At 43.2% G+C, this 144,179-nt stretch overlaps 1 protein-coding gene and 1 long non-coding RNA gene across 2 annotated transcripts; both read left to right on the top strand.

Annotated features, from left to right (window-relative positions):
• Positions 1-26,578: 26,578 nt before the first annotated feature.
• Positions 26,579-86,535, top strand: IGSF9B (immunoglobulin superfamily member 9B). The gene is made up of 20 exons (XM_026709124.2): positions 26,579-26,582; positions 26,971-27,168; positions 30,017-30,163; positions 40,911-41,062; positions 41,695-41,812; positions 42,874-43,015; positions 43,961-44,106; positions 45,781-45,923; positions 48,302-48,442; positions 50,249-50,365; positions 54,843-54,993; positions 56,734-56,857; positions 60,962-61,137; positions 62,848-63,074; positions 64,952-65,036; positions 66,096-66,257; positions 66,945-66,990; positions 68,187-69,785; positions 83,027-83,133; positions 84,024-86,535. Exons 1-20 carry the CDS (start codon positions 26,579-26,581, stop codon positions 84,245-84,247), a joined length of 4,209 nt encoding a protein of 1,402 aa, XP_026564909.2. The 3' UTR covers positions 84,248-86,535.
• A 25,391-nt stretch (positions 86,536-111,926) lies between these two features.
• On the top strand, positions 111,927-113,447 carry LOC148125059 (uncharacterized). Its single transcript, XR_015744631.1, has 4 exons — positions 111,927-112,020; positions 112,325-112,402; positions 113,066-113,166; positions 113,309-113,447. It is a non-coding gene; the product is annotated as an uncharacterized LOC148125059 (long non-coding RNA).
• The last annotated feature ends 30,732 nt before the right edge of the window (positions 113,448-144,179 follow it).

Below are 144,179 nucleotides of genomic sequence, written 5' to 3'. Positions count from 1 at the left end.
TTGCACCACAAGCGAGATCAACCTCAACCAGTTTTTCTCTCTGGTTTGAAGAATCCACACCTTGCGTCTTCTTCTCTCTTGCCCCTCAGATGAAGGCACTGATGTCTGAGAAACACAGAGGTTGGAAGGCTTAGAGACACGTTTTGTAGAGTGATGATTTTTTTCCCCTGGGAAGCCCTTGCTGCATAACTCACTGGCGGTCTGGCCCATCCTATAATCGAATCTCCCCCTCCCCTACTTTATTGGCCAATGCTACCGAGTAGAATATTCTGTCTGCAGCTATGAATCATGTCATGCAGCCTCTGTTGGCTCCAGAGCCTTCAGATGCCTTGAACTACATTTCCTATTGGCACCAAGGCATCGGGCTGCTGGAGACAGTTGGAGCCTACTCACTTGACCAAGCCTGGCTCCTTGATGGGCATCCCATAAGGGGAGGCAACCTCTGTATTCCAGATGCTGAAATTGAAGGGGGAGGAAGGGAGATGCCATTATTTGGGAGGGGGGTGTTTGCCATTGTTTGCGGTTGTCCATCATGGACAACCCCAAACAATGAACTTCAGATATCGGGGTTTAGTTGGATCGTGCATTTTCATTTCCTTTTTCCTTTTTCCTTTTTCCTTTTCCCCTTTTCTCCTTTCCCCTTTTTCCTTTTCTCCTTTCCCCTTTTTCCTTTTTCCTTTTTCCTTTTCTCCTTTCTCCTTTCCCCTTTTTCCTTTTGCCTTTCTCCCTTTTCCTTTCTTGATGGAAGAGTGTGGAAGTTGCCGAACCAGGCGGCTGTGAGTTCTAGTCAATTCTCTCTTATCCTAACCCACCTCACAGGGTTGTTGTTGTTGTGGGTGGGGGGGAATAGGAGAATAAAGAGTAATGTGTACCTTCTCTGCCTTGGACTATTTAGAAAGTAATAAAGGTGGGATAAAAATCTAATCACTAAAGCAAACAGAATAACTTTACTATCACTTTGAATGTACACTAATTGGCATACATTAAAATGGAATTTTGTTGTATATATCACTAAATAAAACTCAGGATTGAGAATAAGAAAGTGGGTTGCTTCCGAAATGTCGCTTTCAACACAAAATGCGTCCATCTCAAATGAAATTTGACTTTGATTTCCATTGTTTTTGTCCATGCTTGGATATATTAGCATCTTGTGGGCCTGCAGGGTTGTTGGAAAAGCAAGAGCTGAAGTGGAGCATGCAGGAATATTTGCTGGCATTTTTTTTTCTGCTAGATTTTGTGCCTCAAGGACTACTTGTATTGTAGATGAGGTGGGTGGGCCTCTTAAACCTTCTTAGCATACTCCTCAAAAAAGAACAGATTATAAACAGATGAACAGAGTTGGAAGGGACCTTGTAAGGTCATCTAGTCCACCACCCCCCAAGCAGGAGACCCTACATCATTTCTGACAGATGGCAGTCCAGTCTCTTCTTGAAAGCTTCCAGGGATGAAGCTCCCACAGCTTCCCAAGGCATCTTCTGTTCCATCGGTTGATTGCTCTCACTGTCAGAAAATTCCCCCTTATTTCCAGGTTGAATCTCTCCTTGTTCAATTTCCATCCATTATTCTTTGACAGACATCCATTATTCTTCAAATGCTTTGGAAAACAGCTTGACCCCCTTCCTCCTCTCTGGGGCAGCCCCTCAAATATTGGAAGACTGCTCTCATGTCTCCCCTGGTCCTTCTCTTCACAAGACTAGCCAGGCCCTGTTCCTGCAACTGTTTATCATATGTTATAGCCTCCAGTCTCCTAATCATCTTGGTTGCTCTTCTCTGCACTTTTTCTATAAACATCTTTTTTATAGTGTGCTGATCAAAACTGGAAGCAGTATTCTAGTTGTGGTCTTACTAAGGCTTTATAGAGTGGTAGTATCTCTCTTGATTGTGATTGAATCCCTCAAAAAGTCCAGCTACGGCTGGTTGGAAGATGAAGAGACAGAGAGTGACAGAGAGAGACACAGAGACACACACACACACAGAGAGAGAGACAGAGAGAGAGAGAGACAGAGAGACACACACACACACACACACACACACACACACACACACAGACACAGAGAGAGAGAGAGAGAAAGAGAGAGAGAGACAGAGAGACACAGAGAGAGAGAGAGACACAGAGAGAGAGAGAGAAAAAGAGAGAGAGAGACAGAGAGACACAGAGAGACAGAGAGACAGAGAGAGAGAGAGAGAAAAAGAGAGAGAGAGACAGAGAGACACACAGAGAGAGAGACACACACAGAGACACACACACAGAGACAGAGAGACAGAGAGACAAGACACAAAGAGAGAGATAGAGAGACAGAGAGACACACAGAGACACACACACACACACAGAGAGACTCACAGAGAGAGACAGAGAGAGATATACAGACAGAGGAACACAGAGAGAGAGAGACACACACACAGACACAGACACACACAGAGACACACACAGAGACACACACAGAGACACACACAGAGAGACACAGAGAGAGACAGAGAGACAAGACACAAAGAGAGAGATAGAGAGACAGAGAGACACACAGAGACACACACACACACACACACACAGAGAGACTCACAGAGAGAGACAGAGAGAGATATACAGAGAGAGGAACACAGAGAGAGAGAGACACACACACAGACACAGACACACAGACACACACACACACACACACACACAGACACACACACACACACACACACACACACAGAATGAGAATGAATGGTTGAGTTCGAACAATGGCCTAAGTCATACCAAGGTTTAGCATGAAGTTGGTTTAGATGTCCTCTATGGTCTTTTCCAATTCTACGATTCTGTGTGTTGTGAAAAAGGTTGAAAGTGAAGGTGGACCAGACCTGAAAACGGCTTGGGGCCAGGTTATCTGGAGAACCAACTTTTCCCTATTACACCCCCACCCCCCACCCCTCTGGGACGGGAAGGCGCATTGGTTCTGCAAAGGTTGTAACTGTGAAAAAACAGCCTTAAGTCCCTTTTTTTCAGAGCCGTTGTTAACCTCAAACAGTCACTCAATGGAACTGTTGTTAAGTCGAGGACTAGCTGTCGTTGCCTCCAGGCCCATCACTCCGGAGGCCCTACTTGGACATGAAGCATCTGCCTCGATCGGATGCGGCTGTGTATTGCTTTTTCTCCCTTCGAAATAAACAACCTGTTCTTCGCCCCATCTGTTCCTTGATCTCAAGCCTGATGATGTCACGGTGCCCTGGAAGGAATCAGGCTGGGATCTGTCATGACCTCACGGGGAAAGCCCTCTCGTCCTGACTCACTCGGAAGGAAGGAATCCGAGGGGAGAAGGCGCGTCTTTCCCCCTTCAGTTTCTTCGGTTGGGAAAGTCGGGCTTCCTATGGAACTAGCTGGCTTTTAAGGCAGGAGGAGCAGACTGGGATCTACTGGGATTTAGCTCCAGAAGGGATGCAGAAGCGGGAAGGCGGGCTTACCTGAATCTGAGGTTTGGGTATAAGTATCAACACAATAGGGTTTTTTTTGTGTGTGTCCCCCATCTCACAATAGTTGTGTGTGTGTAGCAGGAAGAGAAGACTTCTGCTGGGATTTAGCTCCAGAAGGGATATAGAAGGAGGGAAGGCGGGCTTACCTGAATCTGAGGTTTGGGTATAAGTATCAACACAATAGTTGTGTGTGTGTGTGTGTGTGTGTGTCCCATCTCACAATAGTTGTGTGTGTGTGGCAGGAAGAGAAGACTTCTGCTGGGATTTAGCTCCAGAAGGGATGCAGAAGTGGGGAAGGCGGGCTTACCTGAATCTGAGGTTTGGGTATAAGTATCAATACAATAGTTGTGTGTGTGTGTGTCCCATCTCACAATAGTTGTGTGTGTGTAGCAGGAAGAGAAGACTTCTGCTGGGATTTAGCTCCAGAAGGGATGCAGAAGTAGGGAAGGCGGGCTTACCTGAATCTGAGGTTTGGGTATAAGTATCAATACAATAGTTGTGTGTGTGTGTGTCCCATCTCACAATAGTTGTGTGTGTGTAGCAGGAAGAGAAGACTTCTGCTGGGATTTAGCTCCAGAAGGGATGCAGAAGGGGGGAAGGCGGGCTTACCTGAATCTGAGGTTTGGGTATAAGTATCAACACAATCGGGTTTTTTTTGTGTGTGTCCCCATCTCACAATAGTTGTGTGTGTGTGGCAGGAAGAGAAGACTTCTGCTGGGATTTAGCTCCAGAAGGGATGCAGAAGGGGGAAGGCGGGCTTACCTGAATCTGAGGTTTGGGTATAAGTATCAACACAATAGGGTTTTTTTTTGTGTGTGTGTCCCATCTCACAATAGTTGTGTGTGTGTGTATGGCAGGAAGAGAAGACTTCTGCTGGGATTTAGCTCCAGAAGGGATATAGAAGGAGGGAAGGCGGGCTTACCTGAATCTGAGGTTTGGGTATAAGTATCAATACAATAGTTGTGCGTGTGTGTGTCCCATCTCACAATAGTTGTGTGCGTATGGCAGGAAGAGAAGACTTCTGCTGGGATTTAGCTCCAGAAGGGATGCAGAAGGGGGAAGGCGGGCTTACCTGAATCTGAGGTTTGGGTATAAGTATCAATACAATAGGGTTTTTTTGTGTGTGTGTGTCCCATCTCACAATAGTTGTGTGTGTGTATGGCAGGAAGAGAAGACTTCTGCTGGGTTTAGCTCCAGAAGGGATGCAGAAGTGGGGAAGGAGGGCTTACCTGAATCTGAGGTTTGGGTATAAGTATCAATACAATAGTTGTGTGTGTGTGTGTCCCATCTCACAATAGTTGTGTGCGTGTATGGCAGGAAGAGAAGACTTCTGCTGGGATTTAGCTCCAGAAGGGATGCAGAAGGGGGAAGGCGGGCTTACCTGAATCTGAGGTTTGGGTATAAGTATCAATACAATAGTTGTGCGTGTGTGTGTCCCATCTCACAATAGTTGTAAAGTGTGTATGGCAGGAAGAGAAGACTTCTGCTGGGATTTAGCTCCAGAAGGGATGCAGAAGGGGGAAGGCGGGCTTACCTGAATCTGAGGTTTGGGTATAAGTATCAATACAATAGGGTTTTTTGTGTGTGTGTGTCCCATCTCACAATAGTTGTGTGTGTGTATGGCAGGAAGAGAAGACTTCTGCTGGGTTTTAGCTCCAGAAGGGATGCAGAAGTGGGGAAGGAGGGCTTACCTGAATCTGAGGTTTGGGTATAAGTATCAATACAATAGTTGTGTGTGTGTGTGTCCCATCTCACAATAGTTGTGTGCGTGTATGGCAGGAAGAGAAGACTTCTGCTGGGATTTAGCTCCAGAAGGGATGCAGAAGGGGGAAGGCGGGCTTACCTGAATCTGAGGTTTGGGTATAAGTATCAATACAATAGTTGTGCGTGTGTGTGTGTGTGTGTGTGTGTCCCATCTCACAATAGTTGTGTGTGTGTGGCAGGAAGAGAAGACTTCTGCTGGGATTTAGCTCCAGAAGGGATGCAGAAGGGGGGAAGGCGGGCTTACCTGAATCTGAGGTTTGGGTATAAGTATCAACACAATAGGGTTTTTTTGTGTGTGTGTGTCCCATCTCACAATAGTGTGTGTGTGTAGCAGGAAGAGAAGACTTCTGCTGGGATTTAGCTCCAGAAGGGATGCAGAAGGGGGGAAGGCGGGCTTACCTGAATCTGAGGTTTGGGTATAAGGATCAACACAATAGTTGTGTGTGTGTGTGTCCCATCTCACAATAGTTGTGTGTGTGTGTAGCAGGAAGAGAAGACTTCTGCTGGGATTTAGCTCCAGAAGGGATGCAGAAGGGGGGAAGGCGGGCTTACCTGAATCTGAGGTTTGGGTATAAGGATCAACACAATAGTTGTGTGTGTGTGTGTCCCATCTCACAATAGTTGTGTGTGTGTGTAGCAGGAAGAAGACTTCTGCTTGGTTTTAGCTCCAGAAGGGATGCAGAAGCGGGGAAGGCGGGCTTACCTGAATCTGAGGTTTGGGTATAAGTATCAATACAATAGTTGTGTGTGTGTGTGTCCCATCTCACAATAGTTGTGTGTGTGTGGTAGGAGGAGAAGACTTCTGCTGGGATTTAGCTCCAGAAGGGATGCAGAAGGGGGAAGGCGGGCTTACCTGAATCTGAGGTTTGGGTATAAGTATCAATACAATAGTTGTGTGTGTGTGTGTCCCATCTCACAATAGTTGTGTGTGTGTGTGGTAGGAGGAGAAGACTTCTGCTGGGATTTAGCTCCAGAAGGGATGCAGAAGGGGGGAAGGCGGGCTTACCTGAATCTGAGGTTTGGGTATAAGGATCAATACAATAGTTGTGTGTATGTGTGTGTCCCATCTCACAATAATTGTGTGTGTGTGGCAGGAAGAGAAGACTTCTGCTGGGATTTAGCTCCAGAAGGGATGCAGAAGTGGGGAAGGCGGGCTTACCTGAATCTGAGGTTTGGGTATAAGTATCAATACAATAGTTGTGTGTGTGTGTGTGTGTGTCCATCCCATCTCGCAATAGTTGTGTGTATGTGGCAGGAAGAGGAGACTTCTGCTGGGATTTAGCTCCAGAAGGGGTGTAGAATCTGAGGTTTGGGTATAACTATCAACACAAGGTGTGTGTCTCTGTGTATGTCCCATCTGATTTTTTTAATCCTGCCTCTTTGCTTGCATCGTGGCCAAGAAGCCTGGCTCTAGGTCAGCATTTCTCTACCTTGGCAGCTGGAAGATGCTGGACTGGTCTGGATTGCATCCAGTTTTGGTCACCACACTATCAAAAAAAAAAAAAAAGATGTTGAGACTCTAGAAAGAGTGCAGAGAAGAGCAACCAGGATGATTAGGAGACTGGAGGCTCAAATGTACAATGAAAAGTTGCAGGAACTGGGCTTGGCTAGTCTGGTGAAGAGAAGGACCAGGGGAGACAGGATAGCAGTCTTCCAATATTTGAGGGGCTGCCATAGAGAGGTAGGGGTCAAGCTACTTTCCAAGGCACCCAAAGGCCAGACAAGGAATAATGAATGGAAACTGACCAAGGAGAGATTCAACCTAGAAATAAGGAGAAATTTTCTGACACTGAGAACAATCCACCAAACGGAACAGAAGTTACCTTCAGAAGTTGTGGGAGCTTCATCACTGGTGGCTTTCAAAAAGAGACTGGACTACCATTTGTCAGAAATGATGTAAGGTCTCCTGCTTGGGTGGGGTGCGGGGTGGGGGTTGGACTAGATGACCTACAAGGTCCCTTCCAACTCTGTTAATCCATTTTTAGAGTTGAAGTCCACCCATCTTTCAGCTACCAAGGCTGAGAAACGTTGCTCTGTAGTCTGGATAAGCCAGAAGGTGCCTTCCTACCCCAAACACCGCCGTGTTTCATTTAGGCATTGGAAATATCGTGAAATTTGCCCGCCCCAATTTATCAGCTTGTAAAATTATATTTGCCTGTTCCCCTTGGGAGGGGGAGGGAGAGGGAGAGGGAGGGGTTGGCATTTAGTTGACATAGGTAACCAGTTCATATATTTGGGAATAAACAGTCCGGCTTTGCATATGCCTTGTTCTGGAGTGTCACAGAAGAAAAAGAAAAAAAAAGACAGACTTTATGGAGGTGGATTTAATTCTGCTGGAGTAGAATTGGAAACGGGCATCTGTTGCGGCTCTCATTGGCACCGTCCGTAGACTTTGTTGAGTGGACCTGTGCGATGTTGTGTACTTTGCGTCAGTGAGGTGCATTGCACCACAGAGCAGCTCTTGGATCTTCTGGTCCAGGTGTTTCTGCTGTTTTCTAGCAGCCAGTGGAGGAGCTCTGGAAGCAGCAGCCTCAAATATCTTGAGGATGTCATCTTTAATTTTCTTTAAACATGAAGCTTCTGGTTTATGGGTGCTCCCCTATGGGAGATAGAAGAAAGGAGAAGGCAAGGGGTCATAAGCGGGTAACAGCAACAACGATAATAATATGCTTGCAATTATTTCTCCCCAGGAAGACGATGAGAGAGAGTGGAGAGAGAGAAGGATGATGATGATAGATGATGGATGGATGGATGGATGGATAGGTAGATGATGATGCATGGATGATAGATGATAGAGATGGATAGATAGATAGATAGATAGATAGATAGATAGATAGATAGATAGATAGATAATGATGCATGGAAGATAGATGAGATAGATAGATAGATAGATAGATAGATAGATAGATAGATAGATAGATAGATAGATAGATAGATAGATAGATAATTCGTGGATGATAGATGATAGAGATAGATAGATAGATAGATGGATGGATGGATGGATAGATAGATAGATAGATAGATAGATAGATAGATGTTGCATGGATGATAGATGATAGAGATAGATAGATAGATAGATAGATGGATAGATAGATGTTGCATGGATGATAGATGATAGAGATAGATAGATAGATAGATAGATGATGCATGGATGATAGATGATATTGATAGGTAGGTGGGTAGGTAGATAGATGGATGAATGGATGATAGGCAGATGGTAGATGGATGATAGATAGATGATATAGACAGACAGACAGACACATGGATGGATGGATCAATGGATACATGGGTAGGTGGATAGGTAGATAAAAGACAGGCAGACAGAAAGACAGACAGGGCTTAAAATGGATTCTGTATAAAGACAGGTGAGGCAGTAGTTACCGCATCATTATAATGAATATGTCCTGAGTTTATTATTATTTTATTAATTTTATTAAATGAAATGATGTAGCCACTCAACTCACAGTCCGGGCAGCTTACCTCCAGATAGCTTGACATCAAATTGTGGGTGGCTTTAAAGCAGAGACTGGCAGCATTTTTCCGACTGCTAAGGAAAGGCCTCTGACGGATACAGAAGGAACAGCAGTGAAGCCAGTGAAATTTTTGTCTAACTCCCCCTACTGATAGGTTGCATGTGCACACACGTGTTGTATGTGTAGCTCATAAATGAGGTTTCCGCATGTGGCAAAGGCCTAGAGAAGGAGCTATGCGTTCTGCTCAGAGCACTGGTGTGGACTGAGGCTACGCAGGAAAGATGCTAATCTGGTGTGCTGAGAAAGGTGGCATCTTGCATGCTAGCATGCACCTGAGAGTGTGCACAAGCAGCCCTGTTGTTCATTCCAGGAGGTGTTTATAGGTGAGGCTTACTGAGAGAGTGTGTGTAGTGTCTCTCTCCGACAAAATCTATAGTTACTTTGGGATGGGTAAGACCCAGAGTGGTATTCAGCAGGTTCTGACAGGTTCTGGAGAACCAGTAGCGGAAATTTCGAATAGTTTGGAGAACCAGCAAATACCGCCTCTGACTGGCTTCCTCCCGAGTCCCAGCTGATCAGCTGGGTCTTCTTTGGTTGCCCTGCAAAGGAGAACGGAGCTGGAAAGCAGGTTAGTGGGTGTGGGGAGGGAATGGAGATTTTGCAGTAACCTTCCCCTGGCATACCCACCAAGCCACACCCACAGAACTGGTAGTAAAAAAAAAAAATGAATCCCACCACTGCACAGACGGGAGGTTGATGGTGGACAATTTTTCAACCCCTTTTTCTGGAGTTCTGCCCTCTTGCTTAGACCCAAAGCTAAAATGTGCAGAAATTGCCACTGAATAGCAGAAATGTACTCCAGGGTCTACAGAGTTCAGGAGAGGGTGGTTCTCCTGGCCAACCCTGGTATAACCCAGCACGTGCCTGGCACGAAGAATTAGGATTATACATTACATTCCAGTCCCCCAAAAGGAAAAAAAATAATAATACATAATACTTGCTTGTTTGGACCTTTATAGCTGAAAACGTTGCTTTCTGCCAGGGTTCTCTTCTCTGTGAATACAGAATGGGCCCATTGGGTGACATCCGATCAATACATGTCAGGACTCCTAATTCGCTGATTTGAAGAACTCGCATGCAGCCTTTCGCCCAAATGGATGCCAGAGCAGATTCAGGGAGCCGCTTTTGCGATCCTCAGCAATTCCTGTGCTCGAGGCAGGGGGAGGCACGTTTATTTTCAGTCTTCCTCGAAATCAGGCTGGGTATCTGTGGAGGAGGCTGACCGTCCGTCCAATGCTCCTGCACCGGAAGGCGTTAATGCTTGGAGAGATTAACCTCATTTCATTCTAGCTGTGCAACTCCTTTGTTTTTTTCTGCCCCTGAAACATCATCAACCCGATTTGATTTATGCAGCCCAGGAAAAATCTTCCCTGACATGACATCCCTCGAGATTTAGTTTCTTTAGGCAGGCCATTTATTTGTAGGATGAGGTGCATGGTCGCCCAACTTCGGAATGGTGTCTCTGAGCATCTTCTGTTTGGTTAACAACGTAAAGCAGTAGGCCTAAGGCCTTGTGCAAAATTCTCACCTAACCGAAGAAGCCACAACATCTCCGGTTCAAAAACATTCCAGGATGGGCTCATATAATGTTCTAGTAGAACCAGTTTGGTCTAGTTGTGAAGGCACCAGCTAGAAATCAGGAGACTGGATTACTCATATATTTTTTTCCACCAACTACGATCCGTGATATTGGATTGCTTGAGGAACGCATGGCTGAGAAATTCCAAGAATGTCTTATGGGTCTTGCTCCCGCTTGGCTAGACTAAGGTTGCTGGCAGGCTGGATTGGAGCTTTGGTAAAGATAGTTTGGTGTCTTTCTGGCTATCCTTGGTCAGGAAGGTTGCTGAATGTCGGACAGGTGTCAAAGATGTTCATTCTGTATTTGCATCTCAGACTCTATGTCCTCTTTGCTGCAGTCAGTGTCATCTTGGCTTAATTCGGGTATCAGCAATCTGTGGCTCTGGAGCCACATGCGGCTCTTTGGGTCCCTTACTCTGGCTCCCTGTTGGGTGATCACAAAAAACAGAAATGAGAGGGAGGGAGAGAGGGAGGGAGAGAGACAGACCCATTTCCCATAGAAAACACCAGGAGCCACAAAACCTGGGTAGGCATGGCGGGGTGTGTGTCATGTGACTGGGTGGGCATGACATTGAATTGGCCATGCCCACCCAGGCTTTGAGGCTCCTGGTATTTTCTTTTCTGTGGGAAACAGGTCCAAATGGCTCTTTGAGTGTTGGCCTAGATTCTCCTTGGCCTAGACTCTTATGTCCATTTGCAGAGCCCAGCTGTGGACAAGGAGATACCTGCCTGATGTTTTTTTTTCAGACTCATCCTTGGTGATCTTGGCTGGAAAGGTGTTTGTGAGCCAGGGAAAGGGGGAGATCATTGGTTGCTTTCCCACAGTAACTTTTCTTGGGATTGATGAGGATGTGAATCGATCTGCTTCGCTACACAGGCTAGATTGCTTTGGTTCCTTTGGGTTACTTTTCAAGCTTGATGAAGCCTCATTCGATACATCTGTGGAGATTCTGGATCATCCTCTTGGGTTGTTTTCTGAGTTGCACAACATGACCATCTCATTCCATGTGCATTTTGTGACTGATGAGAGGAGAGATTGGAGGAGAACCATAACTGATCAAACCTGTATTTGCCCATGATGCTGCTTTGAGCCCAGAAACATACAACGATTGCATCACACTCATGTCAGAAATGCCAAAGTGCTTGCGGGTTGAAAGGATTAGCTGGTGACATTATTGCTGCCCATGGGGGATGTCCAATTGGAGCTTCTTTCATGTCCCTGGCAAGAGGTGGAGCGAAGGATGGGAGCTTACCCCACCTTATGGCAGCTGTTGGGTCTCAAACGTAGGCTTGCTAGCCTCCAACCCAACATCCTAATCAGGTGAGCCACAGTGCTCCTTGTCTCAAAGTTGCTTTTCCATGGCCTGAATGAGTGAGAATCTCCATAGACATTATGCTCCTTAGCACAACAATTAAAATGGTAGATAAATGTTCAGAAACCCAGGGCTATATTTTCAATCTTTGTGTCCACCTAGCACAATCCAGTTCTTGAATATGCCCATTATCTGTCTTTGCACAATTTCATTTACAGGAGATCCGAAGGGATGGGTTGATATAACAATAATCCCCAGTTATTGTGAACACTAGCACTTAGACTTATATACTGCCCCTTGGTGCTTTTTACAGGATTCTCTGAACAGTTTACAGATGTCAGCCTCTTGCCCCCAACCAGTGGTGGATTAAGGCTCACTGGTGCCCTATGCCCTTACAAATCTTGGTGCCCCTTTGTGCATAGTGTACAAATGAAGCCATATTCTCAACTTTATGGTGCCCCTTTTGGGCCTGATGCCCTAAGCAGGTGCTTAGTCTGCTTAATGGTTAATACACCACTACCCCCAACCATCTGGGTCCTCATTTTACTGATCTTGGAAGGATGGAAGGCTGAGTCAACCTTGAACCTTCAGGATCGAACTCCAGACCATGGGCAGAGTTAGCCTGCAATACTGCATTCTAGCCACTGTACCACCAGAGCTCTTGGATGATGGGCCTGGAGGTTTCAAAGTTGAGAGAGACCACTCCAGAAAATACGTGACTATTCCAGAGAGCCTGTACCATTCGGTTTCATCATTTGGACTTACCGAATAAATTGGAAGGCACTTTCATCCTATTTACCACTGTGCCTTTGTGAAGGGAGGATATGACCTCTTCCCACTGGGTATTAAGCTGACCTGCAGAGGATGTTGGTGGAATCACACTTTTCCTTCTCTTAACAGCATTTTCCATGCTGTGGCTGCCTTTTCAGTAGCTCGGATGATATGACCTTGAGGCTAATGCTTACCCTCTGCACATTCTCCATCCATCATTCTGTGAGGCTCTAAACACAAGAGCAGCACATCAAAGAGCTACTCCAACCCCCACCCCATCCCTTCCCCTCCCTTCCCACTTCCTGGAGACCACTTTGCAAAGCCCAAGAAGCAAAAACAGAGTAAGAAAGGTCATTGCTCTTGGACTTATAAAGGGATGTTGGCTTCTGTTGAAGGTGGTTGCCAGAAGAAGACCTAAAAAGACACGCCAGCTCTTACAAGTCATGAATGCAACCCCCTCTGGGCAATTGGAGAGGTCTGTTTTTGGTGACACAAGGTGTGAAATCTCCAGAATTGAAGTCGGCTTCCTTTTGCACATGATTGCTTAAAATAGAATAGAATAGAATAGAATAGAATAGAATAGAATAGAATAGAATAGAATAGAATAGAATAGAATTCTTTATTGGCCAAGTATGATTGGACACACAAGGAATTTGTCTTTGATGCAAATGCTCTCAGTGTACATAAAAGAAAAGATACATTCGTCAAGAGTCAAGAATCATAAGGTACTTTGTAAATAGTTGATGATTGCTTAGCTAACTGTACCTTTCTCATTGGCCATATGGTACAGCTGGCCAACCATGTCAGTTTTGACCACTGGTGGGATGTGTGATCCTCAGAATGGAAAGCTCTCAGTTTCCCAGCTTATTCCTGGGCAGCCTTCATGCAGTGGCGGATCAAGGCTCACTGGTGCCCTAAGCATTGACGAATCTTGATGCCCTCCGTCCTTTGTACATACTCTACAAACGAAGTCAAGCGTAGGCTACATAAATGTTTTTGTGGTGCCCCCTTTGGGCCTGGTGCCCTAAACACGTGCTTAGTTTGCTTCATGGTTGCACCACTGCCTTCATGGTTCTCTTTGTCTGACATTTCCACAAGATGAAGTACTTTGGAAAGCGTGGACTTCACCCCCGACTATGAGTGGTGCTGGTAGCTGCTACCTTAGTTGGCCTTTTAAGCATGGCTGAACTTCCAGCTTGTCCTGGGCCATCTTCTGAATTGCATGATGTGACCATTTTCAGCAGCACTTATATCAGCTTCTGCACTATGCCCGCCAACTTGCAAAATTTGGGAGGTCAAGGTGGACTAATCTATGGGCCTGATAACCTAATTGCATTGAGGAGATCTCTGGAGATCTCCACATCTGGTAGCTGATGACTTTGGAGACATTACTGTTGCTGAAGTGTGATCCACTTTTAGAATCGGCAATCAGTGAGGTTCAACAGCTTCTCTTTGAGGCGGCTAGCTGAGAAATGGTTCCTTATTTTGTTTGAACGCGCTTGTTCCCTTACAGAGGTTTTAACAGTTCTTTAAAAAAAAATATTTATATGTTTTTCTTTAACATACATAAGTGCTTAATATTGTCTGGGTAAATTTGCTTGTACGTAATAGTAGCAGTAATAATATTATTTACTTGTACATAGTGGTATTCTTCCACCTTCTAATTTTTACCTCTATTATCTAACCATTGGTAAAACAAATCCCATGTTAAAAATATTCTGTATCTTCTTTATCCTTTAATGTTAAAGGCAGCTCTTAATTTGGGCCTAGCGCTGTGTGTGAATCTGGGCGTGGCAGTTTTTAAACCATGTATGTGTCAGGATTCCAGCAGTTAACCTAATCCTACGTAGCTTTTTCTCTGGTAATACCACACTACTAACTAGGGCATACAAAACATTTGCTAGACCAATACTCGAATACAGCTCATCAGTCTGGAACCCACATCACATATCTTGATATTAACACAGTTGAGAAAGTCCAGAAATATTTCACAAGAAGAGTTCTATGCTCCTCTGCTTGTTGTAGAATAACTTATGCCACCAGACTTGAAATTCTAGACCTATAAAACCTAGAACTACGCCGTCTTTGGTCCGATCTAAGTGTAGTATATAAAATCATACATTGCAATGTCCTACCTGTCAATGAATACTTCAGCTTCAACCATAACAACACAAGAGCACACAATAGATACAAACTCAAGGTTAACCACACCAAACTTGATTGCAGGAAATACGACTTCAGCAACATAGTGGTCAAAGTCTGGAATACTCTACCTGACTCTGTGGTTTCTTCCCCAAACCCAAAGAACTTTAACCTTAGACTGTCTACTATTGACCTCACCCCTTTCCTAAGAGGTCTGTAGGGGGCGTGCATAAGCGCACCAACGTGCCTACCATCCCTGTCCTATTGTTTCCTTTATTTTTCTTATATGTACCCATTTCATGTATTCATAACTATGTGTATACTTATACCTATTATCTTGTAAGCAATTGACAAATCAAATAAACAAACAAACAAACAAACAAACCAACCAATCAATCAATCAATCAATCAAAATCAAAATCATGAGCCTTGAGCCACATTCCCAAAACTTCAGAGAATTTATTAAAAGTTAACATGCTGGTATTTGCCTGGGCATTTGCTCCTTGTGGAAATGCAGCCAGTTTTGATTCCCCCGCAAAAAAAATTATAATCAGTGAATGCCGTCAGTGTCTTAGGAAGATAAATGAATGGTGTGTCTTTATATACTACGACTAGTCACTTCACTAGCTTCTTTCTCCACTTGCTATTAACTCTTCAAAAATGTATTTGACCCCAGCCTGCAGAATTTTAGCTGCTTGGGACTTCTTAGAAGTACATCGGGGATGGTGTACCCAAATTAGAAAAGGTGGACTGTTTTCCATCTTTTGTTTCCTGTGAACAAGTTCATAATGCCTGTGGAACACCCTTCTCCTTATACCTGGGAGATCCCTCGTTCTTTTAACCTTCCACAAATCCTTTTAGCCTTCCACAATCCCCTCTAAACTTTCCTTTAACCCTCCTTAGATCCCAAAGATCCCTCATGATTGAATGTTCCACAAAGCCTTGGGAGAGCTGGCTTCCCTCCCAAGATAGGCTGAAGTCAAAGCTGAAAGTTGGCCGTGTTGACTGCATCACAGCAGAAGGGTTGTGGCACCCAGGTTTTTGTTTCCTTTTTATTAATTTTTATTAAACAATTTTTCTCATATACGACATCATTTCCATTCATTGCAATGCTTCCGTGACGGTATAGATACTTTTACATAAATCTTAGCTATCTGTACGTTTATCTATATTCCTTAATCTATCTCAGTCCACTATAATATTTACCTTATTGTCCTATTTTCTATTCATCTCTCTATCTGTTATTTAGGTTTTTGTTTCTGTTATCATTGTACGATGTTTGGCTTGATATAACTCAGTGATGGGATTCAAAAAATTTTACTACTGGTTCTGGGGGCATGGCTTGGTGGGCATGGCTGGGGAAGGTTACTGCAAAGTCCGATTCCCTCCCCACCCCACTAACCTGCTTTCCAGCTCCATTGTCCTGTGCAAGGCAACCAAAGAAGACCCAGCCAATCAACTGGGACTCAGGAGGCAGAGAAGAGATGGGGGCATGGCCAGTTAGAGGTGGGATTGGCCAGTTCTCCGAACTACTCAAAATTTCCGCTACCGGTTCTCCAGAACTGGTCAGAACCTGCTGAATACCACCTCTGGTTGTGCCACCCAAGTTTTTGTTGTTATCATTGTACGATGTTTAGCTTGATATAACTGTTGTGAGCCACCCAGAGTTGTGCTTTCAAAATGGGCTGCCCTGGAAAGCTGTGTTTGCCATTTAAAACACCCCCTTGTAGTTGGCACCATCCACCTCTTCCCTACAGGGAATTTCACCTGGCAGTATACAGTAGCAGAAATCCAGCATGTCTTGTTGCCTATTGGAGCAGAAGGTTCTGTGTGCCATTGGTTGGTAGTTGAGCTTGTCTTGTAGCCTTGAGTGAAATTCCAGTTGGATGCATAATTTTGTTTTGCGTGCAAGGCACCTTCCAGAAGCCCTATTTCCGGGGGTTCCAGAATGATGGGGTTAAAATGCCTTTAGAGATGATGCTTATTCAGGTGTAGCTCAAGTTCTCCTAAGAGAAAGAGGAAGAGGAGAGGAGAAGAAAAAACCAGCCAACCAAAAACTCCCTTTTCTATCCCTTTGCACTGAAAAATTATCTTGGCAGACTTTTCTGGAACACACTTAACACTTTGAGCCTTCTGCGAATCCATTTAGGGTGCCGAGTTCAGTCAAACAGGTAAAAATAGATCTCTCTTATCCTTTTTTTAGAAATCTGGGTTGAATAAAAAAAAAAACAATTAACTGTATCCTTCTAAAATGGATTAAAATGAAACAGGAACAAAGACATTCTGGAATCTCTTCTCTTCTTAAATATAAACTAGTGATCTTCTTATCCATACTCTGAACCGAAGTCTGTTTTTTCCAAGTAAAATAGAAAATCACGGGAAGCGTAGCTGATTCCTGAATTAAGGACTATCAATGATGCAATAGGTCATGTATTGCATTTATTGTTGTAGCAAATTATGAATATTTATGATTCTTTTGACTAAACAGCATGTGTATTTTTCCGTCTGATGGGAAAAAAACCCAGAATTTTACCTATAATTACTATCCATGGAATTGAAAACTGCTGGGCAATTTAGTTCACAGGGCAGGCGGGCTTACTTATTATTGGACTGCGGCTCATTCGTTATTATCATTAATAATAACAGCAACTATTTTTCAATGTTAGGTGCTATGTACAATGAATGCAATTTAAAAGCATTCACAAATATGAAATTAAACTTTCAATAATTAATGGCAGCAAAACATTCACCTCGAAGTTTACATGCTCCATGCGATAAATACACCTAAACTGTTTTTCTGAGGAATTATGCGATTGTAGTCCAACAGATTTTGAAGATAGCAAGCAGGAGAAGGTTGGGCTAATAATATATGACAAGTGAGAATGTCTGTTGATAGATAGTTGGTGTCTCTTTGCATCTGTTGAAGCTTCTGAAGAAATTCCTAGGGCGTTCTCAGAGAGAATAAACTGCTCGAAAGCATCTAACTTACTTCTCAGTTTCATTACTTCAGATTTTTTTGGGGGGAATAATAGTAGATACAAATGACTGTGGTGACTGCATGATCTTTGTTAGCTCTTTTTGACATGTCTCCAGGAATCCATGTATTAAGAAATGGTCTTCTTTAGTCATAGTAGAGAAAGAACAAGACATGGAACGTGCACCTCCAAATTGTCATCCTTGGGCCAGTCCTTTCTGTAGAAGAGGAGGCTCTTATGAACCTTCTTCGGGGAAGTTACCGCTGAGTAAATTGGATTGCAGGTAATAGTTACCTGAGAACTCAAAAGGGGCATTTTTATCCCTTCTCTCTTTTAAGATAAAAGGTAACCAGAATGGAAATCAAGTTGGAATAGAAAAGACAGGAGAGAAAAAGAGAGTAAGAGAGAGAGAGACACACACAGAGAGAAAAAGAAATAAAGAAACAAGGAAGGAAGGAAAGAAAGAGAAAGAAAGAAAGAGAGAGAGAGAGAGAGGAAGAAAGAGAAGGAAGGAAGGAAAGAGAGAGAAAGAAAAAGAAAGAAGGAAGGAAGGAAGAAGGAAAGGGAAAGAAAGACAGAGAGAGAGAGAAAGAAAGGAAGGAAGGAAGAAGGAAGGAAGGAAAGGGAGGAAGGAAAGGAGAAGGAAAGAAAGATGATCTCACCCTTTTGCAGAGGGAAGGACAAAAGGTTGACCTTGAATAACGGGGTTATGATCCTTTGGATCTCCTTAGATGCATCTTCTTTTGTGTGTGCGTGTGTGCGTGCACACACACACACACACCAGGTTTTCCAATCTGTTGGCAGAAATATTATTGAAGCTGGGCTGAGTGAGTTTAGGTTTGAGGCACTGCTTGTAACTCTAGACTTTCCTCAGAACTGCTCCTAAAATGATCTCTTTCGATGGGATGGAAGGAGGTGCAATTGTGTTAAAGGCACCCAATCCACCAAGTGGCATTTGAATGAAGCTGAGAACGCCGTGCAAAAGAAGCCACACGGACTATCTATCCTTCGTCTTCCTCCTTCAGGGAGATGGGGTTTGGGGGGCTGCCAAAGGCATCCTCTCTGGGTCATGCAAAAATGAAAGTTGGGTCTATCTTGCGTTCTCGATCGCTCCCATTTCTTTTTTTCTTTTTTTTGTGGAAGTAGATCTCTTTCTAATTGGATGGGCAGATGTGTGTTACAGTCAGGATCTGTCCATCCTCATTTTGCTGAGTGGAGGATCTGGAGCTCCAAGGAGAGGCCCCGGGGCCTCTTTTGGTGGTTGTGTGTACAGTGGGCATTTTTGTTACCAGGAATTTAGGCAGGGGTGGGATTCTACTGGTTCGCGCCTATTTACTAGAACCGGTTGTTACCATTCTAAGCAGTTCGGAGAACTAGTTGTTAGAAGAAATTACTGGCCTAATCCTGTAAGGAAGGCAGGAAGGAAACATTCTGGTGTTGCTTACAGAAACTGCCTTTCCATTAACTTTTATTACATTCTTGGCAGGACTAGACTTCCTGTTTCTGGAACTTCTCTGGAGTTTTTTTTCCCCTCCTTTGCTGGTACTTTGCTTGTGTGGAGGGACCATTCAAAGTTACAATGGCACTGAAAAAAGTGACTTATGACCATTTTTCACACTTACGACTGTTGCAGCATCCCCACAGTCACGAGAGGCCAGGCGAGGAGATGCGTGCCTCGATGTGAGTGATGTTGAGTTGGCCACGCCCAGCCAGTCACATGACCACCAAGCCACACCCACCAACTAAGCCACACCCACAGAACCAGTTGCTATAAAATTTGAATCCCATCCCTAAATTTAGGGCTCGCTTGAAGCTGTGCCCCAGAAACTTGCTAATTCTGTAATACCACTTGGCATTTGAAGGAGGCTGTCATGTTCATTATCACACAATCTTGTTCCTCTGGTTAAAAATAGCACCGACTCACTCCTGAACGAGTTAAGCCCACTGCTGCTCTCGTTCGGTCCCCATTCTTTCCTTTTAATGAAACCCTGAGTAGCTCATGCAGTTAGCTTGCACAAAGGGGAAACAACTGCCTCACTTTGCAAATGCAATGCTAGGGGAAGCATCTTGGCACCAGCCAGGAGGATTATAATTTGCCGTTAGAAGAGTGATGTCATCTCTCTGGTGACAGACACAGCTTTCTAGTTTTAGAGAAAAACTATACAAACCTATGCATGGCAATAGCACTTAGATTTATACACTACTTCACAGGGCTTTATAGCTCTCTCTAAGCTTTTTACAGAGTCAGCCTCTTGCCCCCAACAATCTGGGTCCTCATTTTTCCCACCTGGGAAAGAAGGAAGGCTGAGTCAATCTTGATCCTGGTGAGATTCGAACTGTCAAATTGCAGGCAACCGGCAGTTGGCAGAAGTAGCCTGCAATACTGCCCTCTAACCACTGCACCACCGTGGCTCATGGTCCATGGCAGAGGATATCAAACAGTCCTTGGCATGGAGAAAGAAGTATTAGTTGTTGTGGCTCCGATTCCCGAGCCTGTGCTGTCAGAGGAAGAGGACTTGGAAGATGAGGAGGAGGAACTGGGAATGCCTTCCTCCCCAGGACCTTCCTCTCTGGCAATGCCTTCCTCCCTGATAATGCCTCAGGTTCCAGCAGACAACCGAGAGGAACAGCCTGAGATTAATCAGGAGGAAGGCATATCGGAGCAGCCCCTGACAGGGAGTCAAGAGGAAGAATGTGGGCTTGATCCTAGGCAGCGTCATAGGGAGAAACTTGAGCAGCAACATAGGCATGGGAGGGTCAGAGAGTGAGCTGAGTCATTGAGCCACACCCCAGAGGGGATAAAAGTGGGTGTGTTGTCGGCTGGAACTTTGTACGGGACAAAGTTTAATCTTACTTCAGTTTTTTCGTTGTGAATGATTCTTGTGGTCTGCCTTGTAATTCTCTGTAAGTAGGTTTTTACTCGTTATCAATTCAGACTTGGCAGGCAGAGCGTGTTGGAATGCCAAGGACGTTATCAGTTCCAAAGAATTAACTCCGTGAAGTCCGAGTCAGCTTGCCTGCCTGTGTTTGTGTGAGTTTGTAGTCTTTCATCATTTGAGAAAGAAGAAAGGTGAGACAGAACAATTAGTAATACTGAAATTATTAATTTACATGGACAAAGATATATTAGTAATATTGATGTATCTGCGCTGCTTTATAAGTCCTCAGTAAAACCAAACCTGGAGTACTGCATCCAGTTTTGGTCACTGCTTTACAGAAAAGATGTTGGGACTTTGGAAAAAGTCCAAAGAAGAGCAACTCTGTTGATTAAAATCCTGGAGACAAAAACATACGAACTATGGTGGAAGGAATTGGGTCTGGCTAGTCTAGAGTAAAGAAGGACTAGGGGAGACGTGATAGCAGTGTTCCAATGTCTCAGGGGCTGCCACGAAGAAGAGGGAGTCAAGCTATTCTCCAGAGTACCTGAAGGCAGGACAAGAAGCAATGGATGGAGACTAATCAAGGGGAGAAGCAACCTGGAATTAAGGAAAACTTCCTAACAGGGAGGACAATTAACCAGTGGAACAGAAGTTGCCTTCAGAAGTTATGGAGGCTTCATCACTGGAGGTTTTTAAGAAGAGACTGGACAGCCACCTTGTGAAATAGTGTAGGATCTCCTACTTAAGCAACAGGTTGGGCTAGAAGGCCTCCAAGGTTCCTTCCAGCTCTACTCTGATTGAAGACGGTTCCTCAACCTATTCCTACTCCAAAGTACAAGAACGTAGGACTACAGGTAGTCCTTGAACTACAGCCAGTTCAAAGTTATGATGGGTCTCCCTCGGAGTTCTTAAGACCTGATCCCAAAGTTCTTCTTTAGGTCATCCCGCATCCGAAGGTAGAATGCCAGGCCTTTTCGGGAGCATCTTCTGGGCTATCATGAGATGGACGGTTTCTCATTTTATGCTGATCCATGTTCCTTCTTTCCGGTAACACTTAACTTTTGCATTAATTCCCGAAACCAACGGTTCCACCTCTTGTCAAAACAGTTGCAGACATCAGTATCCACTCCGACAGGAAATGGAATCAAAAGCACTTAAGGTCACTAGAATGGATTTTTTACCTGAGCCTTACAAGATTGCCAGGAGTATTCCCATAGGACTACGTGAGTCAAGTTGTCCACAGCATTGTCGATTTTAGGCAGACAAGGATCTCATGTGGCTTGGCGTTTGTGTGTTTGTGCACTGAGAAATCATTAAATGGGTTGCTGAATTACCGGCATCTTCCTGTCAGCTGAGCCCACAAGGAAGGGTCTCGAAATACAATCTAGCTAAGAGCCCTTTTTTATACTCGGTAGTTTCTTGAGAGATGGACGTCCTGGTGAAAGTTTGGAAATGATCAGTGAGGCCTCTAAAGCAGTGTTTCTCCACCTAAGCCATTTTAAGAGGCAAGGACTTCAACTCCCAGAATTCTTCAGCCGGTATGAGTGGCAGGGGAATTCTGGGAGTTGAAGCCCAGCCGTCTTCAAGCTGCCAAATTTGAGAAACACTGATCTAGGCCATGGCTACAACATGTGGGTGAATCTAACCGCCTACGGTTAGACTTAAGCATAGCACACAAAATTATCTGCTACAATGTCCTACCAGTCAATGACTACTTCAGCTTCAACCGCAACAATACAAGAGCGCACAACAGATACAAACTCAATGTAAACCGCTCCAAACTCGATTGCAGAAAGTATGACTTCAGCAACAGAGTGGTTAGTGCCTGGAATGCACTATCTCACTCTGTTGTTACATCCTCAAACCCCCACTCCTTTAACCTCAATCTATCCGCTATTGACTTCACCCCATTCCTAAGAGGTCTGTAAGGGGCGTGCATAAGTGCACCATCGTGCCTACCGTCCCTGTCCTGTGGTTGACCAGTGGAAGAGAAGGGGAGGAGGGAGCCAACAACCCAAGGTCATTCCCTCTGCTTGAGGGCTGCCTTTCACATTGCAAATGCAGTGATAAGGAGACACATCCAAGGGTGGGGTAGACAAAAGAGAGAGAGCAGCGGCATAGGGTAGAAGGTTTGGTTGGAGAGGGGTGCTGTGAGGTGGCACCTCCCTGAATGGACTCCTTGCTGGGCTTGTTCTTCTCTCCAGATTTTTCCCTTGATGCTTCTTCCAGCCGTCCAAGCAGAATCAGACCACTGGCATTTTAAAACCTCCTCCCTCCTTTCCTCCCCTCTCTGTTTTTCCTTCCCACCGGTTTGCATCGAAGCCTTTTTCTCGGTGTAGCTTCGTCAGTGTCTGGGAGCGTGCGTGTATGGGGAGAAAAGCGGGGTGTTGGCGAGAGGCGAGCAGCAAATACACTTTTTCTCTGGGCATTCCCACCTGTCCTTTCTCTGTCCCATCCCGGAGGGACTTCTCGCCTCGTAAGCTTGCGTGGCCCCATCGGAGCCAGTTGCTGGTTAATGCCTTGGTCTCGTGGGTGCCAAAAATAGACTCGTTGGCGGACCAGACTCCTGTTGTGGAAAAAACGGTGATGTCATCTTGGGCCAATCAGCAATAAGCCCAGCAGGAGGTGGCGATGGTGATGCAGGGGAAGGCAGGGGGGGGAGGGGGGAGAGATGAGAGGAAAGCACTTCTTTATCTTTTATCTCTTTTTTTTTTGAAGCTATTTTATGGCTGGTTTGGAGCAGTCAGGAGCAAAAACCTTTCCTGCAGATTGCAGTTAGAAACGGAAGATGGTTCAGGGCTAATTGAGAGAAAGGTCATTTAGAAATCCAGCTGCAGGACCCTGGAATCTGTCGAGAGAAATGCTGGCGGTTTTTGCCTCCGTCCATTTTGCTCGTGGTAGGAACTAGTAGTTTGGGGAAGTGGCTGTCAATCATTTATATCTTTCGGGGCGGGGTGTGTGTGAAGGGTGATCAAGAGAGCAAACCCCCCCCCCCAAAAAAAACCCTCTATCCTTCCCCCAGATGTTTGATTGGTTTGGACGGACACCAACGCGGTGGCTGTGTTCCCAAGTCACATGAATAACTGAACCATGCTTTTACTTTTATTAGCTCAAATGTCACTGGTCAGTTGCTTCCTGCAACATGCACAAGCCCTTAGCAGAACACTGGGGCAGCATTGGAAATGCAGTGAGCAAACAAAGGAACCGGCTTTGTGTGATGACCTGATTTGCACAATGGGTCATGATAATATTGGAGTTTCTGCAACCAAGCCACGAAGGGCTATCCCATCATAACCTCACCTAACAAACCTTGCCGGTGTGTAGTTCTCCGTAGGTTAAGTGGCTCAGCTTCTTCCAATCAACCAGCGAAATCACACCTGGTTTGCTTCCTGCAGAAGAATCTATAGATTCCATATTTTGTGAAGCGGGCTTACCGTTGTTTGTGGCTGATGTTTGACACCCCTATATCAGGGGTGTCAAAATTGATTTCATTGAGGGCTGCATCGGGGTTGTGTTTGACTTCGGAGCGCTGGGGTGTGTGTGGGGGTGAGTGGCCATGGTGGGTGTGGCTGGGGGTGTGGCTATGGTGGGCGTGACACAGGACTCATGTCAGGGGCACCAATAGTGGCCAAGTGCTAAGGCAGGACTTCGTTGAGACCCTCCCTCACTCTCATTATAACCTTCCTTCCTTCCTTCCTTCCTTCCTTCCTTCCTTCCTTCTTTTTCCTTCCCCTCTCCATTCTCTTTTCCTCTTCCTTCCCCTCTTCCCTTATTTTTCCTTCCTTGCTCTCTTCCCCTCTTTCCTTCTTTTTCTTTTCAAAGATTGTCAAAGATTCTGTGGTGGGTCCTGAACTCTTTTTTGCACAGAGTGAAGGACTGCCCATGGCTGAATAATGCGAAGCTCAGCCAAGAATTTTAGTTTGGGGCTAAAGATCAAGGGGAAGAGAATGAAAAGAAGGACTAGGGGTGACATGATAGCAGTCTTCCAATATCTCAGGGGTTGCCACAAAGAAGTGGGAGTCAAGCTATTCTCCAAAGCACTTGAGGGCAGGACAAGAAGCAATGGGTGGAAACTAATCAAGGAGAGAAGCAACCAAGAACTAAGAAGAAATTTCCTGAAAATTAGAGCAATTAATCAGTGAACAACTTGCCTCCAGAAGTCATGAATGCTCCAACACTGCTTGAACAGGAGGTTGGACTAGAAGACCTCCAAAGTCTCTTCCAACTCTGTTATTCTGATATTCTATTAACCCAATCCAGGCCAACCCAACCCAACTCAAGTTCTCCCTAGTGAAAAAACAAACAAACAATGGAAATACTCGATTGGTTGGGTGACCTTTGTTCCTCAGATGTTGAGCTGCAAATTCTGGAGACTCTAACCAGTGGGTATACTGTCTGGGGCTGTTTAGAGTTGTGATCCTACAGTTTGTGAAAGGTTCTACTGTAGCGCGGCACGATTTGTAAGCCTCTGTGCCCTTCACGCTTCAGAAGCACGAACGGAGATCTGGTTTCCACACCTTAACCAAGAGAGGTCCAGTTTGGATCTTCAGATGGACAGGGATAGGATTCCAGGTTTTGGAGGGAATCCTGGGAGGGAGAGGCTGGAAATGGATCCTTTGGCTTTTGGATCAGTGCTTCCGAGGCATTGGTTGCGACCTTAGCGGTGTCAACGACTTCCTCATCAAAGACCCTTCCAGGAATTTTTTTGGGGGGGTGGGTGGGTGGGCGTGTGTTGCCAAGTGATTGGCTCCAAAGGCAGATCAATTTCTGAACGGATGCCACCAAGGAGGAAAATACTATTAGGCGAGGCAAAGATATTCGAGGAAGAATAGTAAAGGAGAAGCCACAGGGCTGTGCCTGATTCCCTCCTCCTCCCCCTTTTCTCTCCCCACCCCTCCCTGAAGTGAGAAGGAGAGAGAAAAGGGGGCGGAGGTAGGGAAAGCATGCCGGAAAGTCACCTTGGAGCGATGCTGAAAACCTCCGTTCAAATGTTGCCTTGATAAGCTCTGGCGGAGACAAACTTCCCCCCCGGGGTGTGGGGGGCTTTGGGGACGTCTATTCCTCTCCTGGATAAAATTGCACCCATCTTGCTTTATTTTATAAATCACATTTTATTTTTTAAACTGCACTAACCAGTGCACGTTCCTATCAACGCAGGAGCGTTTCTCCTCTCTGCCTCTGCGCTCCCTTTCTTCCTGAAAAGTCGGTGTCACCTTGAAGCCTAACCTGCTGTGTGTAGGGGGCACGGATGGGTTTTTCCAGGAGAGAATCGTGGAAGAGCTGCACCGAAGCATTTGTGTCTGTCTCTCCAGTTAGGAGAAGAAAAAAAAAATCAACACAAACCATTCAAGAGCTTTATGGAGATGACCTTGATAGAAGGATATGAGTTGTTCAGCGGAGACAATGTGGCTTGGTTGGTTGCCCTGAAGCAAAAAATGAAGATACTGAAAATAGGCGGGACCCATTCAACTTTCCTGACAGGTTGATATGTGGTCTTTTTGAACAGAATAGCAGAGTTGGAAGGGACCTTGGAGGTCTTCTATTCCAACCCCCTGCTCAAGGAGGAAAGCTAGGCAATTTCAGACAAACGGTTGTCCAATGTCTTCTTTAAAATCTCCAGTGTTGGAGCATTCACAACTTCTTGAGGCAAGTCGTCCCACTGATTGATTGTTCTCACTGTTAGGAAATTTCTCCTTAGTTCTAGGTTGCTTCTCTCCTTGATTAGTTTCCATCCATTGCTTCTTTTTCCTGCCTTCACTTCAGGTGCTTTTGAGAATAGGTCGACCCAGTCTTCCTGGATTCCTGGATCGGCCAGTTCTTTCCCAAATCTCCCCACAACGATCAATTTAGGAATGTTAAAAAACTCTTCGGTCTTAGATAGGCTGGATCAGAATGCTGCCAGGATCTCAGTGACTGGTTGTTGGTCTAATTATTATTATCTTGGTTATTGGTCTAATCCAGTGGTGGGATTCAAAAACTTTTACCACTGGTTCAGTGGACATGGTTTGGTGGGCATGCTCTGAAGGTGTGCACACATTGGGTGCACGTGCGTGCCAAACACGCACTTTGCACAGGCACAGAGGCATTTGCTCAGGTGCAGAGGTGTTCCAACTCACCTCCTACATGCCTACACACTTCCGGTTGCTTCAGCAGCTGCCGTGTGGCACTCGGGAACCCAGATGGGTGGGTGGGCCCAACTGCAGAGTGGCGGAGAGAACGGGTTCAGTCTCTGCTGCTCATCCCCACTACTGGCTTGGCCGAACCGGGCCGAACCAGTAGCATAGCACCACTGGTCTAATCTGTCTATTGGGATTGTACCATACATTAAGCCATAAACCAAATAAACAGAGTTGGTACATTTGTAGTCACCCAACACTTGAACAAGGTTGACATTCACCACACCAAGCAGGTTTTACCCTTGTAACTGCTAAAGTTCTAAGTGATATGTGATGCAAGCACAATCGTTGGGTACAGCCGTAGCCATAAATAGATTTTTCTTCCTGGCTTAGGGGAAACGATTGAATTTTCCCCTCTTTTTTCCCCCCTTTCTCCCCCTTCCTTTTTTCCCCAGGTGCCCACGGTTTAAGAGAGGAACCCGAGTTTGTGACAGCTCGTGCTCATGAAAGTATCATCCTCAGATGTGATGTAATCCATCCACTGACGGGCCAACCCCCTCCTTATGTGGTTGAGTGGTTCAAATTTGGGGTGCCCATTCCCATCTTCATCAAGTTTGGCTTCTACCCTCCTCATGTGGATCCAGAATATGCTGGTAAGCTAAAAAAAAAAAAAAGTCCAAACTATTGTTGGAGTCAATTTATATGTCACCCATCTTGGCTACTTTAGGCAGCTTACAATCACTCTTTAAAACAACAACAACAACCACCCATATAAAACACCAAAACTTTAAAGCAATAAATGGGAACATTAAATTTAAATGGAAAAATAATAATAAAATTGACCATGTTGGAGAGGAAGGGAGCAGAATGGAGGATGGAGGTGGGGTCTTATTTAATCCATTAGCCACCTCCGGTTAAGTTCCAAGTAATGCAACCATCATAAAATGAACTCCGAGGCATTTCAATTCCTCAAAGAAACAAGTTTATTGAGGTACACCATCTTGGCACTAACTAGTGGAAAGCCAGTACTGAAAGTTTCCCAGCTTTCCAAGTCATGACAACTAAGAGTTTCTCAATTTTCCAAAACAATATGTCACATTGTCCAACCGGGATGTGAAATGGTTGCCTGGCGACTTTGCTTCTCCTTCCTCTGGCCAGGCAGCCATTGGAGCACGGCTGACTCATCATCCAGCTATGTTGTTTTGGCTGGAACTGCATCCGCATCAGTTCTTCCTCTCTTTCAGGTCCCAGGTGTGTCAAACTGAATTCATATGAATAACCCAGATATAAACCAATCCATCCGTCCTTCAAAATCCAAGAAAGAAAACCTTAGACTCCACTGTTATAGAGAAAAGGACTTTTACTGAATTCGAAATGGTAGCATCAGAAGAAATACAAGATCTGAGGCAAAAAGCGCGAAAATTATATACAGAAAGTTACCCCATGTTCCCACCCCCAATAGTTCAAACTGGCCATCCAACCTGAGGTGTGTATAATGTCACGTGGGTGCATCTTCAGGTGGCGTTTCACACGCCTGGTGTGCCAAGACCTTGGCCTAGAGAGATAAGAGGCTACATCTGTGCAGTAAGCAAGTAAGCATAGTCAACAAAACACCCCAACTTTTACAATTCACCAACTTCATCCTCCAGCACCCTTCTCCCCACAAAGCCCAATTATTCCACCCCACCCACCCCCAAATTTCTATGGCAGCTGGAAAGAGACAAGCAGAAGGATTCTTGGAGGCTGACACCCCCATCTAACCAAATTCAGGCTTGACACCTCTATCTAGCCATCTCCAAAATGATCCAGTGGTACCCAGGCTAGTTGGCACTGCCATGTCTTCAAAGTCTTTTCTGAAGGCCAAAAGGGTGAAGTGCATATCTCATCCCAGGGACATGATGTTCCAGAGGGCAGGAGATGTGGCACGAAAGGCATTTCTCCTGCCAGCTGAAATTCCTTCAACGGTGGGTTTCCACAGCACATTTCTTCGGCCAGCACGGATGAGATGGACCAATCTCATTGGGTAGTGTGTGTGTGTGTGTTTGTGTGTTTGTGTGTGTGTGTGTGTGAAATGGTTCCTCCAGTAGTCTGGACCCATGCCGCGAAGGGCTTTAAAGATGATAACCAGCACCTTGAATTCGACCCGGAGGCAAACTGGCAATCGTGGTGGTATAACTTAACTCTCATGGCTTCTCTCGAAGGAGATGGCTTTTAGGAAGGTGTCCATCAGCCTGCCTCTGCTTTTGTCACCTGCCTCTGAATCTTCTCCTATCTTTCTCATTTGGAGACTGGATCTATACTGAACTCTGCCTTTCAACAAGTCCTCCTGGCGAAAGGTGATTCTACTAAGCACCATCTTGCCTGCTGGTATCTCTGGAGCCGAAGGCTGTTCTCTAGCCACCTTCTGGCTTTGCATCTGCTAAGACCATGTGCTTGACTGTCTGTCTGCTAAGGCCCCAAGCTGTCAGGAGCATCCCTGACTCCAATCCAGGAATACTAATTAGCTGATTAAGATCAGATTGTAAGGAAAAAACAAACAAACCTGCAGCTCCTTCCATCCCTCAGATGCTTGAACGGCAGGACACAAGCGGATGCTTTTTCAAGACTCCCTCAATCTAGCAGATGTTAGTGATGGAGAGTGGTTGGATATTTTTCTCTCTCCTGGATCTCAGAAGTGATTTGCTCCTTGATAGTATAAACCAGAGGTGGTCTTCAGCAGGTTCTGACCGGTTCTGGAGAACTGGTAGTGGAAATTTTAAGTAGTTCGGAGAACTGGCAAATGCCACCTCTGACTGGCCCCACCCACATCTATTCTCTGCCTCCCATTGAGTCCCAGCTGATCGACTGGGTCTTCTTTGGTTGCCAGGAACAGGAGAGCAGAGCTGGAAAGCAGGTTAGTGGGTGGGGAGGGAATGGGGATTTTGCACTAACCTTCCCTTTGAGTGGGGTGGGAATGGAGGTTTTACAGTATCCTTCCCCTGCCACACCCAGCCAGACACGCCCACCAAACCACAGCCACAGAACCAGTAGAGATTTTTTTTGAATCTCACCACTGGTATAAGCAAGGGGAGAGACTCTTTGTATATCTGGGATTTTCCCAGACTTCCTTGCTACCAGCCATGATGGCAAAGGCTGCTGAATTCTAAAAGTTTTGGAGGGCGATGCAGTTTTTCAGAACTAACATCTTTGACTCTTTCAACCATGGTGCTGCTTTTCTTTCTTACTTGCGGAAACCTGTGATAACTGAAAGAAAAAGACCATAATAACATAAAAAGTTTAATCTTCTCCTGTCTTCAGAGAAAACTTAGATGAGACTGCTTGAGTTCCAGGCATCATTTTGTCCTCAAAAGAAGGTCTCACCTGTGGCAGACTTGGGGATAAAGTTTACTCTGAATGTCCCGTGTAGCTTCTGTGATCTTAATATTATTGTTAACCTCAGCAGAATAATGGATGTTCTCTTTCTATCTCCGCTGACTTCTCTTTTTGACGGCTGTCTTACAGGCCGTGCTAGCCTACATGATAAGGCCTCTCTACGCATCGAACAGGTTCGCTCTGAAGACCAGGGCTGGTATGAATGCAAAGTACTCATGTTGGACCAGCAGTATGACACCTTCCATAATGGCAGCTGGGTTCATCTCACCGTCAACGGTGAGTAAGGGATCTTCCTTGTTCCTAAAATTCTGTTTTTTGGACTTGGGTTGGCTGTCAAATGTTTAGTGTGAACTTGGCAAATGTCTACGGTGATTCTCAATCATCCAGGTCATGCTTGTTGCAAAGGTGTTTTTTCAAGAGGCAATTGGACTTTCTGGTCATTTGCATTATTTTAGTGAGACAGATAAACCTCCACGTGTCCTCAACAACCCTCTAATAGGATGCAAATGACCAGCCGTCTGCAAGGAATATCAATCCTTCCATTCCCCACCATCCAGTCAGAGCTGAAGAAGCTTCTTGGATGAGAAGCGAAATGTCTTCAAAGAAAAACCAGAAAGTCCAGCTGCCTCTGGAAAAAAAAGCACCTTTAGATGATCTTGGCAAGATTCCGCTGCAGGATTTTTTTCTCTGTTCTTCTGAACACCTCGCCATTGTTGGCTTCCTAAATCTAAGCCTACCTAACCATGAGTTTGGATTAATAATGGTTGTTTATCTTGTGACTGCTGGTTTCTTGTGAGAATGCCTTTAGATAAGAATAGGGCACCAACACGTTTAGCTTCCTATTTTACACTCTCTGCCTGGCATACAACTTAGAAATTTGAAGCTTCTAGATGTTGCTTGAGATAGCTTTCCAAGATTCACCCGCCATTGATGGAAGTGCTACCACAACAAGTATGCAGAAGATGACACCTTCCCAACCTTCTAGCACCTGGTATTTTTTTTCCCCCTTCCCCAGGCATTAACAATGAGCAATTTGCAAAAGACCCAACCCATTTTCCCTTCTTGCTTAGAACTGTCCTAGTTCAAAAGGACGTGGTGATATTCTACGTGACCCATTAAAACTCCTCCGTTTCTGTACACAGATTAGCCACTGGAGCAAAAGTGAAGAACGATAGGATGTTGCCTAGTGGGCTGTGTTGAATGTATTGCCTGTTTGTTGGTACTTCTCTGGAAACGACAAAAGGAGAAAAACAATAAACATGAGTTATGAGTTATGAATTACGCACAGATCTCTAGGCTTCATATATATATGTCCTGCCTCCCAGTGAGATGTCTCTGCAGTAACCCTGAATGGCTACTTAAACTCTGAATCAAATGTACATTTATAGAGTAACTCAGAAGAGGTTGTAATTTCCCCATGACCCAGCTACTAAATCCCTTTTTCTGATGCTCCAGCGATAAGGGGTGCATTTATGAGAACAATGTGAGAATGTCCTTCTGGAGAGCAATGGATCTTCCATCAATATATCTTGCCCACTGCCTCTTGTTCCCTTCGCTTTCAGTGGCTTCTCCCTTCTTAAGAAGACAAACCTGGTTGGAGTTATTGTTGGTAGATCTAGGAGGCTGGTCTTGCTCTCCATCAAATCATAGAGATTATGGCACCACATTGGGTGAGCAGGAGAAGGTGGCTTTTGGGCATAGTCTTAATGAACATGAACCACTAATAATGGAGGATATGTGTAGCTCAAGATGGATCCGAGAGGCCTTTTGTACTCTCTGACGCGGCTTGGTTTCTAACTAGGTAGCATCATCGGTGCTAGTCTTGAGTTGCACTGATGATAGTCTGTAGAGATTCTCAGCCATCCAGGTCATGGTTGTCCCAAAGGTGCTTTTTCTGGAGGCAACTGGACTTTCTGGTTTTTCTTTGAAGATGTTTCACTTATCATCCAAGAAGCTTCTTCAGCTCTGACCTGATGGTGGGGAATGGAAGGATTTATATTCCTTGCAGACAGTTGGTCATTTGCATCCTTTTAGAGTGTCATTGAGGCCACTTGGAGGTTTATCTGTGTCCTAAGGGTCATCTGAGTGGTGCTCCTGGTTCTTGTAGTCTGCAATTTTTTCCCCTCTGGAAATCCATTCCTATTCCCACGCCATTCCAAGGGTGTCCATCCCAAATTGTATAGCTAAAAGTCTGTGGAGATTCTCAGTCATCCAGGTCATGGTTGACCCAAAGGTGCTTTTTCTGGAGGCAATTGGACTTTCTTGATTTTTTTTTTTTTGAAGGCGCTTCACTTCTCATCCAAGAAGCTTCTTCAGCTCTGACCTGATGGTGGGAAATGGAAGGATTTATATTCCTTGCAGACAGTTGGTCGTTTGCATACTTTTAGAGTGTCATTGAGGCCACTTGGAGGTTTATCTGTGCCCTCAGTGGTGCTCCTGGTTCTTGTAGTCTGTAATTTTTTCCCCTCTGGAAATCCATTCCTACTCCCACACCATTCCAAGAGTGTTCATCCCAAATTGAATAGCTAAAAGTCTGTAGAGATTCTCAGTCATCCAGGTCATGGTTGACCCAAAGGTGCTTTTTCTGGAGGCAACTGAACTTCCTTGTTTTTTTTCTTTTTCTTTTAAAAACATCTTGGATGAGAAGCAAAACGTCTTCAAAAAAGAAAAGGAAAAGGAAAAAAAAACAAGAAAGTCCAGTTGCTTCCTGAAAATGTACCTTTGGGGTAGCACTGATGATGTTACTAGTGTGAGTAATGAAATGTCTGCAAGAAACAAGCAAGCTCAGAGAGCATCAAGAACCCCCTCCTCCTCTTCCCCTCGACAAATCCAGATTCTACAGTTTGCACCTATTCACTAGAACTGGTTGTTAACATTCTAAGCAGTTCGGAGAACCGGTTGTTAGAAGAAATTACTGGGCTAATCCTGTAAGGAAGACAGGAAGGAAACATTCTGGTGTTGCTTACAGAAACTGCCTCTCCGTTAAACCTTATTACATTCTTGGCAGGACTAGACTTCCTGTCTCAGGAACATCTCTGGAGTTTTTTCTCTTCCTTTACTGGTACTTTGCTTGTGTGGAGTGACCATTCAAGGTTACAATGGCCCTGAAAAAAGTGACTTATGACCATTTTTCACACTTATGACCGTTGCAGCATCCCCATAGTCATGAGAGGCCAGGAGAGGAGATGCGTGCCTCGATCTGAGTGACAATGAGTTGGCCACACCCAGCCAGTCACATGACCACCGAGTCACATGACTACCAAGCCACACCCACCAACTAAGCCACACCCACAGAACCAGTTGTTAAAAAAATTGAATCCCACCCCTGGATAAATCCCACTCCCTTCTAGCACTGATGATGTTACCTAGTTTGGGTCATGAAACGTCTGCAAGGAAACAAGCAAGAGCAGAATATGAACCAATTGTCACCTCTTCAATAGCTCTAATCAAAGCTCAGGGAGATCAGTGGCTCTGAAATGGTGAGGAATGAAAGATGGGGATAAAGTTAAAAGGTCCTCTTGCGCATATATGCTAGTTGTTTCCGGCTCTAGGGCACAGTGTTCATCTCCGTTTACAGAGCTGAAGAGCCAGCGCTGTCCGAAGACGTCTCCATGGTCATGTGGCTGGCATGACCAAACACTGGAGGCGCACGGAACGCTGTTGCCTTCCCACCAAAGGGGTCCCTATTTTTCTACTTGCATTTTCACGTGCTTTCGAACTGCTAGGTTGGTAGAAGCTGGGACAAGTAACGGGAGCTCACTCTGTTACGCGGTGCTAGGGATTCGAACCGCCGAACTGCCGACCTTTCTAATCAACAAGCTCAGCGTCTTTGCCACTGAGCCACCACATCCCTAGGATGGGGATACTCCAGGTCTAACTAAAACCCTTCTCTGGGAACAGGGAAAACAACAATAGCGCTTCTACAACAGCCGAGAACGATCAGCCTGGGCTTGTTAACTTTTAATAGGAGCCTTGCACGCCACCCAGCAGCCCTTAATATGTATTTTTTTGAAGTATTGGCATGCTCACTGGAGCAGAGCCTCGTTCTTCATTGCAGTTTTAACCTTTCCACGGTGGCAAAGCCCTGGAGCGCTGTCTAGATGACGTTGAGGCCAGGGGTTTGCTTTAAAGACCCCCCTAGGGACGTGTAAGGCTTGGTTTTTATTTTTGATCTCACTCGATGAATCTCTAACTCATCTTTGAAACAAAGAAAATATTACCTGCAACTCATTTCAGACTATGAAAGAGAATGGCCCAAAGGTGGCTTTGGGATGAGAAAGAGCTAATTCTCTGGTTGTTTTGTTCTCTTCTTTCACCTTGACTTTTCCAGTTGTTAATGAAGATATTCAAATTTGGGTTGCCTCCACAGGCTCCTTATATATTCAGTATCTGAAAGATTGGAGTTGTATCTGAGAAAAATATAAGATTCCTTAAGCTCAGATCTCAGTCATAAATATGCAAGCCATGCCTTAATATAGGTAGTCCGTACAACTACAATTTGGACCAGAATTCCTATTCCAAACAAGGGGTGAGTGAGTCATGCCCAATTGTGCAACCTTTTTTTTGCCACAGTTGCTAAGTAAATCACTGAAGTTAAGGGAAACAAGTTAAATAAATCAAATGAAGTTAAGATGTTGAGACTCTAGAAATAGCTCAGAGAAGAGTAACCAGGATGATTAGTGGACTGGAGGCTAAAAGATATGATGAACTGTTGCAGGAACCAGGCCTGGCTAGTCGAGTGAAGAGAAGAACCATGGAAGACATGATAGCAGTCTTCCAATATTTGAGGGGCTGCCACAGAGAGGAAGGGGGGTCAAGCTATTTTCCAAAGAACCTGAAGGAATAATGGATGGAAACTGAACAAGGAGAGATTCAACCTGGAAATAAGGAGAGATTTTCTGACAGGGAGAGCAGTCAACCAATAGAACAGCTTTTGCCTTTGGAAGTTGTGGGAGCTTCATCCCTGGAAGAGATTGGACTGCCGTTGGTCAGAAATGATGTAGGTAGGGTCTCCTGCTTGGATGGGGGTTGGAATAGATGACTTACAAGGTCCCTTCCAACTCTGTTAAATCTGTTAAATCATGCACTCATTAAGTGTATCTGGCTTTCCCCATTGACTTAGCTTATCAGAAGCTGACTGAGAAGGCTACCAATGGGGATCATCGGACCTCAGACAGCTGCATCTGTTGTAAATACATTCTGGTTGTTAAGAGACCAAAATTTGATCATGTGACCCTGGGGATGTTTCTACAGTTGTCAGTGCAAGAATCAGTTGTAAGTTTTTTTTTTTCAGGGCTGTTGTAACTTTGAATGGTCATTATAGTTGTAAGTCAAGGACTACTTATAGATCAGATCATGGTCCCTCCAATCCAGCAGTTTGTTCTCCTAATCGCCTACCAACTGTACAAAGAAGCCCATCAGCCCATCCCAACAGGTAGTCATGCTGACATCAAAGCTAATATTTGTTGATCCACCATTTTTTCCAAGAATTGGTTCAATCCTACTGCCATGCCCCTGGTGGAGACTGACTCTGAGGGAGAGGAGGAACAGCTGACAGGGAGTGGAAGTGGGGCTCTGGAGGTTGTGGAGGAGGCTGGGGAAGGGCAGAGGCCAGCTGGGCAGTCAGAGGAGGACCCAGGCCCATCCCCTCTCCATCCTAGGGCATGCAGGGAGGAGAGGATCAGGGAGAGACGTGGTCTCCTTGGGAGGAGAGGGCCTTGATCCTCTTCATGGGTTGCAGGTGTGAGAACTGAATAAGAGTTTGGACCTGCGTACTGGCAAACGCTGGAAACAAATTGTGTAAATATCTCTAGTTTATGGTTCCTCTCTCAGTTTGGCGTCCTTCCCAGTGTGTGTTATCTGTGGACGTCCTCCAGCTCTTATCTTGCCTGGTTTGTGTTGCTTTTTTCCTTCTTCATGTAACTGTGGGAGGTTTTTCTTGTCTTCCATCAAAATTCGGAAGCATGGAAAATATTTGGAATTTAGAAGCAAACTGAAGGAATAAAAGGGGCTTCACCTTTTTTCTGTGACTGTGTTTGTTTTGTATCCCACCCTGGGTCATCACACCTACAGATGGGGGTGATTTAAGAGCCAAACTACTTTTCTTGGTGGCTTCCAGATTTTCTTTGTGGATGTTTGACGATTTGCTACATTTCCAGTAGCAAAATTGCCAAATCCAGAGTGGCTCTTCCTCAACTTTTTTTAAAATTGGGTCCTTCTAAAAAAAAACAAAAAACAACCCACTTCTGTCCTAATGAGACCTTGCTAAGAGGGTGAATCCTTTGATTTTTGTTTTCCTTTTGCTTGACTACGGTCTCTCTTTTGAATATTTATTTGACCATGGAGTAGGGTTTCCAGGCTAAGCAGGGGTTGGACTAGAAGACCTCCGAGGTCCCTTCCAACTCTGTTATTCTATTCTATTCTATTCTATTCTATTCTATTCTATTCCATTCCATTCCATTCCATTCCATTCCATTCCATTCCATTCCATTCCACTCCACTCCAATTCCTATTCCTATTCCTATTCTCTTGTCTTCTCTTCTCTTCTCTTCTCTTCCCTTCCATTCCATTCCATTCCATTCCATTCCATTCCATTCCATTCCACTCCTATTCCTATTCCTATTCCTATTCCTATTCCTATTCTATTCTATTCTATTCTATTCTATTCTATTCATTCTATTCTATTCTATTCATTCCATTCCATTCCATTCCACTCCACTCCACTCCAATTCCTATTCCTATTCCTATTCCTCTTCTCTTCTCTTCTCTTCTCTTCTCTTCTCTTCTCTTCTCTTCTCTTCTCTTCTCTTCTCTTCTCTTCTCTTCCATTCCATTCCATTCCATTCCACTCCTATTCTATTCTATTCTATTCTATTCTATTCTATTCTATTCTATTCTATTCTATTCTATTCTATTCTATTCTATTCTATTCCATTCCATTCCATTCCATTCCATTCCATTCCATTCCATTCCATTCCATTCCATTCCATTCCAAAATTCATCTTCATCATCTTTCAGCTAGTCCAAACTCAATACCTCTGCTTCCATTCAATATTTCCATATGACAAATTTTCTCCCAATTTTAATGTTGGATTTCCTCATAACAACAATTTGGCATTGGAAAACAGGTTCGAATCTCCTCCTCCCCCTCCCCCCTCCCTTCCTAAAACTTTCTTATTGATGTAACACGAGTCCCAATATGTTCAGATGGACATACAGCCAGGGAAATGGGTGTTGCCAACGCAACACAAGTCACACACAGCTTTCTAGAAGTTGCTGGTTGGTAATTCATGGTTACGGGAAGCGGTGGATGGACAATCTCCGAAGTGCAATTCTTGGCATGTAGACCTGCCATTGGTTCCTTCTGTGTACATCAGTTGTGATGCTGTTACGCATCCCATGTTAAGTAGGTCAGTGCTTACCATCGGGATGATGACTTGATGGTAGATTCAGGATCAGAGGGTTTTATATATAGAGGAAGTGATTAGGTATGCAAATCCACATGTAAATGCAGAAAACCTTCAAGTAGCAAATGAAACGACAGCCCACCCAGCTTCTTGGAAGCAAATCCTGTACATAGATGTGCACACCATTCAGAGAAGAGACTCCGAAATGCTCAAATCGCATTCGGTGCAACTGGAAATACATTTTGTATAATGCTCTCCCGGCTGGATAGTTGTTAGCGATGAGCGTGCCGCGCTGTGGATGTGAGATGGAAGTGAAATTCATCATTGTGCAAATGTAATAAATCAAAAGCCATGAAAACCATCTTGTGAATTCCACCCCCCAGGAATAGTATGCTAGAGTGGGGGAAATTCTGTAATTTTATACCACAATTAAAAACCAAGAAGGTTTCTGAGGGTTGCCAGTAATTGAAACGGAAGACTTCCTCCACTTCTCTTCTGATTAATGCAGGAAGTCCTCCATTCATTTAGAGACTGTTTGTTCTGAGCTAGGCTTCCCAAGATCACGAAGCAGACTCTTCATCCCGATAGAACCACTTTTATTTAGGTTAAAAGGAATTCCTCTCCAGCAAAGTCCCTGCAAACAGTCTTTCAAGAGATTTCACAACTATAGACTTTTATCGGGCTTGGAGAGTTGCCAGGCTGATATCTTCCAAACGCCACACGGTAGCAGCAATTACTTGGCAAGAAGTCAGGAACAGGACTTCACCGTAATGAATTGAACTAATTGTCTCCTGCAAACCCCACTCCCCTTTCACTCCTCTTTATTCCCTATGGGAGGGGCCATTCACCGTCCACCTGTGCCTTTACTCCTGAGTCGACCCTTGTTCCTTAGCTGTTCCCTTCTCCTGGCAGCTCTGTGCATGCACACACTGGGAACAGGCTCCAGCTGTTCTTCTGCCTCACTGATCTCCGACTCCAAAGGCAGCTGATAACTGTCAGACGGCTCTGGCCCCATCTCTGCCTCTGACGTAGAATCCTCGACAGAGCCTTCTCCAGACTCCAGGACTGGTCCAGGTTCCTCCCCAATTTCCTCACTGTCCGAGTCTACCACCAGTTCTGCTGGCTGCTGGCGGGCCACAACACTGTTCAAAATTACAACACCACGGGAAAAATTGAGCTACAGCCCAGTCCTCACACTTATGACTGTCGCAGCATCCCCACCATCACGTGATCAAAATTCGGGAGCTTGGCAGTGTTTCTTAATAGTTTCAGGTCATGTGATTCCCCGTTTGCAAACTTCCCAGCCGGTTTCTGACAAGCAGAGTCAATTGGGGGAGCTGGATTCACTGAGTGACTGTGCGACCCGCTTAACAATGCCAGCGATTTGCTTAACCCTGAAATAAAAGTCACAAAACGGGGCCTGACTCATTTAAACAATTGCCTTGCTTAGCGATGGAAAATTCATGCTTCAATTGCGGTCCCAAGTCAATGTCTCCCTGTACAATAGGACTGGCATGCTGGCTGGGGAATTCTGGGAATTGAAGTCCACATTTCGTGAAGTCGCCAAGGATGAGAAATGCTCTTGTAGGCGCAGGGGTACAATATGAGTGCAGTTATTCCTAAATTCTTTTCCCCTAAGTCAGTGGTCACCAACTTGTGGGCTGGGGACCATTGGTGGTCTGCGGGAAAATTTTGGTGGTCCGCAGAGAAATGTCCTCCCCAAAGCAATTAATCCAGGCTGCGCGGGAACACAAGGCTGCACTGCCCACGTGGCCCGCCCACCAGGGCCGAGGGCAAAACTTACCTTGAGTAGAGCCACACGAGCTGGAACTGGAAGGTAAGACCAATGGCAGGGGAGGGAAATCCACCCCGGGGTGGCTTGCTAACATTGGTGGGAAAATCGGTCCCATATTCCAGAGCTGCCATAGTCACAAGACTGGCTCTTTGGTGACCCCGGAGCAGCTCCTCCAGTCCATAGCAGGCTGGTGCACTCAGGTGGAGGAGCAGCTGCTCCGGGATGACCAAAGGGCCAGTCCTGTGACTACTGAAGCTCTGGAATAGGGGACCGACTTTCCCACCAACATCAGCAAGCCACCGTCAGTCAAAATTCATTTTAGAGATCCACAGGATTCGAAATTATGAGTTTGGTGGTCCCTGAGGTCCAAAAGTTTGGCAACTTCTGCCCTAAGCAACGCAAGCTGTTTTCCTCTTCCTGGAATGAATTATGCTGACTTTAAGAAAATGGGACGGTTTTTGCTACTAGGAATCTGTTCTTTTTTTTTTTTTTCTGCCAGCTGATATTGCAGAAATGTCTCCCTCGAAAATTGGATTTAACAGCTATTTGCAATTAGGCTGGTGGTATCATAATTGTCAAGAGCTGGTTTAGTCAAAGGAGAGAGTAGTATCTGCATGGGCGTGCCTCTGCGTGTTTTGATAGCCTTTCTCGAAGAGTGAGGTTGCGTGGCCAGTGTGGGCAGAGCCTCGAATCCTCCATCTCTTATGTCTAACAAAGTCCTGTTGACCAGGTATTCAAAAGGTCACATAATCAGGGTGGAAAAAGACAAAACCGAGCAAGGATTTTGTATCCAAAGGTCTCAACAACAGCAACAATGTCATTCATCCATGAGTGCAGCTCGCTCATGAAATGGCTGAACATTTGGTAGTAACTGACCAAGAGGGAGACTGTGAGCTCTAGTCTAGCCGGTTTGGTGTAGTGATTTACCAACAGGGAGACTGTGAGTTCTAGTCTAGCCAGTTTGATGTAGTGATTTACCAACAGGGAAACTGTGAGTTCTAGTCTAGCCACTTGGTATAGTGATTTAGCAACAGGGAGACTGTGAGTTCTACTCTAGCCAGTTTGATGTACTGATTTACCAACAGGGAGACTGTGAGTTCTAGGCTAGCCAGTTTGATGTACTGATGTACCAACAGGGAGACTGTGAGTTCTAGTCTAGCCACTTGGTGTAGTGATTTACCAACAGGGAGATTGTGAGTTCTAGTCTAGCTGATTTGGTGTAGTGATTTACCAATAGGGAGACTGTGAGTTTTAGCACAGAGCTAGCTGAGGGACTTGGGGCCAGTCCCTCTTTCTCATCCCTGGGCGGGGGAGGGGGGAAAGGCAAAATTAAGCCAGTTTTGAAAATCTCATTTAAAAAAAAAATAGAACAGGCAATCACCAGGAATCAACACCTACAAAAAGGTGTGTAGAGCCTCAGCTTGCCTGCACCTGTTGCAGGAAGTAGGTCAAAACAGCTAAACAACAAAGCAAGCTACCGGTTGCACAAACCTTCTCATACAGGTAGCTACAGCAATTCCACTTGACCTGTTCACCCTACAGGTAACCCTCGGTTTATGACCAAAATAGAGCCCAAAATTTATGTTGCTGAGTGAGACATTTCTTACGTGAATTTTGCCGTGTTTTACGACCTCCCTTGCCACAGCTGTTAAGTGATATCACTGCAGTTGTTCAGCTAGTGACATCAGAGTACAAAGAGCATGGATCCCTGTGTTTTGCGTGCCAGAGTAGCAGATTGAAAGTGGATTTATGTTGGTGCACTTGAATTACACAAATGATATCGTCTCTGTCTCATTTCTTTCCTCCTCCCTCATCTTGGCAGCTCCTCCCACCTTCACAGAGACTCCCCCCCAATACGTAGAGGCAAAGGAAGGGGGCAGCATTACTCTAACTTGCATGGCTTTCGGAAACCCAAAGCCAACCGTCACCTGGCTGAGAGAAGGAGAACTTTTGGGTGGCAGCAACAAATACCGGGTAAGTTTGTGTCTTGGAAAGATGACCGACAGTCTTTGCATATACCATGGCACTGTGGTGGAATGTAGTCTGGATTCCCAGGAGGGAGGGGCTACATCCCAGAGGAACAAAAGACAGCAAAGCTTAGATAGTTTGGCTTGGAGAACCTTAGCAATTCTCAGAGAATATCTTTCATGATGCAAGTAGTTGCTTTAGTTCGGCAAGATTCTGTCTATAGATGAGGAACAATTAAGGAAACTGCTTAGAAGTAACTCTGTGTGTCTTTCTTGATTTTTGGAACCTGATAGTTCAGGAGCAAACAATCAGGATCATACATAAGGTTGCAGCATAGAAGATTTACTCAAGCCTATACACAAGAATCTGGTCAACTAAAGTTCAACACTGAATTGGTAACAGATAAAGGTCAGAAGGATGGAAGGCTGAGTCAACCTTGAGCTGGTCAGGATTGAACTCCAATCTATGGGCAGAGTTAGCCGGCCATATTACATTCTAACCATTGCACCGCCAGGGCTTCAAAGCAGAGAGGAAGGCCCAATGACTCTATTAATACTGCGTCTTGTGTAGTTTTGGGTTTTGTGGTCCAATGATTCTGTGCATTGAACTTGCATTGAAGTGACCTTTGGCTTTTTCAGGTTAGTGATGGGAGTTTGACAGTTATGTCCATCAGTCGTGATGACAGGGGTGCTTACACCTGCCGGGCCTATAGCATCCAGGGAGAGGCTGTGCATACCACCCGTTTGCTTGTCCAAGGTAATTGTGGGGTGGAAAAATTGGTGAGTGTGGGGGGCATTCTGTATATGTAGCATCTTGCTGTTGAATCTGGAGACTAAGGCAGAGAATATGGTAATCTTCAGGAATGTCTCCATACTTTTCCAGCCTTAAATATTAAGATCCAGAGGGATAACAACACAACTATCTAACGTTCGTTGGGAGTTAATACTCAGATACAAAAGGAATAGGAGGTGAAAACAAACTTGCTGAGCAAACCAGATTGCTACCAAATAACCAACATATCAATGAAGTCACCAGGATACCATATCTTAGATCAATCAATACCTTGTCTGTCTGTCTGTCTGTCTGTCTATCTATCTATCTATCTATCTATCTATCTATCTATCTATCTATCTATTTACCTACCTACATATTATCTAGCTATTATCTAGCTATTATCTCTCTCTCTGTCTTTCTCTATCTTTATCTCTCTCAATCATCTATCTATCTATCTATCTATCTATCTATCTATCTATCTATCTATCTATCATCCATCCACCCATCAACCTACCTACCTATCTATGTATTATCTACCTATTATCCCTCCTCCCTTCCTCCCTCCCTCCTTCTCTCCATCATTTATCTATCAGAAAAGATAACAGCCAAGAAGTAGCTGAACCCCATTTTGGTGAGCCATATTTTTGCAGCCTTGGGTGCCACTCTTGAATGATTAATTGGTAATGATGACCCTATCTATTCCATTGTGTCCAACCCTTGGTGATTCTGTGGCCCAGGTCTCTGCGTTTTCCGATCTTGCGTTCCTTCTTCAAGTTGTTCTGTCTTAATTAACCCAGCCACATTCTGCCCCTTACCACCTTCTACAACTGATAACGCCCCCCCTCCCGCCCGAGGTGTTAAGGTACGGCTGCTGGTATTGCTAGTAGTTTAGCTGATGAGCTGAGTGTATAGGGATGTGATGGGTGCCTAGATTCCCCACAGTGCTATGATTGATCTTTGCGTGAACTCTGCAGCTCCTGGTTATGAACTCATCTTCCTTTTTCATCTGCTGAGGTAACTGTTTGTCTCCTGGCTTCCCTCAGGGCCCCCGTTTATCGTTTCTGCCCCGGAGAACATCACGGTTAACATCTCCCAAGATGCAATGTTCACCTGCCAGGCAGAAGCATATCCAGGCAACCTGACCTACACTTGGCACTGGGAAGAAGACAACGTGTACTTTAAGAAGTGAGTCCGGACCTGGATCTCAGAGGTTACAGTTCACGGAGTACCAACTGATCCCACCTAGCGATATCCTTGAAAACTGAGGTGGGAGTTGGAGGTTTGAGCGACGTTCTCCTTCTCCCTTTGCCTGGTCTTTAAGGAAATCAAGAGTGTGTTTTCAATTTAGGAAAAGGATTTCAGTTATTATTCCCGAGTGGCGCGGTGGCGTAGAGGCGGAGCTCTCACCTCACAATCAGGAAGCTATGCGTTCAATCCTAGGTAGCGGCAGATATTTCTCTCTCTGAGCACAATGAATATATATCTGCTGCGTGCTCTGCATTGGTGACAGGAAGGGCATCTGGCCAGTAAACGCTCAGTTCCATTCAGTTGCCCTGACTCCACCCTGATGCAAGGGATTACGGGGTCATTAAAAGACACCCCCTCACCCGCAAAAAAAGGAGGAAAAAAAATAGTTTGGACAATTAGAAGGTTTGTTTGGACAATTAATGAACAAGTATCCAAGTTAATTGCAGCATGCTTATTCAAGCACAATGCAGTGGTAGATTGGCATGCAAGTACAACTGCTTTGAAATTTATTGAATTTGGTACTCAATGCATTTTATTGGCAAATATTTCTCTCTCTGGGCACGATGATAATCCATCTGCTGAATATAACTCCACATTGGCAACAAGAGGGGCATCCGGCCAGTAAACGCTCAGCTCCATTCAGTCGCCCAGACTCCACCCTGCGAGGGATTATGGGGGGGGGGTCATTAAAAGGAGATGATTGCAGTTATTATTCCCAGCCTGTTCTGATACGAAGCCCAGCAGGTTGGCATGGGGTAGAGAAGGATAAAGACAGCCCCTTCCTCACAGAAAGCGACTTCATCTGGGAGAAACTTAACACGAAACAATGTCTAGTTTGATGCTGTGTGCCCACTTTTCTCCTTGTTCTCATGTCGCTTACAGTGACCTCAAACTAAGAGTACGGATTCTGATCGATGGGACACTGATCATCTTCCGAGTCAAACCAGAAGACGCTGGCAAATACACCTGCATTCCGAGCAACAGCCTTGGGCGATCTCCTTCAGCCTCTGCCTACCTGACTGTGCAATGTGAGTGCGTTTGCCCAAGGGGGAACACAGTTATGGGGTTGTGCAGAAGAGGTACCTAGATGTTCGGGGTGCCATGATATAAAAAAGATGTTGAGACTCTAAAAAGAGTGCAGAGAAAAGCAGCAAAGAGATACAGATAAACACAGAGTTGGAAGGGACCTTGTAGGTTATCTAGTCCAACCCCCTGTCCAAGCAAATGCTACACCATTTCTGATAGATGACAGCCCAGTCTGAAAGTCTCCAGTGATGAAGCTCTGCCAACTTCGGAAGTTTTGCCAACTTCGGAAGGCAACTTCTGTTCCATTGCTCGATTGTTCTCACTGTCAGAAAATTCCTCCTTTTTCCTTATTTATACTTCTCAAGGAGTATACATCCTTCCATTCCTCACCATCCAGTCAGAGTTGAAGAAGCTTCTTGAATGATAAGTGAAACGTCTTCAAAGAAAAACCAGAAAGTCCAGTTGCCTCTTGAAAAAAGCACCTTTGGGATATGAAGAATGGTCGCAGGAATTGGCTATGTCTAGTTTAATGAAAAGAAGGACTAGGGGTGATATGATAGCAGTGTTTGAATGTCTAAGAGGCTGCCACAGAGAAGAACATGGCTGGCTGTGGAATTTTGGGGGTTGAAGTCTATAAATTTTCAAGTTCCCGATTTTGGAGATCCCTGGATTAGAAACAGGAGGTTGCAAGCAAAGTTACTAGCTATGTTCTCTCTCTTTGCCTCTTTTGACAAAATGAATGGTTAAGTAGCAGAAAGGGCTACCTGGTGGGAGTAAAGTATGAGGAAACACCCCCCCCCCCCATCTATTCCTATTTAGAAACAAAGATTTCGATGGGATTATCCTGGATTTGAATTTACAACTTCCTATGCATTTTGAGACCTTTAGGGTGGGCACCAAAGATGAAAACGGACCAACCTTTAAAGCTATCTTCGAGATTTCTCCTAAGAAGGACTTGTCCGATTTCAGGTTGAATTTTCATGTTTATGGGAAACAGTGGTAGCAGCTCAAATGGATTGCACCCCAAGTCACCGATCTGATTCCAATCGCTTTTTGCCTTTGTAGTTTTGCCAAGCCTATAATCTTCAAGTTGTCTTTAAGAGTCACTCTAAGCCCATTCTTGAGTGATGGTGCCAAAACGGGCATCTGTTTGTCCTATACTCATCATTAATTGTAAATAGTTTTCCACCTCTCCAGTTCTCACAGAAGGCTTTACACCTGCTAAATCTGCGTGGGAAGCATTTTTGTGAAAACATTTTTAAAGCCAGGCTAAATATTTTAGTGTTGGTCGTGGAGGTGAGTGAGAATGTAGGCACTTCTATTTTCCAGCCCCCAAGTCTATTTCTTGGAGCTAAGTGCAGATAAGGGAAATTCAGTTTCCAAGCCTGAAGCTTCGTGCAGATGCTAAGTGATATGCTAATGGCTTTAGAAAAGATAATGAGCCTGAATATAATAGTTTTTGGTGGTAAGTAATGAACATTGCTAAATTAGCATACAGGTTTGGGAGGCCATTAAAAAAAAAATGTTACTATTGTTTTCTTGTTCCTTGTTTTAAGGGAGGCTGCAGTAGAAATATGTGCGTTTCAACCAGTTTTGGAGTTGAGCAAAGAAAAGTCCAGATGTTTCCTAAAGACATGATTGCACGTCTTCATAACTTCTGATTGCTTCCAATTCAGATCCTGCCAGAGTGGTGAACATGCCACCTATCATATACGTTCCAGTGGGGATTCACGGATACATCCGTTGTCCGGTGGAAGCTCAGCCACCTGTTTCCTTGGTCAAATGGAACAAAGATGGGCGCCCTTTGCATATTGAAAAGGTAGGCGTGGTTACTTACTTTATTAAAATAATAATAATAATTGCAAAGGTGGTTTGCATTTTTCTCCCCTCCTTCCTCCGGAAAGCTCAAGATTTCATGCAAAAAGGTCCATTTCTTTTTTTTTGTCTACGTAGCTCCCTTGAGAGTTAGTTGGAGTGAAAGATAGGGTGTGGGTCAAGATTGCAAGAATGGGGTATACCTATTTTAATGAAAAGGAGGACTAGGGGTCACATCAGAGGTGGGTATTCAGCAGGTTCTGACCAGTTCTGGAGAACCGGTAGAGGAAATTTTGAGTAGTTTGGAGAACCGGAAAAATACCACCCCTGACTGCCCCCCCCCCATTCCCTCCCCACCCCACTAACCTGCTTTCCAGCTCTGTTCTCCTGTGCAGGGCAACCAAAGAAGACCCAGCCGATCAGCTGGGAGTCAACGGGAGGCAGAGAATAAATGGGGTTGGCGGGGCCAGTCAGAGGTGGTGGAATACCCACCTCTGCTGAGCTTGCTTCTCCCTTTTCCGTAATACGGTATCTATCAAATTGCTTCATATGGAACTATAAACAAAGTAGTGGAGAGTTTTCTCACAGTTCTCTAACTTAAGTAATCTTGGGGTTCGCTTCAACCATATCTCCAGCACTTTGCCTTCCAAACTCTTACTTCTATGGTTCCTGACCTGTATATGTAAACCTGAAGTTTTGGTTTGAAGAATATCAGCTAAGCTTCAGGATTAGTGCATTCACTGACCTTCGAAAAACCAGTTCTTGTTCACTAGTATGTGGATGGCCTCAGCCCTGGTATGTGTTTTTCATCTGAACATTCAAAAGTTTTTTCCCGAATGCCATCACTCTGCTAATCAGCTAATTCTCACAACACTGTCAAACTACCTAGTAACTGTATTATTATTATTATTATTATTATTATTATTATTATTATTATTATTATTATTATTCCTATTACTTATCTCTTCCCACTTAGGGTTATAATCATGTTGCGTGTATCTTTACAATTTATATTGTTTTATTTGTTTCCTGGTTTGATTTGATCGCTTATTAGCAACCTATATTACTAAGTGTTGTATCTTATGATTCTTGATGAATATATTTTTATTTTTATATCTATTTTTTCTTATGTACACTGAGAGCATATGCACCAAAGACAAATTCCTTGTGTGTCCAATCACAGTTGGCAAAAAAAAGAATTCTATTCTATTCTATTCTATTCTATTCTATTCTATTCTATTCTATTCTATTCTATTCTATCCTATCCTATCCTATCCTATCCCATTCCATTCCATTCCATTCCATTCCATTCTATCTAATGAATGAATAGATGCTTGCTGGACTATTCCTTGCTTTGTAGAAACCAACCAATTAAAGTGAATCCCACAAAAGGGCCTTAAAGGACTTCTGAAGGAATCTCCTTAACCTTGGACATCTCTGAAAAGGCCCTAACTTTTACATCCGCCATCCAAATTAATCTCACAGGAGAATATGTTAGCAGAATCTTTAATGTTTAAGCTTCTCTGCTTAAGACTATTCATCCCGTATGATCTTCCTCCTGAAATCATAAGTATTCTTACTGAACCATGTTAAAGAAAAATCTGGCAGTAGTTGTGGTTATGAGGGGAGAAGATGAAGACTATATGCGTTGATGTTGTGTTGCAAATATTTGAGGGACACCTATCAACAAATCAAAAGCATTGTATCAAGACCCAAGTGAGTGGAATCTCCAGCTAGACTGGATGGTGGAATCAAGAAAGCCTTGAGTTTAGAGTCATTGCACTGCAGTAAAGGCATAGGCTGGACTTGCCCCAGAATCCTTGAAGCCTTATTTTGCCATTCCTAAGGGAAGGCAGACAGTTTGGTGAGGTTCTTTTATCGTAGGAGATTAGTAATAAAGCTTCTGTTTGAATATTTGCGAATGGTTCTGGATGGTTTTGCCTGATTGGGGGATGGGGAGGTTGAATTATTCTGGTCCAAGCAATAGCTCTGATTAACTAAACATGGTGTCGAGGGCAGGAAATCAGGAGTCCAGGCAGTTCAAATGACGATACAGATTTGTTGCAAACTTAAGCCGTCTACAAGAATCTGAACTACTAACAGTCAAAGCTAATGGGTGGGAGATAAGAATTCAACAGAATTCAAAGTGGGCTGGATTTAGATGCCTTGTGCATGTGAAGGGACTCCAGACTGATGATGTGTTTGACCTCTCCCTTGGGCTCAACGTGGTCATCTCCTACACTTGGATGTTTTCTGCACCGAAATGTTTCAGATTCTCCAAAACCTTCGATGTCAGGTATCGCTCCCCTGTCTTATTCGGACGCCTTCATTCTGTGAAACTTATGTCTGCCAAATATCTAATTTCTTCTATTGCTTTGGCAGTATTCAGGCTGGAGTCTTCTGGAAGACGGCTCAATTCGAATAGAAGAAGCAACAGAAGATGCTCTTGGCACATACACCTGCGTGCCTTATAATGCCCTGGGGACTATGGGCCAATCGCCCCCTGCCCGATTGGTACTGAAGGTATTTCATTGGTTGATGTATTCCTTTTGGCTATGTGCAAATGTGCACATGCATGCACGTTTACTAGTAAAGGACCGGGGTTTGCTCTGTGCAGGAGTGAGATATAACCTGCTGTGATAGTTATGGAATGTTCTAATGCTCTCATACATCAAGGGGAAGATATTTATAGAGCAAAACTTCATAATTAAAAGAAGGATATTTACAGAGCAAAACTGCAGAACTGAGGGCAGAGATAAAAGAGCGAACAACCTAGAATCCCTATGTAGCCACAATCAAACTAAGGCGAACCTCCTTTGAATTCTGTTGACCTTATCTAACTCCTAACAGGCACTACTCATGAATTAAGAAGATTTCTGTGTCCTAAGCTTTTAGCAATAAAACAGTTCAAATGGATCTTCATGCATGGACCTGATCTTTCATGCCTGGCAAAAGCTGAGATTTCTTCAATTGCACTAAACATTAATGCCTGTTTCTTCAAAGCAAAACCATGATTGCAATTAACCAGAAGTTCTTTTTTTTAAAAGAACGATCTCTGTTGCTGATGGCATAAAAGCAGGGGTGTCAAATTCTATTTCATTGAGGGCCGCATCAGGGTTGTGTTTGACTTGGGTTGGGGGTGGGGGGGTGGAGTGGGCGTGGCCAAGGTGCATATGGCCAGCTTGATGTCACTCATGTCGGGGATGCCTTTGGTGGCCTGAGTACTCTGCCAGTGACAATGGGCTCCCAAGCTCTGTTTCCGGCTGCGACAGCCTCCGGCAATCCTCTGCCAGTGGAAACGGAGTCTGGAAGGGCCTCACGTAGCCCTCACTGGCTCCATTTTCATTGGCAGAGGAACCTCAGGCCGGTCCTTTGCTGTTTCCCCCATGGGCCAGATCTAAGCACCCCCATGGGTCAGATCTGGCCCCTGGGCCTTGAGTTTGACACTCCTGGCATAAGGAATATGTGCCAGTGTTCAGGAGCACACTGAAACACTCAGTGCATCAAAATGACTTGATTGATGGCATCGACTACTGTTGGGGGTGTCGAGACATTTTGTAGAAAAGAAAGCCATTTTCTTGACGTTGATCAACTTTTATATTAATGCCATCTCTGCACATGTGTGTGTATGAGAGGAGTGTGAGTGTTGAGCATGCTCGTGCAAGGGGTGAGGTTTGAGTAGGGAATTATGAATGGTTGAAAGAAAGGGCCACACATCAAGCATCAGGCTTCTCCTTATCAGTGTATTTAGATCAGGGTTTCCCAACCTTGGGTACCTTAAGACCCCTGGACTTCAACTCTCAGAATTTTGGGAGTTGAAGTCCATGCAGAGGTTCTGACTGGTTCTGGAGAACCGGTAGTGGAAATTTTGAGTAGTTCGGAGAACTGGCGAATCCTACCTCTGACTGGCCCCGCCCCCATCTATTCTCCGCCTCCTGAGTCCTAGCTGATTGGCTGGGTCTTCTTTGGTTGCCCTGCACAGGAGAACGGAGCTGGAAAGCAGGTTAGTGGGGTGGGGAGGGACTGGGGATTTTGCAGTATCCTTCCCCTGCCACACCCACCAAGCCATGCCACGCCCAACAAGCCACTCCCAACGAACCGGTAGTAAAAAAAAAATGAATCCCACCACTGAGTTCACGGGTCTTAGAGTGGCCAACATTGGGAAACCCTGACTGAAGATAGACCAGGGCTTGGAAGCCAACCATTTGTTCATCTTTGGACAAATTCTGTTAAGTGGCTGAAAATCCTGCAGTTGGCTGGCAGCTCCAGGTTTTCAGCGAGAAGCATCGGATGCTAATTGTTCTTTGTTCTTCCTTTCTGGCTTTACAGGACCCGCCCTATTTCACGGTGCTACCAGGCTGGGAATACAGACAAGAGGCAGGGAGGGAGCTCCTGATCCCCTGTGCTGCCGCAGGAGACCCCTTTCCTGTCATCACTTGGAGAAAGGTACCCGGCCTGTCAGAAAAAAATAATAATCTGCAAGGCCTTTGGCTTTTGATGAGTAGCCACCCTCTGTCCCGGTAAGAGCAAACAGGGGGCTGCTCTACCATTCTCTCCCCGTCCTACAAAGTGGGTGGGGGGGAAAACCCAGCTCCTTGCCAGAAGGCATGTAGGATAGCTGGAGACTTCAACTTCCCAGAATTCTCCAACCAGCTTGTTTTAAGACAAGGGTCTTCAAACTTGACAGCTTTAAGACTTGTGGACTTCAACTCCCAGAATCCCTCCTCCAGTCCTGTTCGCTCAGGAATTCTGGGAGTTGAAGTCCACAAGTCTTAAACTTGCCAAGTTTGAAGACCCTTGTGTTAGAGTAATGCAAGAACAGGAAATGCATCACAGGAACACTAGAGATGAAACCTGGAGGGGCGACGTGATACAGGAAACCACTGCAATAGAGGGGAATGATAGAGCTGCATATAAGATAGACCAGGGGTCTTCAAACTTGACAGCTTTCAGACTTGTGGACTTCAACTCCCAGAATTCCTCCTTCAGTCATGTTAGATCAGGAATTCTGGGAGTTGAAGTCTACAAACTTTTAAACTTGCCAGGTTTGAAGATCCTTGCTTTAGGACTTGGGGAATTCTTGAAGCTGGAGTCCACCCCACTTTAAAGTTGCCACGGTTGAGAAACACTGCTGCAGCAACTGTAGGGAGTGTAGCTGGAACCAGGGGTGGGCTTCAAAAAATTTAGCAAAGGCTGCCCAGTTGCTGGGTGGGCATGGCCATGGTGGGCGTGGCCTAATCGGCTCCTGCACCACAGTGGGCAGGGGGCATTTTTGCTCTCCCCGGACTCTGGAGGCTTTTCTCGAACCTCCGGGAGGGCAAAAATGGCCTCCCTGGGCTCCAGAGGCTCTCCGGAAGCTAGAAATGGGCTGATTTCTGGCCTTCCCAAACTTCTGTGAGGGCCATTTTTCACCTTCCTCGAGCTTCTGTGCATGCCCTGCACTTACCTGCATCCGAAAAGGCCACGTGGGGACTCCTGGGAGGGGCAGGTTCCGTGAGGCCAGCCAGGAATGGGATTTGGGGGTTCTTCCAACTGCACAGAATCTTAGCTAGGGGCTCTCCTGAACTCCTGCGAACCCCCAGCAGCCCAGCCCTGGCGGCAACCTTGAAGAAACCCCATAGCATCCTCAGTCTCTCCTTCACCTTCAGAATCTTTCTCTGAGTAGTCCAGAGTTGGGCCATCCTCCCACACTGCGAGTTTGGCTTGAGGTGCATTGCAGCACATTAGGGCATCGTCTGGGAACTGAAGAGGGAAGGAGATCTTGGCATCAAGGAGAGACGTTGAGTTCTTCTTCTTACACCCTCCCTGTAAGGTCTTTCTCAGCTTGCCTTGGGTCCTCTGCTCCTAGAGTTGGTAATGATGAGGGGAGCTGAAGTCAGGCATAAGTTTAGATGGACCAACCGTGGTGGGATTAACCAATGAGACCATATTGATGCGAAGGGAGCCAACTTGGGGGGGAAAACTAACATGAGACACAATAAGAGGTTGGCTTCTCTCTTCTGTAGACTCTGGTATGCAGACTTTGAGCGGCTTTTTTAAAACTTTCCCCTTACTCTTGTAGTTCCACCCTGGGCCCCATTGAGGTTCTCGTGCTCTTCAAGTTTTGGGTCCCTTCGCTTCACGTGGTCTCCATCCATTACTTCCCACCAATTTTTGGCCTTTTCGTTATCCCTAAACGGCAGCCAGAACCCTCCTGGTTCTCACTTCATCCTAAGTTTTAAAGGCTGGCCTTCAGCAAGATGCCAAACCACACACTAACTGGCTCCACTTTCTCTGAGCTGAGCATCTTCTCTGATTCCAGCCAGTGTGTTTGTTTCATTGAAGGCTCATTGGGGTGGGTAAACTTGACCATGATGGAGCGCTAAAATCTGGATTGAAATGGCTTCAGCAGCGAGCGAACCTGACCACAGAATCATCAGTGAGAGGAGAAGGACATCTCCTTCCAACTCCTTCAATGTCAGGTAGTGCTCCATTCAAAATTCAAGAAAGAAATACTTAGACTCCTTAAATTAGAAAAAAAGATATCTTTTACTGAATATGAAGTGGTTGCAACGATAGAATTCTGAATCTGAGAAATTAGGCGCGCAAATCACACATACAAAGTGATGGAAATGTTCCCACCCCCCATAGTTCAAATGATTCTTCCAATTAAAAGTTGTGAATATGATCATGTGGACATCTTCAGGTGGTGATGAGGCCTCTGTCCATTGACCTTGGCATATTTTGATAAAGGTTTGCAGCTGCGCAGAGAAAAGAAAGCTGAATGAGAAATAGAAACCCAAGCAGGAATTTATATTCCCCCCCTCCTCATTTTATACAACACTAGAATGTAACACCTCCAGCTCACTTCCCAGACTTTACCCCCTCCTCCCCCTGTTACTTATGGTAGCCAAAAGATGTAAAGCAATAGTAGAAGATCTTGAAGGCTGACACACGGTGGCACAGTGGTTAGAGTGCAGAACTGCAGACTTACTTCTGCTTACTGCCGGCTTCCTGCAATTCGGCAGTACAAATCCCACCAGGCTCAAGATTGACTCAGCCTTCCATCCTTCCAAGGTGGGTAAAACGAGGACCCAGATTGTTGGGGGCAAGAGGCTGACTTTGTAAACCGCTTAGAGAGAGCTGGAAAGCACTGTAAAGAGGTATATAAGTCTAAATGCTATTGCTATCATTGTCCCAGGAAAAGTGCAAACCTAATTAGCATCCTCCAACAGGAAAGAAGCTGCCTTTTAACCAAGTTGTGACTTCATCAGTAAACTGGTATTAATTTATTAAAGGGAAGGAAAATGAATGGGTCTGTAGCTCCCTCTTCTGTTCTACAGCAGTGAAGCAGGCCTGCATATTTACTGGAACTGCATGTTTGAGGAATCATTCAGAAAAAATGTATGGGAAAGAACCAAACAGGCTGCTTTTACAAACAGCCGAGACATTACATGATTTCTCATGATCCAAAACCCTTCTTCAGAATCAATTTGGAAGCTTCCACAGCTTAATTGATCAGGTATCTAAGCCTCTTGGCTTCCTAGCGTGACCACCAATTCCAAAAAAAAAAAAAAAGGGGGGGGGCGAATAAGAGGATTTCAGTGAGAGAAGCCAACAAAGATCTCCTTTCTCAGGTTAACATGTTGAGTGTTCCTGGAATCGGAAACCTTTGACATTTCATGGAACGTGATCCGATTTCATTTCATGGGGTGGCTAATTCCCTGGGAATTGGAACTTGGTGCAATTTAAGTTTATGGTATAGCTGAGTCAACTATAAAAGGAGCATCCTTCCCTTCCCCCCTCTTACTTCTGGAGGTTAGGGAACATACGTGGCTCTGTCTGGGAGCTGCAGGGGATATGAAAGATGTGGTTATGTTCCATCACTGGCAAGCTTTTTTTTTTTTTAAAGATCATCAGCTTCTGTAGGACTTCTTTGCTTTGATCTTCACTCACTCTTGCCAGTCCAAAAATGACCTGCAATTTGGAATCTACCAATTCTGGAAGGTTGAGGGGACACGCACACACACACAAACAAGGAATGGGTGCATTGGGGAAACACAGGTTGTCCACCCTGATCAGGGCAATAGATTCCTTGCCCAACGTTAGCCCGTTCCCTTCTTTGCAAGCCATCTGCAGAGGTTCCTGCTTGATGTCACTCTTGCCATCTCTGTCCTTCCTTATCCACTTGGAGGGAGCCAAGTGCCTCTTTGGCCCATAATCTCACCCCGTTCTCTGGCTTTGGGGTGTTGTGGCCCATCGGCTGTCAGCAGAGCTAGCTGCAGAGTCAGATGAGGAGGAGACGGAGGGAGAGCCTGGGCCACCTCCGGAGTCTTTGGAAGGTTCTGACGAGGAAGCAGAAGCAGAGACAAAGTAAGAGCTGGGGCCTTCTGTCCTCCCCCAGGTGGAGACTCAGCTGTCTTCCGGGCCTGACCTGAGGGAGGGAGGAGGAACAGATGGGGCCCATCCCAGCTATATGTATGCATAGAGAGGAGAGGAGAGGACTGCAACGGAGTTCAATAAGCCGGATCTCAAAGAAAATAAGTCATAGATGCTAGCCAGCCCCTCCCTGACTGGGAAATAAATAGTAGTGGTTTGGGAGTGGCCGGTTGTCACAGACAGCAAGATTACACACACTACAGCAAGACATTTGGATTTCTTGGCCAGATCTGTTGGGACAAATAATGTTTTCTTTTTGTTTATCTACATGAAGAAAAAAAAAGACTTTATTTGTACTCGTGAGTAAGCAGCTTACCGTTACTTGCTAAGGCTGGGTCGGAACATGGAGTTTCTCTGTCCAAAATCCCCTCCTACTACTTAGCAGACAGCAGCAACCTATGTCCAGATATTTGCAACATATCTCTGAGTTGTCTCTCTGTGTGTGTTCCTCCCTGTCCCTCTCTCTCTCCTTCCTTTCCTGGGCCTTCTCTCTTATTTGACCAAGGTAGGGAAGCCTAGTAGAAGTAGGCATACCACCCTTCCCAGTGGAAGCCTCCAGTTCCGATCTCTCAGTAAGGATGACCACGGAGAATGGGAATGCATTGCCACCAACATCGTCACAAGCATCACGGCAAGCACACATCTGACTGTCATTGGTAGGTATGAGGTTGGGAAGCATTGTTGATAGCACCCAACTGGTTGATCATTGGGGAGGTGATCAATGGACACTTGTCATATTTCTGCTCCAGTTTTTTGTTTTTTTAAAAATTTAAAGTTTTATATGACTGCTCAATACACCAAAAAATATGATTTGGTGTAGCGAACAACCCCAGTAACAGGTTGTTTGGGTACTTTGGGCCAATCACCAGGAGACTTTGAGTTCTAGTCCCACCTGAGACATGAAAACTGGCTTGCTGACATTGGGCCAATTGCCAGGAGATTGTGAGTTCTAGTTCTACCTTAGGCTTGGAAAGTGGCTGGCCAACTTTGGGCGAATGAGCAGGGGACGGTGAGCCCTAGTCCTGCCTTAGAGGTGAAAGCCAACTGGGCCAGTCACTCTCTCTTAGCCCAGCCCACTTCCCAAGGTGGTTATTGCGGGCAAAATAGGAGAAGGAAAGAGTATTAGATATGTTCACCAACTTGATTTGTATATAATAATAATAATAATAATAATAATAATAATAATAATAATAATAATAATAATAATAATAATAATAATAATAAAGTAGGATCAATCATAAATCAAATATATAAGGTATTCCACCTCCCAGGACATGCTCTCTTCAATCCTGATCAAGGCTTGAGGTCTTGAAATCCTTCTTGAAGGCTAACAGAATTGGGGCCAGCAAACCTCTGTGGGGAGGCTGTTCTGCAGAGCAGGTGCATTAACTAATTGGAGGAAAAAAGCTGGACAGTACACAGAAACAATTCTGTGAGCATTTTCCAGGACCTTGTTTCTCACTTTCAATTAAATCTCCCCAATTCTTTCTTGCTTATGATTCTTCTCCCCTCCTGAGAAGCTCGGATCATTCTGCTATCTGTTAGGAGAAGCTGCCTAGAGAACTTCCATTTAAATATAGTGATATTATATTTGGTTTTGTTTCCAATTGGATTGTTTCCTTCTTTTAAGTGAAAGTTCATCTTGGCTGAATGACATCCTGGGTTGCATTCCACGTGGGGTCTATGTATTCCTTTGCGCAGGTTCCTTGATGCCTTTTAGTTTATCAGATAACTAGCTCGATACCCGTACTTTGCTACGAAACTATGTGGTCGGGCTTAGTTTTGGGGGAGGAAAATAAGGGGGAAATAATTCTGCCTCTGCCTACCAGCATCCATCGGTATTCATCTGGATAGCATCCTGTCAGTGTGTGAGAGAGGCTGAGGGCTGTTTGGAAACTGAAACAGTATTTGCTGTGTGAGAAAGGAGACAGCAAGGAGCCTGGGCATGGCTTAGCTCAACTGTTCTGTACTGAAGCTGGTTGCTGCTGTGAAACTGAAACTCCTCTGCTTGTGTTTTGCATTTGGAAGAGATTTCTTTTCAGGTTGGGAGGGGGAGTAGGACTCCTTAGCATCAGAGCATGTTAATAATAATGATATAGGAAATGCTAATGCTCTGATGGTCATTTTGAAAAATCCTTTCTTAGTGAGCACCTAGAAGCCAAGAGGAAGATAGGTGCCAAATTTCAAATTTGTAGGCTTTACGGTTCTGGAGATTTTGTGATGATGCATGAGGGGGTATTTCACTTTTATATAGATAGATAAACACGGGGATGTTAGAGTTCTCCAATGATCTGTGTTTGAAAGGGAAGTCCATTGCGTGTTTCCTTTCTTTCATCCTAGTTTAAACTCTGTTGCATTAATCTTGACGGTCCGAATTTCCCTCTCCTCATTTTCAGGTACAAGTCCTCATGCCCCAAGTAATGTGCGCGTTGGTGTTTCCATGACCTCGGCCAACGTTTCCTGGGAATCTGGCTATGATGGTGGATATGAACAGACATTCTCAGTTTGGTACGGCCCTCTGTGAGTCATCCCAGCATGCTTTGCTCTCTGCTTCTTTTCTTTCCCAGTTGGCCAGTGTGAACAGTAGACTTGAGACCTTGTCCTTCTTAAACTGAGTTCCCCTGAATGTTGATTGTGTAGCAACAATATGCAGGTGTCCCGTTTGAGCAATGAGAGTTTTGCAATCCCTGATCTTGATTAGCTGGCTTTTGTAGCATAGAGGAATGGGGCTTTGTCTATCCCTTCTTGAGGTGACTTTTCCCACCGTGAAGAGATGATCTGTGACATAGAAACCTTGCTTTTTTCCTCTGATGGAACCCAAAGTACTCTTCATGGGATTTGCATTGACCATTCTATCACATCAAATGCTTTCTTGGGCCTCGTATGTTTGATTTTTAGTTAAATAGAATCCAGCAGGAATCTCCAAATCAGGATCTGAATCATGAAAAACGAAGGGTTTAGATTGATGCCTGTGGTTATCCTAACCTGTGTGTTGAAACAGTAGCTTGCATTCCTGGGGAAACAGCAGTCGCAAAGGGAAGCTAAAATCTTAAATATGATCTTTTGCCCACCCAATTCCATTTGGATAGAGATCTAGTCCTGATCCATTCTTCCTCTGAAAGAAAGAAATAAAACAAAACAAAACACAAAACAGAACAGAACAAAAACAAAAGCTTGTCATAGTTCCATAGTTGGCACCCAACCAGCAATATATCTGTGGTCCATCTTCAGACCTGTGGTCTCAAGCAAACAAGACCTGATAAACCTTTGAGCATAATAATTGAGTTTACCCAACTTGCTGATTTCTAAATCTGACATAATAGTGCTATATTCATGTGATGTGTTGGGCCCAAATAAACTATACATTGGCATCTTTTGATGGTTTGTTTCACACAAAAGCTGAGAACACAGTTGGATTTCCACCACGTGTTTAACCAAACATCTGACTTAGCTTAAACTAGTGTTGTGTAATCCTCCAATTGGTTAGTATGCTGTACATCCTATGTATTATGTAATCTATCCTTCTTCAACAAAATGCACCCTCAACATATCTGAAAAGCACCAGCTGGAAAAAAACAGATGTATCAAATTTTATGTAGTGATATAACTATTCACATCTGCCTTCTTGTAAATTGGATGCAATTGTTATTTAGAAGCTGTCTTCCAAGGCTACCAATATCAAGATTTGCTAAAAGTTACTGGAATTTAATGGTCGTATATTCATCAGTGTGCACCATCTATTATACCTCTAAAATATGACATACTGGAATTGAGCTTCAGACAATTTACATCTTTCCTACATTTAGGTCTAAATAAGTCCAGATGGCTCTTAGGTGCCAATATCCATTTTGAATTGAAAACTTTCCCCTCCTAATAATCTACTTTGTCCAGGTTCTTTCTTTGTAGGGGCTTAATTTAATTTTAGAAATCACATGTCAGTAGAAAATTGAAGGTTAGTTCACACTTCACTTCCCACCTGCAGTTTCGAAGAGTGACAGGGAAGTGTGAAAACGCTGTCATGCCAGAAAGGTATCTGGACCACTTATGCAATATTTTTCAGTATTCCAAAATAGTTGTTCAGATTTTACAGAAGAAAATATAGGGTGTTCCAGTAAGCTGCAAAATTCCTCTCCCCAATAAAGTTATCCCTGCATCTGGAGTCCCATCGAAATTGCTATTCAGTTGTAGGTCTTGAAGGCATTTCGTTGAGGTTCTTCTGAAAAACAAAATTAAAGCCAGAATCTACATAGATTGTTTCCTGGGATGGGAAGTCCATTCACCTTTCTTTAAATTTCACTCCTTGAGTCAGTTCACAAGTCCTTTTGGTGTTGATTAATCAAATGATGTATGTGCAAACGATCAGCTTCTGTTGAAAAAATCCCTAAAGTCAGGTCCTATAGATTCCTATAGATTTTATTTTTATTTTTTGCGGGGGGGCATATTTCCGGTATTTAAATAGTAGCGAGGTGAAAGCAAACAATTCACCAGCATGAGAACTTAGAACATTGCTGGTAGTTTGGTTTGAAAGCAGTGGACAATTTAGATAAGACATTGGACTTTCATTGCCATTGCAAATCCTTATCACTGCAACAAACCTCCTTTCCTTTAAATCGATTGGCATTATCCCAATTTGGCTAAATAAGGATAATACCCATTGCTTTCTGTATTAGGTTGCCTATTTTCTTCCTATCCTCCTTTCTTCTTTCTGCCTCTCTTCATCCCATTTGACCAGGAAAGTCTACTGGTAACTTAAATATTAGGTGCACAAGTCCAATAATAAACAACTGTTCTGATTTTTGGAAAGAGGGAAGGAAATTTAGGCGGGGTGGATGGATTCAGGAACAGTGCAGTGTTGGAAGACTTGAAGGAACAGGTTTAGGGATGGATCATCTTGGAGAAAAATCAGCATAGCATTCAGAGTGCCAAAGAAAGCCTCCAAAATAAATTGGCAATCCCAGTTTGGTTGTTTCAGTGTTTTATCTTCCGTGGTTTTGGCCTGGATTGGGGCCAGAAGGGATGAGATTATAGCTTGCACTTCACCATTGCTGAAATGACATCAGAGGTGAGCATAGCTGAAAGCAACATGCAGCACAGAGGGTCATTTGGCTGTTGTGCTAAGGACATCTGAGTCATCTTAGTCTCCATGTCTGTGTCTGCCATTCAAGTTGGTTTGACGCTGTGAAGAGAGTCACCCTTAATGAATGTTTACACCTGCCTGATCAAATAACCAGGCATTTATGGTAAGATGCCAATAGGCAGCAGGGTGGCTGATGCGCATACATAAACTTTCTCATCGTTAGCGCACTGCTTGTGGCTTTCATGAGTTCATCAGTCATGCCATTTGAAAAGCAAAATATGCGCTCAGGTGATCCGAGGACAAGCAGAAACTGGGTTGATTACCCTACCCGTTTGCGACAGTTGTCATTCGACAGCTTGCATAAATGTAGAATGTAAACCTTGAGATATCCAAGTTTTTATAGAGGGGGAAGTAGAAGAGCTTCATACTAGACCTTTGAACCCTCTCGAGATGCCGTTTGAAAAACAACAACAACCAAGTTATCTAATTCAGATTTAAAAACAACAACAACACTTGATGGAATGTGGGTAGCACACGTTTAAATGGCAGCAGCCAAAAGAGATATGATGTCGAAGGATGGAGATTGTCTTTTTTTGTCCTTTCCCACTTACTCCTTGTAATCAAGTGATGCAGACTGAAATCAACATGCCAGTAGGATATATTCTTTGCACGTTGGCTAGCTGGAGGATTCTGGGAGTTGAAATCGCCATGTCTTAAAGTTGCCAAGTTGATTTAGATCACCAAATTCATTTTTTTCTCCACATGGAATTTAGATGACTGGTGCAATTTCTTAAAGTGTGTGTGTGAGAGAGAGGGGGAGAGGGAGAGAGAGAGGGAAGGAGGGAGGAAGGGAGGGAGAGGGGGAGAGAGTGGAGAGAGAGAGAGTTAGGGTGGGAGGAGAGAGAGGAGAGAGAGGATGGGGGAGAGAGAAGAGAGAGAGGATAGAGAGAGAAGAGAGGGAAAAGAGAGAGAGAGAGAGGGGGGAGAGAGAGGGAGGGAGGGAGAGGGGGAGAGGGAGAGTTAGGGTGGGAGGAGAGAGAGGATAGAGAGAGAGGATGGGAGAGAGAGAAGAGAGAGAGGCAAGAGGGGGAGAGAGAAGAGAGAGAGGATAGAGAGAGAAGAGAGGGAAAAGAGAGAGAGGAGAGAGAGAGGGGGAGAGAGAGAGGGAGGGAGGAAGGGAGGGAGAGGGGGAGAGAGAGAGAGTTAGGATGGAAGGAGAGAGAGGATAGAGAGAGAGGATGGGGGAGAGAGAAGAGAGAGAGGCAAGAGGGGGAGAGAGAGAGAGAGGATAGAGAGAGAAGAGAGAGAAAAGAGAGAGAGGAGAGAGAGGGGGGGATGGGGAGGAAGAGAGAGTAAATAGAATCCCGGCATCGGGATCAATCCCCAAACAAGGCCATTGGTAGTTAAGAAATTGTCTCTGCTTTCCCCTTCTTGGTCCCTTCTCCATCTCTCTGCTGCTTTATCCTTCTTTCTGTTTTTCCTTGGAGGTTCTTTCTTTCTGAAGAACCTGCTCCTTGGATGGTCTTTTCTTCTCTCTCTCTCTCTAGGATGAAGAGGGCACAGTTCGGACCTCATGATTGGCTTTCCCTTCCAGTACCGGCTGGTCCCAGCTGGTTGCTTGTGGATAACCTAGAACCAGAGACGGCCTACCAGTTCAGTGTCTTGGCCCAAAATAAGCTGGGCACAAGCTCCTTCAGTGAGGTGGTCACCGTAAATACTTTAGGTGAGCCCTGGTGATGAATGCTTTCCACCACCCTTCTTTGTTTGTACCCATTCAGCAAAGTTCTAGATAGACGATGTACAAAGTCTACTGTTCTATTTTCAGAATTCTGGGCAACAGAAACTCCAGGAGTTTTCCAGAAACTAGTATTCCAAAATTGGAGGCTTCACATGATGTTCCAAACGTTGTGTTCTTTTGGAACGAACAATTGATTTCTGGAAAGCATCTGGACCACTCCTGATAGGGCTGGATAGGTATGATTCAGAAGATGAGTGGAACTTCTATTGTGGTAGGTTGTACAAATACTTCTGTTGTCCTTTCCAGTGAATCAGTTTCCTTCTCCCTTATTGCCAATTTGGAATTGTTATTTGCACGTTATAGCATGTGATAAAATAATCTAAGTGAATCAGATTTATCATTGGGGTTAGTTTGTTTAAGCCACAGATATGGGTTAGAAAGGGAGTTGTAGAACAGTGGTGACACGGGGAACAAAAAGCTGGTGTGATTAATTGATTAAAGTGCTGGATTAGTACCAGAGATGCAGGTTCAAGGTCATCTTTAGAAGTTCAGAGTAGGGTCCTTAGCAGTTCTTGATCTAACTTGTTCCAAAGAGTGTTAGGCTAAAACAACTGGAGGAAGGTATGTGCTATGGAGATTGTCTTAAGCTCCTGGAGAAAGAGTGGCCTACAAATATCTCTGTTTTATTCCAGCTGGGCACTCTGAGCTTAGTTGTTTCCTTGCAGACCTTTCATGACCCAACTAGGTAGCATCATCAGTTCATCATGGAACATCTGCAAGAAAACAACCAAGCTCAAAGAGCATCAAGAACTCCACAGTTCAACCCTGAACTACAAATACTCATTTCTATTGGTATTTTATTCCACTTTGAGACTTGGGCTGCCCCTCTTCAAAATCACATTTTCCCAAGGCCACTTATTATAAAGAAAATTAAGTTAAAGAGGTCACAGAAAGACAGATTTTGAGAAGGATCTACATGGAAGGAGGAAGGGGAGGCAGAAATTCCAGAGAAGGCTATTCAGAAGAGGGGCAACATTTTAGGGGCTGGATACCACAGACACATCAGAAGCCACTGGGAAGCAGCGGTATGAAATCTGGTGGATCTATTTTTTCTTCTTTTTGGACATTGGAGAGAAGGAGAATTGGAGAAGGCTTCAATTAAAAAAAAAATCTTTTAAATATTTAATTGTAGAATCACTATAATTTTATAGTGATCCCTACCTTAAAATACTAAAAATGTGTGATGCTGTTCTTTATTGGCCTGATAAACTAACAAGAAGGACTTTTGCCTCAGAAAGGTCCTTTTTCAAGAAGCAACTGGACTTCCTTCCTTTGTTTTTTCATTAAAGAAGCTTCTTCAGTTCTGAAGTCAGAAATGAGAAGCTACTTGGATGAGAAGCAAAATGTCTTCAAAGAAAAACAAAAAAGTCCAGCTGCCTCTTGAAAAAAATACCTTTGGGACCACCATGACTTGGATGACTGAGAATCTGCATAGACATTGTGGCTCAGAAGTTGTTCAATTTTACATGAAGCCAAAGAGAAGGATCCATTTAAATAATATTAGCCAAATAGGTCTGCAAATGTCCTCTAGAACTAGACATTCGTGCTATCAATGAAGTCCTTTCCTATCCTGATTATTTACTTTTTTTCCTCTTCTCTTTTTATTTATTTATTTATTAAAAACCATATCTCCAGCATTCCCTGTCACAACACCAGAACCTCTGGTGCTGGTTACTCCACCAAGGTGCCTAACAGCTAACCGGACCCAGCAAGGTGTTCTGCTGTCATGGCTCCCTCCAGCCAATCACAGTTTTCCGATTGACCGATTTATCATGGAATTTCGGGTTGGAGAAAGATGGGAGATTTTGGATGACGCCATCTTAGGGAGCGACAGTGATTTTTTTGCCAAGGATTTGACTCAGGTGAGTGGAAGCTCTGGGAAAAGGGTGAGTGACTTTTTTCCATCCTTTGGACACTAGTCCTATTGTCAAAGCAATGTTGTATGATTTGATGGAACAGGACAAACATAATTGCTTGATGTGATATCTGTGGCGCCATGGTAGTGCTATGGTTAGAATGCAGCATTGCAGGCTAACTCTGCCTATAGTCTGGAGTTCAATCTTGACCTGCTCAAAGTTGACTCAGCCTTTCATCTTTCTGAGGTCAGTAAAAGGGGGACTCAGATTGTTGGAGGCAATATGCTTACTTGTAAACTGCCTAGAGAGGGCTGCAAAGCACCGTGAAGCGGTATATAAGTCTAAGTGCCATCGCTATTTTCAAAAAGGAAAGAATCTGGAAAGATCGAGAATTTCAGACCTGTTATCTCAATGTCTATATTGGATAAGGTCCTTGATCAGATAAATCTTAAGTGCGATTGCTATACCTCATATTCCAAATTGCTGGGATTAAAAGTTCCAAAACAATTAAACTATTTGGCTTGAATAATATATTTCCCCCCATGTTTTCCATTATGATTAGTTCAGTAAAAAGCAACAGGAAAAAACAAAACAGAAAAAAGTGGAAGGGGGAAAGAACACACACACACACACACACACACACAAACACACACACACACACAAACACACACATTAATTACATAGGAATATAATCTCCAAATCCATGTAAATTGATTTTTTTAAAAAACAAAATCCTATTGCTGATGTTGCATAAGTTTCACACTGAGATAAGGTTGGAAGTGAGAATTCAAAAGGTGAGATTCAATACGACTAGGAAAAAGTAAAAAGAAAAGAAAAAGAAAAAGTAGGAATAAAAAATAGTTATCTGTAAGGAAAAGAAATCCACAGAGCAGCCTCCTCTTATTTCTCTTCTGTTGTTCCTGCTCCCCTGTTTTAAATTTTATTTAATCTTGTGAGGGCCTTGATTTTAAGTCCTCTCGGTTCTACCTGGATTTGACATGTGCTTTTGTTGAATTTATCTGGACTGCTATTATCTTTTATGATTATGGTGCTGATGGTACATCATCTATATTTAATGATAGAAGCTATCTTATAGCACTCTTCAAGGCAGAACATCAGGATATAAATCCCATTTATAAGTAAATCAGAATGTGGATTCATAAATAATCAACTTGCACAAATGCCTGCTCGAATGGATCTATGGGGAAAAACCTTTGCTGCAACCCTGTCCAGAAGTAAATTTATTAAGTTAGCAGGACTTGTTTTTCATATAGGAACATAGAGGAGTGCAGCTAAACTGTAGTAAGGTTCATGCTATGCTTGCCAGATTATCAGAGGTCCCGGTGTTGAAAAATGGGTTGGTCTGGTTTTGCTACAAAATTAATAGCTGCATTTGTTCCTTGGAATCGGAATTGTGGGGACCTTGGTTCTCTCTACGTTGGGTGGTTTTCTTGCAGATGATTCATTATCAAACCAGGGGACATCATCAGTGATGTTATCAAACAAGGTGACACTGATGGTGTCACCTAGTCTGGCAATGAAATGTCTTCAAGAAAACAACCAAGCTCAGAGGGTATCGAGGACCCCACATTTCAATCCTGACCTGCAGATACTCTTTTCTATCTATCTTGGAATTCTCCAAAGGATTGTCTTGGGTCGTATTGTTGGAGAAGCTTTGCAGTGCCAACACATTCAAATGGTGGCCAGTTGAATAAGAGCTAGTTCTACTTAATACAGGTAGCTGAACTCACGTCTGGTTGTAAGGAATATTTTTGCCACCTCCCTCCCTTCCCTTGGGAATGGTTTGTTACCTTGAATAAGGATGACATTGGTTTCCATTGACATTATTGAGATGATTGACCCTTGTGTGTTTCATGTTATAGGACACGTGGTACGAGTTCCGAATTTTGGCTGTCATGCAAGGTCTAATTAGCGAACCCAGCAATATTGCTGGAGTCTCCAGCACAGGTAAGTAATGATTTTACTTGCCTTGGCAGGCAGGTGTTCAGCCTCTGAATCTAACACAGTTCTGAGATCATCTCAATCAGCTCTAGGAACAAGGAGTCCTTTGTGATGATTTCGACACACACACACACACCCAAAATTAAAAGCATTCTTCAGTCTAGAGCAGTGTTTCTCATCCTTGGTCGCTTTAAGAGAGGTGGATATCAACTCATAGAATTCCCAGAAATTCATGAAAAACTTGTGGGGTCATTGATGGTCCCTGAGCTTGGCTACTTTCTTTCAGACATTTCATTACCAAACTAGGTAACATCTTCAATTTTATTATATTATTAAGTCCGGCACTGCCAGTTGCATTCTCCTGCAGGTGGTTACTGGATTAATAGAATAGAAGATCTCACCTCCATTCTATGATATATCCCCCCATGATCACAGCTGTTTCTTGTTCATTTTAATCTACTTCTTGTTCTACTCTTTTAATCTTGTACACTATCATTTCCTCACGTTGTAAGTCACCCAGCGAAAGGGGACAATGAGAGGGGTGACAAACACATTTAATAGGTCAATAAATAAATACCCTGTGACACACTCTTCAGATGCTTGTCATGAGGAGAAAACTGTCATAATTAAAATTTTAATGAAAATAGTAACATTCTTTTTTTTTACGTCTGGAGAAAAGAGATAACATTTGGAAGAGTCAGATACTCCCCTCATTCATTAGAGTATAAGGGAGTGGGGGAAAATAAGAAGCACAATCAAATTAGTAAGATTCTGTTATTATAAATCAATCTCAATAAAAATCACTTTAGCCGTCCTATAGAGCAGGGGCCTTCAAACTTGACAGCTTTAAGACATGTGGACTTCAACTCCCAGAATTCCTCCTCCAGTCATGTTAGCTCAAGAATTCTGGGAGTTGAAGTCCACATGTCTTAAACTTGCCAAGTTTAAAGACCCTTGCTATAGAGTTTGATTTCCCAGACTTCCCCATCTAGAGCTGTTAGATATTTCTGTAGGCATCTCCAAACCTTAATTCTACTCACACCTTCTATCTTCTTTTCTACTCAGACATATTTCCGCAGCCAGAGCTGACTGATGAAGGATTGGCACGTCCGGTGTTGGCGGGCATTGTTGCTACGATTTGTTTCCTCGCCGCTGCCATTCTTTTCAGCACATTGGCGGCATGCTTTGTCAACAAGCAACGCAAACGGAAGCTCAAACGCAAAAAAGGTGAGGACTTGTTGGCCCTGATTGATCTTGTTGGTGATCCTACTCAGGTGAAAGCAAGGCAGGCTTAGAAAAGGGGAAAGGAAGGCATCCCAGAATATCCCACAATTTCTCTTTCAGGGAAGAGAATATAAGTTCAGTCCAGTTGTTAAGATCCCTGGGGTCTGATGCATCTCCGTTTCCAAAGTCCATCTGATCCTAATTGTTAAGCAATGCATCTCCAACTTTTAAGGAGCTATGTCAGGGTTGGGCAATTAGAAACTGGGAAAGTTGCAGAAGGCCGAACCTGTAAGCCTGTGTAGGCATGCATGCACAACATATGTAAATTAAAAAAAGAAAAAAGAAATTGCCTTCAAAATAAAAGCAACCCAAGTGGGTACGGACAGAGAAGGGAAGGGAAATGTGCAGAAAAGTAGGGAAAAAGTAAGAAAACGAGTTGACTTCCAACTCCCTTTGGTGCAGTAGAATAAGAGAATAACATCAAACCTCAACTTTTGACTTCGACTAATGTAAATTAGCCATTTCTATAACAACGAATCTATCTAACTGGTAACGTCCAAAATCAAAGTTCCACTTTTCCCCCTACCTCAAGCACAAAGTCCAGAGTTGACTTATTTAAGGAACATAGTTTCTCATTCCTGGATCTGTAATGGTCTCTTTCTTACCTTCTTCTTTTTTATTGCTTTGCAGACCCTCCTCTTTCTATAACCCACTGCAGGAAGAGTCTAGAGTCTCCGTAAGTATTTTGCATCGTGAGTGCAGAAGTTATAGTTCGATGGATGGTAAGCTAAAAGGCCCCCTGCTGACATCAATCTTCTCCAGGTTGATGTTCTCCTAATGCCTTGAGGTTCCACATGCAGGTCTTCTAGACAGTCATACAGAATCTGTAAGCCTGGGGAGGTCAAAGAAACAGGAGATGGTTGGCTTTAGTGGAGCGTTTCAGAGCTACAACTACTGCAAAATCGGGAATTGTTTCTCCTGCTTGGAAATGGTAGGGATGCAAGATGTTTCAGAGTTTCATCTCAAGCATCTCATCGCACATAGCCATAGCACTCAGATTTATATACCGCTTTACAGTGCTTTGCAGTCTTCTCTAAGCAGTTTACAGAGTCAGCCTCTTGCCCCCAACAATCCAGGTCCTCATTTTACCCACCTCGGAAGGATGGAAGGCTGAGTCAACTTTGAGCCTGGTGATATTCAAACTCTTAAATTGCAGGCAGCTGGCAGTCAGCAGAAGTAGCCTGCAGTACTGCATTCTTACCACAGCGCCACCATGGCTCATAGAAAACAGTTGCACAGAGAAAACAGTTGCAAAGAGGAACTGCTGGCCCTCTGGTCTTAAGGCCTTCAAGAGAAATTAGATGTTAGTTGGATCTTGTTATGGTGCTCATTGTTGAAGTCGGTGGTGCTTTAATGAGCTTGTCTTCAAAGTCTGATATTCATGCTTATAATTTGGCAAAATAACTTTATATCCAATTGTTCCTTGACTTTGTAAAACTCTCAGAAGTATATTTTAATGGGGCCATTACTGCTTGGAGAAAAAAAGTAACCTGTGGTTTTGTTGCCTTCCATAACAAAGCGGAGGAAAATTGCTGGCATTGGTTCCCTTCAGAAAAGTATATGTGTGTGTCCACATTGTTGTGTACAGGTTATATACAAATGACCTGGGAAAGCCCACCTCAAAAGTGCTGAGTCAAACCCTGAGAAAACTACTGGCTGGCTGTGGAATTCTGGGAATTGAAGTCCACCCATCTTTAAGTTGACAAGGTTGGGAAAGAGTGCCCTAAAGTCATACATGACCTTGATAAATTCCTTGCCTGGAGTTCCTCTCTGAATGATTTCTACAGCCTTATTCTCACGTCCTAGAGTTTGTTGAGGTATTTTTCAGGTGGCGCTGTAGCTTTCCTTCTTTCTTCCATTCCTCCTTCCTAGGTTGTCTTCTGGCAAGGTGAGTCCCGAGAGCATCCGTACCCTACGGCCCCCTTCTGAGTCGTCCGATGACCAAGGTCCAAGCAAGGAGAAGGAGCTGTCTCTTTATAAGAGGACCAAACGGGCTATCAGCAGCAAGAAGTACAGCGTTTCCAAAGCTGAAGCTGAAGCCGAGGCCACCACCCCCATCGAGCTCATCAGCCGTGGGCCAGATGGCCGCTTCGTCATGGATCCTTCCGAGATGGAGCCCTCGCTCAAGTCCCGTCGGATCGAAGGCTTCCCTTTCGTTGAGGAAACAGATATGTACCCCGAGTTCCGCCAGTCTGATGAAGAAAATGATGACCTTGTGATGCCTCCTTCTGTTGTGGCCCTCAAGTCCCAGTTGACGCCTCTTTCTTCCAGCCAGGAGTCTTATCTGCAGCCACCAGCATACAGTCCTAGGTTCCATCGGGGTCTGGAGGGAACAGGGGCCCTTCAAGCCACTGGTCAGGCCCGGCCCCCAGGCCCCCGGCCATTCCACCATGGCCTATATTACGGTTACCTCAGTAGCAGCAGCCCTGGAGAGATGGACCCACCACCATTCTACATGCCAGAGGTGAGCCCTCTCAGCTCCGTCATGTCCTCCCCTCCCCTGCATTCAGAAGGACCTTTTGGCCACCCTACCATCCCTGAAGAGAATGGAGAAAATGCTTCAAACAGCACACTGCCCCTGACTCAGACTCCAACGGGAGGCCGGTCCCCTGAACCGTGGGGCAGGGCCGAGTTCCCTTTCAGTGGCCTGGAGTCTTCACCCATCCTCTTTCCTCACCAGCTCCATCCGTGCGAAATGTCTGAGAGCATGCCGCCCCAGGCCAGTCTTCCAAGGGGACCTCCGCCTTCCTCCCTCCAGGTTCCTGCATCCTACCCTGGCATTCTGGCCCTGGAGGCACCCAAGAGTTGGGCTGGCAAGTCACCCAGCAGGAGCCAACCTTCCATGATGCCCATCACCCCCAAATGGCAGGACAAACCTATGCAACCAATGGTGAGCCAAGGGCAGCTAAGACATACCAGTCAAGGCATGGGAATACCGGTGTTGCCTTACCACGGGCCGTCCGAGCCAGTCAGCCACAGCAGCACAAGCACATTTGGCCTAGACACAAGGTGGTATGACCCACAACCAAGACCTCGGCCAAGCCCTCGGCAAGCCAGGAGGGTGGAGCCCAGTTTACATCAGGTGGTGTTGCAACCGTCAAGGCTTTCACCCCTGACTCAAAGCCCCCTCAGTTCCCACACCAGCTCCCCAGAGCTGACAGCCCGTGCCAGACCACGACCCGGCCTCATCCAGCAGGCAGAGATATCGGAGATCACCTTGCAGCCCCCGGCTGCAGTCAGCTTCTCACGCAAGTCGACGCCCTCCACCGGTTCTCCTGCCCAGAGCAGTCGTGGAGGGAGTCCCAGCTTCCGACCAACGATGGCCTTCACCTCTTTGGCCACCGGCTTTCCTCCCTCTCATTGCCCCTCCATGCCCATGGAATCCATGGATGTCTTTGGACAGATCTCCTCGCCAAGGAGGACTGGGGAGGAAACCCATAGGCCAGAGCTGACACCGACAACCAGTTCAGGGTAAGGGTATGCACGCACAAGTGGAATTTGCTTGCCTTCCTTTTTTTACCAGCCCTTCTTTCCCTCCTACCTCACCCGCTCCCATCCTTCCCCCAAAGTCCTTCCCCAAACACCATCAATGGAATCCTTAGAGTTGATCTAGGCACCCTTTATTTTTATTTTTGGAGATGACTAGTTCCCAAAGTTCAAACTTTGTACTGTTGGGGCAATTCTTGGTGCCTGTGGTGGTTGCTCAGCTCAGCAGGCTAGATCAGCAGAATGCTGAGTTAGTTGTGGTTTTGCCTTGTTTGTTACTTGAAACTCCCACTTCTTTCCACCCTCCATTGTTCCATGGGGAATCTCATTCAGAGGTTGCTTCTGGCTTGGGGACTGACGCCTCAGAGGAACAAAGTTAACAACATTTCAGATTCAGAGGTCTTTGGAGAGAGGACGGTTGGGGCTTTGTGGGGATCGGGGTGACTGAACTCTAGAAATTACTGACATTTTGCTTTTCTCATTCCTGGCTGTTGACTTTCCCAGAACATGAAACCCTAGTTTTTGCCTTCCTTCCCCCCTCCCAATAGGATTGATCTTCCTCCCTGGTTCCAACTAGGTTACCCAAGCCACCTTACCTTCCTCATCTCCAAAAAGGGTGCTACAAGCTTTGCCCCCTGGTTTGTCCAGGGCTTTAGCCCCTGAACAAATCGCCAGGAGAAGGGGAACCCAAAAACCCAACATCAACTTAGAACCCCAACCCAACCCAACCACGGTGAAGTCAACATTCTTGGATCCTGACGAAGAAAGGTGACTGGAGCTGATCTTCTCTCCAGCAGCTGGTTACTCAGGCAAAGTGTTCTCTCTTTCTGTCTCTTCCTTCTCTCCTTTGCTCCTCTGTCTGATGGCAGTGTTTCCCATCTTGGTTGTTCTTTGTTGGCGCAGCTTTTTGTTTTGATTCTTGATGTGGTGGAGTTGTATCCCCCTGCTCTTCCCTTTTAATCCCGGGGACTTTCTGGAAATGAGTGGAGCATTGTGCCATCTGGATGGGGAGGGGGAAAAGAGAAAGGGAGAATAAAGGATGGGAGGTGTGGTCTGCTTGTGATGGGAACAAGCATGGTTTGCCACTGCTAAGTTGGCAGGAGCATAAGCTACAATGGTCTGAGTGTAACAGGGTGAGGTTGACTTTCATTCTCCTTGTCACGCTTCCTCTTCTGCCATTTTATTTGTACTGCCTGGAAGCTCATTAATGAACCTAATCAGCACAATTATGGAATGCTGCTTTCAGGAGATTTAGACTATAGGAGAAGAGAGATGTACGTACACAAAAAAGGACAGAGCAGTCTCTTGGTATTTGAAAGCAACCAGAGAAAAAGCACCGAAAGCTACATCTCTGATTGGGAAAAAGGGACCTCATGGACCCAAGGTTACACCAAAGTCTGTTACCAGGAAAATATCACTTTCTGATACTGTCTACCTCCAGATTGATGAATTTCAGGATTCTCTGCAAAGCCATCTTAGCTGAGGAGGTTCTGGAGGCTGAAGTCCACACATCAGCACCCAAGCCATGGAAGTCTTCCCTAATGCAAGGGTGGAGAATACAAGACCTTCTAGATCTTGTTGGGTTTTGGCCTCCCAGTCTCATTAGTCAGGAAGAAAGGGTACTATTGTCCCATGATATCTGAAGGATAGAGCAGGGGTCTTCAAACTTGACAGCTTTAAGACTTGTGGCCTTCAACTCCCACAATTCCTCCTCTAGTCATGTTAACTCAGGAATTCTGGGAGTTGAAGCCCACAAGTCTTAAACTTGCCAAGTTTGAAGACCCTTGACATAGAGTTTCCTTGCCCCTTGTCTGCACCATGAACAATATATTTGTTTTTCAAGTCCCTTTAGTGATCATGGCTCCCCCCAGGGAATCATGGGAATTGTAGTTAAATTTTTGGAAGCTCTGAACTAGACAGGGACTCCACACTGGTGGCTTCACAAATGAAGTTTCAAATGGGCTTTCCTTAGAGGGCGGAGGGCAATTTGCCATCTTCAATGATGGCCTCAGATCCTCTTTCATGATGTCAGCCATTTTTCTCCTGATGGAACTACAATTCCCAGGATCCTTTGGGAAGAAGAGTTGGAACTGACCTGAGGGAACTTGGCAGTGAGGGACCCAATCCGTAGCATTGAGAAGTCCTTCGTACTAGATTCCCCTGTTGCATTGATGATGAAGCTCTCTACACTTTTAGTTCTCCTTTCTTCCTCCCCCTTACTTTCTCCAGCAATGTTTGTTCGTTTGTCTCTTGGTTTATTTTTTTCCTCCCTCGCTTTTCCTTTGATTTTTTTTTGCCCCCTCCCCTTTTGACTTGCTGATGTCTTGTGGAGTTTGGCTCCGTGCGGATGTTGATAACTGCTTTGTTTTTGATTAATCTCAGCTATCTGGGCAGTGTTGTCGAGACAAGCCACTCCTCAGCTCAATAGGTAAGGGTGATTAATGTCTGGAAGAATGGTGATGGGTTTGGGGGATTCTGTTGGGGTGAGGGGTCTGGGATGGGACGTGAGAGGGGCTCCCCCTCCCCAATAACATTTATTTATTTATTTATTTGGTTATTATTATTATTATTATTATTATTTTTAAATCCTTTTCTTTTCCTTTAAAGGGGAATAAGGCATTTCAAAAACTAGGACAAACTATCGCACTCACAATCCTTTGTGGCTTTGGGGTTTCCCCCGTTCTGCAGGATGTCCCTCCCTCTCTTTGGTTCAAGCCAATTGGCAGAGCAGGGGTGACCACTTCTTTCGAGGTAAATAGAAACTTGAATCTATGAGGACCACGCAGGGACTCTTAAAGTCAACGCTTCTTGCTTTGGCTTTCAAAGAAATGAAACAGGACTCTACTTCAGTCTGAACTGAAGCTTTTTGGATGAGAAGCAAAACGTTTTTCAAGAATACAAACCGACAAACCAAGAAAGTCCTGTGGTCTTTTTTGGAAAAAACACTTTTTGGGAAGACCCTATTTTGTTTTTTCTGTTTAGAGTCCCGAAATGGCCAATGAAAACCATCCATTCGTGAGGCACTAAAAAACATTTTAGTGGGCCTTGGATGAAATCCTACACCATCAGCCTTTCATGATAGAACGTGAAAGCAGGCTAAAACATATGATGAATGGTTGCAGAAACTGGGCATGACTAGTCTAGTGAAGAGAAGGATATAATAGGGGAGACATAATAGCAGTATTCCAATATTTGAAGGACTGCCACAGCGAGGAAGGGGTCAAGCTGTTTTCCAAGGCAACCAAAGTCCAAACAAGGAATAATGGATGGAGAGATTCAACTTTGAAATAAGGAGAAACTTTCTGACAGTGAGAACAATCAATCAATGGAACAGAAGTTGCCTTCAGAAGTTGTGGGAGCTTCATCGCTGGAAGCTTTCAAGAAGACACTGGACTGCCATCTGTCAGAAATGGAGTAGGGTCTCCTGCTCGGGGGGGAGGAAGGTTTGGATTAGGTGATCTACAAGGTCCCTTCCAACTTCGTTATTCCCTTAACATGGAATAATAGGGTTGGGAGGGACTTTGGAGGTGTTCTAGTCCCTGACTATGGCGGGAGAGCCTATACCATTCCAGGTGGCTGTCCAGTCTCTTCTTGAAAACCTCCAGCGATGTTTTGACTGCCTAGTTCTTCTGCCCAAGACTAAAATATTGCAAGCGGTAAAACACAGAGTACTTTATAACATTGATCCGTGCTTTTAAACAAGGGACGAAAAGTAGTTTGTGTTTCATTCTTTATCCATTATGGTTTGTTTTAAGAGGTCCCATTAAAGCACATAGCCACCCCTCAGACTAAATTGTTCTTTTATGAGGGGGCTCTGTAAAGTTGTCAAGGGCTGCAGGCATTGTGGATGGTTTATAACCAGGCTAGTTAAAAAAAAATATATATTTTTAGTCTTCCTTTCCTTGGCCCTTGTTTTATGCCGCCATAAAACCAAGAAGCACAAGAGAGCTTATACAATTTATGTCAAAGCTTCAATTCTTCTGCCAGAGAGGGACACAAAGAAATATTTTCTTTCTTCCTTTTTTGGCCGTATGGGATATAAAGCAAGTTGGGCAGTCTTTTGAAAGATTGCCTGGATTTCTCGATGTCTCTATTTAGGATTTTTTTTTAAAAAAAGCTTCCTTTTCCCCAAACATTTTGATCATGTGATCACGGGGATGCTACCAAAGTCGTTAAGGGTGAAAAATGGCTGCAGGTCACTTTTTTCAGAACCGATGTAACTTTGAACGGACACTAAATAAACTGCTGTAAGCCGAGGACTAACTGCACTTGCCTGCCTCTCAGTCTGACAAGGAACTTGGCTGAAACTACCCAGGCACTTTAAAAAAAAAGTCAATATTTTAGCAAGCATCCCTACAGCCAGAAAGTTGTCATTTCCTCAAGCAGGGGTGTCAAACTCAAGGCCCGGGGCCCAGATCCATCCTGTGGGGTGCTTAGATCTGGCACATGGGGCTGCCCTGGAAAGTGAAGGACCAGCACGAAAACGGAGCTCGGGAGGGTTGCGTGCAGAGGGTTGCAGGAGGCCGTCCCAGCTGAAAAACGGAGCTCGCGAGTCCTTTTTCGGTGGCAGAGCATGACATGAGTGATGTCAAGCTGGCCATACCCATTCCGGCGCCCCTGAAGTGAAAGACAACCCTGAGGTAGCCCTCAATAAAATCAAGTTTGACACCCCTGCAGGGCTGGGCTGCTGGGGGTTCGCAGGGAGAGCCCCTAGCTAAGATTCTGTGTAGTTTGGAGAACCTCCAAATCCCACTCCTGGCTGGCCCCGCCCATCCCTGCCTTCCCCTCCCAAGAGTCCCCACGCAGCCTGTATTAGATGTAGGTAAGTGCAGGGTGCATGCACGGAGGTTCAGGGTGGGTGAAAATCAGGAAGGCCAGAAATGTGCCCGTTTCTGGCTTCCAGAGAGCCTCCGGAGCCCAGAGAGGCCGTTTTCGCCCTCCCAGAGGCTCGAGAAAAGCCTCCGGAGTCCGGGGGAAGAGCAAAAACACCCCCCTCCCTGCCATGGTACGGGAGGCCGACTAGGCCATGCCCACCATGGCCACGCCCACCCAGCAGCCAGGCAGAGAACCCTTTGCTAAATTTTTTTTGAAGCCCACCTCTGCACCCTTGTCTTAAAGGTTTCAGCCACACTTCTCAGAAAGCAGAATTTGGGGTGGGTGGGTAGTGGGGTCAGTTCCATGTTTGGTTTTGTTTTTGCAAAGCTTTCCCCCACAAATCTCCCCTTGCTGCCAGCATGCACTAAAACAAAGCTGGGCTTCTCTGCTGCCCATGCACCAAAACCCCAAAGCCACAAAGGAAGTTGGTGGATATCCCTGGATTGCTCACCCTCTGCTCTTTCTCTCTCTCTCTCTCTCTTCCTGCATATTTGTCTCTGAACCAGGATGGCCCTTCAACTCCTAGCCTTAAAGCATCCAAAATGGTGCTGTTAAGACCTTGTATGTGCCCTGATCCCTTGTCACTCCGGTGTATTTCTTTGGAGTATAAGGATCTTTTGTCTGTCTGTCTTTCTCTCTCTCTCTCTTTTGTTTTTGGAAGTAACCAGTTTTCCCCTTTAAAGGCTGTCTCTGTTATCAGGCCTCTGCATGCTTTTCACCCTTGCTCTGGCTTGGAAAAATTGTCAGTTTTCTCGTCTGAGTGCTTCGTTATTTCTTCTCTCTCTCTTTATATATCTATATATATATATACTTTATTTGTGATTTCCCCTTCCTTTATTCCGTTTTGCCCTCGTTCTGTTTCTCCTTCCCTCTCTCTCTCTCTCTCTCTCTTTTTTTCTCATGCCGTGGTGACTCTTTCTCCCTCCCCTGCCTCCTCTCTTCTTCTTCTTATTCTTCCATCTCTCCATCTCTTTCTTCTGCCAGCATGGTGAAAATCCATCCTGTAGGTCAGGTTGCGCTGATGCCGCAAAGTCGGGCAAAGGGACGTGCTCTGCTCTTCCTTTGGCTTGTCCTTCCCTCATTGCCCGCTGGTGCTGGTTGTGGTGGAGCTGGAACGGCAGTAGCAAAAACGCTTTGTGGTGTGTGTATGTGTGTGTGTGTGTGTGTGTGTGTCTGGGGTGGAGCGGGTTCCTCCTCACTCTTTCCTTTAGCAACTCTCATTAGTCCAGCTTGTCCATTGCTATGCAACCGATTATTGCTGCTTCCTGGCGATTGAGGTGGCTGGCAGACCTTTCTAAGGGGGTGGTGGTGTCTCTGCGCATTTTCCATGGGGTTCACCTATTTGAGGCAGTAACGTTGGAAAAGTTGTCCTTATCAAAGTTAATGCCACACACAGGTTTTCCTTCTGCAACCGAAACTCTCTTTGGAGGTCAAAGAGCGTGCAAGCTTCTCGCTATTCCTTCCAGCTTCTTCTGGCTCGAAAAAGAAAATACATGGCTGGTTCCTACAAAAATAATAATAATAATGTCTGGTCTCTACAATAGGTTTAATCTAGTAATGGAGGGTTGTTGTTTTTTTCCAATTTGGGGAAGGGGGGGACCGGCACAAAAATTGTGCACGACGGACTAACGGAATAGCAGGATTTCCGAACAAGGCTACATCTCGGAGGAACTAACCAAGCTTAGTCCAATTGTTGTTGCTGTATCTGGTTCAGTGTTTGGGTTTATATAGTAGTTATCTCTTTTGCAAATGAGCAGAATCTTTTATTTCAGCATGGTTCACGACCGCTGTGCCAGAAAGAAGAAGAAGAAGAAGCTAGTCATACTTCCTTTTCTAGGTGTGTGTGGTTTTTTTTCGTCCCCTGTGCCCAAGCTTTGCTGGCGAAGAGTCACAGAAATGGGGTGAGGGGTACAGAGCAGAAAATAGATTTAACAGAATAACAGTTGGAAGGGTCCTTGGAGGTCTTCTAGCTCAACCACCCTGAATAAACAAGGGATCCTATACTAGGGGTGTCAAACTTAAGGCCTGGGGATCTGGCCTGCGGGGCGCTTAGATCTGGCCCATGGGGCTCCTCTAGAAACAGAGAAGGACCGGCCCATGGTGCCTCGGGCAGTGAAAATGGAGCTTGGGGCTCCTTTTTCACTGGCAGAGGGCTGCAGGAAGTTGTCATGCCCAAAAATGGGGCCCAGGGGGGCACACATGGCCCACCCAAGCTCTGTTTTCAATGGCAGGGGGCTGCATGAGGCCATTGTAGCCAAACATGGAGATCGGGAGCCCCTTTCTGCTGGCAAAGCACTCGGGCCATCACACATGCCCCTGACACAAGTGGTGTCAAACTGGCCATGCCCACCATGGCCCCCAAGGTTAAACACAACCAGAGGTGGGCTGCTACCGGTTCGCACCAGTTTGGGTGAACTGGATGTTAATTTTACATCTGGTTCGTTGAACTGATACTTGCAACAACTGGCTGGCCTTACCCTCCCTACCCACCTCCCAGGAGTCTCCCATGTGGCCCATTTTGATCCCAGGTAAGTGCAGAGCCCACACAGAGGCTCGAGGGGGGCAAAAAATGTGTCTCCCAGAGGCTCCAGAAACTCCAGAGAGCAATTTTCGCCCTCCCAGAAGCTTGAGGAAAGCCTCTGGAGCCCGGGAGGATGAAAATGCCCCCTTGGGCTTGGTGCAGGAGGCTGACTAGGCCACGCCCACCCACCAACCAAACAGAGAAACGGTTGCTAAATTTTTTTGAAGCTCACCCCTGAACACAACCCTGACGCAGCCCTCAATAAAATCGAGTTTGACACCCTTGTCCTATACTACTCTTCCAGATGTTTCCAAGTATCATTTCTATAAGTCCCGCCAGTTTAGCTAAGGGTAAAAAACCATGAATGTAATCCTAACTCTGGATGATTCTGGACTGCATATTTTAATTCTCAGGTGATGAGTAACAGCCAGGTCCATCAAAGGAAGAATTGGTCATTCTTTAAGACGTTACAACATGTGGTGCAGTTCTTGCAAATTTTTGCAACCAGAGTACCATCATCCACTAAGAAATCAAAGCTAATGAGTGTAGGTCCCAAAGGTGCTTTTCCAAACAGCAATTAGCCTTTTTTTCCCCTTGAAAATGGTTTGCTTCTTCAGTTCAAGCTTGTTGGATAAGAAGAGGAACACTTTCAAGACAAAAAAACACCAAGAAAGTCCAGTTGCCTTTTGGGAAAGCATTTTTAGGACAACCATGACCTGGATGATTGAGAATCTCTATAAATAATGACTTTAGGGTGTAGACATGACAGCTGGTGTGTGGGTAACATTTCCTTGCTAATGTTGTACTAGACAAGTTGGTGCGATATTTTATATAAAGGACAGAAATCTTAAATTCTATAAACAGAACTTCTGTGTCTAGTTTCCTGTCTAACCTCAAATGTTAGAGATCCACAGAAATTACTGTCGCCTCCAAGTTCTCTTGTGATTTTTCAATAGCATTTGATAGAAGATGTTGGAAGCAAAAATTGTGTTCTACAAAGCTTTTATTTTTTTAAATTTCCCCCTGAAAGACATTTCTTACATGTGTCCAGTCTCAATTTTAATTGCATCATGGTAATTTAGCTTCCCCTTTTCCCCCCTCTTCTCTTGACAAACATGTTTAATTTCAGCGGATTTTTGAGAGCGTTTCAACGTTGTGATGCCTTTTATATTTTCATTGCTCAGGACATTTTCTTGGAGATAATATATAGTATATGTTTTTGGTATGTATTTCAGAAAGCAACTTCAAACAAAATTTATAGTCGCTATAACACAAGAACCACTTACCCATTGTGAAATGGGTAAGAAAATTTTGCCCTTTGTAAAGTATGATTGATCTGTCTGGAAATCAGCGTCCTGCAAAAATAATTTACTTATTGGTGGGATAAATATCTTGATGTACGGTTTCTTTCTTTCTTTTCTTTTCCAGAGAAGCAATTGTGCTAATTGTAATGATGGAAAAAGCTTTGCATTCCCTCATCCAAGGCGTAGATTAATCAATTAACTGTATGAATGAAGGGGAGGGCTGCTTTAAACCCAAATCTCTTTTTCCTCCAAATAGGATTTTACTCATGTGATTTATGTGCTGTATGTATGCATAATTCAGGAGTTCGTTCATTGCATATGAGGTCCACTCACAGAGATATCTGTTAAATGGAAGATTCACTGTTTTTATTCTGAAATGTTTTTTTTTATATAGTTAACAGAATAACAGAGTTGGAGAGACCTTGGAAATCTTCTAATCCAACTCCTTGCTAAAGCGAGAGACCTGATACCATTTCAGACAAATAATTGTCCAATCTCTTCTTAAAAACTTCCAGTGTTGGAGCATTCACAACTTCTGGAGGCAAGTTGTTCCACTGATTAATTGTTCTCACTGTCAGGAAATTACTTCTTAGTTCCAAGTTGTTTTCTCCTTGATTAGTTTCCATCCATTGCTTCTAGTCTTGCTTTCAGGTGCTTTGGAGAATAGCTCTTCTTTGTAAGCTATCATATCACTCCTGGTCCTTCTTTTCATTAAGTGAAACATACTCAATTCCTGCAACCATTCTTCATATATTTTAGCCTCCCATCCCATAATCATCTTACTTGTGCTTCTCTTCACTCTTTCTAGAGTCTCAACATTTTTTTTTTTTAATATCATGGCAAATCAAAACTGCACGCCAATTCTGAACCATACTTTTATTTTGTTTGGGAACTATACAGCAATAGCCTGAACATATTGCAAAACTCATTTGTATTTGAATTTCCACTGGAAGATAGACTTTAAGTCGATAGGTTTCAGGGTGATGCTATTTGATTGGACACGGCGCCCTGTGCAAAAGAAATATCTGATAGGCACTCTTATTTAATTCCTTTTATTTCGAGCACTCATTCTTTCCTCTAAAATATGAGGCATTCAAATCTGAAAAAGGTAGTACCTTTTTGAAGCCTTCTTTTTAATTAGTGGCTTGGTTGATGTTAAGAAAGGGCAGGTAATACATCCGCTTTCAGTTCCTTTTATCATCTCTTGGGCAAAAGCAGTTTTCTTGATTGTTTGATCGATTGTTTCACAGTGAACAGGAAGACATCCTTGAATTTTTCAAACATCTTTGCAGAATCAAGAGAGCTACAAAATTGAATTAAATCTCTTTTCTGCTCTCATCTCACTCTTGATAGCTGGCTCTCTTATGCCATCTCTTAGAAAATGTCAGTTATTAATCTCTCTCTCCTGTTGATCTTGATGTAGTATTATTCAAGTAGCTCAGGGCTTTTTTTTTTTCCAAGCTAAATGCAGAATTTTACTTGTCTTCCATCCTATTCATTTCAGTCTGCTGCTCAAGCCTAACTTTTTGAATCTTCTGTTTTTCACCCAGAGGTGCTTTGTCTCATTTGCAAAGAATTTCCTGACTTCTTAAAAACTTCCTAATTTCCCACCTTCATTCTAGTTGTTGATAAAAATGTTGGAAAGCACTGGACCCAGGCCAGAATCTTCTGGTGTTTCATTTGATATTTGTCTGTAAACCAGGGGTGTCCAATCTTGGCAATTTTAAGACCTATGGATTTCAACTCCCAGAATTCCCCAGCCAGCCATGCTGGGGAAATTAAAGTCCACAAGCTTTAAAGCTGCCAAAGTTTCACATCTCTGCTTTAAGCTGATCTGTAGCCACAACTGAGCAGTTTTTGAGGGTAGTCATTCAGCCAACTATGAGTTCATCTAATAGTAATATCATTTAGCATATATTTATCATTAAAAAAAAATCATGAGGAATTCTGCTGAGGCCCAGTTTTAGTGTGTCAATGGCACACCCCGATCTACTAAATTAGTAAATGGCATAAGGAAAAAGAAAATTGAGCGGTGGCCTAGAGGTAGAACTTTTGCCTCACAATCAGGAGGCTGTGAGTTCAATCCTAGGTAGCGGCAGTTATTTCTCTCTCTGGGCACAATGAATATATATCTGCTGTGCACTCTGCATTGGTGACAGGAAGGGCATCCGGCCAGTAAACATTCAGCTCCATTCAACTGCCCTGACTCCACCCTGATGCAAGGGATTACGGGGTCATTAAAAGATTTTTAAAAAGGAAAGAAAATTAGTTTGGACAATTAGAAGGTTTGTTTGGACAATTAATGAACAAGTATCCAAGTTAATTGCAGCATGCCTATTCAAGTACGGTACAGTGGTAGGTTGGCATGCAAGTACAACTGCTTTGAAATTTATTGAATTTGGTACTCAGTGCATTTTGACTCATCGTTTGTTTGATACTCAACGCATAAGCTAAGCACTTTACAGTGTTGGCTGCCTTGCAACTTACTACATTATTTCTTGTGGGGGAAAAAATGTTTGATTTTCATCGTTTTTGGCACTTATCACACCTCCCAGAATCAATTGAGTACTGAAGTACCACTGTACTTACTGCTTGTAATCTGATCAAGGATCTTACTCCATGTAGACATTAAGATAACAGGTCTGAAATTTCCGATCTTCTCATTCATTCCTTTTTGAAGATAGCAATAGCACTTAGACTTTTATACCACTTCACAGTGCTTTACAGCTAAGTGGTTTACAAAGTCAGCATATTAGCCCCAACAATCTGGATCCTTATTTTACCCAACCTTGGAAGGATGAAAGGCTGAGTCAACCTCAAGCCGATGAGACTCAAACTGCCAAACTGCTGTCAGCCTGCAGTCAGCAGAATTAGTTGCAGTACTGCATTCTCACCACTGTGCCACCCCCACTCTGGAAAATCACATGCTCTCCTCTGATATTTTGGGACATCAACTATCCTCCAGGAAATCTCAGAGATTTAAAATTTAAGAATCCATTGCATGGGAACCTGGCAACACCACCTCCACACGTTTATACATAAGATCTAATCTCTTTTCCTAAACCCGGGGGATGATGTTGGGAAAAATGCATTGGATAAATTTCTTCTTTGGCTAACTCTGGTTTTATTGCAATTGGAAGTACATTTATTCCATCTTTGTGATGGAATGTAGTGAGGAGGTGGCTCCCCAAGAGAAAGAGGGTGTGTTTCAAAGGAGTAAGAGACAACTCAGACCAGATATTAGTGTGAGAGAAAGAGGGTGAAGACAACCCCTCCCTAATAGTTCCCAGGGTATATTGTAGACACAAATAATAGAGTCCTCAGTCCGGCAAGATTTTGTCTATAGGTGTGAAACAATAAAGAACTCAGCTTGGAAGAATTACCACAAACCATAATTGTTAGTGTCATTCTTAGTTTTGGACCAACTTTCTCCACCTTTTTTCAGCTCATCAAACCCTGGCCTAAAGGCCGGGTAAAACAGCAACCACACTATGGCTGAGGAAAATGGGCTTATGTAAATAATAGATTGTGCGCAAATTGAGAAACTAAAGAAACGTACATCTTGTTTTGTAATGCAGAAGATAACTGGTTGAATTCCACAGCTGCAGATGGACAGGGCTGCTGCCGCAGTTTCTAGATAAATTGTGTTGTAGCTACGTTGATCCAGTGCTGTTGCCTATGGCAAACCCATCAGCTGGGCCTTAAGTTGTGGTTGCCCATAAATGGGATTGAAGTGTGAGAAAATGCAGTTGTTTGTACGCACACTTTACTGCATAAACTACACTTGTCTGGAGGATCTACTGTTTGCAACTTAATCTTTGAAGGCAACTATGTGTTATTGTGAATGCATCTGTTCTTGGTAGACTTCTAAAAATCTCTTGCAACCCCTACGTGGATTTTCCTGAAAGATTTTCACTCTTGCAACTAGCAAAAACACCAAAAAAAAAAAAAGTGCCTTAAAGCAGCCTAGCAACTGCCACTTTAACCTCCCTTTTCTTCTTCTTCTTCTTCCTCCTCCTCTTCCTCTGTTTAACACTGCAGATGGTTCAGGCCCAGACCCTCAGCCTGAATGTGGCTTTTGTTTCCTTCCTTTTGTTTTAACCGCAATTCAGCCATTTTTCACGAGGTTGACTCTGTTCCCACAAACGATAGACCCAGTGCCCTTTCCATAACCTTTGCCTGGCTTGATCTAAGTCGTTCTGAGGATAAGAACAGGAAAATTGAAGATTGCCAGCTTAAAGGAAGGGCTGTGTTGGATGGGGGTTGTCTTGGAATGCAGGGCTGATGATGCAGGGGAGGAAACAGATAAAAACAACCCAGGAGGTAAGATGCTACACTGACCTCCGGCAGAGAACATGATAGGGTGGATTTGGCATCCACCCTGCTATGATTGTCACCACCTTTTCCTTCCCTGTGGCAGACCAGGTGGAGGTTGAAATGCCCTCTTTGCCATCAGAGAGACCCTCCCTCAAGAGGAGAAATAGGGCAGGGGGCCACTGATGGCGCTTTCTGCTTTGTCTTTCTAGAAGACGTCCATCACCAACCCGGAACGCGGCCGCACCTGAGAGGCTCGAAGCTCTGAAATACCAACGGATTAAGAAGCCAAAAAAGTCGAAATCCAAAAAACAAAGCAGTGAGTGCGAGGAACACCAGATTCGCTCCCCTGCCTCTCCCACTGCCCCTTCCCCACCTGGCACAATGCTCATTGAAGTCAATGACTTGTAATGGGAATTGCTTCGGTCGCTCGAAGGGGCCTGAACGTGGCTACGTGGTTTTGGGGTCTAACCCAGAATAGAGATTGTTGGGTGACCCTCTAGCTTGGTTCTTCAGAACTGAAACACCTCCTTTGAGTTTTGCCTCATTCCTTTGGCTACCCTTCTGCATCCTGGGTGCCTTGTAGATGCGTAGACCTCAGGGCCCAGATCTCTTAGCAAAATAGCCCTGCTGGCTGGAGCATTTGATGAGGTGGTCCATCTGTCCAGCGATTGTTGGCTGGGGAAAACTGCCTTAAACCAAAACTAGCTTCTAGTTCTCCTAACCTCAGTCCCTACAGCCAGTATTTCCCAGGGTGGGGGGGGCTTTCTGTCTTTAAAACCACCCTCTCATGCACACTTCTCATGGTCCATCCTCCCTTTGACCCCCTGCTCCTCAATAACTTTTCCTGGTTCCTCCTCTTTTAAATTATTATTTCTTTGTTACTTGATTATGTCTTTAAGGCTTATCCATCTTGCTGCAATTGCTAGAGCTGTTTTCTCCCCCACCGTGTTGGTATGAGTGTGAAAATCATCCTCACCTTCACCAAGATCACCTCCATACCTTCCTGGTTGACGTTCCTACAGCTCAAGCTTTTCATACCTGCACCTTGGTGATACCTTAGGTTGTGTGTGTGTGTGTGTGTTGATTTATGGTGATGGCGGCCTGCTTTTTGTTGGCTTAAAGAGAGGACTTCAAAGACTTAAATGTCCTCTCGTAATACTGGTGCCGGAGATTAACCAACTCCTTCCTCTTTGTTTTCTTCTCCAGATGGTTCTGCCTCCCAGGTTCAACAACATCCTAACTCTCAGGTACTGTGGCCTGACGAAGCGGTCTGTCTACGGAAAAAGAAGAGACACTCTCGCCAGGATCCCTTTGCCCGCCTTTCCGCCCTGAAGGATGACCTCTGTCACCGGCAGGTTCCTGAAGACCAGACAGCCATTCTGAACAACGTGGACCATGACGATTCTAGTGGGCATGCTACCTTACTTTAGAATAACACCAGCCAGGGGGAAGAGAGGGAAATAAGGAGAAGAAAAGTTGTAGATTTCTCTGTGGTCAAATGCGTCGAAGGAGAAATTGAAGCACAGGTTGGTGTGGCTTAGGCCTTCAGGATCCACTGATCAGCGACACGGGATGTGATGATCTGTGAGAAGATAAAATCCAGGGTGAAGTTCTTTGACCTTTGTGAGGAGCAAGTTACATCTGCTGCATAGTCTTCTACTATAATGTAATCCATGAGGAGAGGAGGTATCCTATGTAAACCGGTGAAAAGGCAAAAAGCAAATATTTCAGTTTAACCCTCCTCATCCTCTTTCCAAACTTTCTCTGGATCTCTCTCAGAGATGGGCAATGAAGAGCTAGGAGCTCTTTGGTAAGAACTGGGCAGCCACCTGCTCTCTGCTGTAGCTTCAGCTTGTATACTCTCTGGAAGGGGAATACGATTGATCGAATTGTACAAACCTGGTTCTCCCAATATTATTTATTCATATATATGAGACATTTCTGTTTTCGTATATATGAAAAAGAAACCATAGAAGCAAGAGACGGTGTGCATTTACGTAGTGTTGATTTAGAATTCACTAGAGAAAGAAAACATGGTATTAGTTGAGCAAGTTGGTTGGCAAAACTACCGAGATTTTGAGCTGAGATATATAAGGGTTATGACCTGTTAATTTTTATTTACTAGTGTGTTATTAGAAATTATCCAAACACACCAAGGGGAAAACAAAAATATTCTGCTTGTTTCAACTGTCATACCTCTTTGATGTCTGAATATTCTAAGTGAAAATACAACATATTGTTGACTTTCTTATCTGTTGGGTAAAGACCTAGGATGAGAGTATGCCTTGTATTTTGCACAGTTCAATCATTTATGGAGACTTTATTAATTTACACTGGGGGGGTGGGGACAAAACGTGTAGGACATTTTATTTTATAACAGACTAAATAGGAAAATAGCAGTTTGTTTGTTTGTTTGTCTCAATGGCCAGGAAAATTGACAACCCAAATTGTACTTTCTGGCAAAATTTAGGTTTAGATGGGGTTCTTTTAAGATGCTAATTTTGCTATGCTTGTATCTGTACTGTAGTACACCTTTTTTTTTTAAACAAAAAAGCTAGATTTTCACTATAAAGCATCATTGCATTAGCTCTGCTGAAATACGGAGGTTTTAAAACTCTTCTGACTATGTTTAAGCAAGGATTTCTCCGGTTTCAGTCTTTTTTTTTCCTGACCACATAATAAAATACACGTAGTATATTCATCTACAAGAACAACAGAATGAGGAGGCTGAGCCCAGGTTAGCAGAAAGGGCTAGAAAATTAGAGGACGATAATTGGACATCTTTCTTGATGATGTAAATTGTCTGCAGAGAATTAGCTCAGTGGAGAGGGAAGTTAGAACTACTTTTAAAACTTGCAAAGGATTTCTGCTTTTAAAAAAAATGGAAAGGATTCCTATTTGCAGTCTAAAAGAACTACATCCTGTAGCCTTCAGATGTTACCAGTTGACTTGCTGCGAGTATAGACTTGAGCAAAATGGAAAAAAAAAAAAAAAGACCAGCAAAAATGCAGCCGAAAAAGAGAGTTTGGAAAATAATCTAATTTTCCAAAATTGAATACAGAAATTCTTTCAAGTAGCAGCTAGTAAAACCAAATTCCCTATATCTTTCTACTACTATGCCTCTTCCTTCTGATATTGATTTTGGTTGTGTTTCTCTTCTTCCTCATCATGGTCTTAAGGCAGGTCCTTATTATGCTTCCTTTTATTAATGTTATTCTAGAAGTAAATATTTAGAGACTACGATGGTGAAAAATTGAATTTTGCAAACATCTTAGGATGTTTCCCTACATTGACACCAAACTAGTTTAGTTGGGTTTATCAGGTAGGATTATTCAGAGAATCAAGTGACGGATGGAGAGGAGGATTAGAAATATTACTGTTAATTTCTTTGAAAACTGTCAGGAGCAACACATAGTGAACCCCAGAAATAAGTCCCCATATTTGCTTCTTAACCATGATAAACTCAGCACATGGGGCAAGGAGAACTGTGCTTGGTTTTGTAGATTACATATTGTTGCTTGGGGCCATCTAACAAGATGATTATATAAATACGGTATAAGAGTGCATAGATTGTTTCTATAGCTTTGAACATACCTAACCAGATCTTCTAGCTTTTTATTACATTTATTTTGAAGTGTTCCTTGTATGTAATATTTAGATTTGCTTCTCGGGCAGCTTGGAGTAAATCGGGGTCTCCAAACTTGGCAACTTTAAGACTTGTGGACTTCAACTCCCAGCATTCTCCAGCATGCTGGCTGGAGAATTTGAATTCTGGGAGTTGAAGTCCACGAGTCTTAAGGTTGCTAAGTTTGGAGACCTCTGGCGTAAATAATGAAGTTTCCTTCAAGTAGAGGCCAAGTTCTAGTCTAGTCTAGTCTAGTCTAGTCTAGTCACATCCATCTAGTTTTCTTGATAAAAATATACAGAAAGGATTTGGGGTTGCATTCTAGAATTTTTTAAAATTCCCACTCTAGCTGACTACCTGGAATGTCCTAATATCATCAAGTAGGTCTGACTCCTGCTTAGCTTTTCAAGATCTTTGATGTTTGACTAGAGAGGACTTAACAGTCTGCAAAACTCTAGAAACAAGGTCTGAAGAGTCATATCTGAGTGCAGATTTAATGACAGATGCTGTTTATTTAGGGTAGCCTCTGATATGATCTTCTATAGAAGATGGCTTCTCTTAGAGAAGATCTCTACCATAGGCCAATGGCAATAGTGCCTACTGCCCCGAAGGGCTACAGTATCAGTTGACTTCAACCAATTGGAAGGAGGATTGTGACAATGCAGCTGGCATGAAATCCGTATCAGTTTAGAAGGCTGATATATCTTTGACTCTTTCACTGAAGTCATTGGCAAGATCTTCTTCCTTTCTAATGCTGTCTTACTGAGTGGGATGGATAGTAACATGAACAGAAAGATTGACATTGCCAGGAGATGAGACAGAAATCATGGTTTTTCTTAAGCTATCCAAAGCAGTGGTGGGATTCAATTTTTTTTAATACTGGTTCTATTGGCGTGACTTGCTGGGTATGGCTTGATGGGTGTGGCAGGGGAAGGATACTACAAAATCTCAATTCCTTTCCCACTCCTGGGGAAGGTTACTGCAAATCCCATTCCCTCCCCACCCCACTAACCTGCTTTCCAGCTCCATTCTCCTGGGCAGGGCAACAAAAGAAGACCCAGCCAATCAGCTGGGACTCAATGGGAGGCAGAGAAGAGATTGGGGCGGGGCCAGCATTTGTCGGTTCTCTGAACTACTCAAAATTTCCGCTACCGGTTCTCCAGAACTGGTCAGAATCTGCTGAATAACACCTCTGATCCAAAGCAATACATTGGGGGCTGAGTTGAAGCAAGCATTTTGATTTCCTTATTGGAGTGTGTTCTTCAACTTGATGCCATCACGTTTGCCACCTGCCCAAGCTTCCATTAAAAAATAGGGCAGGCTGGTATAGATTTGAATGTGATGGCGTAAGGTGGTCGAAACGAATAGACTTTCTTGGTATTACTTGATGCATCACCAGGCCTACTTAACATATAACCAGCTTAGGTCTCAGCATTTCCATGCATAAAATGAAAGCATTTCTGAAAATTGGCAGTTTGGACTATTAATGGCTATCATTAGACAATTGTTACCATCAACTCAGGTCAATCCACTGCAGGATGAAGGGTTGATCAAGGTTGTCAACGGTGATCTACCATGCTGGCCAAGTGAAGGTTGATAAATAGAGGTGCTTTTTTTTAAACTTCTTAGTCTAGGACAGAGAGCAAGTGACTGGCCAAAAGTTATATGAAATACTGCATCCAGTTTTGGTCACCATGATATAAAAAAGATGTTGAGACTCTAGAAAGAATACAGAGAAGAAGAACAAGGATGATTAGGGGACTGGTTGCAGAAATTGAATATGTCTAGTTTAATGAAAAGAAGGACTAGGGGTGACTTGTTTGCAGTATTCCAATATCTAAGGGGCTACCATAAAGAAAAGAGGGTCAACTTATCCTCCAAAGTATCTGAAGGCAGGACAAGAAGCAATGGATAGAAACCATTCAAGGAGATATCCAACCTAGAACTAAGGAGAAAATTACTGACAGCTAGAACAATTAACCAATGGAACAACTTGACTCCAGAAGTTGTGGGTGATCCAACACTGGAGGTTTTCAAGAAGAGATTGGACAACCATTTGTCTGAAATGGTATAGGAGTTTCCTACTTGAGCAGAGAGTCGGACTAGAAGACCTCCAAGGTCCCTTCCAACTCTGTTATTCTGTTAAGTCATCCAGCTGTCTTCCACCTCTACAGGAGGATTAGAATCTGGCTGTACTCACTCCTACTTCAGATTTTGAGTATGGTACCACACTGATTCTCATGTAGGAATTCAGTTTCATCTGGTGGGGTATTTTATATTGAGTCCTTTGTGAGTTTTGCTCACAAAATTCTTGCTTACTTTGGTGGCATTCTCTTCCAGTGAGTTAAGTTTTGGATTCTTGGACCAAGAGTTCAACTAGTCAAGCTTTCTTTATTCAACTAGGACACTTAGCTTTATAATAATACAACTTCCTGCATATGTTTACCCAAATCATTGTATTACTCCCAATTGGCTGGCTGCCCAGTGCTATAACATGGCAGCTGTCTTTGCCATTCATGTTCTGCTTGTGTGAGTCTTCTGTGGTGATGTGGAAGGAGAGGCAGGAGAGAATGAGTCCTGGAACCCAGCTGGTGATGGTTTATTCAATAAACCATGGTTGAGGGAACAATGCCTTAGCAGCATATGTGATCTCAGTCATTTGTAACTTGCCAAGTGGGAGCATGGACCTTCTAGGAGGGACTTGGTCTTGTTCAACTAATGGAACACATTGGAGGCTATTCCACTAATCATTCTAATGGCAAATCAGCTGTTACAAATATCAGGATTTCAATATTATTTTGGGTATCTTTAGCGTGTGCGTTGACGTTTTAAAGCAAGGATGTCCAACCTCGACAACCTTTAAGTCTTGCCCTTTCCTCAGTCTTTGGCTGAGGAATTCTGGGAGTTGAATTCTCCCAGAATTCCTCAGCCAGCAGGAATTCTGGGAGTTGAAGTCCACAGATCATAAAGAGGCTGTAGATGCCCAGCCCTGTTGTAATTATTTGATCACCAATGCTTTACATTTTGGGTTTTGGAGTGAAGTGATCAGTTTAGATCAAAGAGGAAATTCAGAATTTGTGGCCTCTGAATCCATTCCGCAGAACTTTCTGAATTGTAGGGATTCAGAAATCCCGGTCTCCTCAGTAATAATTCAGATTGAGTTTTCCTCCACATCGTTTCCCCCCACAATCCTTCTGTGGAATGTGGGTGGGGGATTTCTCCCCCCCACCCCCCGTTTTTTAGCTTTCCAAGCTATATTGAATATTTCTTTGTTTTCCACTTTTGTTTTCCCCGTAATGAGACTAGAGATAGTTTATATTGTTGTTTTTATTTATTTATTTTGGGGAGAGAGAGCTTTGGATGGGCCCATTTTGTGTACTCCAAAGAACGATCAGGAGTAGTATCAGTATGCCTTTTTTTACTTTAACATTTTTTTTAAAGGCTAAAAAAAAAGTGCCGGCATAGTGCACCAATAATGAAGTTGGACCTAGAAACACGAAATTGTGGGTTCAAATCCTGCCATTGTCATGGAAGTTCACAGAGTGATATTTTAGCCCAACATAGCTCACAGGGTTGCGGTGGTGATAACAAATTTGAGGTGGGGATGCCAGGATGAAACTCCTAGGATAGAAACCCAACAAGGAAAATAAAATTTTTAAAAAAAAACACAAATCACCGGCAGCAAGAATGTGTTTAACTCTAAGTCTCAAAGCAAGACTTCTCCTCTTATTGGTTGAGAATAGAAAGGGTGATGTAGTTGAATTATTATTCCATGCCCTTAGTGTCAATGGATTATTGATATTTGTCAAGCCAAGTATAATCCACTGACTATGTACCATGGCCCCCCAAATCCTCATGTTTTTCATTCTCCCCTGTTGACTTTGAGTGCAAAATGCAATAAAGTGTGCTGAGCATCTTTCAAACTTCCAACAGAAGAGAATATTTTTGTCAGGATTGAACTGTGGAGTTCTTGGACATCTCTGAGCTTGGTAATTTGTTTGCAGATATTTCATTACCCAACCAGAGAACATCATCAGTGCTAGGAGGGTGTGGGAATTTGATCCTTGTTCATAAGTAGTAGCTTGCCCTGCCTGTTTTGGTGGGAGTATGTTTTTCTCCTTGGAGGAAGACCTCTTTGGACCAAGGAGAAAAGTATACCCTCACCAAAATGGGCAGGGCAAGCTCCTGCATACAAACAGGAAGCAAACCCCACACCCCCCACACAAGATATTACCTAGTTGGGTGAGGAAACATCTGCAAACAAACCACCAAACTCAGAGAGTACCAAGGATTCCATCTTTTAATCTCTCACGATGCATTGAACAAGTTGAGTTAGTTAAGTTACAAACTGTGCAGGCTTTGAAAAAGTCACACAAAGATTTCTTGAAATGATTATAAGTCTTTCCAGAGTTGGGCTGATACTCTGTGGAAAGCCATGATGTAGTTCATTGGTCTAGGAATAGAATGTCCTGTAATGCTGGCCAATATAGTTTGTAAACCATGTTTTATTCCTTAGCATCATGTATTAACTAGGTCTTTATGGCATATTGTAGTCAGCTGAATGTGAATCCTAGCTTCGCATGGTGTGTTTAGAGCACCATTAGACCTTATAGTAAGATGATCAAAGTGCAGTCAATTTTCCGAGGCAAGTAGTTACAACAACGTATCTCTGTGTTTTACTGCAGATATACACAGGGTGTGTTTCTACTGAGTTAAAAACACTGAGGTTTATTTCTTTTTAAATAAAATGCTTATTTAAAATTCAAAAGAATCTGTATATGGAAAAAAAAATGTAGGTCAGAGAAAGGAGCTTTCAATCATTTTGAACTTCGGTGAATTTACATGGAGTTCTGCACATTTGAGCAGGTGATGAGATATAGTCAGAGTAACTTTGGCCCTGCTGATTGAGAGATGATAGAGGTAAACTCCCATCACATCTGAAGGGCACCAGGATGGCGAAGAAACACCTGTTCCAAGGGAGGCAGATAGATTCTATGCGACCACGTCATGGCACATGGGTGGACTCAAGTCAGTTTTATGTTTCTCTCCACTGTTCTCTCTTTTATCCACCATTGCTTCTCACCACTGGCTGAAAAACCCTGGAATCTTTGAGAACCTTTGCAATTGGCGAAGAGCAGAGGGCAGTTGAGGCAAGTCCGCTGAGATTCCTCATCATCCTGTCCCTCAAGAACATGTCATTTTCTTGAAAGGGAGTAGAAGGCAAGCTTTCAGAGAGGCTTAACCTGATGTTACTGAGGGGCCGCCGGACTTCCAACCAATCTCAGAATCACTAAGTTAGGATTGTGAGGCTGAATGTTTGCATGTGCGATCCCGATTCACGTTCTTGGATGTCTGATAACTTTTGCTTGGATGTGCATGAGGTCACAGTATAATGGAAAGCTCTTGGGATTGTGACTGATGAAATAGCTTTGCAGAATGCTAAAATCCCAAAGTAAAGATTTTTTTTTGCCCAGCTGTTAGTAGCGTCGCTGTTATAAGGATTTGGCCAACTTTTATCCCCATTTTTATTTTTATTTTTAACCGCCATTCTCAAAACTGCAGAGGCCGTCATCCCTGGACACATTTTCGTTCATTTCAAATGTGCATTAAAGAGCTACAACTTCCCTTAAATCCAGGAAGATTTTTAATTTTTAAGGTGCTAAGTGTTTTAGGTTCATAAGACTTCCAAGATTTTGGGTGTCAGCTGTGTATTAACAAATGTCACAAGAAAGCTGACAGCTGCTTCTATTCCTTTGAAGTGCACTGGACACATTGAAATTGCACTAAAGTGAAGGGGAATTTTGCTCTCATGCTAATTTTGCTGTTGGAGCAGAATTGCATTTGGCTTTAGAATTAAATGAAGAAATGCAAGGGAAGAAAGTGGAATATTTCAGGGTTTGGTTTTGGTTTTTTGCCATTTCAGTGCTTTGTTAATACAATTTTTTATAGACCCGCAGAAACAATAAGGATTTTTCCTAAATAAATAACACCCGCCTCCAAGGGAAATGCTTTTATTCGCTAGTCAGCCAAATGTGTACATTTTCAGAAGCGCTGCACAGCTAAACCAATTGTATCTTTTTGCCCGTATGTTAAAAGTCTTGAGGTTTGCATCCCCTTTGATCAAAGCTTGCAATTCCAAATCAAGTTAGTGTAAACGCTTTTATTTGCTAGGCTTCAGCCTTGAGCATGGCAGTTCTCGTTTTTTTATATGTAAGCCTGAATGGATGTACGTGCAAATGAGCGAGGGATAGTTCAAAAAGAGGTTGTTTTTATTTAAGAGAAGGAATGTGTATAAGAACTATATAGCTATATACAAAGAAAAAGGCAAGAGAAGAAGTTAGATGACTTTGCAGAAAACATTGATGTGCAAGAGATCAGGAGAAAGGAATTCACCTTTTTTGAAAAAAATGCACACAGCCCTCTCGGAGGTGTGAGCTGGACCTTCTGTGTTAGTCTGTCCTTGAAGTACATTGTGATTTACTGCTACAATCTGCAGAAGATTATTGTGACCAATGGGCTGGTTCAGCGAAGTTTTAAACCCATCGAGCTGTGAACATCAGACAGCCAAAATAGAGATGTCAGCGAGCTGAAGGAGATAAGAAAAATAACTGCAGTGTCTGCTGAGATCCAGTTTTCCTGAAAGTAGCTTTCAGATCTGAGTGCATGGAGTTGGGAAGTGACTGCGTTCACCTTGCAGAATTCATAACTTCATTATTGCCACAGATTGTGGCAATGTCTTTGGTTCTTTTCAGATTCTTTTGACGAAGGGGGTTCTCCTTGATAGCTTTACTTCTCATTTTACTTGAGGGTAGCTCTGCCTCGAAGATGAAATGCAATTAAAGTTGTCTCCAGGACAGCTTTTTCCTTGTGGTTATTAAGAATATTCACTACACCTTAGGATCCCTATTCTTATGGAGGAATTTATTGGCCCAAACTATATCCGCTCACATTGTGCCTTGGACGTTTTATAGAATGGCAAGAGATTCTCACTGATGACATGGTAAACTAGACTTTCTTGACATGGAAAATGGAAAATGTGGCTTGAGTGTCTATAACACCAACCCAAACACATAGCAGCTTACTGGACCCAGGTTTCTCTTTATCAATTAAAGCAGTGGTTCTCAACCTGTAGTTCACAGACCTGTGGGGGGGCATGATGTTGTCACAAGGGGTGAGGCATGAAGGCTTGAAGAAATCTTGAGTTAAATCTTGGAAGTCCATAGCAATAATCCATGGCCACAAAAGGTAAAGTGGAACCTCAGGTTGCGAAAGCTTCTGTTTGCGACCAAATTGGGCAACAACCAAAAATTTGGGGCAATTATTGCTTCTGGTTATGAACATATCCTTGGGTACTGATCAAATACAGCCATGGCGATTTTTCCTGCCACAGAAATTTCCCCTTCTGCACATGTTCAGAATTGTAGGTGCATGCACAGTCAGTCTCGCTTCTGTTCGTGACCAAATCGGGTTGCGACTGAAATCCTGGAATGTGTCAGAATTTGCAGCAGAAATTCAAATTCAGAAAACACACAGATGACTGATTCAGCAGGAGTCATTAACTTCTTTATATACATAATAACATATTAAGTAAAGTTTACAGTACCAGTAGTAGATTCTTCCAATGTGGAAAAGTTACAAGCAGAGAAGAAAAATAGTTTCACTTTAGTTCAGCGGGCAAGCAAGTTAGTTTCACTTTAGAGCTGAGCATAGAACAGAGGTAAACCAGGCCCAGACTCTCTCTTTAAGTTTCAGCCCCCATTGGCTGACCTTGTTAACCATGTCTCTGCCAGTTCATGACTATTCTGACAGAACGGATTACGGTCGTGATGTGAGGTTCCACTGTATTTAAAAGGGATCCATAATGAAGAGAAGGATGCAAACCACTGAATTAAGGTGTTCTTCCCACAATCAGTTGGGTAATAAACTATTAATAAATCCTTCCTTTCTGAAGCATACAAAATCTACAATTCTTTTGATCCTCAGGGAAAGTGGTTTTCTCATTTCATTTCAACTAAGAAATTGTACATGTAGGAGCTCCTTGGATTGTTGACCATGAACTCTATTTGCAATGAGAAGATCACTTTTCCTGTGCTTGCCTGTACTACTTTTGAGAATTGTTTTGAAAAATATTAACTTTAGAGGTTGGCTGTTCTCAGGGGGAATCTTTGAAATTGGTAGTTTTCAGGCAGCTCCAAGTTTGCACTGTACCTTCTTAGAAATTGGCTCAATGAAAAAAACCTCATCTGTGAAAAGCAGTTCCTGAAGAAGAAAATAATACAGTTGGGCATGAGGGAATGTGCATTGAAGGTAATAAATTAAACAAAACAAATCAAAAATGAATCAAAAACGAATCAAAAACACGGCTAGCAACTTTAATTAGACTGAATTGATTCTAAGTTTATTTGCATGGAGATATTTTGATATGAAAGGATCACTTTAAAAATAGTCGTGCTTTTTGGAGGAAACTTATCAAATGGTTGAATTAGAGGTCAATAAAATCCACAAACAGAGAAGACTGAAAACATTAGCTGCTGCCTCCAGTATGATTTCAGTCGTATCATCCTTACCTTGGTCTCTCTTTTTACAACCCTGAAATCCCTTAATTTTGGGTAGAGTAGGGGCAACTGGATGGAGTTGAGCATTTACTGGCTGGATTCCCTTCCTGATGCCTATGTGGAGTTCACAGCAGATATATTTTCTTTGTGCTCTAGGAGAGAAAACTGCCGCTACTTAGGTTTGGACTCTCAACCTTCTTCATGGGAGGTGATGATCTTTACCAGTAGGCCACCACGCTGCTCTATCATCCTTGCCTTTGTCATCTCTGAAATTTCAGACTTTCCAAGAACTTCCTGTTTCTTATTTATTTCACCTGACATTTGGTCACCTGCAGTTAACACTGGCAGATGTTCTAGGTTATTTCTAGATGTCTGTAGGAGAGACATTTTTCATAATCAAATCCAGAGGACTCTGGCAGTTTTGTGCATGCATGAGTAGAAGAGTTGTGGCCAACGAGATGAAACAGGAGCCCAAATAATGGCAGGGAGGAAACAATTTTGAGCCAAGGGTTAGGGAATCTGATATTGTGAGCATGGAGCATTTAACAAAGCATTGATCAATTGAAGGATAGGGTGTCTGGACACTCCCACATGGAAGGCATCACTTTAAAATAGATTTGAAATTGCCACATGGTGGAGAGCTCCATGCACATATTATATGAGTAACGTCAAGAGATAACGTCACTTGGCCAAATATTTTGACTGTAAATTAGGGTTGGGTGGAAATAGAGCAAGTGTGAACTCTGTATTAACAAAACTTCTTCCAGATCAACAGAAATTAAAAACACATCCTTTTGTCTTTTTGCTATAGGAAGTTATTTTAATTTCATCTGTCTCTTGTTCCATCCTGCCCACCAATTTCTACTTGCTTTGGAGGCATGATTCTTCCCCAGCCTTCAGTTCCACTTTAATAGATACTTCGCCTCTCCAGGTTGGGCCAAGGAGTGGAATTTTGAGAGGAAGAGGAAGACTTTTACCAGAACTACGGTTCCCAGGATTCTTTGGGGGCAAGTCCTGATTGTTTTAGAAACTTAAAGCTGATGTAGAAATTCAGCAGTGACTGTAGACTTTCACTTGGTCAAAGGAAGTCCTTTGTTAGTCCTTTGGCCCTTATATATATAGATATCCTTGAGTGACAGAAATAACACCTCAGAGCAGGAGGGTCCAACCTTAATAACTCCCAGAATTCTGAGAGTTTAAGTCCACAAGTCTTAAATTTGCCAAGGTTGGATACCCCTGTCCTAGATGAACTATTTAGAGGAATCTCGTTTTCTGTTCAGACTTTGGAATATTTGCTCTTCGGGTATTCCAGAACTGTGTTGTATATAAAAGTATATAAAGATAAATTTGATTTCTATTTTACATGTAGGGTGGGGGAATGGGAATAGAGGATGAAAAAGACTATTTAAAGAGATAGCAAGTAAATAGATGTTTAAGAGTTCAGCAAAGTTATTAATGATGAAAAAAAAATAAGCTAGGCATTTTTTTTTTAATTTTGAAAAATGTGTTGGCACTTAACACTTCCACTTCCCAGGTAATTTTACTATTTTCTTTTATTTTAGTATCTGGGTTGGACTAATTCTGAAAGTCATTACATCATTTTACATTTTAGGATGAGTTTTGAATATGGAGAAAAGGGTGTCTTTCTGTAGACATTGAAGCAGATCGGGACTATGAAATACATCATTAAGAGCTCTTTGTAAAAAGCACTTTGAATGCGCTGTGTGAACTTTTTTGAAAGGATAGCTGGTGCGGTGGCGTTAAAAATAGTTGCACACATTTCTTTTGTTAGAGCTCAAAGGTCAGCTACCAAGTGTGTAAGGAATTAGTGGTGAAATCCTGGCCTTCGAGGTTTCCAGTTATCAGAGGGCAGGGCACCAATATCTTGTAACTTTTCTTGACTTTCCCAAAGAAGGCATCCCAGAAAACCAGGTAGGTTTAATTGGCATAGTTAAGGTAGATTGTGCAATTCCTCTGAAATACCGAATGATGCTCCCAGACCAGGGGAATTGCTATACAGTAAACACCATCCCTTTCTGAACACAAAAACTATATGGATCCAAGTTCGGTATTGCACTCCAGTGTCACACTGTGCTAAGTGAGGTGTTTCCATTGGCTTAAAAAAAAGAAAAACTGAGCCAGCAACTCTTTAAGGTCCAAGAATAGAAGCTCCAGATGAAATGCTGCAAAAATATTTTGGGGGCATTTTCTGGCAGAACCACAAGGCAGATGGTTGTGTATTGGTGAAGGCATCTCCCCTGCCTTCCAGCAATTCCCCCTTTCATCTTCTAGAAGTTCTTACTGGTGTCCTCCTTAACTCTGTTAGCATTGGCCCTCACCTGTGCAGTGAACAGTTATTGGCTACATCAAGAGGGAGAAGGGACGATGGATAGCGAAGAGGAGGTGTAATGTGGAGGACCAAACTTACTTTCTACTTTTGGGGTTGGCTATTTGGAAAGAATCTTGACTTTGCGCGGTAAAAGGGTTGCGTTTGGCTGGTGCAACCACACAGTCCTGTCAATAGTGCAACTTAAGAAAAGGGTTTTATATTATAATTATTCTTATTGTGGGTAGTTTAGAGAAACTTTAATGGGGAGGGGAGGGAATTGGGAAAGTTGTTGCTAAGGGATGATAGGAATAACAATGTAGGTGATGCCATCCACCATCGCCTGACTTCTGTAACTTTGGATGAGTGTGGGCAGTTTTCTTTCAGTATTATAACCCAGGGCTGCATTGTATTCCTAATTGTGCGAGGTGTTGCAAGGAAGCTTCCACTGTATAGATCATGGGTGTGAAGCTTCCACTGTATAGATCACGGGTGTGAAACTTGCGGTGTCACATTGCCGTCATGTGACATATCGCAATGTTCTTTTTCCCTTTGTGGAGCTGGGGTGCATGTGGCTTGCGCATGAGGCACCTGTCTGCCAGTTTGACACCCCTGATATAGATGGATCTTCACTTCTTACCCAGTAGCTCTAGGATGGTTTTTCCCAGCTCAGGGAAGGATCATATTCTGCTGAATTTTCTTCCAAACTTCCCCAAAGGCATCGATTTAGGAAGCGAAAGTGACAGCGTTCCTGGCGAAGAGTGAAATTCTCACGTTCCACTGCGGTTAGGAACAGGAATGAAATAAGCAAAATGTTTTAGAACGAGCTGATCTCCACCCTTAACAGGGTCTGAAAAATTTTGATGTCCTTTCCAAACCTCGTTGCTTTTTTGTTTTCGTTTTTGAAGGATGCTTCCAAGTGAGAATTTAACTCTGCCTCGCTCTGAAAATATTGTGGGACCTCTAGATATTGTAAGGCTTCCTTCTTCTGTCTTGTTGTCTTGTTTCAGGGGAACGGGGGAGAGCGTGCAACCTGTTTCAATTCATAACCTTTGGAAATAACCCTCCAGGAGAATCTTACTGGACTGGGAAGAACGTGGCAATATCTTGAATTCTATGAGTCTCCATGTAGTTAGCAGCATACAATTAATAAGTAAATTCTTCCTAACGGTGTCAATGCAGTTAAGTAGTTTAAGGTTAGAAGGTGCACTTGGAATAGTATTAGAGAGCTCAGCTTGGGTTACCCCAGAGTGCCCACCACTTTTAAGGGTAAAGGTGTAATTATGGGACTGAATGCAAGATTAATTTAAACAAATGTTTTAGAGCTACCTTTGGGTGGGAGCTCAACAAGTTCCATTCTGGATTTGCTCTTTGCATTTATGGGGGAGGGGCTGTTGGGGCTTTCACCCATTCAGTAAGCAGTTTGTCTAGAGTGTTAGATAAGTGAAGGTAGCATAGTTTCCTGCACTGCTGAATGGCTAGTCTTAGGATGTTGTCTCTGTATACTTGAAGACATCACTTGGAGTGCGTATAGAGGAGGGCCTTGGGAGGCAGAAGAAAGAGCCATGCCGTGGTTCTTACCCCTGTTCTGCAAGGCTCTTCTCTACAATCACTACATCTATCCATGCATATCGTGGTGCACATCTTTAGGAGACTCTCATCTTGGTTTACAATTGTACTAAGCCATGATGTGGCGCATGCGGTACATTATTTAAGCCCACACGTGCATGACGGCTTACGCAAGATGCCATACTGAAGCAAACAATGCCTTAGTATGGAGGGTGAACCAAGCATGAGTAGCAACCCTTGCAGGAGAAGCTGAAAGCCTTGTTGGCTTGGTAGTCCTGCAAAAAACAATTCCTATCCTCATGGGCCAAAGTCAGAGAGAGGCCACTAGTAGAATGTGACTCGACAGGAGGAGAATACAGTGGTACAAATTGTTTGTCTAGTATGTCAAGAGTGGAACAGGGTCCTTCCCTTCAGCTTTGAACTTTCACTGTCCATCCCTTTTCTCTTCCCCTTCCTCCCCAACATAATGCATCCATCAACACAGGAAGCCCTTGACTTACAGCCATTTGTTTAGCAACCCGTTCAAAATTACAACGGCACTAAAAAAAAAAAAAAAAATTACAACCGGTTCTTGTACTGACAATTGTGGCAGCACCCCGTGGTCCAAATTTGGGTGCTTAGCAATTGGCCTGTATTTATGACAGTTAGAGCATCCCAGGAGCCCGGGATCACCTTTTGCGACGTTCCCGCAAAACTGGCTTCTAACACACAAAGTCAAAGGAGGAAGCTGCATTCGCTGAACGACCTGCATGATTTCCCTTAACGATGGCAGGGATTTGCTGAACGAAAAATGGTTGTAAAATCGGGAGTGACTCATTTAACAACCTCCCTGGCTTAGCAATGGAAACTCTGCTTCTCTGTGGTCGTAAGTCAAGGACCAGTTTAAAATATGGTGTGCAGTGGGGGCTTTTGCTGCAGGCATGGCAAGACTCTCTGCTTGCTTTGGCTTCTATATGATAGTGGAAAGGTGCTTTATGCCACCCCCATTATCTGAGGTATGAGAGTGTGGGAATCTTCCATTCGTACAGGATTTGTTTTCGTGGCCTGCTCTGTAATCACAGGAAAGGAAATAAATATCACGGGCCTTTACCAAGCACACTTTTAGCAGTAATAACGACAAGCTGTTTAAATGCCAAATACAAAATATCCTGCATTTTGTTTACCACCATGTCCTGATAGCATTTGGGAGGATGACTTCAAAGCGGCCTCATTTTCTCAGCCTTTCCGGTTTGCTATTTGTCACCTAGATGTTCACATCTGTAGAAATGTCGTGTCGGCAATCTCTTTCCCCTCCCACACAATGAAAGGATAACTTTAAAAAAAACGAATGGGAACACCATAGCAGAGATGGAGATGACACTGAAATATCCAGGTGGGGCCTTGCAGAACTGATAACACTGTTTATAGAAAGCCTCGCTCGTGTTGTCTGAAGATTCAACCAAATCTATGAGTTGTCCCTTCCAAGTGTTTGATGAATTCATTCTCTTATATTTCATCCAATACATTGTCAGTTCAAAAACTTCCTTCTTCCTGCAAAGAGAACCTGATGGTTCTGGTGAGGACTTCCTTATTCCCGAGTCCCACCAAATCATCGGTCAAACAAAGACTTGACTTTAGGTTAGAGTTTGTTTTTCAGAAAGCGTTGTTGTGAGCATTCTTGGTTGAAGACTCAGAGTGGCGCATCATTTTGGTCTTTCCTGTCGATGGAAAAATCTGTAGAAATGTATTAATAAGTAGGAGATGTTTTCTGTAAGTAATCCGCATTCAGGTACAGCAACAGAAGAGACAAACTATATTCTTATAGAGAGAAAGCTACAATCAACATTTTTTTCTCACTGTCTTTATATCATGCAGTGGGACGTTTCGTCTCTACATATCTCAAATGTTCTTTAAGAACACTCTTGGTTTTCTCGTGTGTCCGAACCACTGAACTTTCCATACGGTGCTATTTTTTATGTTCTTAAAAGATTTTCGTTGAACCATTCAAATGTGTTTTTTAAGTCTTGCCTATTGAATTTAACTGACTTTAACCTTTGACGGCCATGCAACCTCAATTCCATGTCTTGAATGTTGAGTATTACTATGTATAACTCATATTAAGGTGCTTTTTGATGCTGTTCCAACAGCAGCCATGGGTGGGGGAGGGGGAAGGATGGGGTGGGGGAAGGGACAACTTGACAAATCCATAAAAACAATAAAGTGGAAACTTAACCCCCCACAACTATTTCCTTTATGATTTTATTCTTTGGGGGGGTTTTCGGGGAGAAAAAAAACAGTGGGAATGTGTGCTGATTCACAGTTGGCACCCACCCAACTCTTCCATCCTTAACGGTGCAACGAACGTTTTTAAAAAAAATGTAACGGTTGATTTTTATTCGGGTTTTTAAAAATTGCACAGGCGAATAGAGTTCAGAATAGGCCTACGGAGCGTTAATTGAAACTTCGGATAACTGAAATGAAAGCTGTTAAAAAAAAAAAAAAACCCACACACACAAATTATTTTCCAGTATGTTTTTCTTTTCCTGCAAAGTTTCCAAAAAAATAAAAATAAAAACCAACCTTAAGATACAATGGTGCTGTACCAAAGCCTTATATGAGATTTAATGTAAAAGAGGTATAATCTCTCTCTATCTGCATTGTTTTTCTCTGCTTCCATTGTGTAAAGGTCAGTAAAATACCAGCAAAGGAAGAAGTTGGAATCAAGAGCTGGACTTTTGGACTTGCTAGCCTGTCTTCTTTAGAGAAAAAGGAGGCACTTCCAAATTTCAGCAGAAGGCTAGAGATTGGATGTGCAAGTTATTGTTGCTTCCTCTCTTTGCACTTCCAAGTGGAGAGGCTCGTTTGTTATCCTTCAACAAGGTGGTGCACATCTAATCCCCTTATTTGCACACCCACTTTCCCTCTTGTCTCAAATAGCTCTTCACAGTAGTCCCAGAGGTGTTTTTTTTTAAAGGCATCTGGACTTCCATGGAGTTTTTTTCTCCCTTGAAAACGTTTCGCTTCTCATCCAAGAAGCTTCTTCGGTTCTGTTTAGAGAACTCCTATAGTTCAAGTTTAGAGAACTGGAGAAGCTTCTTGGATGAGAAGCAAACATGTTTTCAAGGGGAGAGGAAACACCAAGCAAATCAATCCAGTTGCTTTTTGAAAAGCGCCTTTGGGACAACCACGACCATGGATGCTTGAGAATCTCCATAGATGCTCATCATGGCAGGCAACCTCAATTTCGTGCCTGCTGGCGTTCTTCCTTGTTCCTTTTGAGCAATCCAAGAACTTTTTTTTCTTGAGCTGCTCAAAAAGAACAAGCAAGAATGCCAGCAAAAACGAAATTGAGCTTGCCAAACCACGATGAGCATCTATGGAGATTCTCAAAAGGCTTCTTCTTAAATTCAAAACTGCAAATTAGACACCCAACATACAGTTTGGCTTGGTTCCATGTCTCCGATTTCCGCTTCCTTGCCCTGTATTTTTAGTGGGTGATGTAAAAGGAATTTCCTCCATGACTTGGTGCTAATTAATTTTTGCTTGGAGGAGAGAATAGGCAGATGAAGGTAACGTCACAAGAGCCAACGCTCTGTTTTAGTTGCGTCTGTCATGCTTCCCCCACCCCAACAGTCTTTAAGAAGCTAAAAAGCAGAAAGAGTGGTGTATCTGCACTCCACAAATACAAATCAGTACATTAGTGGTGGCTTACAGCAAATGGATTTTCGGAAGGCAAAGTCAACTTTCCCCAACGTTGTGCATCCTAGATGATTTGAATTGACAAGTCAAAATTCCTAATTAGCCTGCTGGAGAGAATGCTCAGGTTCTGATTAGATCTCACACAGTCAAAAAGAAACAGCCAGGTAGAACAATGTTTCTCAACCTTGCCAAATTGAAGGTGTGTGGACTTCAACTCCCAGAATTCCCCAATCATCATGGCTGGCTGAGGAATTCTGGGAATTGAATTCCATACGTCTTCAATTTGCCAAGGCTGAGAAACACAGCGATAGAAGGTTGGTCCATTACTGAAACCGGTAGACACTCAGAAGGGAAATTTCTAGGCATGTATGTGGAACAGATTGCAAAAGCAATGCAGGAAACATGAAGGATGATTGTGGTATAAAGAGAATCCACCATTGACACACTGCAGTTGTGGAAATTGTTTGGTGGCAGCTTTAATATGCAACCTTTATATCCTGGAAAACATATTCTTGTAGCATTTTGACTTGTCAACCAAGAGAACCCTACAGGAATATAAAGGCCCATATATCTAATGCCACAAAGTTGGGGAAGATTGATACAGCCGCTAAAGGATAACTATCTGTGTCCCACCAAGATCGATTGAAACCATTGATTCTAGCTGTTGTGGTTTGTAGACCATATGCCAACCCAGTTGATGTGGTTTGTTCAGTTAATCATGGTCAGATAAACCAGAATTTAGCATGTAATAGGACTGCCATCGAATTTTTGAGCCTGTTTAGAGATTCAGTGGCATTGAGTTCATTAGCTACTCCTCCAGGACCTTACAGAGAAATAATCCTAACACTAAGGAATGTGTCTGATTCTGAGAGTGACAAAACCAGAAGAGACGTAGTGATATCCAGGAATGTGGGTTCAGTTTGATCCCTTGGTCTCCTATCTCCCAGCGTGACCAAGTTAGAGGAGGTCCCTCATGTGGTCAAAGCAAATGTAGATGATGCTTTCTGCCAAGTTCCTCAGTTTATCTGGAGTGGATCTTTTGGTCCTTCCTCAAACTTAGCACACTTGGCTTTAAATGGCCACATACAGTATGGAAGATTCTTCTAAGCAATAAAACCACTTTTTCTCTGCTGCTGGTGTTATACCCTGTGGGCAACTAGAATGTTGCCGGTGAATTAAAACGCATGGTCCCCTGCCTTAAAAGTGGATAGCCTGCCTTGAACCCCTTTCACCTGCTGGTATTTTATAAGCCTACTCAGCAAATCCACCTTCAGTAACATTGCATGTTCATGAATTTACTTTTACCCCCTTTCTTTTTATTATTTTATTGATTTTTGGAAAAAAAAAAGATGTGCACCCTGTAAAGGAAATTATGGCAGTGTTGCTATGTTATGTTAAACCTGCCATTCTGTAGGAGAATGATGGGCTTTGGAATTGAGTACAAGAAAAAAAAAATCATTTAATTGCTCCACATGTAACATTACTCTGCTTCAGAAGTGTTTTGTATTTTGATATAAATAAACATTTGCAAAAAAAAAAAAAAAAAACCTCTAGTGTGTCCAATTTTGCATTTGTATGGGATTGTGGTTGTTGCTATTATCCAGTATGATACGGTGAGCATGGAGGACTTGAACTGAAGAAACATCAATGCAAATTTACACTCTGAAATCACACACAAACGTCATGCTGGCTTTTGTTAAAAAATAAATAAATAAAAGACCTCTTGCAAGCCAGAAGAGAATGAATGGTGCGTAAACTTTCCAATCAAACATTTCTTCCTGCAAAATTATAATCCATCCATCTGAATATTTCTCAAGGATGGACACCTGGACTTTCCCCAGTGGGGTTCCAGTGTTTATTTACAATTGAAAACATATAAATATTAAGATACTTGTTACATCTTTACTCATGTACTTCCCTTGGACTTTTAGGAGATGACCAGGCTGAGCCTGAGGAAGGAGTCAAACACGTTATCTGTCTTGAGTTCCTTCTTGCTCACAAGGGATCTTAGTCCAGGCCATCCTGAATTTTGTTGTCTCTTTTCTACTGCCAATTTTCTTTGATCATTAGTAGTTAAGATTCTTGTAGAGGGCATTAGCCTACAATAAACCTATATTCATTTAAACTCCCTGGATGCTTGATTTCTTGTGCTTGATAGACTTAGCCAGATTTGGTCTATAAGTGCTGTGAATTAAATACATAAATAGTTATGGAAGAAAGAGTGGACAGGACACTGACTGATTACTAAGCATTATATGCTGCCCCAATAACCATTAAGTTGGACATTACTCAGATCCAGATCCAGACAACTTGCTTTGCAATTGTTCTCAGGCATCAAGGTTTTTAAGCTCTGTGTTTATGGTGGGTTCAGCTGGAATCACCAACAGAAGAGGAGCAAGTAAAAAGGTGTTCCAGCATGAAGTCAGTCCGTGGGAGGAAGTCCCAAAGGTGCTTTTCAAAGTCCAATTGCCTTTGAAAAAAGAACCTTTGGGACGACTATGAGCTGGATGGGCTGAGAATCTCCATAGACATCCATGGGAGAAAATGGCAAAGGCCTTACCATTCAAGCCTTCCTCTACTGGTTCTTAAGAAAAGTATGGGAAGAGTTTTGTAAAATTGGTGATCAACAATAAAGAAACTGATTTGACCTATTTGTGGAGTTGTTCTGGATCCTTGTAGCTGATAATATTCTTCAGAAATCATGGTGGTGATTGTATTTCCAAAGTCCAAGGTGAGTCTATTGTGATAGAAAGGCAACACACGAGAACATTGTTTGTTTGAATGCTCTTCCAGGCATTTTTCTTTTATTTCTTGTGGAAACTTAATATTCCTTTTTTTTTAAAAAAAAGAAGACTTTATTATCTAAAAAGAAAAAAAAAAGCTCAACATGGATCAATTGAGAAAAAAGCCACAAGGACATTTGGGGAGATGGGATTGGAGAGAGGGAAGCTCCATCTTCTAGGCTCTACCTCCTACTTACCCATGGCTGCAACTTGATATAGTATTGTATTTGTATAATTGAATTGAAATAACCACATTTCAGATGCTCACACAATGGTGTAATGATTGAAAGCAGATCCAATTACGCTTATAATTTTATAACTGAATGTGATGCATGAAAGCAGATCCAATGCCAGCCTTCTAATTTCATAAATGAACTCAAAGCATGAAATGCACATAAGATCATCCACTAAAAACACAATTAAAAAAAAAAAAATGTCCAAATGAGATATTTACAGGGCTGTTGGGTTCAAATCTACTTCAGCAGCAAGTTAGCTTTGATACCCAAAGTCTCTCAATAAAAATACTTTTGCCTCCAATACACAACAATTTGAAGGAAGGAAAGAAGAAGAAAGGAAGGAAGGGGAAGGAAGAAAAGAAAGAAGGGAGGGGAAAGGAAGGAAGGAAGGAAGGAAGGAAGGAAGGAAGGAAGGAAGGAAGGAAGGAAGGAAGGAAGGGGAAGGGAAGGAAGGAAGGAAAGAAAGAAAGAAAGAAGGAAGGAAAGGAAAGGAAGAAAGGAAGGAAAGCTTTTTCTATTTTAAACTGTTAAGAAAATAACGGCAGTTTCATATGCTATATAAATCTTGTTTTTCTTTCTTCTTTCATAAAAATAATTGGAACCTGATGTTGGGAAGGTCCACATAGATCCTCCATCCAACCTCTTCCTCAGGAAGGAAATCCAGATAAAAGCATGAGCAACAATTTATGATCCATTTTCTCCCTTTATAACATTAGAAAATTGATCTGATCATTACAAAATAGCTTTGTTTTCTTATTTTATATTCAACTGGATTCTTCTTTCCTGTCATTTAAAATCCATCATTCAGTACTCTACATTCTGGGATGAGAAGAGAACTAATTTCAGCTTTATTCTGTACTATGTTTTCCATGAAACATTTGACCAGGTCATGAAAAGACCTAAATGTCTTTTTGGTATTACTTGTATTATCTCCATGCCTCCCTTCCTGGAAAAGAATATTCAAAAGAAAAAACTACCCTCTCTGCTTGGAGAAACACAGCCAATGGAGATACACACTTCTCTACTCTATTATGACATCACAGTTTCCCAGGCAATATCCTTTGCTGGCATAGGGTGGATTTGGTCAACAAAATCATCACTCTCACTTGAAAGATCCAGAAGTTCTTTGTACAAAGCTAAAATTGTGGCTACGGGGATTTGGCTTCCCCAGTACTCTAAGTGTGAGTTGGGATGATAATTACTACATGGACAGCATTCATCTTTTCCCGTATAGCTTCTAGACGGCCTTTACCAGCTGGGAAAAATATGGTAAGGACATCAGTTGGTGGTTGATCCTCAGAACAAGTGGGTTGAACCAAGAGAAGAAACTAAGCATCCGAGTAATGCTCCCAGTCAATTCAAGACTCTGAGACTGTGGCTTTTCTCAAAGATCCTGTTTATTGGGTACATCATATCAGCACGTTCAAATGTGAAGCCAACTCTGAATGATTCCCATGGTTTAGTAAAATTAAAGAATATATATTATCCACCCCCCTTGTGACACAGGTCAAGTTAACCAACCAAGCGGGTGATGAACTTCTCATCACTCCCTCCTGCCATTGCTAGGGCACGTTCAGATGACCTTGGTTCTCACTGTTATGCCTGGCATTGTAGAGGAAATCATTCTACATTCCTCACATCCTCCTCCCCTCTTCCTATATGCATGGCAACCTAGAAACGATGCAAAGTGAAGTATGACTTCAGCTAATGTCAACTCGTAAATCATTCCTATGCCTGTTTCTGAGTTGACACTAAGAAGGCGGCGGGGAGGCCTGAGGGAGCAGTGTGGCAGATGAGATTCCATTCTGATCTTGTGGAGATTGTAGCCTAGGCTGCTGGATCTTCTGCTCATGAAAATCCTTCATTGGAGAGTGTGATTGATGACACCCAGCCCGTGAATGTGTGTTTCATTGGAGAGTCTGATCTGTGACACACTCAGGGAGGTGAGGAGAAACAGGGTCATAGGTGATAGTAAATTATGCGTCTCAGAGTTGGCTTCATATGGGTCGAGGCTCATGATTTAATTAGGGCAATTGTCGGAACCCGGGCACTAGAGTCCTTTCGAGAGTTGACACTAAGATGATTCACAAGATCCTCTGTTGAATTCTCTCCCCTCCCCCCTTCCTCTCCTTTAAGGATGATGCTGTTGTTGAACCAGAGATTGTGACTGTACTGGAGCATTGGCTAAGAAAGGTAAGTGAGTGATGCTGAAACTGTAGGTAACCAGTATGGAAGAGATTCCCATCCAGAACAAGGATGTGGGTGGGATAGGAGAAGGGTTTCTTTGATCTGGAATAAGAAGCTGATCAAGAAGCTTGAGTTTTGATGCCTCCAAGAACTTGGAAGAACTTGCCTCCAGAAGTTGTAAATGCTCCAATATTGGAAGTTTTTAAGAAGAGAGTGGATAACCATCTGTCTGAAGTGGTGTAGGGTTTCCTACTTAAGCAGGGGGTTGGACTAGAGGACCTCCAAGGTCCCTTCCAACTCTGCAATTCTATTATATTCTATACCCAGGTTGTTTTCTGGGCAACAATAAGAAAGTGGTTGCATTGACACCATAGTCTCCTTATGAAAAAAATCTGGGTCTACTTGGCAGCACTGGCTAAAATTAGTTAGACGCAGACTATCCTGGTCCTACATAATTCATGGGTGTTGAGTGTTGATCTACTTGAAGGCTTAGAATAACAGAATAACAGAGTTGGAAGAGACCCTGGAGGTCTTCAAATCCAACCCCCTGCTCAGGCAGGACAACTTATCTTACTTTAGACAAGTTGAGGATTTATCTGTGTGGGTCTTTCTCTGTAGGTTGAAGATGAAGCTGTAAAGATCTTTAGGCAGAAATCAGAAAACCGAACAGGCTTTAAGAATGAAAGCAGATCTGATGTCCGCATATTTCCTTCGGTCGGCCTAGATGTAGCAGCAGCACGCTCCAAACCGGAAACTTGGGAGAAGTTCGAAGACAGGAGGCCATCCAAGATTAGACCTATGGTAGGTCATTGGATGGATGGCGCTCAAAAGAGCAAACCACACATTGTTTTCTCCTAGTAAGCAACTTGCCTCCAATTTGTCTTCAGAGAAAAGTGTGAGGAGATCAAAGGGAAGAATGTCATTGATATGTTGGCCACAATATAGATTTGGAAAATTGGGGAAAATGTGGGGACTAAATTACAAATTAACCATATCCAGAGCACATAGGGAAAACCTGTATAAAATGTTCTACAGGTAGCACCTACCCCCCTACCCGCCCCCGCTAGATTGACAAAAATGTTTAATTTAAACCCTAATTGTTGGAAGTGCGGGAAACAAAAAGGCACTTATTTTCACATCTGGTGGACATGCCCAGAAGTGAAGAAATATTGGAATATAATCAGACAATGGCCATAGGAAATTATAAATCAGAAAATTGAATTTGATCCAGAATTTTTTTATTAGGTATAACAACATAAAATGTAGTAAAAAAGATAGGTACATTATATTACATATGCTAACAGCTGCAAGGATTTCATATACACAACTTTGGAAGGAGAAAAGGATACCATCAGAAGGCATGGTTATAAAGAAAATAATAGGTTATATAGAGATGGACAGGCTAACGTTGAAATTAGAAGACAAAGAAGATTCAACATATTATATAGAGCCTGGTATGCCTGATATGAGTGGTTTAGAAATAAAAAGAAAATAAAATGGCAATTAAAATTAAACGTTTCATTACTCCTTGAGATAATATCATCAGTGCTAGAAAGCAGCAAACCCAGGGGTGGGATTCTTCAACGGTTTGCACCGTTTCGGGCAAACAGGATGTTAAATTTGCATCTGGTTTGTCGAACCGATATTTGGAGTGACCAGCTGGCCCTGCCCACCTTGCCTTCTCAGAGGTGCCAGGGAAGCCTCTGGACCCTTGGGAAGGTGAGAAATGGCTCTCCTGGAAGTTCTGGTAGGCCACATCCACCATGGCCACGCCCAACCAGCAACTGGGCAGTGAACCGGTTGCTGGGATTTTTGAATCCCACCCCTGAACAAACTCCACTCACTTCTATGGTAGCACTGATGATCTTATCTAATTATCTAGTGACCTATCACTCAATCTTACATTTGTGAGACTGTCCCAGCATGTCACCCAAATTTGAGCACTTGGCAACCGACATGTATTTACAACAGTTATAGCATCCTGGGGTGTGTGTGTGTGTGTGTGTCACACAATCATCATTTGTGACCTTCCTAGTTGACATCCAACAAACAAAGTCAATGGGAGAAACTGGATTCACTTAATGCCCGTGTGATTGACATAACAATGGCAGTGATTCACTTAACAATCGTGGTTGTTGCAAAATTGGGTGAAACAATGCAATCTAACAATCGCCTTGCTTAGCAGTGGAAATTCTGTTGCCTGTTGTGGTCATAAGTTGAGGACTACCTGTGTAGAAATTTGAGGCGACAATGTTTTTGCCTCAGTTCCTTTGGTCCAGGGTTCATTCTGAGCTCAAGGGAGTGATTGTCATTGCCGTTCTCAATTTTGGTCCAAGATAGGCATACATAGGCTGAATCCTCACCTGGAGGCCTTCTGTTTAACACAGAGCAGGGTTTGTTTGGATATACGTTTGACAATCTGTGAAATATGGCTCACGCTTAATACATTTCCCCCAAAAAATAAATGTGAAGCTTGTTTGCAAAATCGGAATGCTGTGCATTCAAATATACACACCCACATAAACATAGGTAGGAAGCTTGTACATTGACGTTATATATTCATATCTACAGTATAATTAGATACCTGGTATGCTAGAGTTAGTATTTTGGAAAAACACTGCTGTGTTGGCGACAGTCAAGTATACATCCATATTCAGGTTGCAAGTTTATATCTCAACCCAACCCACTTTAGGGGGGATATTATAAAATAGAAAAAGGGAGTTTATTTTTTGTCAACCTGTATATATCTGCAGCAACATAATTTCTTTTGCTCTCTTTGGGATGACCAGAGTGAGAGATAACCAATTGTTGGATCTGCCTCAGCTTTTGCCTCTAAGTAAGAACAATCCTTAACTCCATTTATTGAGAAAGGTTTACTAGCTTTACTGTTTAGAATTTATAATAACAGAGTTGGAAGGGATCTTGGAGGTCTTATAGTCCAACCCCTTGCTTAGGCAGGAAAGCCTACAGCATTCCAGACAAATGGCGGTCCAATCTCTTCTTTAAAACATCCAGAATTGGAGCATTTACAACTTCTGGAGGCAAGTTGTTCCACTGATTAATTGTTCTAACTGTCAGGAATTTCTCCTTAGTTCTAGGTTGCTTCTCTCCTTGATTAGTTTCCACCCATTGCTTCTTGTTCTGCCCTTAGGGGCTCTGGAGAATAGCTTGACTCCCTCTTCTTTGGGGCAGCCCCTGAGATATTGGAACATCGCTATCATGTCACCCCAGTCCTTCTTTTCATCAGACTAGACGTACCCAATTCCTGCAACCGTTCTTCATATGTTTTAGTCTCCAGTCTCCTAATCATCCTTGTTGCTCTTCTCTGCACTGTTTCTAGAGTCTCAACACCTCTTTTACATCGTGGTGACCCAAACTGGATGCTGAATTCCAAGTGTGGCCTTACAAAGGCATTATAAAGCGATATTAACACTTTATGTGATTTTGATTCTATCCCTCTGTTTATTCATCCGAGAGCCGTATTGGTTACTGTAATTCACTTGACTTCCACTAAATGATACCTTTCACAATAAATGGAGTTAATAAATACTAGAATGTGCAGAAAGGGACAGGCTAACATTTACACTTAAGGAAAAGAAAGAAACTGAATACTTTTCGACCTGGAAATTATTTTATCAATGATTAGTTGATAAAAACAGGAGTGAGAAACAGGGAAATATAAAGAAAGGATCATTGATAAAAGAAAGGTATGTTAAAATGGATTAGTAAACATCATCATTATTGATGTTTAATAACATCAATAACATTATTATTATTATTATTATTATTATTATTATTATTATTATTATTATTGAATCAATACTAAAGTAATGAACACTGTTGAACACTGTTGTAAATATTTTGATTACTATCTCCTAAAACTATTTGTACCCAGACAACGCACTGTTTAATTGAAAATTGAATTTTTATATGTTATAAAATTAAAAAATGATGGAAAAATAAATAAATAAATGGAGTTAAGGATTGTTGCTAGAGGTTCAAGCTGATGCAGGTCTGACACCAATAACCAATTTTATTTATTTATTTATTATTTTATTTATTTATTTATTTATTCATTTCTCTCTCTCTCTCTCTCTCTCTCTCTCTCTCTCTCTCTCTCTCTCTCTCTCTCTCTCTCTTTGAACTTTGTAGGACTTTTCAAGTATGTCTGACATCAAACTTTCCTGCAGTTCTAGCCAGGAGTTTCTGGAGGACCGAATGAGAATTCAGTTTATGCGCTGGAGGTAAAACCTAATGCCTATCGCTATGACATGTGAAAAAGATTCTTCTGCAAAAAAAGAAAAATCAATAGAACGAAGTGAACAAAATATAAATGGCATTCCACTGGCCAATATTTTCCAGATCTTTTTTATATAAATGAATAAGAATAAATGCATTTCTGAAAAAAACTATGTTATTCAGATTAGGACTCTGAAGATACTTTTTTTTTTTTTAAATAAAGCCTTTTAGAAGGTGAATTTTGGACTTTGGTGGCTCTTCTATTATACAAATACTAAAACTTATTTCAGTATACCTAATGTTTTCTAGCAATACTCAAGTATATTCTGTTACAAGTGACATGAGGAAGGACGCCATGCAGGAGAGGGTGGATAAAGTGAGGAACAGGTAAGACTTAATGGGAATGAAATGTTTGGATTAGGATCAGAGTACAGAATAACAGAGTTGGGAAGCAACTTGGAGGTCTTCAACCCCCTGCAGAAGACCCCGTAATCATTCAGGGCAAATGACTGTTCAACCACTTCTTAAAAACCTCCTGTGATGGAGCAACCACAACTTTTGGAGCTAAGGTGTTCCACCAATTAGTCGTTCTCATTGATAGGAAATTTCTGCTTAATTCAAGGTTGGATCTCTCCTTGATTAGTTTCCACCTGTTACTTCGTCTCCTGCCCTCAGGTACTTTGAGGAATAGTGTTGTGTGGCCTGTCGGCCGCCGGCCCCTCCGGCAGCCGAATTAGAGGAGGAGGAAGTGTGGGAATCAGGGTCAGCATCAGGGCAACCTGAGAGCTCCGAGGGGGAAGAGGGAAGGGAACTGGCAGAGAGAGAGAAAGAGAGACAGAGGCGGAGCTTGGGCCATCCGTCAGTCCTCAGATGGAGAGTCAACAGCCCCCAGGTCTGGAGGTGGCGGATGAGGAAGAGGAGGGACAGTAGGGCCCAGTACTTGATGCATGGATACGCAGAAGGCAGTGGAGAGGAGGGCAGTGGAAATCTATGGGCCGGGTCCTTGGGATGGAAGAGGTTCCATACTATCTGTACTTCTTTACCTTTCAGTGTCTCCAGAGTGATGTTCCAGGCATGTTCAGATACTGAATATAGCCCATCTGATAGTGATCTCCACGTCTCAATATCCACAACTTAGACCAGACCACAAGGTAGGATGCTCATCCATCCGCATTCTTTGCCCTTGGCTGCCCTGATGCTTTCATGTGTAGATGTGGGATTCTTTCTTATTGACCATCTCCCAATTTTTTGTTTTTATTCCAAACTGCTCCTTTGATGTTGTGGTGCCTGAAGGCAGAGAGGTCCATTGCTGCTTCATCCTTTCCTTTACCCAACTGCTCTTCTTCGTCTGCGACAAATTGAGATTTCTTGAAATTGCTACCCGAACAGCATGAATCCTGGGACAATCTTAGTTTAATTTACATTGCCTTGGTTCTTGGGGTTTTTTCACATTTTAATTAACTATGAATAAAAAGTCCTAATGTTAGAAAGTGCTTTCCCAAACGTCTCTTTCTTTTTCTTTTAAAGATTATAACAATTAATTCAAATGGGTTTTCACTGGAGGTGTTCAAAACTAGACAGGTCAACTGTTGGACTGGGATGGTAGAAGGTCTCCTGCCTTGAACAAGGGATTGGAGTAGAAGCCATGGTAGGATGCTGCTGGTTTGGACTGGTTTGAGTGAACTGGCAGTTATGACAATCAGCTGGTCCCACCCACCTGCCTCCGCCTTATCCTGTCCTTTATTTTCTGCTTTGTAGCTCATCTCAATCTCATGGCACAGCCGATTCCCTCCCTTCGCTGTTCTACTTACCACTGCTGACTTAGAAGGTGAACTTCTAAATGCTCCATTTTCAGTGCTGCATGCAAGCGCTTTAGGCATGTGCAAACTCACCAAACCGGTTGTTAAGCCAGCAGCATCCCACCAATGAGTAGACGATTTCCAAAGTTACTTCCAGTCCTATAATCCTATGTTTTATGGGCATTTGAGGCTAGCATCCATGTCTTGTATTCTTCAGATTTCTAGTAGGTCTTTCATGAAAATTCCACCAGAGGGAGGTCTACGCTCATAAAAAAAACCCAACAGATAAGGGATAACAGTGGAGATGGAGTTGGTCTTAAGAAATGCCTTGCATTATAGAATGTCTCTGGGTTTCTCTTCCAAAACTTCCTAATTCTCAATACTAAACCATTGCATTACCCAGACCCTGCTGGCATTGTTTTTTTAAAAAAGACAAAATTATTCTATTCTATTATTCCATTTAGAATAGAATAAAATAGAATAGAATTTAGAATAAAACAAAATATTCTGTATATTTAGACACCGCAGCAGTATGAGTCAGTCGCCAAGGGGATGCTGCAGCGGTCATAAGTGTGAAAAATGGTCATCGATCACTTTTTGCAGCGCAGTTGTAACTTCAAATGCTCATTAAACAAACCATTGGAACTCAGGGGCTGCTTGAAGGATGTCATTAATTTGATGATGAAGATTTGCTCTGCTATTCCGGCTTTTGAACGTTCACCTTAGAAACAGCCCTCTTCTTCTTGTGTTTGTCAGATAATGGATGTTGTAATCCTCATCAAACAGTACCTTGTCAATGTTTTATTGCTGGCGTTAGAGCCTGAAACAGGACACCCCGAAGCATATTTGAGGGGCTGCCACAGAGACGAGGGGGTCAAGCTATTTTCCACAGTACCTGAAGGCCAGAGAAGGCATAATTGGTGGAAACTGAACAAGGAGAGAGATTCAACCTGGAAATAAGGAAGAAATTTTTTGGACAGTGAGAACAATCAACCCATGAAACAGAAGTTGCCTTCGGAAGTTGTGGGAGCTTCATCCCTGGAAGCTTTCAAGAAGAGACTGGACTGCCATCTGTCAGAAATGGTGTAGGGTCTCCTGCTTGGGTGGGGAGATTAGACTAGATGACCTACAAGGTCCCTTCCAACTCTGTTAATCAGTATCTGTAAAATTTAACTACTACACACAATGTTGACACAACTAGAGGACTTTTTTCTTCAAAAACTCCAAGGCCTGGAAATATATTATTCATTTGCCACCTTCAGCTTTCTTGTCACTAAATCCTCTCCTAATGATTTGTCCCCCCTCGCCTTCTTAATATCATGTTTGATCTCCCTCATCATCCGGGGCAATGTTGTGTGAAGCCACATCATCACAATACTTGTTTTTATATATTCTTTTAGTTAGCTGAACCTCTAGGGTTGCTATTAGGCAAGAATAAAAACGGTTAAGTGCAGCTTGATTAGCAGAAATTTGCAGGATAAATAGAGAAAGAGAGAGGTTATGCTTCCTTGCTAGTGTCAGATCACTGAGCAGAGAGGCAGGGGTCATGACAAAAGTTGGTGCACACACACACACACACACATACATACGTACCAGTGGTGGGATTCTTTTTTTTTTTTAACTACCGGTTCTGTGGGCATGGCTTGGTGCACATGGTGTGGCTTGGTGGGCATGGTGTGGCTTAGCTTGGTGGGCGTGGCTTGATGGGCATGTCAGGGGAAGGATACTCCCTCCCACTCCACTAACCTGCTTTCCAGCTCCGCTCTCCTATGCAGGGCAACCAAAGAAGATCCAGCCGATCCGCTGGGACTCGATGGGAGGCAAAGAATAGATGGGGGCGGGGCCGGTCAGGGGTGGGATTTGCAGGTTCTCTGAACTACTCAAAATTTCTGCTACCGGTTCTCCAGAACCTGTCAGAACTGGCTGAATACCACCTCTCTCTCTCTCTCTCTCTCTCTCTCTCTCTCACACACACACACACACACACACACACACACAAACTGTCTTGCTGGCACATTGCTTGATGGCCTTGTTCTCGGTTGTTGCAGAATCCTATCTGAGGCAACCGGGAAAACAAGAAGCGAAGTCATTAACCAGTTCAATAGGAGCTTTGTTCCCTGCGCGATTATGGAGGAGTGACATGGCAAGCCGTACTGGGCATTGCCAATTTTCCTGTTGAATTAATGGAAAGTAAGTGGCCAAGATGCGCTCACTCGGCCATGACTGAAGCATTTGCGTAGGTAAATGGGGCTGAAAAGAAACACTAATCAAGATATTTTGTGGGGGTGCGGGGTGGGGGGGGGTTCAAAGGTTCCGCATGGCTGCTAACCACCTCTGTGGAATACTGACCGAAGTTCCTGTCGGGAAAGTCAGGATTTGCCTCGGCTGGGAATAAAAATTCAGAATTCCCATGGTCTTCCTCTTGCAAAAGGAGCTCAGATTCTTTCTTTTTCTTTTTTTTCCCCATTTTTTTTAATTTTTAACATAAAATAAATCCATTCCATTTCAATCGTGGGTCGATTAGGTACACATTTCATGTGAATCCCCTTTTGCGACTTTCTGACAAGCCAAGTCAATGGGGACGCCATATTCACGGAACAACCGTGTTACTAATTTGTCAGCTGCCGTGATTCACTTAACAATGGAGCTAAGAAAGGTCCCAAAATGGGTCAAAAGCCACTTAACAAATGTCTTGCTTAGTGACAGAAATTTTGGGCTCAATTGTGGTCGTAACTCGAGGGCTACCTGGTCACAATGGCACACATTAAAATGAATTCTGATGCACTGCTCTTGAAAGAGAAAAATGGCACCCACCATACAATAGCACCATCCTTCATTTTCATTTTCATTTTCATCTTCATCATCTTCATCTCCTCCTCCTCCTCCTCCTCCTCCTCCTCCTCCTCCTCCTCCTCCTCCTCCTCCTCCTCTTCCTCCCCCTCCTCCTTCTCCTCCTTTTCTTCCTTCTTCTTCTTCTGCCATATCCTTCATCAGACATTGGCGATCATGTTGACGATCCTATTTTGATCAACATCTGCACAAAAAAGGGCTGTTGAGTTTTTTCCAAACCAGTCCCTTAGATTTTGAAGCCACAATGTTCTTCTTCTGCCTGGACCTCATTTGCCTTCAACCTTTCCCTGGAGGATGAAATGAAGTTTGGCCTATTTTTTCAGGTGTTGCATCCCGTGTCCAATATATTCTAACTTCCACCTTTTTATGGTTTCAATGATTTCCCTTGGCTTTCCCAGGTGGCTTATTTCCTCCTCATTTCTGGTTTTGTCAACCCAGCTTATACATAACAGCTGCCTGTAAATCCACCATTCTAAGGATAATAATTATAATAACCATAATAATACAATAACAGCAGCACCATCCAAAAATGCCAAATTATACAAAATGACACACACACTCACCTAAAGCAATTACCCTCTTTTTTTTTGCTGGGTGAGGGTGGGAAGGGCTTTCTCATAAGTGCCATGGGTTGTATGTTGATTCTCTCAGGGAAATTGAGGCCAGCTAATAAATAAAACCAACAGCCAAGAGCTGCCAGGAAGAAGACAGAAGGAGTCCTGGAAGAGATCAGAAAGAGGCAATAGGCTCCATTGTCTATTTTCTCCAAGGATTAAAGGCAAAGGGAAGTGAGGGCGGGGTGGTGGTGGAGGAGAGAGTGCACTCGAGCTGAAGTGGAAGTTCAAAGGTTTGCAGAAGTTCAACGGTTTGGCAGGGTTGCAGAACCGGGATTATGAGAAGGATTATCCTCTGTTTGCTAAGGCCAGAGAGTGTTTCTCCCCACCGTTGCATCCTGATTGGCTGGAATGGCCCTTGTTTTTTTTTCATTCAATGATCTCTTCTACTGTCTTGGAAAAACAGCAAACTTATTTCAAATGGCTCTTCGGTCTTTCAACCCTTATGAAAAGAGCTTGTGGAAAGCCCAAATGAGCTTCTTGACGTTCCTTCAAATTTTTGGCCATGACCTGAGGTGAATTCACTCCACAGTGACCACTCTCACCATAGAGTAATTGTTGGAATGTATTTTTATGCAACCACTACGGTAGTATTCAGCCAGTAGATGGCAGTGTTTACAAGTTTGGATCTATGGTATATACTCTATGCTCTTTTGTTCTAAGTAGCTTCTGTTACCGTGAAAACAGTTGAGCAGTAAAGCACATGGTGACTGTTTTCTTTGTTTGATCTGTGAATTTCTATGAATTTCTAACAGTAATAGAAAAGAAAGGCTTCCAAGGTCAAGTGATCTCCATATTGCCATTGTAGAGGATCTCAGCTTCTTCTTAAGATCCTGGAGAGTGCAAGAAGTCAGAGAAGACACTCATCCTCAAATTAACGTCTTACCAAAGGGCCAAAACTTCTCTCCTGAATCGAGCAAGACTGATTATTTGGCATTTGGACAATGCAACATTAGAAGGGGGAGAAACAGTTGATTCTGGAACATTTGACTTTTTTTTTTACTTAAGCTTTGTGTAGCGTTATGTAATTCCTGCCCATAAGTGTCTTATAATCCATCATGGCAGTTGAGTGTAATGCCAAAAGCCAGCCAATGGTGTTTTATTCTACAAATTGTTAGGGGTGTGGTGGCTCACAATGTTCCGACATTGGGCTGATGATTGGCAGGCCCATGTTTGAGACCTGTTGCTGCATCAGGGTGGGGTGAGCTCCCATCCCACGCTCCAGCCAACCCAGCAGTTCGAAACTGCAAGTAAATAAACAGGTACCATTTTGATGGGCAATTTAGGAGTCGGACAGTGGCCTAGAGGTGGAACTCTCACCTCACAATCAGAAAGCTGTGAGTTCAATCTTAGGTAGAGGCAAATATTTCTCTCTCAGGGCACAAAGAGAATATATCTGCTGAACAAAACTCTGCATTGGTGACAGGAAGGGCATCTGGCCATTAAACTCTCTGCTATCTCCATTCAGTTGCCCAGACTCCGTTCTGCAAGGGATTATGGAGTCATTAAAAGATGATGATGATGATGATGATGATGATGATAATTTTGATTGGCAACTTCATTGGGACACAAAAGGAACCCCCAACCGAGCATCCCTGGGCAATGGTGATGTCACCAAAATAATTCTTTCACCACAGAAGGATGCTTCCATGTTTCTGACATGAAACAAACAAACAAAAAACAACCCTACAAGCTTTGGTTAAACAAATCCTTTCTTGGCACAATGTGTGAGCCCATCCAAAGAAAAACATTGTTAGATGCCATAGAGTTAGACTATTTTCTAGCTAGCAGACTAGCTTTTCATGAGGAAAAAAAATTGTTGCGAAGGCTTTTGGATCAGGAAAGTAGGTAAACTGGAAAGGATTTATTATCCGTGGTATTTCTTCTCTCAAAACAATTCCTCTCCTTCCCACTCTCTATATACTTTAAAAAATGTCAAACTAGGCATCAGAAAATGTCATCGGACTTTCATTATGGGCACATGTCTGCGGTTGCTTGCTGCCCTTTGCGGTTGTTGCTATTTCGTTGCCGTGCAGCTTCGCTTGCGTTCTGTTCCTTGGCAACTTTATTAGGGCGGTTTGTCTGCGGTGCTTTCGGAAGAAAAGAAATAGGGTTATCGTAGGCAAACAAACTAAACATTTACAGCGAAGGGATGGGTGCTCTGGAAAGTTTCAGATTAACCCCCCCTTCCCCTTGTAAAAGGTTCGCCTTTTATTAAAGCTCAGATCGGTGCCAGTTGGTGACATCAGATGGCGCCATTGTGTAAAGCTGAATGGCTTCTCTGCCAGCTGAGCATCTCACAAAAATGTCTGGTAAGAATTCCTCCAGTCTGCTTTTATTCCTTAACCCATTGCAACTGTCTACCCAACTGGGACTTTAGTCACCAACTTTCCATCCTCTCCTCCTCTCCAGCAATTAATAACCAGGTGAGCATAGATTAACATCAAGATTAACACTAGAAGTATAATCAAGAAGTAAACCATACCCTCATCAAGGAACTACTAATTCAGACAAACAAGCTAACAATAAACAACAGTAAACAACAGCCAAACCAAGAACACCCCTACCAACATTGACAGGGCAAGCCACTGGTATATAAAAAGAGTGGAAACCCATTCTCTTTTAGCATTGATGATGTTACCTAGTTGGGTCATGAAATGTCTATAAGAAAACAATTAAGCTCAGATAGCAACAAGGATCCCAGTCATTGTTGCTCTCCTCATCCTTGTGTTTGTGCTTATCTACCTCCTCCTCCTCCTCCTCCTCCTCCTCCTCCTCCTCCTCCTCCTCCTCCTCCTCCTCCTCCTCCTCCTCCTCCTCCTTTCCACAAACCTCACTCCTTTCTAGATCTGATGATGTTACCTAATTGGGTCATGAAAAGTCTGCAAAAAAACAATCTAACTCAAAGAGCACCAAATCTACAGATATGCTCTTCTTTCAAAACCTTCCCTTGCCTGAGTTTCTGCCTCTCCTTGTACAACAAAACCATGCCTTAGCAGCGGCTTTCATATGCCTGCTTGGCTTCAGACATTCCATTTTCTAAACTGTGCCAAAGCAACCTAGAATTTGAAGCCGCATTTACACATTTTGAGCCTGTTTCCAATGAGAATTTTGAATGAGGTCTTTTTCAATCTCTTGCTTCAATCTGGTGGGGAATAGTTTGAAATGTGGGCCTGGTGCAGGGACGGCCATTTCATCAAACTCTCATCAGCGTGGTAGGATTGCCAACTGACCTGGAAAGAAATCACGGCAGCCAAAATCGAGTTGCACAAACCAGCAAATAAAGCATAGGAATAAATGACTGCTTCTTTTCATGACTGTCTGAACATCTAGCTGCTACTAAAGACATATCCACAGAGACAAGATAAGAGGCATCCTTTCAGTCAGGAAGTCAAGGTAGGCTCAGTGCTTTGTTCCCCATGATAACATCAAAACTAGATTTACACATTGCACAAAACCATAATATGCTTTTCTGGTTTGGAGCTGCCTGTTTGGTGAAACAAATTTGCGATGAGAAAACTGTGATTTAAGGCTTTGCATGTTCACCAACCTGGCCAACTGCAGTTTAATCAACAATCCATCATTAACGCACATCATGGCTTAAAATGTAGGTGCATTTATTGGCTTATTTTGGGGAGGTAGGACAAAGAGGGGCAGAATGGGATGAAGATCCATCTACGATACAAATCTTTGAAGACAAATTTGCTTTACTTTATTGTTATTTGATTGATATTCTACCTACTTTTATTATTTTTACAAATAAGGTGGGGAATTATTTTCCCCAACACAATAACTCTATGAAATGAATTGGGCTGAGAGAGAGGAACTGGCCCAGATCACCCAGTTGGCTTTCATGCCTAAGACAGGACAAGAACTCACTGTCTCTTGATGATTGGCTCAAAGTCACCCAGTTGCCTTTCATGCCTAAAGTGGGACTAGAACTCACTATCTCCTGGTGATTGGCTGAAAGTCCCCCAGACAACTTTCATGCTTAAGATGGGACTAGAACTCACTGTCTCCAGGTGATTGGCCCAAAGACTCCCCAGCTAGCTTCCATGCCTAATAAACCAGGACTAGAACTCCCAGTCTTCCTCTTTCTAGCCGAATGCCTTCCCCGCTAGACAAAACTGGCTGTCTAGATGCCCAACATCTGGCAATAATGAGAACTTTTTAGAACTCTGTTCCCTGATTATTTTAGGGAGCAGAGGCCTTTCTCTGGAATGATAAGAGAGGATACCTAAAGCTGAAGCTATCAGCTTGCTACTGATATGGCCCCTATTATATTTTTATCAACACTGCCATCCAATATTCCTTGGTGCTTTGTCTTTGCTTTGCATTTTATCAATATCACCGTCTGATTCTGCCATCTCCTCTGTGCGGTTTATTAATATTGCTTTCTGATCTCAGAGTAGGAACTGTGTTTTATATTCTATGGCCATCAACATCCCTTGCCAAGCTCGGGTGCCATCTTTAATTAAATTTCTTCCTTGGTTCCAGCAAACTTCTCAGATTGCCCCCTCCTCATGACCCACACAAAGTTCCTTGGCTGGTTTTATTTTATTTGTTTTTAATTCTCCTGTAATCGTTCTCCTTTGCCTGGGTCTACACGCAAGTATAGTTCTTTGTGAGGGTGAAAGTGGATGTTTGGATAAAAAGCAAGATTCTGCCCAGCTGGTAAGATGAGGGTTTTTTTAAAGAAAGGAAGAAAGAAAGAAAGAAAGAAAGGAAGGAAGGAAGGAAGGAAGGAAGGAAGAAAGGAAGGAAGGGGAAGGAAGGAGGGAGGGAAGAAAGGAGGGAAAAAAGGAGGGAAGAAAGGAGGGAAGAATGAATAAAGGAAGAAAGGAAGGAATGGAGGAAGAAGGAAAGAAGGAATGTAGAAAGGAAGGAAGGGGAAGGAAGGGAGGGAGGGAAGGAGGAAGGAATAAAGGAAAAAAGGAAGAAAGAAGGAAGGAAAGAAAGAGAGAGAGAAAGAAGGAAAGAAGGGAGGGAGGGAGGGAGAGAGGGAAGGAGGAATAAATAGATGGGAGAAAGAAAGAAAGAAAGAAAAGAAAGAAAGAAAGAAAGAAAGAAAGAAAGAAAGAAAGAAAGAAAGAAAGAAAGAAAAGGAGGAAGAAGGAAAGAAGGAAGGGAGAGGAAGGAAGGGAGGGAGTGAGGGAAGGAGGAAGGAATGAAGGAAAGAAAAAAGAAAGAGAAAGAAAGAGAGAGAGAGAGAGAGAAGGAAAATATGGCTGTGATAGGGCATATCTCTTAAATATCAAGGTCCAGTTAAAAAACAGAAGACTTTTTGTGGACTGTCAGGATGGTAGGCATGGCAACGGGACTGAAGAATGCAATTAACTTTCCAAGAAATACCCCCCCACACACACACACATAGCAATCTCCAACCTGGCGCCCACCCATGAGGGTTTTTAGCACTCATCATCCCGACACACCGGTGTGCATGTTGCAATCCAACATGTCTTGAGGTGTTGGAGAGGGCCAAGCAACAGTTCATAATTTCCAAGTTAATTTCAGCCTGTCACATCTCAAGGATTCTCTCTTTAGAGTTTCTAGGCCTCATGAAGACATCTCAAGAAAACAAAGACTAGAAGTCATTTTTCTCTCGGCTGGCTTTCCTTTGTATCTCTGGTCACCAACACTTTATTTATTTTAAATATGATTCCCCACTCCCCTTATTCTGAAACAAAGGTGATATTCTTTAAATAAAAACCGTTAAATAAAGTGTGAATCAGTCAGAATCTATCCACAGGCCCCACTCTGACTTCAGTCTTACATAGGATTTACACAGAATCAGATAGATGGATAAATGACAGGAGGCATTTATATAAAATTTAGAGCAGCATTCAAGCCAGGATATCGCTGGCAAGAACTGCATTTTCACAATTGACAGCTATGTGCCAATAGCAATAGCGCTTAGACTTATACACTGCTTTGCAGTGCTTTCCAGCCCTCTGTAAATGGTTTACAGAGTCAGGATATTGTCCCCAACAATCTGGGTCCTCATTTTACTGACTTTAGAAGAATGGAAGGCTGAACCTATCTTGAGCTGCTGAGAATTGAACTGCTGGCAGTCGGCAGAATTAGCCTGTAATGCTGCATTCTAACCACTGTGCCACCACAGCTATTATAAGAGCAAGGAACTGCTATAAGTCATCTTTATCAGTGTCATTGTAGCAATAGCAGTAGCACTTAGACTTACAGCATATACTGCTTCACAGAGCTTTCCAGCCCTTTCTAAGTGGTTTACAGAGTCAGCCTCTTGGCCCCAACCATCTGGCTCTTCATTTTACCCACCTTGGAAGGATGGAAGGCTGAGTCAACCTTGAGCCGGGCAGAATCGAACTGCTGCTGTGGGCAGAGTTAGTTTGCAATACTGCATTCTGACCACTGGGAAGAAAAGGAAGGAAGGAGGGAAGGAAGGAAGGAAGGAAAATAGCAATAGCACTCAGACTTATATACTGCTTCACAGTGCTTTACAGCCCTCTCTAAGGGGTTTACAGAGTCAGCCTCTTGGCCCCAACCATCTGGCTCCTCATTTTACCCACCTTGGAAGGATGGAAGGCTGAGTCAGCCTTGAGCCAGGCAGAATCGAACTGCTGCTGTGGGCAGAGTTAGTTTGCAATACTGAATTCTGACCACTGGGAAGGAAAGGTAGGAAGGAAGGAAGGAAGGAAGGAAGGAAGGAAGGAAGGAAGGAAGGAAGGAAGGAAGGAAGGAAAATAGCAATAGGACTCAGACTTATATACTGCTTCACAGTGCTTTCCAGCCAGACTTTCTAAGTGGTTTACAGAGTCAGCCTCTTGCCCCCAACCATCCGGCTCCTCATTTTACCGATCTTGGGAGGATGGAAGGCTGAGTCAACCTTGAGCTGGTGAGACCCAAACCGCCAAACTATTGGAAGCTGGTTATCAGCAGAAAAAATCTCCAATACTGCATTCTAACCACTGGGCCACCTAAGCTCTTGCTAAGTTCTACCTTGCACCCCAACTTCTGAGTAAATCATTATTTTTTTTCTCCAGTAGCCATTTTCAACAAATCCAGCCCCTTCCTTAATCTTACAATTTTTGCCTGGGAGTCACACCAAACCAATGCATTTTTGTAGAACACCCATGTCTTCAAGGAGAAAAATACTAGGTCCGTTCTCCGCATTTTCAGATTTCCATGAGTTAGAGAAGACAGGCAGCAATTCTTCTCCTGCAGCTCAATATATTTTGCCAGCTTTGGAGTTTTAAAATGTTATGTGTATTGATTTATTTAAGATCCTTGTATGCTGCTTTCCTTAAGCTTGAAGTCGTTTACATGAGAATGAAACAATATTTAAAATCACATAAAATATAGAAAACTCAATAATTGTGATCTATAGTCAACAAGCTCCGTTTTAAAACAAACATTCAAAAGCGTAACAAAAGCTGCTGAGAACAATCTGCCTGGTGGAACAAAAAATCTGGAAAAGTTGCTGGAGAGCAAAAGAGAAAAATTTCTGGTCCAGCTGACCTCACGACTTGGCTTACGATGAATATAAAGTTCTCTCTCGGTTTGTCATCCATGGAACCAACCCTGCTCTCTTTTCCTATTTTCCTTAGCCAAGTTTCTTCTAGCTCAGTAAACTTGTCAACTTCAAGACTTGTGGACTTCAAGAATTTATCACCTGAGGAATTCTGGAAGTTGAAGTCCACAAGCCTTAAAGTTGACCAGCTTGGAGACTCCTGTTCTAGCATCTACATACAAAGCTAAGTCAAATCAAGACAGCTGATGAGGAAGTCGTATTTTGCGGGGTTCATGATGGGTTATAATCAGCGGGTGGTATTCTCCCATTTCAGACCGGTTTGGGCAAACACCTTGTTCCGATGATCAGCTGGTTCTTTCCAACGAGCATGTGGGTCCACATGCCTGCCCTGGCTCTTTCCAGTGCTTTATGTCTTTTTGTTAGAGCACAGCTGATCTGCGTGGCAGAACGGTTTGCCATGCCTCAGCTGTTTTCTTCAGCTGCAGTTGAAGGTAAGTATTCGCTTTTTTTAAAATGCAGAGCACGTGTGCGGAGTACATGCACAGAGTGCGGGTTTGGTGTGCATGCGAACCGGTTGTTATACTGGTGTTCTGACCAAGGCTTCCTGAGACCGTAATTAAGCACACACTTAGTCCAAACAACTCTTGTTTTATTTCAGTGGGTGGAATTAGGTTCATTCCCAGCCTGTAATGAGACCCAAACAGTCTCTCGAAATAAGCACCCACCTTTCTCTCCTTTGAATTGCTGCCAACAGCTAAAGTGCCAAATTAACTGTAAAAAAAAACTAACTGAAGTACAGTCCACACAGAGCTTCAAGGTTTAATTCAAACAGAGTGAACGACTTTGCTTCCTGCAAAGGTTTCTCTATCTTGGCACCTCCTTTATCCCTTATGGGAGGGGCAATCAACTCCAAGCCTTACTCCCGAGTCGCCCCTTTTGTTTCAGCTGCTCTTCCCTTCTAGCAGCTCTGTTCACATGCACACTGGGCTCCCCTGGCTCCTCTGCCTCGCTGCTGTTAGATTCTGGAGGCTCCGGAGTCAGCACACTACTCCCAGATTTTCCTGGCCCCACCTCTGCATCAGACGCAGGACCCTTGTCCGAGTCCTCTCCAGACTGGTCCTCGTTCTTCCCAACTGTCTGATTCCACTGCCATCTGCACAGGCTGCCAAGGAACCACAACAACCGGTTGAATTGCACCCCTGAGATTGTGAGATTCTCAGCAGCAAGAATAGGATTGGCCCAATAAATGGAAACCATTGATACTGATTGGCCAGTATATCAAATGAAATCCACTATGGGCTTAGAACACCATGGACTAGCACGTGTGAATCTAAATCGGTGCTAGTAGACGAGAGCAAACAGAGAGAGTACAATGTAAGGAATGGACATCCACTTGAACAGGCCATGTGGGAAGAAGAAAATAGTAATTTATACAGGAGACAATCTTAGAAAAAAAACCTGTATGAATTAAACATCCTCAAAATAAATTGCAATTTACATTAGCAATTCAATTTAATCTTTGCAATTCTATTGTCTTTTTCCTGTTTGGCCTACTCAAATGCAAGTCCGTTCCTTTCATTTCTGAACATGTTCAGAAAAAAAGATAAGTCTAGGTATCAAGGATAATTTTGGACTAGAACTGACAATTGTCTGCTTTCTAGCCTGGGGTCTTAACCACTAGACCAAATTGACTCTTTATTAATATAGTATGACATCATCATGTAATTCATCCAATGATGCAGTGGTGTGATTCAACATTTTTTATTACCGATTCTGTGGGCATGGCTTGGTGGGCGTGGCAGGGGAAGGATACTGCAAAATTTCCACTCCCTCCTCACTCCTGGGGGAAGGATAATGCAAAATCCCATTCCCTCCCCACCCCACTAACCTGCTTTCCAGCTCCGTTCTCCTGTACAGGGCAACAAAAGAAGACCCAGCCGATCAGGTGGGACTCACTGGGAGGCAGAGAATAGATGGGGTTGGCGGGGCCAGTCAAAGGCGGTATTTGCCGGTTCTCCGAACTACTCAAAATTTCCGCTACTGGTTCTCCAGAACTGGTCAGAACCTGCTGAATATGCCCCCTTGGCAATGATGTTATGATATACACAACAGCTTATCTTGGACTCCTATAGCCAGATCCATAAGTCTATTAAAATGTCAAATATATCCAGCCAGGAAAAAACAAAGCTTGCCTATCATAATCTCTGGCCAATTTGCTTAGTTTCTAATAGATTTGCTCAGTTTCTAATAGATTTGCTCAGTTTCTAATTTGCTCAGTTTCTAATAGATTTGTTCAGTTTCTAATAGATTTGCTCATTCAGGAAAAAAATATGCTAGTAACTGAGATGCTGTTGCTTCTTCTGTACTGTCTGAAAAGGCATAGACAATATATTTTCCTTCCTTCCTGTTCAGAAGGAAATCCTTGGTTTTATCTGCTAAGCTCCCTGGTTTCAGCAAGCTGAGGAAATCTTGATTAGCTGCTTCTTTGATAAAGCAAAGAGAGGTTTTTATAACAAAGTTTAATGAAATAAACCAAAGTTGAGATGAACTAATAGAATGAATTTAGGCTTCATTAGGCAATCAAAAGCTAAATGGAATTAAAGCAAGTGAGAAGGCGCCTTTTTCCTCCCCTTATCAAAACAAATACCTGCAATTCTTCTTCTTCTTTTTTTTGGAAAGTGTTGGCTTTCGCTTTAAGCTCCATTGTCCTGTTAGCTTTCAGAGATCTATTTAACTGAATAATGGCAATGTAATTCCTAACAGACACAGTCAATTGATGATACTGGATTCTGGAATGGGATTCAAAGCACTCTGGTGTAATAATAGTAAATGTTTGTTTTAAATTGTTTAAATTGTTTTATAATTGTAGAATTGTAATCCACACAGAGTCACTTGGTTAAGCTGGGAGGGAGATAAATTGAGACTGAATGAATGAATGAAATGAAATGAAAATGGACTGAAATCCTCACCTTTTGCTTAAAAATGCTTCTCCTTGTTAAAAATATCAACCCTGAACAATATCTCAATTTGGAGAGAGACGTTTCTTCTTCCTTTAAGGAGGGATTGTACTTAACTTGTTAAACCTTGCAGGATAGCAGTCTATTTGTTATTGATAATATTTAAAGGAAATTCTCCCATTCCAAGAAGCAGAATATGGCCTCTGGATATTATTGCCAGTTGCGCTTTTTGAACTGCCTTTAGGGAAATGGAGTCTATGGTGATGGCATCTCCTAGGCAGCCCAGGAAGTGCAGCTAGCAACAACCTAGAGAGGAAGCAAAGCAATGGTGGGATTCAATTTTTTTTTATTATCGGTTCTGTAGATGTGGCTCGGTGGGCGTGGCTTGGTGGGCGTGGCAGGGGAAGGTTACCCCACCCCACTAACTTGCTTTCCAGCTCTGTTCTCCAGTGCAGGGCAACTAAAGAAGACCCAGCTGATCAGCTGGGACTCAATGGGAGGCAGAGAAGAGATGGGGTTGGCGGGGCCAGTCAGAGGTGGGATCGGTCGGTTCTCTGACCTACTCAAAATTTTCACTACCGGTTCTCCAGAACTTCCCAGAATCTGCTGAATACCACCTCTGAAGCAAAGGTTCTTGTGAGTGGCCATCAGCCTTCCAGGGAGGCCAGACTAGAAAGCCACTTGTGAATGCAGAAACTACTTTTATTGTAAGGTTTGAGTAACCAGACTCTTTCAAGTCTAAAAATGCTTCCCCTTTCCTTCCCATGATCTTCATGAGAAATTGTTATGGTTTATCGGCAGCAGGTCGGACAGCTGAGGTCTCGGAGAGCGAGGACTCAGATGAGGAGCCTGTGTGTGATGCAGGGATGGGGCCCAGGACCATCAGGGAGTGGAATTCTGCCTTTGGAGATTGTGGAGGCTGGCAACAGTGATGAAGAGTTCCCCGAGGAGCCTGTGCCAAGTGTGCATGCACGCAAGGATGCTCGAAGGAAAGAACAGCTGCAGCAGCACAGGCGACTCGGGAGTAAGGCTGCAAGGTAATGGCCCCTCCCTTAAGAGATAAAAGCCAGCTGAGAAACTGGAGTTCTTTGCAGGAAGCAAATAAGTTTTTGCACTCAAGCCTTGTGGATGTTTGGAATATCTTGGTTGGTGTTTGGAGACTCTTTGGGTTTGAAATATTTCTTAGTAACTTTATCTAGAGTTCTTGGCAGCCTTGCACAACCTTGGCAATGTTCGTTCTTATCAGAGACAATTAGTTTGAAACAGCCTTTTAACCATGAAGGAACAGAATTCGTGAAGAATTATTAAAAGATTTTGCTGTTACTTCTGGTTCCTGATTGTTTCCTTGGAACAAAGTTTGGGTCAGAACAGAAATATAGGTAGTCCTCGACTTACAAGCATTCATTCAGTGACCATTCGAAATTACAATGGTTCTGAAAAAAAGCTGCCATTGTAAAAAAAGGTGATTAATGACTATTTTTCACACTTACGACTGTTGCAGGATTTCCCTGGTCCTGTGATCAAAATATAGATGCTTGGCAACTGACTCATATTTATGACGGTTGCAGTGTCCCCATTTGTGATCTTTGGACAAGCAAAGCCAAGGGGGAAGCCAGGTTCACTTAACAACCATGTTACTAACCTAACCATGGCAGTGGGTCACTTAACAATGTGGCAAGAAAGGTCGGAAAATGGGACAAAATTCATTTAACAAATTTCTCGCTTAGCAAGAGACAATTTGGGCTCCATTGTAGTTGTAAGTCAGGTACTATCTGTAGTCCGGGTCCAATCCAAAGGTGCTTTCTCAAGTTACCTTTCTGCCTTAGACTCAGATTTGTCTTATCTGATTGTTGTGTTGGTTGGAGCTCTATAAGAATAGAATAGAATAGAATAGAATAGAATAGAATAGAATAGAATAGAATAGAATAGAATAGAATAGAATTCTTTTTATTGGCCAAGTGTGATTGGACACACAAGGAATTTGTCTTTGATGCAAATGCTCTCAGTGTACATAAAAGAAAAGATACATTTGTTAAGAGTCAAGAATCATAAGGTACAACACTTAATAACAGTCATGGGGTACAATAAGCAATCAAATCATACTAGGAAACAGTGAAAAGAATAGAGTAGAATAGAGTAGAGTAGAATAGAATGAAAAATAGAATGGAATGGAATGGAATAGAATAGAATAGAATAGAATAGAATAGAATAGAATAGATATTGGAATGTAGAATAGAGTAGAGTAGAGTAGAGTAGAGTAGAGTAGAGTAGAGTAGAATAGAATAGAATAGAATAGAATAGAATAGAAGAGTTGGAAGGGACCTTGGAGGTCTTCTAGTCCAACCCCCTGATTAGGCAGGAAACCCTATACCATTTCAGACAAATGGTTATCCAACATCTTTTTTAAAAACTTCCCTTGCTGGAGCATTTACAACTTCTGGAGTCAAGTTGTTCCACTGATTAATTGTTCTCTGTCAGGAAATTTCTCCTTAGTTGCTTCTCTCTTTGATTAGTCCTCCTTGTCATTCTGACACAACAAGGCTTTCTCCATTTTAAATTAAAGACACTGTGTTGTTGTGGGAAGGGAATTCTTAACTACCACTAAAGATTAAATTAGGTAAACAACAACTTGCTCAAAATTTCAGATATCAATCAATCCAGTCTCCATTTCAGTCCACAACCAGCATGCAAACAAGAAGAAGAACAAAGCAAAACAAACAGGATCGAACTGCAGCACCACACAGGAAATATCAATTTTGATTACTTTCCATGTAGGGCTACAGCATTTTATTGATAACACCGAACTAAAATTGAGTTAAGAATAACTGAGAAACCAAAACTCAAATCATGATACTGTGGGAAACCACCACCCCCACACCTAAAAGAATGCAATATTTTGGGAAATATTAAAAAAAATCAGAATAGTGAGGCCGCCAGCTTTTAGAAATTGCAGATTTGGTAATCCATTCCAAAAGACTGGGTCAGGCAGAAACTCCAAATAAGCAATTAGGCAAGCCAAAAAGGGTTGACAAGATTAGCTCAGACAAGTACCTAGGAAATTTTCATTTCATTTCCCCTTTTGTCTATAGAGCCAGCCATGACCCCCATAGGCACCCGACAGCAACCAATAGAAGATTAAAGGACATGTTCTTGCACAGGAACAGGAAGCTCAAAGCCCAAAGAAAGTATAAAAACCCACCCACTCTCAACACCGTTTTTATCAGCTGCACCAGAACCACAAACCCTGGTGGTCCTGCTCCATCAAGAAACCTTTCTTTCCAATCAGCCTCCATGTTTGTGATTTAGTCCTATTATTATTGTTATAATTATTTTAATTTTTAAATACTCTGTAGTGTGATTGTGATGTGGTGTCTGGGGCACTGTAGCTTTCAAATCTCATTGTATTTGTGAAATGCAATGACAATAAATGTATTCTATTCTATTCTATTCTATTCTAATTCTAATTCTAATTCTAATTCTAATTCTAATTCTATTCTATTCCGTTCCACTCCGTTCTATTCTATTCTATTCTATTCTATTCTATTCTATTCTATTCTATTCTATTCTATGTTGCTTCCAGCATCTTTTCTCCCAGCTTGGAACAGACCCAAATGGATTTTCTTTCCAACAATACTTTGGTAAAGTCATTTTTGTTCCATCAAGCTTCATCTTGCTAAGGAACACCTGCTGGATGTAAAATATCTTTTCCTGGTGGTGAACACACTGTATGTTTACCCAACAGCTTTTCAAAGTTTTGTTCCTTCTTTTCCTATGTTCAGGAAATGCCCTTTGTGACTGTTCAACTTGAGCAAGAAAACCCACGGCTAACTTTTTAAGTAAGGCTTTGGTCTTTTAAATTGATTTTTCTCCCCTAAGCCCTGCAGGGTTTTTGGAGGCTCACCAGTCTTCAATGGAGCTTTCATGAGCCTTTAGTAGCTTAAGACAAAACTAAATTTGCCCTAATCTCTCTTAAAACTCACAAGGCCTTTTCTGCCCACCACATTTGTTCCCTCAAGATTTCTTATTTTGCAGCTAGACTTTCATACCTAAAATCCACTTTTCAACAACAACCCCAATTTTTGGTGATGACGCAGTGGGCAAAATAAGGGGAGAAAGATTATTGTTTTGTCATTCAAGTGCCCTTTCCTACGAAGAATCGATTGGCTGGTTTATTGAATCTGCACACAGAGCTGGGGAACTTTTTCCTGCAATGGAACACACTTGAGACAGAAAGTTAAAAGAAGGACGGATGCATGGGAGAATTTCCTAGATGGAGAAATTTTGATGGTCCTAAGTATATCTCGTGGCCCTCTCCATATGCCTTCAGAAAATGTCCTCATTTTGATTTACTCTCAGGGGGATGTAAAATAAATACGTCAATAAAATAAACAGCAATGGAAGATGGCTGTTACCCAACATTCTTCTCTCTTCTTACCAGCCTAGATTTCTCCTTGGTGGGCTGCTAGGGGTTTGCATGGGTTTGGAAGGGTCCCTAGTTAAGATTCTGCACAAGTTGGAGAACTCCCGAATCCCACTCCTTGCTGGGATCACCCATCCCACCCCGCACCTCCCACGGGTCTCCACATGGCCCATTTCGGATGCAGGTAAGTGCAGGATGCATGCGGAGGCTCGTGGAGGGAGAAAAATGGGCCTCCCAGAAGTCCAGAAAGGCTGGAAATGTGCCTGTTTCTGGCTGCCAGAGAGCCTCCTGAGCCTGGGGAGGCCGTTTTTGCCCTCCCCAAAGCTTGAGAAAAGCCTCTGGAGCCCGGGGAGGCAAAAACAGCCCCCGCTGCCATGGTGCAGGAGGCTGACTAGGCCACACCCACCATGACCACGCCCACCCAGCAACTGTGCAGAGAACCTGTTGCTAAAATTTTTGAAACCCACCCATATATATATATATGTATGTGTATATGTGTATGTATATATACACACACATACATACATACATATATATAAGCAAAAACTTAAGATATATATATATATATATATATATATATATATATATATATACACACACACACACATACACATACATATACATATATACATACATACAAATATACATATACATATACATATACATATACATATACATATACATATATATATATATATATATATATATATATATGTGGATCTTTGGTTGTTCGGGTTTTCTCCGCGTAAGATTCAAGTATCTAGGCAACGTTTCGATGAAGTCTCATTCATCATCTTCAGGCTTCTGTCTCCGGCTCTGTGCTTTTCAGAGTAATGTGAGATTGCAGCTGCTTCCTCCTTTTAACTGCCAGTGGGGTGGGACTTGATTGGGTGGGGGCTTGGCTGTGTTCTGATTGGGTGGGGGTGTGTTCTCATTGGTAGGGGTTTGGTTGTGTTCTGATTGGTTGGGGGTTAGCCGTGTTCTGATTGGTTGAGGCGTGTTCTGTTCAGGTGGGGGCTTGGCTGTGCTCCGGTTAGTCTTAGTTGCTGGGGATTTGAGCTGGTGAGTTGTGATCTTGCTGTTTGGCTTCTAGTTCGTGGTCCTGTTGCATCTTCATAGTGGGTGTCGGTTTGCTTCATGTATGGCTCGGAGGGGTTTGAAGTGGGTAGTGATGCAGCTGTAGTGCAGCTTCTGGTCCATGGTCGTGTCTCATCTTCTGAGTGGGTGAGAGTCTGTTTTCTACATGGAAGTGTGGTGGTGGCATCTTGTGTGGCTCTCATGGGTGTGGGTCTGGTGTCCTTCTTCATGTTAGGTACTCGTCTGTTCATGAGGCGGGTTTCCAAATGGCTGGAAGGCGGGAAGTGTCATCTCGTTTGTTCATGCTGTGTGGGCGTTTTTCTATCTCTATGGCTTCTCTGATTATTCTGCTGTTGAAGTGTTCGGTTTTGGCGATAGTTCTGGTGTTTTTAAAATCAATTTCATGTCCTGTGGCTTTGAGGTGTTGGACCAGGGAAGAGGTCGTTTCTTCTTTTTGATTGAGTTCTTATGTTCTTCAATGCGTGCATTTATTCTTCTGTTAGTTTGTCCAATGTATGTGGTAGGGCAGGCAGTGCAGGGATTTCGTATACTCCTTGGTTTTCTAATTCGATTTTGTCTTTGGGGTTTCTTAGGATGGTGGATATTTTTCTGTTTGTGCAGAATGCTGTTTTGATGTTGTGTTTTTGGAGGATCTTGCTGATTTTGTCTGTAGTGCCTTTTATATATGGGAGGAGGGCTTTGCCGTTTTCTTGTTCTCTGTCTTGGATTTTGGTTGGGGTTTCTTTTTGGATTAGGTGGGTAATCTTCTTTCTTTGGAATCCATTGGCTGTAAGTACGTTGGTGAGAGTGTGTAGTTCAGTTTTTGGTGTTGTTCATCGGCTAAGCATTTTGTTCTGGAGATGAGTGTCTTGGCTACGGAATTGATCTGTGCTGGGTGGTGGTGTGAGAGTGCATGTAGATAGCGGTTAGTGTGTGTTTTCTTCTGGTAGATGGTGTGTCCTAGGGAGCCATTGGATCTTTTGTATACCAAGACATCTAGGAAGGGAAGTTGGTTGTTGGCTTCTGTTTCCATGGTGAATTGTATTTTGGGGTGTAGGCTGTTGAGGTGTGTGAGGAAGTTGTTCAGTTTTTCTTTCCCATGTGGCCAGATTATGAAGGTGTCATCTACGTATCTGAGCCAGAGTTTGGGTTTGTGGTCGTATTTTTCTAGAGCTTGTGTTTCAAAGTGTTCCATGTAGAGGTTAGCGATGACAGGTGAGAGGGTGATCCCATGGGTGCTCCTTCTATTTGTTTGTATTTTTGTCCATTGTAGGTGAAGTATGTATTGGATAGGCAGTGGTTGGTTAGATCTAGGATGTGCTTGGGGGTTGTATTTGTTTTGGATGGCTGTCAAGGCTTCTTTTATTGGCACTTGGGTGAAGAGGGATATGACATCGAAGCTTACTAGTAGGTCGCTGGGTTGTAAGTTTTGTTTCTTTATGATCTCGATGAACTGGAATGAGTTTCTTACGTGTGAGTTGATGGATTCTGCATAAGGTTGTAGTTGTTTGGCGAGAAATTTGGCTAGGTTTTGTAGAGGTGAGCCTATGGAGCTGACTATTGGTCTGAGTGGGGTTCCTTCTTTGTGTATTTTGGGGAGGCCATAAAGCTTGGGGCATCTGGATGATTTTTCTCTGGGTATGATTCGTTGCTGGATTTCTTCACTGATGGGGAGGCTTTTATTTTGGATTTGGTAGTTTTTCTAGGTAGGTGGTGGGGTCTGTCTTTAGGGGTTTGTATGTGGGGTCTTGGAGTAGGTTGGTTAGCTTGGTTTGGTAGTCAGATGTGTTCATAACCACTGTCGCATTGCCCTTGTCTGCTGGTAGGATTATTATGCTGGTGTCTTCTTTCAGGTTAAGTAGTGCAGTTTGTTCTTCTTTGGATAAGTTGCTTTTGGGTGGTTTGCTAGTGCAGAGGATGTTGGTGATTTCGAGTCTGATTTTGTTAGCATCATCAGGGTTGGTTTTGGTCAGGCTGGTTTCAACTCCACATATGATGGTTTCTGTGGGGATGTGTTTGGGAGCAACAGCAAAGTTGAATCCTTTTGAAAGGACCTTGGTTTCAGCTTCAGTGAGGATCTTGTCTGAGATGTTGTGCAATGTTTGTTTCATGTGTGGCTGTGGGGGAGGGGAGTTGGTTTCTGGCATTGTTGTAGTTTCCTGAGTTTGTTGGTGTGAGTATCTGTCTTGAGGGTGGTCTGTGTTTCGGCTCTCCAGACAGCAAGTTGTTTGGATTTGTCCCAAAGTAGAGGGTGAATCTTGTTGCTGAGTCTGAGGTGGAGTGTGAGGAGATCTTTGTTGATTTGGTCTAGGAGAAACCTTTTCGTGTGAAGTTCATTTCTAATTAGGGCCAGTTCTGTTCTTTTAAGGATGCGTTTGGTGGCTGCTGTGTTGGTGTGGAATTTCAATTGGAAGCTTGTGGGAATTAAATTTTGATCTCGGCAGTTGCATAGGAATGCAAGGTCACATAAAATGGAGGCTCTTTGGACTTCAAGTTTTTCATAAGTCCTGGTCAGATGGTGGGTTTCCTCCCGTAGAGGTGCAATATTTGTTTTCTGAGGTTCTCGCGGGTATTTATATGTGGATCTTTGGTTGTTCGGGTTTTCTCCCGCGTAAGATTCAAGTATCTAGGCAACGTTTCGATGAAGTCTCATTCATCATCTTCAGGCTTCTGTCTCCGGCTCTGTGCTTTTCAGAGTAATGTGAGATTGCAGCTGCTTCCTCCTTTAACTGCCAGTGGGGTGGGACTTGATTGGGTGGGGGCTTGGCTGTGTTCTGATTGGGTGGGGGTGTGTTCTCATTGGTAGGGGGTTTGGTTGTGTTCTGATTGGTTGGGGGTTAGCCGTGTTCTGATTGGTTGGAGGCGTGTTCTGTTCAGGTGGGGGCTTGGCTGTGCTCCGGTTAGTCTTAGTTGCTGGGGGATTTGAGCTGGTGAGTTGTGATCTTGCTGTTTGGCTTCTAGTTCGTGGTCCTGTTGCATCTTCATAGTGGGTGTCGGTTTGCTTCATGTATGGCTCGGAGGGGTTTGAAGTGGGTAGTGATGCAGCTGTAGTGCAGCTTCTGGTCCATGGTCGTGTCTCATCTTCTGAGTGGGTGAGAGTCTGTTTTCTACATGGAAGTGTGGTGGTGGCATCTTGTGTGGCTCTCATGGGTGTGGGTCTGGTGTCCTTCTTCATGTTAGGTACTCGTCTGTTCATGAGGCGGGTTTCCAAATGGCTGGAAGGCGGGAAGTGTCATCTCGTTTGTTCATGCTGTGTGGGCGTTTTTCTATCTCTATGGCTTCTCTGATTATTCTGCTGTTGAAGTGTTCGGTTTTGGCGATAGTTCTGGTGTTTTTAAAATCAATTTCATGTCCTGTGGCTTTGAGGTGTTGGACCAGGGAAGAGGTCGTTTCTTCTTTTTGATTGAGTTCTTATGTTCTTCAATGCGTGCATTTATTCTTCTGTTAGTTTGTCCAATGTATGTGGTAGGGCAGGCAGTGCAGGGGATTTCGTATACTCCTTGGTTTTCTAATTCGATTTTGTCTTTGGGGTTTCTTAGGATGGTGGATATTTTTCTGTTTGTGCAGAATGCTGTTTTGATGTTGTGTTTTTGGAGGATCTTGCTGATTTTGTCTGTAGTGCCTTTTATATATGGGAGGAGGGCTTTGCCGTTTTCTTGTTCTCTGTCTTGGATTTTGGTTGGGGTTTCTTTTTGGATTAGGTGGGTAATCTTCTTTCTTTGGAATCCATTGGCTGTAAATACGTTGGTGAGAGTGTGTAGTTCAGTTTTTTGGTGTTGTTCATCGGCTAAGCATTTTGTTCTGGAGATGAGTGTCTTGGCTACGGAATTGATCTGTGCTGGGTGGTGGTGTGAGAGTGCATGTAGATAGCGGTTAGTGTGTGTTTTCTTCTGGTAGATGGTGTGTCCTAGGGAGCCATTGGATCTTTTGTATACCAAGACATCTAGGAAGGGAAGTTGGTTGTTGGCTTCTGTTTCCATGGTGAATTGTATTTTGGGGTGTAGGCTGTTGAGGTGTGTGAGGAAGTTGTTCAGTTTTTCTTTCCCATGTGGCCAGATTATGAAGGTGTCATCTACGTATCTGAGCCAGAGTTTGGGTTTGTGGTCGTATTTTTCTAGAGCTTGTGTTTCAAAGTGTTCCATGTAGAGGTTAGCGATGACAGGTGAGAGGGTGATCCCATGGGTGCTCCTTCTATTTGTTTGTATTTTTGTCCATTGTAGGTGAAGTATGTATTGGATAGGCAGTGGTTGGTTAGATCTAGGATGTGCTTGGGGGTTGTATTTGTTTTGGATGGCTGTCAAGGCTTCTTTTATTGGCACTTGGGTGAAGAGGGATATGACATCGAAGCTTACTAGTAGGTCGCTGGGTTGTAAGTTTTGTTTCTTTATGATCTCGATGAACTGGAATGAGTTTCTTACGTGTGAGTTGATGGATTCTGCATAAGGTTGTAGTTGTTTGGCGAGAAATTTGGCTAGGTTTTGTAGAGGTGAGCCTATGGAGCTGACTATTGGTCTGAGTGGGGTTCCTTCTTTGTGTATTTTGGGGAGGCCATAAAGCTTCGAATCTTACGCGGGAGAAAACCCGAACAACCAAAGATCCACATACAAATACCCGAGAACCTCAGAAAACAAATATTGCACCTCTACGGGAGGAAACCCACCATCTGACCAGGACTTATGAAAAACTTGAAGTCCAAAGAGCCTCCATTTTATGTGACCTTGCATTCCTATGCAACTGCCGAGATCAAAATTTAATTCCCACAAGCTTCCAATTGAAATTCCACACCAACACAGCAGCCACCAAACGCATCCTTAAAAGAACAGAACTGGCCCTAATTAGAAATGAACTTCACACGAAAAGGTTTCTCCTAGACCAAATCAACAAAGATCTCCTCACACTCCACCTCAGACTCAGCAACAAGATTCACCCTCTACTTTGGGACAAATCCAAACAACTTGCTGTCTGGAGAGCGAAACACAGACCACCCTCAAGACAGATACTCACACCAACAAACTCAGGAAACTACAACAATGCCAGAAACCAACTCCCCTCCCCACAGCCACACATGAAACAAACATTGCACAACATCTCAGATAAGATCCTCACTGAAGCTGAAACCAAGGTCCTTTCAAAAGGATTCAACTTTGCTGTTGCTCCCAAACACATCCCCACAGAAACCATCATATGTGGAGTTGAAACCAGCCTGACCAAAACCAACCCTGATGATGCTAACAAAATCAGACTCGAAATCACCAACATCCTCTGCACTAGCAAACCACCCAAAAGCAACTTATCCAAAGAAGAACAAACTGCACTACTTAACCTGAAAGAAGACACCAGCATAATAATCCTACCAGCAGACAAGGGCAATGCGACAGTGGTTATGAACACATCTGACTACCAAACCAAGCTAACCAACCTACTCCAAGACCCCACATACAAACCCCTAAAGACAGACCCCACCACCTACCTAGAAAAAACTACCAAATCCAAAATAAAAGCCTCCCCATCAGTGAAGAAATCCAGCAACGAATCATACCCAGAGAAAAATCATCCAGATGCCCCAAGCTTTATGGCCTCCCCAAAATACACAAAGAAGGAACCCCACTCAGACCAATAGTCAGCTCCATAGGCTCACCTCTACAAAACCTAGCCAAATTTCTCGCCAAACAACTACAACCTTATGCAGAATCCATCAACTCACACGTAAGAAACTCATTCCAGTTCATCGAGATCATAAAGAAACAAAACTTACAACCCAGCGACCTACTAGTAAGCTTCGATGTCATATCCCTCTTCACCCAAGTGCCAATAAAAGAAGCCTTGACAGCCATCCAAAACAAATACAACCCCCAAGCACATCCTAGATCTAACCAACCACTGCCTATCCAATACATACTTCACCTACAATGGACAAAAATACAAACAAATAGAAGGAGCACCCATGGGATCACCCCTCTCACCTGTCATCGCTAACCTCTACATGGAACACTTTGAAACACAAGCTCTAGAAAAATACGACCACAAACCCAAACTCTGGCTCAGATACGTAGATGACACCTTCATAATCTGGCCACATGGGAAAGAAAAACTGAACAACTTCCTCACACACCTCAACAGCCTACACCCCAAAATACAATTCACCATGGAAACAGAAGCCAACAACCAACTTCCCTTCCTAGATGTCTTGGTATACAAAAGATCCAATGGCTCCCTAGGACACACCATCTACCAGAAGAAAACACACACTAACCGCTATCTACATGCACTCTCACACCACCACCCAGCACAGATCAATTCCGTAGCCAAGACACTCATCTCCAGAACAAAATGCTTAGCCGATGAACAACACCAAAAAACTGAACTACACACTCTCACCAACGTACTTACAGCCAATGGATTCCAAAGAAAGAAGATTACCCACCTAATCCAAAAGAAACCCCAACCAAAATCCAAGACAGAGAACAAGAAAACGGCAAAGCCCTCCTCCCATATATAAAAGGCACTACAGACAAAATCAGCAAGATCCTCCAAAAACACAACATCAAAACAGCATTCTGCACAAACAGAAAAATATCCACCATCCTAAGAAACCCCAAAGACAAAATCGAATTAGAAAACCAAGGAGTATACGAAATCCCCTGCACTGCCTGCCCTACCACATACATTGGACAAACTAACAGAAGAATAAATGCACGCATTGAAGAACATAAGAACTCAATCAAAAAGAAGAAACGACCTCTTCCCTGGTCCAACACCTCAAAGCCACAGGACATGAAATTGATTTTAAAAACACCAGAACTATCGCCAAAACCGAACACTTCAACAGCAGAATAATCAGAGAAGCCATAGAGATAGAAAACGCCCACACAGCATGAACAAACGAGATGACACTTCCCGCCTTCCAGCCATTTGGAAACCCGCCCTCATGAACAGACAGTACCTAACATGAAGAAGGACACCAGACCCACACCCATGAGAGCCACACAAGATGCCACCACCACACTTCCATGTAGAAAACAGACTCTCACCCACTCAGAAGATGAGACACGACCATGGACCAGAAGCTGCACTACAGCTGCATCACTACCCACTTCAAACCCCTCCGAGCCATACATGAAGCAAACCGACACCCACTATGAAGATGCAACAGGACCACGAACTAGAAGCCAAACAGCAAGATCACAACTCACCAGCTCAAATCCCCCAGCAACTAAGACTAACCGGAGCACAGCCAAGCCCCCACCTGAACAGAACACGCCTCCAACCAATCAGAACACGGCTAACCCCCAACCAATCAGAACACAACCAAACCCCTACCAATGAGAACACACCCCCACCCAATCAGAACACAGCCAAGCCCCACCCAATCAAGTCCCACCCCCACTGGCAGTTAAAAGGAGGAAGCAGCTGCAATCTCACATTACTCTGAAAAGCACAGAGCCGGAGACAGAAGCCTGAAGATGATGAATGAGACTTCATCGAAACGTTGCCTAGATACTTGAATCTTACGCGGAGAAAACCCGAACAACCAAAGATCCACATACAAATACCCGCGAGAACCTCAGAAAACAAATATATATATATATATATACACACACACACACATATACACATACACACACACACACACACACACACACACACACCTCTTTTTTTTTGCCTCCTGGAGATTCTACCCCATTTTCAGCTCCATGTTTGTTTAGAAAAATGAGATCGGTAACAAATCATTAAAACTCTCCCCCAGAGAGTCCAACCGGAGACCAATGCTAGCATCTGAAGTCAGAGCAATGACTGCCATCAAGTGAGGCTCTTCCCATGGAGAATAAGGCCTACGGAAGTGAAGCTTTTCTGCAGGCTGTTGGGGAGAAATCAAAGGATATATTGGCAGAGCTAGGAATATATTTCCTCTCTTTCTGCTCCTAAGAAAATGAGGATGTAACTATTAAGTAGAGAGCTATAGTTCAGATTCACCGGAGCAGAACATATAAACAAGTCCGATGCCTGAGCAAAGACATCTATGTAGGCACGGGCCGGGGGTTCCTGTTTAATGCATGAGGAGGGGGGCTTGGCGTAATTCACAATTAAGGCTCAGCCAACAAGCTTTCATGTTTCCTGTTGTGCTTCCTCAACTTTGTGGTGGCGCATCAGCAGCTTCACCAGCTTTCCTAGGACGGCCTGTGGGGAAAGGCAGGATTTGTATATTAGTCAGGAGTTTATGAATTATGCAGCTGCTGTTGGGAAACCAAACAGAGCTGGCTGCTGCGACCAGCCAGCCAGTTCCAGAAACAGAAAGACGGGGAAGAAAAGAAGAAGAGATTGCATCGTATTTATTTTGGTGTGTTATTGATTTGCTGGAAAAAGCCAACACAAGCCCGTGCTTGTTTTGGAAGAGGAATGAGGAGGTAGGGCTGAGGACAACGGGGAAATTATCCCCTTCCTTGGCTCTTTTGGAAAGCTTTCAAAATAACTGGAGATGTTGGGAGGTCTATGGAAGCAAGAGAGTGCTTAAAAGCACACACACACACACACACAAATACACATATCTCCCCTGAACTGGCACTCAGGGGAACAAAATTCCAGAAAATGTTGGCTTAATAGAATATTTGTAGCTCAGGGTTAACACCAGACCAACAAACAAGAAGTAAACAACATTCCAGTCAAGGAATTACCAATTCAGAGAAAAACAATAAACAACAGCCTGATCAAGGAACCAACGAGAATATTCCCACCAACATTGACTGGCAAGTCACTTACATATAAACAGAGAGTAAATCCCATTCCCTTCTAGTATTGATGATGTTATCTAAGTTGGTTAATGAAACGTCTACAAGAAAATAACCAAGTTCAGAGAGCATCAAAACCCCCACAGTTGTTGTTGTTGTTGTTGTTCTTCTTCTTCTTCTTCTTCTTCTTCTTCTTCTTCTTCTTCTTCTTCTTCTTCTTCTTCTTCTTCTTCTTCTTCTTCTTCTTCTTCTTCTTCTTCTTCTTCTTCTTCTTCTTCTTCTTCTTCTTCTTCTTCTTCTTCTTCTCCTCCTCCTCCTCCTCCTCCTCCTCCTCCTCCTCCTCCTCCCAGCAAACCCCACTCCCTTCTAGCATTGATGATGTTATCTACTTTGGTCATGAAACGTCTGAAAGAAAAGAACAAAGCTCAGAGATCACCAAGGACCACAAAGTTTGAACTGAACAGCCAGAAGTTAATATTTGGTCTTCTCACATGGTTTGGAGCAAAGAGACACCCAGTGATATTACAAGGGTTGAGGAGGAGGAGAATGACTCAAGTCTACTCAAAAGAGGAATGTCTTCTCCCAGCGTGAAGTTAATAGGTGGGATTCCTGCCACAGAATGTAGGGATGGCCCTTATTTTGGACGGTTTTAAGACAAGAAGTATGGTTAGTGATGCCCAGTAGCCAGGATTGCCACACAAATTCAACCAAAGCTTCCTTCTGGTTTATGGAATCACTGTTGACAAACAAATAAATGCAGGACTAGGGACCTTGATGAGGTTTTGGTTAGATCCAGCAATGCTTTTATAGACTTATTTTTTACAGCTTTGCTTTGTTCTCCTGGGGACTGAACCACGAAACCTTCAGGCACTTAGCTGCTCTCTCTTTCTCTCCTGTCCTTTTAAAATATTTTAGAGTGTTTCTCTACCATCACTCAAAGCTGACTTTCTGTTCTCTCCAGAGACGCTGCTGTGCAGAACCAGCTCCAATTCCCTTCCACCGGCAGGGCATCCTATCCTGGCCACCACGTAGCTCAAGCTTGAAAAGAATTCTCAGCCTTTCTTCTCCCCTTCTGGCCACCCTGCCTGGGCAAATCTGGCAGCAGATGGCTGTAGAACAGCTGGCCCTGGAAAAAGGCCTTCCTGGGATTGGAAGGTCCAGCTGCGAGCCGTCTGGCTTCTCCCAGAGTCATCTGTTCTCCTGCACAGCTGAAGTCGAAGGCTGACAAGGCTGGAAATCTTAAAGCACAATTTGCTTCTCTGGGCCAAGGGGGATTCCTAAGGAGGAAGATCTATTTTTGTCAAGAGGCATCCATCTTGTGGGATCCCTGGGATATGGGGTCTCAGAAGAGAGAGGAGAAAAATGATAGAAACTTTTGCCGATGGAGAAGCCGTCTTTCTCGCTTTCTTTCTCTTTTTTCTTTTTCTTTTTCTTTCTCTTTCTTTCTCTTTCTCTTTTTCTTTTTTATAATCTTTCTCTTTCTCGCTTTCTTTCTCTTTCTCTTTTTTCTTTTTCTTTTTCTTTCTCTTTCTTTCTCTTTCTCTTTTATAATCTTTCTCTTTCTCGCTTTCTTTCTCTTTCTCTTTTTCTTTTTCTTTCTCTTTCTCTCTCTTTTTCTTTCTCTTTCTCTTTCTCTTTCTCTTTCTCTTTTTCTTTCTCTTTCTCTTTTTCTTTCTCTTTCTCTTTTTCTTTCTCTTTCTCTTTCTCTCTCTCTTTCTCTTTCTCTTTCTCTTTCTCTTTTTCTTTTTCTTTTTCTTTCTCTCTCTCTTTCTCTTTTTCTTTCTCTTTTTCATAATCTTTCTCTTTCTCTTTTTCTTTTTCTCTTTTTTTCATAATCTTTCTCTTTTTCTTTTTCTTTTTCTTTCTCTTTCTTTCTTTTTCTCTTTTTCATAATCTTTCTCTTTCTCTTTTTCTTTCTCTTTTTCATAATCTTTCTCTTTCTCTTTTTCTTTCTCTTTTTCATAATCTTTCTCTTTCTCTCTCTCTTTCTCTTTTTCTTTTTCTTTTTCTTTTTCTTTTCCTTTTCCTTTTTCTTTTTCTTTTTCTTTCTCTTTCTCTTTCTCTTTCTCTTTTTCTTTTTCTTTCTCTTTCTCTCTCTCTCTCTCTCTCTCTCTCACACACACACACACACACACACACACACACTCCTGGGTAAATTAGGTACATGTAGTCCTCAACTTACAACAACAATTGAGCCCCAAATTTTTGTCACAT

Source organism: Pseudonaja textilis, chromosome 9 (assembly GCF_049901715.1).
Source record: "Pseudonaja textilis isolate UNSWEBS1 chromosome 9, rPseTex1.2, whole genome shotgun sequence".
Taxonomy (NCBI): Eukaryota; Metazoa; Chordata; class Lepidosauria; order Squamata; family Elapidae; genus Pseudonaja; species Pseudonaja textilis.
Note: the sequence above shows the minus strand (reverse complement) of the source record. Positions and strands in the feature narration are given on the sequence as shown.

What these genes read in the sequence shown, in the direction of transcription:
- IGSF9B (XM_026709124.2), top strand. An exon ending in TGTGGATCCAGAATATGCTG is followed by an intron (nt 27,169 to 30,016) that starts GTAAGCTAAAAA and finishes GCTGTCTTACAG; the next exon opens with GCCGTGCTAGCCTACATGAT. An exon ending in ACACCGACAACCAGTTCAGG is followed by an intron (nt 69,786 to 83,026) that starts GTAAGGGTATGC and finishes TTGTCTTTCTAG; the next exon opens with AAGACGTCCATCACCAACCC.